Here is a 125,857-nt window from a genome sequence, read left to right as displayed (position 1 = left end):
CCTCTCTGTCCGCAGCCCTCACTAAAGCACTCCTGAGAGTCACATGCTAGTGCTTAATGGGTTTGTAATAAAACTTTGAACAGAACAATGTGCAAGTTTGGTCCCCTGACACTCTAGCTCCTCTGCACCCCTCCAGGGCCTCCTGCAGCATTTGGGGTTCACCGCCTTTCTCATGTGACCCTCACTTTGATCTAGCCTGGGGACAACTCTCAGACCCCGCCTCACTTTAAACTTTTCATAGGAGACCATCGTGTTTATCACAAGTGTAGTTCCTCGAAGCCCCTTCCCATCTGTCTTTTATCTCCTTTACTGGTCATGGTCCCAACAATCTCGTGGGGAGGAGTGAGGGGCAGGCCATGTAAGGGCCTGGCTGGCAGTGGGGGGAGGGCCCGGTCAAGAACGGAGGCTGGCCCAGAGTGACCAAGGACTTCCAGGCTACCAGAGGTCCTGGCTGCGGCTGGCCTGGAGGGGGGGGGGGGGGGTCGCCGCAGGAACAGCTGTGAGCAAGGAACCATAGGTTGAGAGCAGCTCTGAAATCAACAGAAAACTGAGGTGAAACCCCAAGCCTCACCAAGGAGCGAGGCAAGTGCTCTTGGGCAGGCCCTCTAACACTGGTCAGCTGTGGGGTCCCCATCCTTCCCTGCCTTGCCAACTGCTATGCCTTTCCTATCAGACTGAGGGCAAATTGGCAGAGGTGCCTTCAGTTTCATGGTTAATTTTCCCTTCCCGCCAGGTCTGTGTTGCTGATCAAACTGCAGGAAATCCATAGCCTCTGGCTCCCTTCTCATCCAGGAATTGATTCCCCCACCCCACGCAGCAGTGCCCTCCAGCTTGGAAACCTGTATCTGCGAATGTGGGATTTCCCCACAAAGCAGGCCCCTCCTCCTTCATTCGTGCATTGAGCCAAGAGAGCAGTTCTATCTCAGGTTCCCCCAAGCAAGGCCTGGAGGGTCAAAAGATAACTGGTGCCTGGGACACAACAAAAAAAGCAGTTAGATAGCATGCCAGACAGTGAGCGATAGGGCAGTGAAGATTGTGGGTGAGAGTCATCGGTCCCAGTGAGCCCTGGATGCCCCTGGACCAGGGGACCAGCATTCCACGTAGAGAGCGGGCAGCAACCCAGGACCCGCTAAGACTCTTAAGTCTCTGGGTGTGGCCGGAGCCCTGGGAGGGTCTCCAGGAGGCAAGGGCGGGGCTGGACCAGGGGAGGCGGTGCTGGATGTTGGAGTTGGGATTGCATCCTGGGGAAAACCTCTTGCTAAACCGCAAGGAGTTATTAAACAGAGAAGGAAGAGCATCAGATCAGGTACTAGAAAAATGACTCTGTCTCAGTGTGAAGGGTGACAGGAGGTGGGGGATCCAAGAGAATGGGACGGCTTGGGAAAGGGAGAGGAGAGGCCAGGTGTGAGAGAGGTGAAGAGCCCATTGAGATCTGGTGACCTCCTGGGTGGATGTGGAAGATCCAGGACCCTCAAGTTTCTGGCTCAGGTGACAGTGGTGCCAGAACCTGGCTGTGGGTCAGGAGGAGCCAGCAGGAGGGGACAGGGACAGGGACGGGTGGGGAGGCCAGCAGCCCAGGCGAGCTTGGTACGCGCATATCCTGAAACCCACACTTCACCAAAGGAAAGTGTATGCATCTGTGAAGCACCATCCTTAGGATAAAGTTAAAGATCTGAGCCCATCTCAGTGGCTAACGGACGTTCACCCACGAGTACTCTGGAGCACAGACTCTGCCCCCAGGATGCTACAAAACTGGCGACATCCTTCCTTGTGGAGCTGACACTTTACCGGAATGGGGAACGTGTTAGAAAGTGGTAGGTGCCACGGGGAGAAAGAGTAGGGTGAAGGGCACAGGGAGTGAGGCGGCAAGGCGGTGCAGTCGTGGGTGATTTTCCATCGGCGTTCTGAGTGGGCGTGTTCAGAAAGTGGGCGGAGCCTGGACTGAGGTAGGAGAGTTGGTGAGGAGGCCAGAAGGACCAGCTTTTGTGTGTTTGCTAGTTCGCCTGTGTTTTAAGGGAAGGGGAAGTAACAGAATGTTTATAAATTGATGGGAACAAATGGATGCAGAAGAAGAGGATGTGCGAGGAGGGGAGGAGGAGGATGTCCCTGGTGGGATCCCAGAAGTCATGCACAGAAACGGGAGAAGGTGGAGCACGTGGGCCCAGGGGCAGGTGGGTGGGTGGACAGAGGGATGCTCTCTTCCGATGGCTTCTGTTTTCTATATGAAACAGGAAACAAGGTCAGCTTCCAGGAGTAATCTCACCTACAAGCTACTGCTATCCCAGCTCATTTTGAAGGTCATCCTGTGAAGTGGGCATTGACATCCCCTAATTGCTTGATGAGGAAACCAAAACACAAAGAAGTTCCATGACTTTTCCGCAGTATCCCAACCACAGAAGTTGGATCTTCAGATCCCAGATCCAGCATGCAACCCTCACCATCACAGCATGCGGCCTTCATGCCAAGTGCAGGAGAAAAGCTAGCCACTGTGTGCTGATTTCAGTGGGAAGACATTCTTCTCGATGCAGACTTGGAACCTACCTTTCTCTAGGCATATTTTTCAGATGGCTGCAGTTCTGCTCCCAGTCCACTTTTACATCATGTGTACATTAACAGAAATTTTTCTTTAGCATTGCCATTTCTGTACAAGTGAGAATAGATTTTAACTGCTACACGTGTGTGTTTTCCTCTGGGAGTGCCCAGGAGGGAACCTGGTTGGGGCAGTGGATGTGCTGGCCCCTGACTGGGGGTGGGGGGTGGGGATCCGGGGAAGGTGCCACTGGCCTCCAAACCTTGACCATCACCAAGGACTCTCCTCAGATGTAACCAAAGGAAACCAAAACCAGGATCACATGGTTTCTGGCAGGATTTGGGAAATGCTCACCCAGCACGTGAGCTGTTTGTACATTCAAGCAGTTAGTACCTCACGTGGTTGGGATTGTGGGGGAAAAAAAAAAGAAAGGAAGCAAATATTTCAAAATCCAAGGCTGTAGCTGACTACAAGTGCCCGGCTCAGAGAAAGCCCTCATCAAATATTTGCTAAATGTTTATCTTAGATAAACACTGAGTTTAAAATTTTATGGTAAGCCTGTGGTAAGCCTAACAGTTCTCTTGGGCAAATATTTCTAAACATTTTATAAATTAAGCACATAGGTTTGTACACATCACAGATGACAATCTCGTGCAAGTCACGTGGTCAGTTTTCTCATGAATAACATACAGGCAGACCTGGTTTCATTGTACTTTGCAGACACTGCATTTTTTACAAATTGAAGGTCGGTGGCAACCCCGCGTCAAGCAAGTCTATTGGCACCATTTTCCCAAGAGCATTTGCTCACATCGTGTCTCTGTGTCACATTTTGGTGATACTGTCAATACTTCAAACTCTTTCATTATTAAATTTGTCACAGTGACCTGTGATCTTTGATGTTACTACTATGACTGAAGGCTCAGATGATGGTTAGCATTTTCTAGCAATAAAGTATTTCTTAAGTGAGACATGCATATTGGTTTTTTGGACATAATGCTGTTGTACACTTGAAAAACTACTGTGTAATATAAACATCACTGTCCTATGCACTGGGAAACCAAAAAATTCGTGTGACTCGCTTTATTGCGATGGTCTGGAACCGAACCCGCAATTATCTCTGAGTCCTGACTGTATATACTGCTATGTTGAAATCCAGACAAGGCCCTTCATTCACTAAGGGGTGGTCCTCACTGCATAATCCTGCCCAGTAGAGTACACTTACTCATGCAATGAAACATAGAAAGCGTCTCTTTGTCAATATTTTCTAGCAATTCTCACAAGAACATAGAATAAATTCCAGACAGCAACTTTCTAGCAAAATAAGTTACCAAACAGCTGTGCTTAAATTAAGCCTCTGAAAGGCAGCCCAGTGTTAACAGACGTAACTGACATATCTAGACCAATAATAGTTGGCTAAAACATGGACGTCAACACGTTTATGGAAACCATGCGCAAAACTAATTGAATGCCTTTTATCTCTGCCAAATTCAGAGGAAGAGAACAGGGTGCTTCTCCAAGACTTCTTGGCTGGGGGCTGGGGGAAGCCAAGAGAATTTCAGGCACATTTGGATGTTGGGGGAAGCACGCGGAGGAAGCGGACCGTGGTGGGAACTGCTCTACAGTCTCCCTGTGTGGCCTGAATGAGTCACTTCACCTTCGGGAGCCGAGCTTTCTTACACGGAGACGTCCAACATCCTTTCAGAACTATAACAGCATCCCTTCTGTGGGGGCTGTTTGATCTCATCACCTTCCAGAATGGCCGTCTCTCAACGGAACTTCAAGGGAGAAACCAACGTTTGTCACACTCTGTGCATTGCGCACCATGCGGGAGTCACACTTCGTACCAGGGTTGTGACATTCAGGTATCACCAAGTCACCCTCAACTTGGAGATGAGGAAAGAGCCCGTCTCCCCCCTGGGTCAGGCCCACTGAAGCCCCTTGTGTCTTCTCCCCACCCCATTGGGGGCATCCCCTGTTCCAGGCTAGAAATAGGTCTGGACCGTTCCAGAAGGTCATTCCCGGTTTTATCAAATTGAGAGTCCCCAGAGAGTAGGGGAGATGCCCGTTAAGATGATTCCAGCTCTTTGGGACCCACTCGATGCTTTTGTGTGATTAGAGTGACCTGCCTCTCGGATTTCCTACCCTCTGCCAGACGCCAGTGGAAGTTACTCAGATTTACAGAAGGCATCTCCCTTCGAAATCTGCCACCAAGTGAACCTGTGACCACTGACCAGGGCACCAAATTTGGTGACAGCCAGGCATCTTCTCTGGCTTGGGGGAAGCAAATGACCGCGCCCGAGTTGAGAGGAGGGGGCACTTCCTTAGGTCAGGAAGGGACCTCTGCAGGCCACCCCCAGGTTGTGATTTTTATGGGGCCCTGCAGGGCCTGTGAGGGTCCTGGTCACCCTCTCTCTCTGCCATTATTCTCTTTGGCCAGTGACACCCAGTTCTCCTGTGGGCCGCAGAGGGAGACAGAAGAAACCGTATGGTCACCTGGCCCTGGCTTTGTAAAACAAGTGGGCCTGGAGGACAGCAGAGGGCAGGAGTCCTGAGGACAGAGAGGCCACCTCTGCTGTGAGGGCCCCACTCCACTACCCCAGCAGCCTGCTCCATCCCCTCTGCTGGACAGGCCCACCCTGACCCCTCCTACCTGCTGCTTGCACCGTGGACATGGCTGGCTTCAGGGAGATACCCCTGGGCGGTGGGAGGGAGCCTGAGGAAGGGGCTGGTAAGAGCCCCCTTACGCTCCAGCAGAAGATGGGCAGTGGGCGACATGAAGGAGTGACAGGGACGGCCTCCCGGGTGGGGCAATCGCGGGGCAGGAAGGCCGGGGAGGGCTGGGCTGGGCCCCTGTGGGGGCACAGAATGCAGCCTCATAATCCTGCCCTGCCACCAAGATTCTCAGGTTCTGAGCGCAGAGTCCTGCCAGAAGAGGTTCGTGGTATCTCTGACTGGATTTCACCCCTGGGAGCGGGAAGAAGCCCCTTTAATAGCAGTGCCCATGGGATCCCGATAAAAACCCTGACTTACCAGGTAGGGACTGGAGAGCCAGCCAGGTGAGAACAAGATGTGACAAAGGCCCAGCATCAGACCTTCTCCTGTGTCCCTAGGAAGTGTCAGCCGGGACAGGTGGGGCGAGGACTGTAGGCAAGAATGGCCCCTGAAATTCCAGGAACCAGGCCCCTCTCAAATGGGACCGTTGTTCATTTGTTGGCTTTTGTGGGTGGTTCCCCTTTCAGAAGATGCATTCCTTCTGCGGTTCCAACCCAAGGAAGGGGGATCTCGGGTCTGCACGCCTCCACTGGGAGATGGGCACCTACCGGGGTCTGTGCACCCGAGCTGGCAGGAGGAGCCCAGAGGGGTGTCCTCTGTCCACGGACTTCAGCCCTTCAGCTGCTGCAGGTGGAAAATGGTACCAGGTGTGACACGTGGGCGTGTTCCTAGCTGCTCACCACGTGTGACCTGAGGAATCTGTTTTCCAATCTGAACTATTACCTGAAGTTCCCATCATTACAATAAGCACAGCTGGATATTGTGGAATATTTTTGTCTTTGGCGCTACCCACATTTAAAATATTTTTGTTTTAAAGGCACTATTTTCATGTATTTTTATTTGGGGGGAGAGGATTGGGTTTGTTTAATTACCTTTTTCAGTGGAGGTACTGGGGATTGAACCCAGGACCTTGTGTATGCCGAGCATGTGCGCGACCGCTTGAGCTGTACCTTCCCCTCCAATCTTGTCTTGTTAGTTACTGTATACATAATTGACTAGGGTGGATGTGTTCCCCACAGTGGGAAACATCTGTGTTGTGGTGCAATTTGCTTTTTCCGCTTGGAGATCTTTGTCCCTCCATCGAGATGCCCGTGCTCTATGTCCTCTGACATATCAATATCTGCCCCTGCTCTTTGGAAGGCCAGGTCCTGCACTCAGATTCCAGACCCAGATCCCTTACCCCTGTGGATGAGTTTCCCAATTGTCCCGGGAGCGTCCGACACAGAGACGAAGACACTGCTTGTGCTTTGCTTAACATTCCATTTAACTCATATCCAATAAACCAAATTTTAGAACTCTTCCTCTTTTTTTTTTTTGGCACATCTAAACAACAACTACAAATACATTAAAGGGATCCTCGTAAACGATGTCACCTGCATGTATAAATATGGCATGGTTGATTCTTTTAAATATTGCAAACACCTCAGGAAATAAAGCATATATTGATATAATGATGACAAAACCAATTCCTTACTCCAAAGAGTAACATCCAAAGAGTTAGTTCCTTCACTTTTTTTTTCAAATACTTTTTTCAGGTTACAACTATGCTTATTCTGATGTTTTTCCAGGATTGAAGGCCCCAGGGAAAAAGAAACACCATCTCTAATCAGCCGAGTTAAGGCATTTCAGTTACAGGTGGACTGACTCCTGGCCAGGGCTGGGGCTAGATTGCTCTTCCCAAGGCCATCAGATTAAAAGCTGCTGTTTACTGGGGGGAGGGTAGAGCATGAGCTTAGCATGCACAAGGTCCTGGGTTTGATCCTGAGTACCTCCTCCAGAGATAAATAAACCTAATTACCCCCCCAAAAAAATTGGGAAAAAAATGTTGCTGTTTATCAGTAAATGTCATTTGCAGCATTGATCAGATTTGAAAGCTGAAACCGATCACACGGGTTTTTAGCTCTTTGCCACCTTGTGTCTCCCCTAAAATGATGCACTTGTAAAGTCTTGCTTGGTCGTGTTACATCATCTCTGGGTTTTCATGATTGACTAATCTGGTCCTGTCTTTATGAATTAGTGACTTGACCTGTTAGCATTATTAAAAGTTTATGTTTGTCTTATTGGTATTGCATTAAAATTAGCCAGGCCGTCTCAAAGTTCCATCGCCAAGAAACGAAGGATTGAATCTCTATGGTTAAGTCTTCTCTTCAGGATGCTAGGGTTGGGGGCAGGGGTGCAGAGCCTGCTCTGTGTGTGTGAGCCCTGCAGCAGCCCCCACCCCCGGTTCTCACGAGTGACTACCAGTGTGGACACTTCCTGCTTTTTCTGGGGCCACTGGCTTTGTCCCTGTGGCCCATGCACTTACCAGTTTCTACTTACGCAGACAGAAGCAAGTACACAGCATCACCTTGTAATCAGGGGAGAAACAACAGACCTATACGTTAGCAGTCTCCCACTGTGTTAGCTTTCTGTGCTACACATCAGACGACCACAGGTTTAGCAGCTGAAAATAGTGCCCATTAATTATCTCGCGGTTTCTGGGGCTTGCATGGGTCAGGAGTCAGCGCTCGGCTTAGCTGGCCTTCTGCTCAGGGTCTCACAGGGCTGTGATAGGGAAGGGTAGGCAGGGCCACATGCTCACCTGGAAGTGTGAGGGAGACGAATCCACTGGCTGCCAGGCCTGGACGAGTTGTTGGCAGGATTCATTTCCTTGCAGGCGATGACTGAGGGCTTCCTGCCGGCTGTTGGCTGCCCTTGGATCCTAGCGGCTGCCCATGGTCCCCAGAGGCTGTTCACAGCCTGGCTGTTTGCTTCTGCAGGGCCAGCTGGAGAGAGTTTCTAGCCTCAGAAAGAGCCAGGTCCCTCTCAAAAGGGCTTTTACCTAATTAAACCAAGTTCATCCACAATAATCTTCATGTCAACTCCCTCAGAATCAATTACATCTGCAAAATCCCTCCATCTTTGCAGTGTTCTGCTAGCTAGAAGGATGTCACGGGTCAGTCCACGTTCAAGGAGAGGGTTATACAGGGCACAGAGATCACGGGGGCCACCTAGGGTCTGGCTGTCACACCTACTTAATGCCATCGGTGAAACTTACACTGGCACTCACTCATCCTTCTGCATTTACAACTACCCTCGTGTACACTGCGTAGCAACACGTCCCTTCAGAGTTTCCTCACGATCTCATGGCTGCTGTGCCACGGCGCCAGAGGCCCTCTCCCTCAAGGCTCTCTGAACCCATGTGTGACTCGGCCCCCTGGGCCTGGGCTCCAGCCACCTGGCCTCCTTGCTGGTCCTGGGCCTTTGCACTTGATGTTCCCTCTGTCCACGTCCCTCTTCCCCCAGAGGGCCACGTTCTCACTCCTTCACTTTACCCAGGCCTCTGCTAACCTGTCGCCTCATCAGAGACACTCGAGAGCTGCTCAGAGAGGCAGCAGAGTAAGAACTGAGAGCCAGGCTCTGAAGGTTGAACCCCAGCTGTCTCTGGATCGGTCTGTGACCTACCTGAGCCCCAGGGTCATCCTCAGTCAAGTGAGGATGGCGGTCTGGGGTCTCATGGCCCCCTGGCCCACATCCACGGTTGTCCAAGTCATTCCTTTACGATCTGGAATGCAAGCGGCCCTCTGGTGTGGTTTCAGGGTGGGCTGGCCGGCCTTCTTGGCGGTCCAGAGGCCCTGCTCAGGGATCCCACGCTGCTCCTATCCCTTCCCTGGTCCTTCTTGTGTCCTGGAGAAACTTCCTTTCTGAAGTTTTCCTGAAGTTGGCTTCCTTTGGATCAGGCTTATCTCAGGCTGCCGATGGAGGCTTCTCGACACCTAAATCGAACACATTCTCTCAGACCACCAGCTGCACCCTCCTTGGCATTTGCCGAGTACTTACAACGCCCCAAGCGCCACAGCAGGCGGCGAAGCAGCTCCTCCAACAATCCCGAAGTTCACATGCCTAAAACCTCCTTTAACAAACTCTGCCACTTGAGGAGAAAGTGAAGTGTCAATAACTGTAAAACATAAATTGGAAGAGAGCTCACGCATGGAGCACTTCACCCCGGAAACACAGACTTGGAGATACAACGGGGGGCCGGAAGAGGACTTCGGGAATTCTATAGGGAAGACACGAAAGGGAGCAGGAAGATACAGCTGGCGTTTCAGGAGAGTAGTTTTAGGGGAGGGGGCAGGCTCTCTGGGGCAGGAGCCTGGAGTCCTTCTTTTCCTACTTGCACCAGCACAGTCCTTGGCCTGCTGTTTATTGGCTTCAAAGAAACTGAAGAGCTGCCATTAGGAATTACACTCAGGTGACCTCAGAAGGTTCCTGTCAGGGGCCTCCTGGTCCAGGCAGGGTGAGCTTTCTGCTCCTGGGGGACCCGAGGCCAGCACTATGCAGGGGAGTGAGGATTTTGCTACTGGTGACTGGAGTTTGCCATCCGTCTCAGCCCCCAGGTCCAAAGCAAGACGGAAGGGACAGTGGAAATTCACGTATGTATTCATTGGTCCCAGCCCTGCCACTGACTGGCTCTAGGGACGACGGCTGGATTTTTGACCTTTGAGTGTGTGAACTCCCTTCCGCTGCCAAGGAAATCTGGGGGTCTTGGTAGGGACCCTAAGAGGTGAGATCCTTGCTCTCTCAAACACTTAGTCCCTAAGACATGGGCAGAGAGCTCCAGCTTGGCCAATACTCGAGCTTAGGGCTTCGGGTCTGCAGTGAGTGACAAGAAGGACTGACAGATTGGAACTCATCCCATCTATGGCTGCAGCTCCAGCATCCAGGGTCCAGGGCTGAGCATAGGGAGCAGCAACAGGGTGATGCCCCAAAGCATCCTTGTTCACATCCTGATCAGGCTGCTGCTATGGCTCTCAGTGCCCACAGTTCCTGCCTGTTTCCTGAACCTGGCTTTGCAGGCTTCTGTGGATTCTGTGAGCTACACAAAACCCATCGCCGGGGATTCCCTTTCACAGTTTGGTTTGCAACCCAAGAATTCTGACTAGCTGTGTGAACTTTGGCAAATTACTTTACCTCCCTGAACCTTAGAATGCCGTCAGATGGGGCTGGTAAGTGCTTCTGGGGCTGCCTTAAACCCAAGAGACGCACCCGTAAAAGGCGGGGTCTACTTGGGCTCAGCTTTTTGAGGATGCAAATGAAATGGATGTCTGTTTACACTATTAGCTTGGTTTCATGTACATATTTCCAGTCACATTTGCTATGAAATATTGTCTGTAGAAAATGTTTTTCACTCTTACTTTTCTGGAAATGACTTTACTCAAGCTTCCCTTCATCTTTGACGCTGCTGTCACCATCATCCCAGAGCCCCGATTTCCAGGGCACATCATCTCATCTTTCTTCTGGACGGTTTCAGCTATGGCGTTTTGACAAATCACGTGTGATATTGTCATTGATAAGTTATCTCATTCACGTAAAACTAGGACAGTTGCTTTTGCCATATGTCCTTTTTAAAAACCTTTTAAATTATAAAAAAAATTATACACAGAAAAAACGTATAAGACATAAATATCATCAATTATTATAAAGCAAAACTTACATAACCACCACCCAGGTCAAGAATTGGAACACTGGCAGAAATTCCAAAGCTTCAGGATGTCCCTTTGGTGCCTCCAAAGGCATCTATATCCTGGTTGTCATGGTAACATTATAGTAATCACTCACTTGTCTTTATACTTTTACCATTAAACGTACATCCTCCAACATTTTAATAAAGCTCCTGCCTATTTTTGAACTTCACCTCTGAAAGGGATCATATAGGCTGTCTCGGGTCTGGCTTTTTCATTTGGCATGGTTCAAGATTCAGCTATGTTGTATTTCATTCATGCTTTGGTTACCGATAACATTCCCTTGTAGGCTGATATCCCATTTATTTATCCATCCACAGTTGATGGACACTCCAGCAGTTACAAGCAATGCTGCTGAGCACATTCTTGCACGTGTTCCTGGTGTGAACATGACCTAAGGCAATGCTGATCGCAGGCCAGGCCAATCTTCAGCATCACTAGATTCCCCAGGGATACCACCAATTTACAATTCCACTTAACTTGCCTGGTAGGCATCCCCCTGGGGGCTGAATCTGCATTTCTCTGCTTCCTGAGCTTGAGCACGTTTTCGTAAGTCTATTGTGCATTTGTATTTCCTCTTTTTTCCTTAAGAGCCGATTCAAGTTCTTTGCACACGGTAATTCTTTCTGTTGTCCGGACCCTGGCTCTTTGTTGGTCGTGCGTGTTGCAAATATCTTCTACTGCTTGGTGGCTTACCTTTCTACCCGCTTAGTGGGGTCTTTTGTTTGTTTGTTTGAAGGGAGAGGTAATTATATTTATTTATTTATTTTAATTGAACCCACGACCTTGTGCATGCTAAGCATCCACTCTGCCACTGATCTATACCCTCCCCGCCTTTAATGGTGTCTTGATCACAAGAAATTCTCAATTTTAGGGATTTTTTTTTTTTTTTGGCAGGGGGAGGTAATTAGGTTTATTTATTTAAAAATTTTTAATGGAGGGACTGGGAACTGAACCCAGGACTTCACGCATGCTAAGCACACGCTCTACCACTGAGCTATACGCTCCCCCCAGAAGTTCTCAATTTTAAAGTAGCTGAAAGTATCCATCTTTTCCTTTAAGATTGGCACTAAAAAGCACCAAGTCTTTTTTGTAGAAATCCTCCCTTATCTCAAGATCGTTAGTATATCTTCTCATATGATCTTCAAGAAAGTTTGTTTCGTCTGTCACATTTAGGTCTGTGATTAGAGTGGCCACGTGTCTCGGTCTATGCCTCCTGGGTGGGCCTCTCTTCCAGCGAGCATCCCTTTTACTTTCAACAGTGTCTGCGAAATTTCCTGAAACTTTTCTTCCTGGAAACAATTAGCAGCACTTCTTTGCTATCTCTAATCCTGGCCACTGCAGATTCCTGGCTCTGGGGGAGGTGCAGAGAAGCACAACAGGGCGGAGTGGAGGAGCCAGGTCTGGGCTGGGCTTTCACACCGGCTGGGCTGGGCAGGTGGCATCCGTAAAGCCGCAAAGCCGTGGTGAGCTCAGAGGGGCTGAGGCCAGGACATGTCGCTGCACTCCCTCCCCGGGGCACCTCCTGCCCCTGGCCGCTGTCAGTCAGTGGGGCTCCCTTCCTGAGCTGGAAAGAGAGCTGAGGGGGTTTGGGATGGGAAACGCCACTCTGGAGTAGGTTAATAAGAAACCCCATCTGTGTAAACGATTATAAATGTCTTGACAATGAAAGACATTTTAGGTACAAGTGGTCTGCTTGAGAAATTATATTTCTGGAGTTAAACACAGTAGAGCCCTTTTACATACAGGTATAACACAGATTATGGTCTGGTTTTGCAGAGTCTGTGTGAATTCAGTACCTTTAGAAACTCCTCCAGCTGCTGTGGCCCAGTCATGTGGTGGAGCTCAGGAAAATGCATTAAGCAAGTGGAAGGTGGGACCTGCCTGAGAAGCTTCCGGCAGATAATACATAAACACAGAGACCCACATGCCTACTGGTATATAAATATTAGGGACTTGAAGTTACAGGGGCAAGTTTTATCTTGCTCCCTGGAGTGCAGCTGATGTTCAGCAAATTAACCTGGGCTTTTATTTATTTACTTATTTTGTCTACTCCTGACCCTTGTACTTTACCGTTGACCTTATCAGTTTATACTCCTTAACCCCTAATTAACAGCCTTTATATGCACAACTCAAATAAACCCCTACGGGTCATAGTCTTTCTTGCCTTCTAACATCTCTCTCTCTCTTCCCCATTTGCCCTTTTCAGCTCCAGGTGAAAAGTTCTCTTGGCCAAGTTGAACCCCCAAGAGAGTTAGCACAGAGCCTAACACACAGTTAGCACCCCTAAATGTCTGACAAATGGACGCTGGACTTGGCCGCGTTCACGTGACTTTGCAGAACCGGGTGGAGGTCAGACAGCCAAGGGTGACTCTCATTGGCTTCCAGATTTAGTGTTTGTGTTTGTGTTTTAGGTTTTGGAGGGTTTGAAGGTCTTTTCTTAGACACAAAAACATTGCTTCTTCACTTCAAAGGCATTGCTGCCTGTCTTTCAATACACGAATCTGGACGTGGACATGAACTTCGAGTAGCACATTTTTTTTTTAAAGCATACAACTGTATTAACTTTTTATTCTTAGTTTATTATAATTTTTTAAAATTTATTTTTATTTTATTTTGGGGGTTTTTCTGTGGGGGGAAGGTAATTAGGTTTGTTTATTATTATTATTTTTTAGAGGTGGGGATTGAACACAGGCCCTCCTGCACCCTAGGCAGGCACTCTACCACTGAGCTGTACCCTCCCCCTTGAGTTGTACTTTTCTAACAGATCATTTCTGCAAGTTTTCCTCTGCCAGACATAGGGAGAATCACATTTTTAGCTGCTGCATGTAGTACCTTAAGTACCAAAGGAAAACTGCAGGCACTGAAATTAATTGAATCAGCAGAGTGTACAGGAAGGAACTCTACAGTGTGGGCCACCCCAGAAGCAGGGTACCACTGGCTGAGTGGTGACAAAGGGCCACCAAGCCGAGAAGCAGCTGCCCAGGGTCCCACCCTAGGGGTGCCAGGCTCACGGCAAGACATCTGGCTTCACAAACGGAGGAGTGACTGTAAGCAGAATTAAAGTAAAAACACCGTGAACCACCTGTGACTCCAAGTTGACTCCCAGTGAATAAGCTTCCACGGAGAGAGCAAAAACCAGATAGTGTAAACAAAGAGATATGCTATCAGTAAGAGTTTAGGAACCACTTCACCACCTCCTTTTAGCACACAGGGGAGAGCCTGCTGGAGCTGAGTTATGAGAGGGTGAGGGCAGCCACACATGGCTGGTGGGCATGAGGGGTGGGATGGAGAGAGGGAGTGAGATGGGGGGGTTGTCAGTGCTGCTCATCTCTGCCCCTGTTTGCTCAGGTTCTTTCAACACTTTTCAATGCATGACTTACCCATTATCTGGGCGATCAAGGAAGGGATAGTCATTCCTTTAATAAAAGTTGAGTACCTATTGTGCGTGAGGTGATGATTAAGCCCTGGAAATTCCAGTATGAGTAAGAAAGTCACTCCCTCGGGGATCTCATGGTGTGGTCAGGGACACAGATGGGAAAACAAACAATCATAACGCACAGGTGAAGGGTGAGGATGGAGGGTGTACAAAGCCTGAGGGCATCATAACCCAGATCTGCTTTCCCTTGGGTTCAGCAAGAGTTGACCTTTGATCTGAGACTTCAAGCTGAATGAGAATGACCAGTGGAACAAGGAAGGTGAATAGGACATGAGGGACATTGGGGGATGTGTGGGGGAAGCCTGGAGGTCTGATGGAGTGGGCAAGGGCCCACATAGTAAGTTCTGCCTAGGCTCGAGCTTAAAGGTTCACAGAGATGGGGCTACCACAGAAAGTGGAGCCAGGTGGGGAAAAGCTATTGGGAAGAGCCTGAACTCTCCCCTGTAGTTGATGGGCAACCATTGGGGAAGTCTAGCCAGTCCATGCAGGCATCAGCCCAGCCATGCTTCCCTGTCCCAAATACCCAAATTTGCACAGTAATGTCCATCACCCTGAAAGCTGCTCTCCATCAATCATTTGGAATGGTACTAAATCCAGTGTTGTTTCTAAAGTATTTCTCGAACTCTTGCTAAGCAGTGAAGCAAAAGGCCAAGTGCACCAACCCAAATACCCAGAGATTATACTACTACTACTAGGAATACGTGGGTGCCACATGGGATGTCAGGCGTTGTTGTAAGTGCTCTACACGGACTTTCTCACTTCATCTGCCCTCCCCCGTAAAGAGGCAGGTGGGCATTATTCTCATTTTGCAGATGAAGACATAGGCTCAGAGGTTGTGTGACTTATAGAGTAAGTGATGGACCTGGAATTTGAACCCACTGTGTCTAGCCCAGGAGAGAAGTGGCAAGGTTTGGTAAGAGAAGAAATCGGAACTGAAAGTTAAAATAAAAAAGCAGAAGCAGGAATGAGGATGATCAGTTGCAGTGTGGGCCGAGAAGTGCAGACCTCCTGTCCAAACTTGGAGTCAGCTCTGCAAAGACTGGGAGGACTGGGCGGTGGGGGTGGGGATAGGGGAGGAACTTGGGTCCCCAGAAGGTCCAGTGTCAGATCCTGAATCCTGGAAAGCTGGTATTGAACTCTGTCACAGCACATGCGCAGTGCAAGGACCTTGGAGAGCTCCTAATTCAATGCCTCTTTTAAAGTAGAAACCAAGGCCAGAGAGAAATGGCTACAAAGTGTCACAGAACAGAATCCAGCTGTCCCCCTGCTTCAAGACTAATGTTTCTGCAGATTAGCGGCCACTCATGCTCCTGCTAATAGGACCCTAATTTTCCTCTGAGGAACCACCCTCTTCATCTGGCTGAGCCCTTGTGCAGTGGATTTTAGCTCAGGCTGCTATAACAAAATACCACAGACTGGCTGGTTAAACAACAAATATTTACTTCTCACAGTTCTGGAAGCTGAAAGTCCATGGTCAAAGTCCCAGGAGATCTAATGTCTGGTGACAGCCTGCTTCCTGGCTTGAAGACAGCCATCCTCGTGCTGTATCCTCACAAGGGGAAGGGGCATGAGGTCTGTTGTGATTCTTCTTATGAAGGTGCTACTCGCTTGAGGAGGGCTCCATCCTCATGACTGAATTACCTTCCAAAGGCCCCATCTCCAAATACCAATCCCACCAGGGGTTAGAGATTCAATATATGGATTCTGGAGGTACATAAACATATAGCCCCTAACAATCCACATCCCAAGGCTAAGCCAGTCCACAAATGGCATTCCCTCATCACACACAAGACTCCACAAATCTGTCCAGGGTGAATCAGAGGCTTCTGCCTTTTCTCCCACTGGAGTCCACCCATGTGGGTCTTCCCCACTCATCGTGATCAGGGAAATCCAGACTTTGTCCTCAGAAAGGAGCCAGAACCAGAGTGAAAGGGAGGGAAACCAGGTCTAGGTGACACGACTTCAGCCTCTATGTCTGGTTGTGCCTCATCTTTCATCAATCACATCTCCTTTTTGGGGTCTTGTTTTGTTTTTCTTTCTCTGTCCCACCTTTGGGAATAACACCACCACCTACCTCTTGGGTTGTCGGGGAGATGAAGAGAGAAGTTGCATACACAGCACTTACCTCAGAGCCTGGCGCCCAGAGAGCACTCATATATTCTCCAGTATTATTATATTAGCCACCTCGAATTAGGTTTTCTGTCACTGGCAACACACGAGCCTGAACAAAGCAGTGACCTGTTATTGCTGCCATACCACGCTGTGGTCACAAAATTATTATCCATGCTTTACGTGCCCTCAAGGGCCACACTTCAGTGAGAAGGAAATCTCCTAGACTTGTGTTTCGGCTCCGCCCCCTCCTCCCGTCAGTGCAGCGCGGCCCACCCAGGCACCCTCCCGGCCCGCCCCCCGCTCCTCGCCTGCGGCCCAAGAGCACACCGCCTGCTCCGGCAGGTGGTCCTGGGGGGCGGCGGCCGGGTCCTGGGGGTGGCAGGCGGCCTTAGCGGGGCGGCGGGAGGTCTGCGGGCCCCCTCGCTCCCGCGAGCGGGGAACCTCGCACCACCGCCCCACCGCCCCACGGCCACACCTCCGCACCACCGGAGCCCAACTTCGCACGACGCCGGAAGTGGGCGGGCGCGCGACCCCACGGAGACCCCGAGGGCGGCAGGTGACGTGTCGCGCTGCAGCCAATCGCGCGTCTCTGGCCTTTGCGTCACGGCGAGGCCGACCAATGGGCACAGACCTGGCTGCCGCTTCCTGCCTGCTGGCTCTCCCTGGGAGGGGAGGGCGGGCCGGTTTCCCGGCCGCCAAGGAGCAATCGCCGCAACCCCGCCCGCCGGCGCCCGCTCAGGTGAGTGCAGCGGCGGCCCGCGAGGTGGGACGGGCGCCCCCGCCTTTCCGGGCAGGTTGGGGCGGCAGAGGGCAGCCCCTGTTTGCCCGGCGCGCGGGGCGGTAGGAAGGGGCTGTGCTCCCGCTGTGCTTCCTGCACACCCGGCGGCGCCGCCCCCGCCCCCATTTATCCCCCCACACCCCTCCCCGCCAGCACAGCAGACAGGTGACACCCCGACCAGCCTTTGCGCTGGAGTGACTTCTGAAGTGACTTGGGTTGCTGAAGCCTGGCAGGTTTAAAGGATCGAGCTGCGAGGAGCGCATCTGTCCCTCCTCTGGGCAGTGATGAGAGCAAATCTGCTTGTCGTGGGATTAGCTTGGGCAGATGGTCAGCGCCCGGTGCTGAGATGCTACCGGTGGCAGAGCAGGGGGCCCACCTGTCGCCCAAGTGAACCAGAATGAAACCAGGCTTACCAACTGAAATGATGGAGGTCAGGGGTTCATGATCAGAGCTGCTGGCTCAGGGCACCTCCTAATTTTCAGGAAGGACTCAACCACCATGCGTGTCCTGTTGTTTTCTCCCACCTCTTTTTACCCTGTTGTCGCAGTCCAACCGCCCCCACATTTGGCAGGCAGTGAGCCATTTTAGTAGCTAGGGTTTTCTGTATTCACAGAAGGTGGGAGTGACAGGGTGTGACAGGAAAACAAACCAGCCAGAAACCTTGCAGGAAGGACTCCTGAGGCAGACTGGGAAGTAAATACTACAGATGTTCCCTTGGGACCATGTCCCTCCCTCTACCACACCACACCCTACTCCCTCCACCCCCACCTTCCCTTGGGCACCTTTTTGTCTCTGAAGGGATCTGTTAACATACCCAACAGAAAGACAGATGGCTCTGAGGGTGGTGAGCAGGCCTTCTGAGCGAAATGTCCGAAGGTCCAGCTGGAATTCATTGTGCAGAAGTTGTTGGTGAATTGGAGGCTGCTTTCTTGGAAGATGTTGCCTCCATCCCTTCACTCCTGCAAAACAAAGAAATCTCAGGATCCCAGAATTCTGGGACTTAAACTCTAACCTCCCTTTCGAGAGTCCTCTGACCCAGTGACTCTGGACAGGTTACCCGATCACCTCCCAGCCAGGAAGTGGCATGTGAGAAGTTAGGACCACATCCCAGCAGGGGTGGAAAGGAGGTGGGTCCGACCAAGGGTGTTCATCTCGTGTCATCTTTAGCTGGGAAGTCATGGGTGACTGGGTCTCCACTCCAAGGGGAGTTTGCAAACAAAACCCCTACCCCATCCATTCCCTGCAGTAGAGTCTTCTGTTAGCTGCCAGAAGGCTCAATTGTGTCTATGTGGAAATTACTGCTTAGTCATTTCTCTGAAGGAAAGTGTATCCAATACAAGTTAATATCCCATTCATTGAGCTCAACCTGCAGGCTGAGCCTGACTTAACTGGCTACTTACACAGTGACCTGTGAGCCGAGAAATATCTTTGAAGACTGGATTTACATTACAAATGTCACCATGGTAACCGACATCCCCTTCTCCCCCCTTCCAAACACCCACGCGTCCACCACTTAGTTTCTACTATTGACAGTTCACAGTGCTTGCTCTATCACATACCTGCCTACCTGTTAAGACCTTACTTTCAAGCTTAAGTCATGGATGATATTTGGCTTCTTTGGAGCTGCAGTTCTGTCTTAGCTTAGGGAGTTGGCTATGTAGTACCTGTAGGTGGTGATGATTTTCTGTGACTCTGAATGAACACCTACTATGTGCAGAGCACTGGGAAGTACAGAGGGAATGGAGAGGCTGAAGACTCAGATAGACCAAGAAGGGATTTGATTTTTTTGTTTTTAAGAGACAGAAGCTAAGTGGCAGTTTGTGATGGCAAATGCCATGTAATAAAATGACTTCAGTGACATGCACAGGGTCTTCCTGGGCACTGAGCACTTTATTATAACTCTGTACCTGTATTATCTCATTCATTTCTCACAACTACATAAGTAGTTCGGTATTCCTTTCTGCCTTATACAGATTAGGAAATCGAGGCACAGCGAGGTTAGCCCTTAGGCTTTGGGTGGTGCAGTGCTAGGAAGTGGTGGAGTCAGGAATCAGGTTGCCATGGTCTGGCTCAGTATAGACGCTGCAGGGGGAGAGCAGAACCTCAGGCCTGACCAGGGAGGAGTGGAGGGGCATCTGGGGGTTGCCACAGCTCTTCCAGGGGTCCCAGCTCAGGCACCTGAACTCAGGTGCCAATTTTCAAATGGCTTTAGAAGGCTAATGTCCTAAGTTCCCATGTGTTTGTCCTGGTGGTGGTGCCCTGGGTGGAGAGGTCAAGCTTCTCCACTCCTGGTGAGGCTCCCCCCTTTTCCCCCCAACCTGTCCTCTTTGTGCACTTCCTGTCCTGCGTGTTTCCCAAAGCTTGTCACTTTGTTCACTTCCCTGCTTCCTGTTCCTCGTGCTTCAGTCACTTCCTCTCCCACCCGCACTCCTTCTTGGGGTTTGTCAGACACACTTTGTTCTAAAAGAACCAAGTTGCTTGTAGCAGATGCTCCTCTTTTCAGATGAGTTCCATCCGTGTTGTCATCCATGTTGTCATGCTTTCTGAAGTGTCCTTGTGCCCCAGCGGGTCTCAGGAGCAGAACAGCCTGGCCCCAGCCTCGAGGCATCCAGACTGTCTGTCTCCTGGTGGCTCTGGTTTCCAAAGCAGACTGGCCGTGTCCTCCCCTTGGGGCAGTGATCGGTCTTGGATGCAGGAACTGCCCTGTCAGACTGAGCTACTCGCTGTGATCCCCCCTCCCTCCCCTCACCCCCCCAACCCCCTGCCCTCATCCAGCTGCTCTGTTTTACTGCTGTGGTCTGGCCACATGTTCCCCCTCCCTCCACCACCAGAGCCCCAGGAGGTATGCCCCAGGGAGCAGCTGCACCATCAGCCCCCCGGGGGGGGGACATTGATAGAGCCCCCCTCCCCCCCAAAGCAGAAAGGAAGAGGGAAAAGGGAACCTGAGAGGAGAATGGCAGAGGAAGAGGGGTGGGGGAAGAGAGGCAGGTGGTCACACAAGGAGGGTGAAGACAGACCCCTCACATCCCCGCCACGCGCACCGCCTCGGCTCTCCTGCAGGACCAGCCCTCCAGACCCATAGAGGGAGGTCACGTGGGACCAGCATGAGGGGGGTCCCTGGCAGCAGGATGTGCGTGTTGGGGATTCAACCAAATCCATAACTTTCCATTGATTCTTTTGGCAAGAAAGAGCTGAACGAAATATGACCGAATCACAACATTCATTAAATTGGGGGCAGTGGATTTTAGGATATTACGTCTTTTTCTCTGTACTTTTTTGTATGTTTGAAGAAATCCCCATAATTGAGGGAAGGGAAAGTGAAGAACAGGAAAAGGCTGAGAATGGGGAGCTGGGCTCTGTCCCTGCTTTGCTGGGGCCACTCAGCCTGTCGTCTGGACAGAGTTTTGCCTCTTGCAGCAGGAGACAGTCAAGGCCAGGGTTCTCAGGCCCTGCCTGGCCTGGATGTCCCTGGGGCTGGGAGCCTGGACCGGGCCCGCTGACCCTCGCCCTCCTGCCGCTGTCTTCCTGCAGCCCCCGCGGCCATGCCCAGCTCAGTGCTGTGGGCGGTAGACCTGTTCGGGAGGGTGTTCACGCTCTCCACAGCCGGGCAGTCCTGGGAGCTGTGCAGGGACGCCCAGCTGGAGTTCAAGCGGGTCAGCGCAGCCACCCAGTGCTGCTGGGGCATTGCCTGCGACAACCAGGTCTACGTGTATGTGTGCGCCAGCGACGTCCCCATCCGCCGCCGGGAGGAGGCCTATGAGAATCAGGTGGGGTCACGAGCCAGCGAGCATCTGGGTTGGTTTGCTGGGACATCGCGCCCCTGCACCCCCGGCTCCCAGCCCATACCCGCATTCTTTTCTTCCATTCCTCGGAAGATCCAAGTGGTGTAGGATCCGGGATTGCTGGGGCCCAAGCCCCTGTTGTGTCCTCATCCAGGCAGCTGGCCAGGTCTGCACGGGATGGGCTCCAGGCAGGTTCCAGGGGCCCAGGTCAGCCGTGCCCTCTGCTGCTCGGGGCACTGTTGCTGGTGGTAGGTCCTCTGCCCTTCTGATGCTCCGGGCCTAAGGCTGGTCTCTGCCCTGACCCCCAGCGCTGGAACCCTGTGGGCGGCTTCTGTGAGACGCTCCTGCCAAGTGACCGCTGGCCGTGGAGCGACGTGAGTGGGCTCCAGCACCGGGCGCTGGACGGGGTGGCGCTGCCCTCGCCGCATTGGGAGTGGGAGTCGGACTGGTACGTGGATGAGAACTTTGGAGGGGAGCCCACCGAGAAAGGGGTAGGTGAGCTCAGTTCCCGCCGTGGCACCCTCGCGGGGAGGGGGCGCTTTTGGCTCAGCCAGCCCCCCCCCCAGGGCTGTCCCCAGCACCCTGCACTCCCCGCTTGGGACCCGTGGGGGTGATGCTTCGGGCCATGCTGTGCCCTGCCCCCCGCTCCCCTGGCTCTTTCACTTCTTCCTCGACAGCCTGACACGGTCGCCCTCCCCACCTTGGTATTTCAGGGATGGACGTATGCCATCGACTTCCCCGCCACCTACACGAGAGACAAGAAGTGGAATTCTTGTGTCCGGCGGCGGAGGTGGATCCGGTACAGGAGATACAAGTCCCGGGACGCCTGGGCCAAGGTCTGGGAGCCGGTGTGGCCCGGGGCGGAGCAGGGCCAGAGGGCAGTCCCACTCTCCCCGCCTGTGCCCGGGGCACCAGGCCCACCCTGGGACCTGGGCTTTGACTCTCCCCCATTGGGAAGGCTGCAGTCCTGCGTGTTGCTTCGTTTGGGAGATGGCCGCACAGGGAGCCGGCCCAGACTGTGGCCCAGGACAGCACAGAACTTGTCTTGACCTGGTCTCCAGGCCACCCTGTCCCAGGCGGAGGCTCAGTCTGTGCTGTGATGCCTCCCCTTTCCCCCGCAGGAGCCACTCTTGTATTTTTCAAGTGACCTAGAAAAACCAACTTAGGGACGCAAGGCCTGGACTGGGGTCCTACGGGACCTTGAATGAGAGGAAGGCCTCAGGCCCTCACCCGGCCTCTCTGCAGGGTCTGTGCCCAGAGGTGGGGCTGCCAGCCCAGGGCTGGGAGCCGCCAGAGGGCCAGGAGACGGCTGGTGTCACAGAAGGCTCACCCGGTGGGACCGTGTTCTGTGATCGGCCCCCTTCTAGGTGGGATGGAGTCACAGCAGTCAGGCCATCACGAAGCACAGAGCTGAGCCCCTGCGTGTGCATCTGTCTTCCGTGCTGGGGCAGCAGTGACCTCCTGGGGATGGCAGCCCAAGCCTGGTGGCCAACAGAGGGAGGACAGGGCAGCAGGGACCCAGGGCCAGGAGCCCTCTGTCAGGATGCTGCCTTCTCTGGGAAGTCAGCTGGGGACAGGCTGGAGGATGGAAGGCGGCGTGCTGGGGGAGTGGGGAGCAGGCACGCTGGAGGGAAAGCGGGGGGAGGGGGGGTGTGGCATGTCCCCAGGTCCAGCAGGAGGGGAGGACTGCTGCCTCCTGGCCCAGGTGCCCACAGGTGCTGACTGCTACTGCCTTCCACCTAATTTCAGATTCCGGCTGAGGATGACCCCCAGCAACTGCCTGATCCCTTCAACGACATCTCTGTGGGGGGCTGGGAGATCATTGACGAGCCCGTGGGCCGCCTGTCTGTGTGGGCCGTGTCACTGCAGGGAAAGGTGAGGCCTGTGCCCCCCGGTGCCCTGGACCAGAGGTGAGGAGGCTGGTCTGCCAGTGTCCTCCCAGAGGTGGGGGGAGGAGGAGGGCTGCCCTCGAGACCTTCTCACCTCCTGTCCCCGCAGCTGGGGATACCCTGAGCAGGCAGCCTGTTCCTGGGGTCCCCAGAGTCCCCACTCCTGTGGATCCTGCTGTCCTGTGGACCTTCTGGGTCCTGCTCCTCCCAGGAGACTTTGATCTTCCACCCATTCCTGGTCCCCGCCTGTCCCTCCTCTGAGCCCCGGAGCACTGATCAGGGCCCACCCTCAGCTCAGATACCATGAGTATTGTCTCCTGAGACAGATTCTCAGCTCCCTGCCAGCGCCCTTGTGGTACCTCCTACACAGCAGTCTCTAGTAGTATTGTGGATGGGTGAGCAGATGGTGATTGACGGTTTGGGGGTGGGTGGGGGTGGATGGATGGGTGGGTGGGTGGATGGGTGCATGATGGATGATGGATGGATGGATGGATGGCTGTTTGGATGGGAGGATGGGTGGGGGGCATGGGGGGTAGATGTTTAGAGAGGAGAGGGGATTCTTCTCTCAAGGAGTCTGTGAACTTAGCAAAGGAATACAACCCACCCCTGACAGCAGCAGTGACGTGGGTGGTCCCATGTGCTAGCGACCCCACCCTTACTTTGGCTGTGGCTGTAGAGTATACTTGATGACTATTCAGTTCTCTTAACGCAAACTGACCAAAATTCTCTGGTTGGCTTTGGAACAGCAACCGCAGGTTTTTATCAGGCTTACCTCCTGGTCCCTCTTGGTCTGAGCTTAGGTCCACCCACAGTTGTTGCCTCTGAGCCACGTGAAGGGTGGTGGGGAGCTGGCCCGGGACAGCCAGCGCCCTGATCCAGGGGTCACCTGGACGCAAAAAGAGGGGAGAATGAGTTGGAAAGTGGTGCCGGCTGGGAGCCACCCCTGCTCTGCTTCGCTCCTGACATCCGTAAAATGTGTGACCGGGACCCTGGGCTCAGGAGGAGCTGGGCAGGCAGATGGCCCCCAGGTGAGCAGGTAGCACAGGGGAGGCTGCCAGAGCGGGAGGGCTGCTGTCATCCAGCTGCTGATTGATTTACTGAATCAGGTGTTTGAAGAAGCACCCAGCAAAACATCATGTGCACAGCGGGGCAGGGGAGCTCCATAACACATGCATTTGTGAGCAACGGTGGTGATGAGGGAGGGTTATCACCAGTCTACTCTGTTTTCTATTTTTCCCTTGGAAAATACTGTCCAAACTAAATCATTGAACATGTTTCTTTTTTTTTATTATAAGTGAGATCCTATCCCACCATTCACAAATGTTAAGGCAGTCTGTTTAGATAGCATAGAATTTAAAGTTTATAAATAAAATTAATATGAGTAATAAATCTCACTAACTAATAAAGAATTTTAAAAAGAAAAAAAACACAAGGTGATGGGGTTGGGGGGCTGTGGTCCCCAGCGTGAAGACAGCTCCTTGGAGGGGGTCCCCAGCCCTCCTGGACCTCACAGCAAAGTTTACTCCCCTCCAGATGAAATGAGCCAGACAGTTTGGACAATAAGAGCAAATGGCTCAGCCGTAAATACTGTATTATGCTCCCTCTCTTCAGCTTAAGAAATGGACGTTTTAGACATTCCTGTGTAGGGACCTGGGTGGTTTTCTCACTTCACCAGGGGTCTCCAGCTTCCTTAGAGATGGGTGTCCTGAGAGTGTGTTGCCACTAGGGGGCGCAGGACACTCGGGCTGGGGCTGAAGTTCCCAAAAGACAAGCAGAGGACAGATGAGGTCTGTTCCTCTAGGACCGCCAAAGTCCAGGTGTCGGTGTCACGATCCCATTTTTCAGCAGGGGTGGGGAGTCATCTAATCTGACTCGAGGATCCCGGCGGCAGTGGGGGCAGGGTGAGCGAGGTCAGGAGGATCCGGTCATCCTGGTCGCCGGTCCCCTGGAGACTCCACGCTTGGCCCGTACACATGCTGATGCTAATACAGCCAAGCTTGGGCAGCTGATCTGGCCACGGAGCTCTGGAATCACCCTGCCTGACCCTCCCTCGGGTCTCTCCCGCCACCCAGGTGTGGTACAGAGAGGACGTCAGCCACCCCAACCCCGAAGGCTCATCGTGGTCCCTGGTGGACACCCCGGCGGAGGCGGTTCAGATCAGCTGTGGGCCCCACGACCTGCTGTGGGTGACACTCTGGGAGGGACAGGCCCTGGTCCGGGAAGGAATCAACAGGAACAACCCTAAAGGTGGGCAGCCCTGCACCCGGTGCTGGGAGAGGTGGGGGCAGGGGGGCGCCCAGCCCCTCCCCCGAGCTCTCGGTGACCGGCCACTTGCGCTTTCTTCTGTGCCGGGCAGGAAGTTCTTGGTCCATCGTGGAGTCTCCCATGTCTGAAAACGGGATCATGCACGTCTCCGTGGGAGTTGGTGTGGTCTGGGCTGTCACCAAGGACCGGAAAGTAAGGCGGGGTCCCTGGGGGCTGTGTCTGAGGGCTCCATTTAATGTAGAGGGTTTGTGGGGTTTTTTGTTCTCAGGAGTGTGGTTAACCTTTAGAACAAATCCGATATCAGCCAAGCACCGTGCGTTTGCTGTTGATGTCTTGGTGATCTCCAAGGGGTTTGGTGCCCCCGCTGCATGTGTCCCTGTACCAAGTGCAGAACAACCATATTTATCGCTGGATAGGCCATAACATTTCAAGTAATCAGAAAGTAGTTTTCTGAAACCCTCAGCCAGCTGAACGGGCCCCTTTGCTCCTGGCCAGAGCTCGTCATTCTTACTTTATCAGAAGCAGGTCCAGTAAAATAAGCTGACTTCACGTTGCTTCCAGGATCTCTTCCTGACCCCAAGTCAGGGGCACCCCATAGCTTCCAGGGGGTGGGTCACCCACATGTCTGAGTCTGTCTCCAGTGCTGAAGTTCCCCAAGTCTCAGGCCACATGCCGGCCTGAGAAAATACAGACAACTGTCCCCTCCATGGGTCCCTGAGCACCCCACTTCCCATAAACCAGAACTTCTAAGCCTCTTGCAAAGCAAGAGATTAAATGAGCAGAGAATGTGATGTATATGAGCAATTCACTTAGTCTTCAGACAAATATTCGTGCAAATTTCCTTTGGGTTAAGGAGACGTTGTAGACATTCTAGGTATTTTTATGAAAGGGTGTTGAGGGTTTTCTCCTGTAACCGGTCACCCCCAGAATGGGTAGGGGTAGTCATCGGGGGATGAAGCAGGGCCTGGGGTGGGGGTGGGGTGTGGCTGCCAGGTGAGCAGTGGAGCCCCAGATGGGTGGGCTTGAGGGGAATTTGGTTGGATTTTATGTATTTTTACAAGTTGATGTGAAAAAAGTTAGGTTTAAAGGGACTGTTTCCTAAAGCACTAAGAATAGACCCCAAATATGTTATTTCTTCAAATAATGAATTTAGAAAAATGGTTTTCCTCAATAATATCATTTGAGACCATTATCTGACATAGAGGCAGACTTGATTGGACAAAGCGGTCTTTTCCAAGCGTCCAGGCTGAGCTAAGGTGGGGATTGCACCCAGGTTCATGGGGGGCGGGATGTCACCGGTCAGCCCAAAGGTCAGGGTCTGGATTTGAGATGCTGCCTGCCAGCTAGCACCCAGGAAGCTCCTGCCTCCTGCCCTCACTGTGCAGTCAAACAGCCAACACCTTGACTTCTGCAGGGGCAGTGCCCAGAGCCAGAGGATGGGCGGGACCTACCAGGACAGGTGTGGCCGGGAGCAGGTGACCCTCAGCCCCATGGGATGGAGCCAAGCCCAGGGGACGCCGCAGCAGGGGTGTGGGGAAGAGGGACTCAGATGGAGGATGTGCTATGCTCATTTGTGGCATGAACCAAGGGACCAAATCATTTGTTCTTCCCCAGTCTTAAAAAGCCTTCTGTTCCAGCGGTCCTCCAGGGAGGCTTGTTTCTTCCCACTTTCCCAGGTTTGGTTCCGAAGAGGCGTCAACTCTTACAACCCCTGTGGCACCAGCTGGATTGAGATGGTTGGAGAAATGATGATGGTGAATGTGGGGCTAAATGACCAGGTGTGTGCGTGGTTCCGAGCCCTGGCCCCTGGGGACCGGTCGGCAGCACGAGTGTCAGATCTGGGGCCCTCGCTGTCCCTCTCCACCGGGGATGCTCGTGATGCCAGCATGGGAGGGCTCGCAGGGGGCTGCTTCCACCTGAGTCCCACAGCCCCCACCTGCCCCGGTCCCTCTCCCGAGGACTCTCAGAGCAGTGGCAGTGAGCACTGAGCTGGGGGAGGGACATGCATCCTGGAGCCGGGCAGGCTTTTTAAGAAATATTTGGGTGAAATCAAATCACCGAGTAAAGGATGAAACAGATCTTCCAACTCTGTAGCTGCAGCGTCTCTGAAGCATCACGTGTGTGGTCCCACAGCGTAGCCCCGGCTTGTAGGTGATGTGGTTTGGCTACTTTTAAGACTCAAGGTGTGTAGGTGACACCTTTCCCGTTGCACTAGAAGCTCTTCCTGGGGTGGGAGGATGGCCTTTCCTGTGCCCCCACGTCCCCCGTCACCCACCCCAGTGATGAGCCGGGCCCGCCGAGGTCAGGGGCGAGACAGGCACTAGCTGGTGCTCATAGGACTGAGCACTCAGGCTGGACCGCCAGGACCAAGTGATGGAGACGCCGCAGCCTCCCGGCAAGGCCACCTGGGGCTGCGGCTCCGCCTTCAGGCAACCCCAAGGCTGAGGCCCCAGGTGGGCTGCTCCCTGGCCCCTCCCCTGCCTGGCACACCTTCTGTCCTCAGCGCCCAAAGGCAGAGGGCAGGAGGCCCACTTGGCCACTCTTCCCATAGAATATGGGGTCAGAATCAAGGAGGTTATTTTGCATCTTTGAAAAGACCAAGACCAGGCTCTGAGTTCACTTGGGGAGCAGCTCCTGCCCACCAAAGGCCACACGGAAGAAGGGGACATAGGTGGACCTCGTGTTCCGATAGCGCCCACCCCTCCTCTGGACCCCATCTCCCCAGAGTCCTGGGTCTGCCTGAGGCCGAGGAGCCAGGACGGGGCCCCTGCTTCTCCTGAGCTTGTGCTGTGGCCAGTCCTGCGCCCACCTCACAGCCCCTAACACACACGCACTCAGGGAACCCCTGCCCGCATTGGCAGCCCTGTCCTCCAGACTTGGGGTGCCCTCCCCACCCTCGTCCTCCCCCAACATCCCCAAAGGGAAGGGAGCCCCCCTGTCTGCTCTGGCCTCCCCCTTGACAGCACCTCTGTGTTCCAGGTCTGGGGCATCGGCTGGGAGGACCGGGCCTTGTACTTCCGTCAGGGTGTCACCCAGAGCGAGCTCAGCGGGAAGACGTGGAAGGCCATTGTCGCTGGCCGGGAGTGTGACCGCTCGCACTCGGGCAGCTCGTCCAGCCTCCTCAGGTGATCGAGGTGGCGGGGCCCCGTGGGGTCGGTCCAGGAGGGCTGCTGGCAGCCTCGGTGGACGGTGTCAGGAAGGCCTCTCAGCTGGACACTGGGCTTTGTCCCAGGCAGGAGAAAACCAGGTCCTGACCCACGAGAGCCACGGCCTCCTCCCTTCCTGTACCCAGTGTCCTTCTCGACCCGAGGCGGGAGCGAGGCTGGGATATCCAACCATGTGGGAACCGGGGACGGTTCCCAAGCAGGGCTGGCCCGCTGGTCCTGAGGCCTCGAGATCGGGGAGAGGACGAGCTTCTCTGCGGGGAGGGTGCTCAGGCCCCTGTCAAAGGAACGCTAGAAAGATGGAGGGTCTCTCTCATCTGGAGCAGGGACCTCAAACTTGGACCTGCCGCAGAATCACCTGGAGGCCTCATTCCTGTGGATTTCCACCCCCTACCCCAGAGCTTCTTTCTTGAAATTTTGCATTTCTTGCAAGGTCCCAGGTACACTGCCGCTGCAGTTCTGGGGACGACACCTTGAGATCCCCGGGGCTGGGGAGTGTGGATGCGTCCTGGCCCTGCCCACTGGCTGTTAGAACACAGCAGATGACTTGGCATCTCAGCTGGGCGTGTTTTAGCTCCATGATGGAGAAGGCGCCCCCAGTACTCACCTGCCCGGTCCCACGGCACAGGGGCCCTTGGCACCACACTCCCCAGCTGGCCACACTCCTGTCTGCAGCCTGGGCTCTGCTCGGCCCCTGGTCCACACCCCTCTGCTCCCCCAGCTTGGTGGTCAGCACTTGGCTGCACTGTTAGCCCAGAGATGCCGGGAGGCCAGCCAGGCAGGGTCTGCTCACACTTACCTGAGGGTTTAGGCTCTTCAGCTGGTGGTCCTCAAACAGCACATTGGAGTCAGCTGAGAACTTCCCAAACCACTGATGCCAAAACTTCACGACCCTGGATTTGGCTGTGGCTTCTTATTTATGACACCCAAGGCATGAAAACTAAAGAAAAAACAGATAAATCAGACTTCATCAACATTAAGAACTTCTGTGCATCAAAGGACACTATCAAGAAAATGAAAAGACAATCCCCAGAATGGAAGAGAATATTGGCTAATCACATGTTGGACAAGGTCTAGTACCTAGACTAGAAAAAGGGCCCTCACAACGAACAACAGAAAGAGAAATGACTCAAAGAAGGCAAAGGACTTGAACAGACATTCCTCCAAAGCAGACATGCGAACGATGAACACGGTCATGAGTCATGGGGGAAATGCGAATAAACCCACAATGAGATACCGCCTCCCGCCCCACAGCTGATGTAATCAGAAAGAAAGACAGTAGCGTGTGTTAACAAGATGTGGGGACACTGGAACTCTCCTGCACTGCTGGTGGGGGTGGAAGACCAGCCACTTTAGAAAATAGGCCAGCAGTTCCTCAAGAAGTTACGGATAGAGTTACTAGATGACCTAGCCATTTCACTCCTGGGCAAGTACCCAGGAGAACCAAAAACAGATGTTCAGACAAAATTGGTACAGGAATATTTATAGAAGTGCCCTTCACAGCAGCCAAAATGTGGAAACCACTCAAGTGTCCTTCAGTGGATGAATAGGTGAATATAATGTGGTGTGTCATACAATGGAATATTACTTACCAATAAAAAGGAACGAAGTATTGTCTACAACACAGATGAACCTTGACATCATCACACTAAGTGACAGCAGCCAGTCACCAAAGGTCACATGCTGTATGATGCCGTGTACGGGAAATGTTCAGAATTGGTGGACCCCATGGAGACAGAAAGCAAATTAGTGGTTTCCAGGGGATAAGAGGAAAAGAGGAGGTTGGAGATTGACCTCTCATGTATAGGGTTTCCGTTTAGGCTGATGAGAAGTTTCTGGAACTCGGTAGTGGTTGCCCAACATTGTGAATATACTTAATGCCACTGTATTTTATGATTTTAAATGGTACGTGTATTTTACAAAAAAAAAAAAGTAATAATACCGCCAGCTTTCGACCCAAGACAAACTGATTCTAGGTGTGGCCGGAGGCCCTTTTAAAGTTCCTGAGGTTCCAGCTCCCTGGGGAGCAGGTATTCATGTGTGTGTGTGTGTATGTGTGTGTGTGTATGTATGTGTGTAGCACAGAGAGGCTGTGACTTGTCCAGGGGGTCACACAGCATGTGTTTCTCCCCCAAGGGAGTCACAGGTCTGCTCCTCTCCTTCTAGCGCTGGCTGCTTCTTTGGCGACGAGGTGAGGGGCAGCGGCGAGTCCTGTGGGCCCAGTGACACAGATGCCTGCTCAGAGGCCGAGAGACCCGGGCCTGACCCGGACATCGGTGGGACTGCAGAGCGTGGCGTGGAGGTCGCCGGCTCTGCCTCCGCCCCGGCTGAGCTGCCCTGGACCAACATCGACCTGAAGGAGCCCAAGAAAGGACCCAGCCACTCGGCCCCCGGCTTTCCCGAGACCCCGGACCTCTCCTCGCTGGGCCTCCTCCCGCTGGGCTTGGAGGACCCCTACAGCGCCGGCTACCCCCCGCTGTGGGCCTGGGTGTCGGGAGGAGGCTGTGCCGTGGAGGCCCACGCCGTGCTCAAGTGGTCCGCCGTCCAGTCGGGTAAGTGCGGCCCAGCACCCCAGAGGGTACCCCTGGGGGGCAGAACAGGCCCCCAGCCTGGCCAGTGCCCCCACTGTGCTCATCTAGTCTCTCTGGGGCTTCCAAGACCAGCCAAGGGCCGTCGGAAGGGGGGAGCGTCAGCCCAGTCCCCTCCCACGTCCCAGCAGTGGTGGCCATTCTGGGCTGAACTGGGGCGGGGGGCGAGGGGACATCAGCTTTCCCATCAGGGTGAACGATGGGAGGGAGGGGTCACGGGATGATTTATAGAGGTGGTAGCTTTCTTAGAAAGAGCCGGTTAAAAAAAAAAATAAAGGGAGGCCTCACTGGCCAGGCGCCCGGCCCTGAGGCTCTGGCCGGCCCACAGGCCTGTCCCCCTCGGTGCAGACGCTCTCGTTGTCCATCACGCCTGCCCAAACCGCCGCCTGGCGGAAGCAGATCTTCCAGCAGCTCACGGAAAGGACCAAGCGCGAGCTGGAGAACTTCCGACACTATGAGCAGGCCGTGGAGCAGGTGGGCTGTTTCCCACCGGCATTCACTGAGTGCCTGCTGGACGCCCGCCCCGAGATGGGTAGGAGAAAGAAGAGGGGTGCATCCATCCCTCGGTGTGGCCGTCTGGGATGTAAAGCCATCCCTGGAGGCCCTTGTAGATTCAAGGAAGAAAAATTTACAAGAACCTACAAGTTCAGGCACCACGGTGTCCCAGGCACAGAGAACCTGGCCGCATCTTGGCTGGTGGCACAGGATTGAGCCTCTGGAGACTGGCAGGCCAGGAGTGGGTCCCAGCTTTGCTGCTGACTCACTGTGACCCTGGGCCAGGCCCAGAACTTCCCTGGGCCTCAGTTTCCCCATCCCCAGCATAGGGTAACAGAACCGATCCTGCAGACTGAACCAGGAAGTTATTCAGAGAATTCACTGGCTCCAGGCTCAGTACCTGTCAGGGGTCTGAAAGCATCACTTTAGTCCTTAGGGTGAAGAGGGGGAGTTGGGAGTGCCAGGAGGGAGCCCCCAGTGAGGCAGTGAAGGGACTGGGGGCCAGGGTGGCCCTGGGGTGCTGGGAACTGGGCTGGAATCTGGGGGCCCAGTTGTGACTCTGTCCCCTCGCCCCCTGGGGTCTGTGCCGCAGTCGGTGTGGGTGAAGACGGGGGCCCTGCAGTGGTGGTGTGACTGGAAACCGCACAAGTGGGTGGACGTCCGAGTGGCCCTGGAGCAGTTCATGGGGCACGACGGGGCTCGGGACAGCATCCTCTTCATCTACTACGCGGTCCACGAGGAGAAGAAGGTGGGGGGACGCCACAGGGGGAGGAGCAGCAGTAGGAGGTCTGGGGAAGGAGAGCCCACAGGAGGGGGTGCAGGGATGGCCCTGAGACACTGGCCCCAAGGTGCTCGGCCCAGGACCGTGTGCGGCGTCTGCAGAGCGCTGGCCCATGGTAGCGGCATCCCGGGCCGGTCCGTGGCGGGCAGGTGTGTGCCAGCTTCACTCCCAGCTGCTGACAGGCCTTCGTGTTCCAGAGGAGAAATCAGGCTCGGGGAGGCCGAGCTGCCCACCCCTCTGGGGCTGGGGCTTGAACCCAGTCCATCTGGTTCTAAGTGCCCTTGTCAACATCAAAAACATCTCTAAGGCTTTTGCTCACGAATGAGGCCTCCACACTGGAACCTGCCCACTGAGCACCAAACCTCGGGGGCCCCCGAGACCACATCTGGAATCAGGAGCCCCCAGGCCGGCCCTGTCCATCCACCACGCGGGGGCTCTGCCCAGAGGCCCACAGTGCCCCCAGCCCCGCAGGCCCCTGCTCTGCCCGTGACAGCCGTGCCCCTGGCCTCTGTGAACAGTATGTCCACGTGTTCCTCAACGAGGTCACGGCGCTGGTCCCCATGCTGCACGAGGCCAAGCACTCCTTCGCCCTGTACACCCCCGAGAGGACGCAGCAGAGGTGGCCTGTGCGCCTGGCCGCCGCCACCGAGCAGGACATGAGCGACTGGGTGAGTGGACGGGGTCCCTCAGCCCGGGGACAGGGAGCTGCCCAGCCAGGCTGCTGGCCAACCCCTTCCCAGCGCTGACCAGCCCGTGCCCCTGTCAGCTTGCCCTGCTCAACCTGTCCTGCTGCGAGAGCCGGAGGGTCCATGGCCGCCCCTCCCCGCAGGCCATCTGGTCCGTCACCTGCAAGGGGGACATCTTCGTGAGCGAGCCCAGCCCGGACCTGGAGGCCCCCGAGCGCCTGCTGCCCTGCGACCAGATGTGAGTGGGCTGCATTCCCTATGGGGCTGGGGCCTGGCCACCCCGCCCGAGCTGGGTTCCCACTGGCTGGCTGGTTCCCAGGCTTCGAGTCTTCCTGGGCCCATTTGGCAACGGTCCCCAGGGGGCACACGGACCCTCACTGTGTGCTGAGGGGTGAGGCAGGCGTGGCTCTGCAGGCAGCATTAAAATCACAAGATGGAGTGGGGCCACCTGTCGGGGCCAGTGTGAGCAGAGTCCTGGGGTGCCTGGCATTTTGGTTGGGGAAGTGGAAGGGGACCCAGCAGAGGACTCAGCGTTCCTGATTCTGTCCTGACACTGTCCCCAGAGCCCATGAGGACCAGAGGAGCATAGGAAAGGCCAGGAGGCCCCACACAGGAAGGGAGGGAAGGTGGATGTCTGACCTTTGTCTGCTTTTGGCGGCCCTGTGTGCCCGGTGCCTAGTTGGACAAGTCGCATTTGGGGGCAGTTGCAGGGCCTCCGCCTGCAAGAGGGTGAGCCAGGAGGCCATGCTGTCACCGCACAGCCTGTCACTGACATCTTTGCTGTCTGCCGGCCCATGGAGGGGCTCATTCTGCTCTACCGTGACCTGCCGACCCTGGCCCCACAGGGCAGGGTGAAACTTGGGCCACTGACCTGGACCCTGTCCGCCCAGCTCCAGGGATCAGGGGCTCCTGAAGCCCTGCCCGCAGGGGCCTGACCATCTCCTGCGTGGCTCTCAGCTGCCTTCGCTGATTAATAGCCGATGGAAAGCCAAGCAGGTTCCCTTGTCCTTAATAAAGTCTATCATTTGGAGGCTGAAGATGAGTGAAACAGAGGTCCCTGGGAGGCCACGGGGCAAAGCGGGGTAGAAGGCTGGAAAGTCCTGCTAGATGCATTTCTCCCCACCCTCCTCTCTCCTCCAGGTTCTGGCGACAGATGGGAGGTCACCTGCGGCTGGTGGAGGCCAACAGCCGGGGCGTGGTGTGGGGCATTGGCTACGACCACACGGCCTGGGTGTACACGGGCGGCTACGGCGGAGGCTGCTTCCAAGGTGAGGGTGGCAGGACCCGCTCCCTGAGCCACGCCTACCGGGCTGTCCCCCTCAACCCCGGCTGGCTTCCCTGCCCCATGCCAGAGTCGCCACCTCAGTGTTGACGCTCAGCTGACAGCTGCCTGACAGGTGACCTTCACCACTGCCAGCCTTCAAAGTCCTGGGACCAGCTCACAAGGTGTGAGAGCCGAGAGACCAGGCCTCGCTTCTGATCTACCTTCTGGGCACCCAACAGCTGTGCCAGATGCCCTGAGGATTCTAGAAAGACAGCTTCCAGGGCCCTCATTTCACAGACGAGGCCTCAGGGGAAGTTGGGGAAGCTGTAGGACCCCAGTCTCCTGATTCCCAGGCCTGAATTCCAGCCCCCCTTTAGATGGGTCGTGCCTTAGGGGCCAAGAGCTTGCTGAACCCAGGTGGACTCCCTGAGTTCTAAGAGGCAGGGTCCCTGTGCCTTCTATTGGTAAATGGAGGCAGAATCAAATGCTGAAGTGGGACATTCCATGTCACAGCTCACACGCCCCACAATGAGGGGGGCTAACCCTGTAGAACTGTGGTCCACTAAGACCACAGGGACGCACGTCTGTGGTGGCTTAACAGCTTCCGTTTGTGAGGCAGGAATTACCTTTAGTCTCCATCTCCCAAATGAGGAAAGTAGGGCTTAGAGGGGTAATGTGAGTGGTCCAAGGCACCTTTGTTAGTCAGGAGTGACTGGGTGGGCCTCTCACCTGCCCACCACCAGGTAAGTGGGATGGGAATGGGGGAGGAGGTGCCACCAAGCACGGAGCTGGGGGTTCAGTGCACCGCAGGCTCGTCCATCCAGGTTGTGCAACCCCGGGATATTCCCAGAGAAGAGAAACCCAAGCTGGCCAGCCCCTGTGAGATAAACCCACCCTCCCCATCCACTCTCCGGGTCCCGGGGTGCTTCACGCAGAAGCCCGAGTGCCCGGAGGGCAGGGGCGGGTCTGGCAGCCTCCTCTCCCCGCAGGCCTGGCCAGGAGCACCAGCAACATCTACACACAGTCGGACGTCAAGTGCGTCTACATCTATGAGAACCAGCGCTGGAACCCCGTCACCGGCTACACCAGCAGGTGAGCGGCTCGGGCGCCCACGGAAACATGCCCGAGGGGCACAGCCACGTCCCGCGTAGCATGAGAGCTGGCGTGCGGCCCCCGATGGGGAGCTAACTGGATCTTACCACTTACAGGACTTTTTCCTTGAACGTTTAAGTATAACACGTGTTTATAACTCATTGAGAGACGTCACATGCATAGAATGCATGAAACATGCATGTGTGTGGTGAGATGTGTCTGTGTGTCTATAAATACAAGTGTAAATGTATAACCTGTAAATCTATGTGTAACAGATACGGCTCTATTTACATCATTGAGTTACCACAAGTCAAACTTCAGTGTGATCACTACCCGGGTCAAGAAATAGAACACTGCCACCCCCTCCCCATGCCCTCTGGCGCTTTTTGGGTGGGGGTGGCCGGTAGTTACTTAAGTTTCTGTTAAAGTTTTGCTGAATTTAAACTCCACCAATTACCGTAGCCTCCACCAAAATTATTTTCATTCTCCAAATGTGAGGCTTAGGGACGCAATAGTCAATATGCTAGGTTTAGGGCAGAAGCAGGGACACTATAAAATCTAAACTATATGCAGTTTTTCTTTTCTGCCCACTCAGCACAGAAACATATTTTTCATTACCCTGTCCTGGGGTATTTTGTTTGTTTTAGAAAGTAAGCAACTTGCGGTATTTCTTAGCCTTTAGAGCCCACTGGAAGGCTTTGGGCCGGCCAGAGCAGTGGTTCTCAAACTTGAGACTCATCCCAGCCCAGTGTCGGGGGCTCCTCCCAGACCCTGACTGTGGTTCTCTTCTTTCAATGGGCCCTGTTTCATATCCTTTATAAGGAAACTATGATCCTAATTAGGGAGCTTTCCTGAGTGGTTGCAGCAATATCTAGGAGGTAATGTGAACCCCAGAATTTGTAGCCAGAAATGCAGTGTGACTGGTGTCTGAAGTGGGGGCTGTGCCCTTTAACTTGTGGGGACAGACTGGTGTTGCAGTCCACCCAGTTGGTGCTGGAACAGCCAGTTCTCCACAGTGGGTGTACCGTCCACACTCTCACGGGCAGGGCATGCCCCACGTCTTTGCTGGTTTCTTGTGTTTTAGCCACGTTAGTGAGAGTGCAGCAGTATCTCCCTCTTCTACCTTCTGTGTCCTGGGGGTTAACGAGGCCGAGCACATTTCATACATGTACTGGCACTTGGATGCCCTCCTTTGTGAAATGCTCCTTCAGGTCCCTGTCCTGTGTTTTGCTTGGATGATCTCTGTTTCTTGATTTGCTAGTGCTCTTTACATATGAAGGTGTGAGCCCTTTGTTACGTCTCCTGTTCTGCAGCTTGCTTCTCACCCTGTTAGTGATGACTTTTAATTATTAAATGTAGTCCTCTTGCTCATCCTGTTTTTTTACATAAAGTTAGGGCCTTTAAAAAATTCTCTTGAGAAATCTCATTAACCCTGGGGTAAACTCCCATCTCTGGAACAGCAGTCAGCAAACTTTTTCTATAAAGGACCAGACAGTAAATGGTTCAGGTGTCCTGGGCCCTAGGGCCCCTCTCACCACGACACACTCTGCAGCTGTTGCCTGAAAAAAGCATATGAACAAATCAGCATCACTGTGGCCCAATAAGACATTATACCTGCACACAAATTTGAACTGCATAGAATTTTCACATGTCCCGAAGCATTATACTTCTTTTGATTTTTTCCCAACCATTTTAAAATGTAAAAACCACCCTCAGCTTGTAGGCTGTGTCAAAACAGGCCTGAGGGTCATGGTTTGTTTATTTCTCTGTCTTGTCCAGTTAGATCTAGAGGCCCCCTGCCCCCGGCCTGAACCCTCTGTTATATAGTCCCATTTGGTAGGGGTCAGGTGCTGTTGGGTTTTCACTGTCCAGGGACCCACACCATTTTTTTGAAAAGACTGTCCTTCCCCATTGCATCACAATGGCCACCTTTGTCTTAAGTGTCCACGTGGGCAGTGGCTCTTCCCAAGCCCTTCTCTTCCGTGTGCCACTGGGCATCCTTGTGCTGTTCCAGCTGCCACCCCTCTATGGGAAGTTGTCATGGCTGGCTGTCAAAGCCTCTCATCTTCTTCATCCAGCTTTAGCTATTCCAGGATCATTTCTAGATGAGTTTCAGAGGCAGTCTTCAAAAGGCACTGGGGTCTTGGTCAGGATGGCTTTGGATCTGTGTTGATTTGGGTAGAAACCTTACGTCACAATCCTAAATCTTCAAAATCTGGACACAATTTATACCTCCATTTATGTAGATCTTTAATTTCCACTTAATAAGGTCTTGTGATTTTCTCTATAGCGGTCTTGACATTTTTTATAAATGGTATTTCACATTTTTGGTGTATGATAAATGGCACAAACTTTTAAATTTCCTTTTGTGGGTCTTTCAAAATTGATGGAAAGAACAAATACCAAATAACGTGAAGGATCAACTCGAATCACACCAACCAGAGAGAGTAACCGCTATTAGCGTTCTGGTCCACGTCCTCCGGCCCGTTGCTGCGTATGGGCGTGTGCCGGCGGGAGGGGGGCAGAGTCAGGCACATAAAGATGCCCTGTGCTGGCCTCCCAGCTCAGTCCCTGAGGGTGGGCCCGGCCTCTCTGACCTCTCTCCTCAGTCTCGGACGTGTAGACCGCGGGTGACCTTTCCCTGTCGTTAAAGGATTTCCTTGTGTGTAAATATTTGTGACTCTCTCTGTTCACCCCAGTAAATCAGGATTTGAGCTCTTCTAAGGCAGCTGATACATGTTGCCTACGGGTGTTCTGGAAGTTTCCGAATCGGCTGTGAGTAGCTAGGGTCCACATGGGAGGCTGGCGCGCTTCATCTCCCCGTCCTCCTCACTCCCTGCTTGGTCCTTGGAAGAGGGAAGGCAGCCCGGGCTCCCCAGCCCACACAGAGAGGGCAGCCGCCCCAGGGCCATGGCCACCCGGAGCTTGCCGCGAGTGTATCGGTCAGCAAGAGCCACTGTGACAAAACCCCACGGGCCGAGCGGCTCAAACAGCGGGGAGGCCGCGAGGCCTGAGAGCAGGTGTCAGCGGGGTCGCTGCCTTCTGAGGGCTGTGAGCGAGGATCTTTTCTGGCCTTGCTCCTGGCTTCCAGTGGCCTTGGGACTCCCTCGGCTGGTGGCAGCGTCACTCCCGTTGTCACATGTCCTTCTCCGTGTGTCTTCACGTCGTCTCCCCAATTTGGGAAACCTGGGTTCAAGTGTCCCTTCTCCATAAGGACGGTTAGGCCCCTTCACCCCAGAGATGGTCTCATCTCAATTTGATCGTCTGCAAAGACTCTATTTCCAAATAAGGTCACACTCCCAGGTACTGGGGTTAGGGCTTCGTGTCTTTTCAGGTCACAAGAGAAAGAGGGGAGGGGTCCCGGACCACACAACTTGCCACAGCCCTCGTGTGGGAGGCCTGGCTGTGCTTGTAGGCCGGGCCTGCGTGATGTGGGTCAGCCAGTGGCCGTCCCCATCCCTGGGCACTTCTGGGTCCGCCCCTCACCCCTCCGGAGATGCAAATGTCCCAGGCGCTTGGGCGGGGCAGGCCTGTTGCCTCCTCTCTCTGGCGTCACCTCACCCCTCACCTCACCCCGTTGTCCTCCGCAGGGGTCTGCCCACCGACCGGTACATGTGGAGTGACGCCACGGGGCTGCAGGAGTGCACCAAGACCAGCACGAAGCCCCCATCCCTGCAGTGGACCTGGGTGAGCTCCGGGTGGGGGGCGGGGGGGGCTGCAGAAGGGGGAGGCCCCGCGCTGACCCGCCCCTCCCCCAGGTTTCTGACTGGTTCGTGGATTTCAGCGTTTCTGGGGGCACTGACCAGGAGGGGTGGCAGTACGCCAGTGACTTCCCTGCGTAAGTATCTCTGTCTGTAGGGGGAGGGGGCCTCGGGGTGGGGGCCCCGAGCTGCAGGCCTGGTCAGCCAGCAGAGCCCCTGCCCCCTGCCCCGCAGCCCTGGGCATCTCCGGCCTCCACAAGCACCGAGGAGCAGGCCCCTGTGTGCCCGCCTCCGCTGGAGAGGCGTGGGGGGCCCAGGTGAGGCTGAGCCCACACACCTGGCCGGCGGGGGTGGGCTGAGGGAGGAGCGCACAGCCCCTTGGCACCCAGGTGTGCCTGCGCTGTGCTGGGCATGGGTTCTGGGAGGCCAGGGAATCTGGTGCCTTGCGCTGGGGGCTCAAGGAAGCCTGAGGTGACTTGGGTGCCAGAGTCAGGGTGGTTTTGGGGGACTCTTGGCCAGGCCCCAGGTGATGGGCAGGGGTCTCCCAACACCAGGGAGGGTGTCAGGGTGGAGGGGCGACATGGAGTGAGGCCAGGCCACCCTGGGAGGCAGGAGACCCAGTGTGTTGGGACCTTCTATAAAAGGAAGGGTAGGGGACAAGCCAGCAAAGATGGGGGCCCTGGCATCGGGTGCACGGTATCAGCAGGGTGGGCCCTTCATGGAACACGAGTCACGTCCAGATGGAGGGCAGAGTCCAAGCCAGGGCCCAGGCCGGGGCCCGGGCCACAGCTTCTGAGCAGACCTAGGCTCATGGGGGCTCCTGGACGGGTCCTCCCCTTCAGCCTCAGGCCCCGAGCCCGACTGCTCCCCAGAAGAGCTCTGATGGGGCCTGGAGTAGGGAGGGCTCAGAGGACCCTTAGCTAGAAATGGCTATATCCTGGCCCCACCGAGGTCCCTGCCCCAGGGAGACCCCAGCCCCCGGGAGGCCCTGGCCCCTGGGAGGCCCAGACAGAGCTAGAGAAATCTGAGGAGGGGGATGGTGTCCTGCGGTTACCTGCTGCCCTGAGCCCACTCCACAGCTCACACCAAGCTCTGTAATGCATGCAGAGAGAATGTCACTTTCCAGAAACTTCCACAAAATGGTCTCAATTTCTGCTTCTTCCTCTTACAGCTCCTACCACGGGTACAAAACCATGAAGGATTTTGTCAGGAGGAGGTGCTGGGCCAGGTATGGAGGGAGGTACAGGGGGCGGGGTGTGGCCTGGGCCGGACCTCCCTGCCTGGACCTCAGTTCCTGTGGAGAGAAGGGGAGGTTTCAGGGGAGGAGAGCCCAGGATCAAAGTAAATGTCAGCCCAGGAAGTGCCCTCGGGCTCCCAGTGCTGTTTCTGAAGAGTTTGTTTTCAAGAACAAATAAGAGAAATGTCATTGGCAGGCTCTGCTTGTCAGAGGACCCGCAGGACGGGAGGGGAGGGGAGGCCTGGCCGGGGGTGGGGGCAGGGCAGAGGCGGAGGGTGTGGAGGCTGGTGCCCCCCTGGTGCTCGCGGGCTCGTCGACCCCCTCCCCAGGGCCCAGGGCCTAGGGCCTGGCAGCTCCCTTCTGTCCAGCACAGGTGGCCCTGAGGCTCACTTAGCATCAGGGTGCCCGGGACTCTGCTCTCTCTCTGCCCAGCAGAAAATGCAAGCTGGTGACCAGCGGGCCCTGGCTGGAGGTGGCCCCCATCGCCCTCGGAGATGTGTCCATCATCCCGGAGAGCCCTGGCGCCAACGGGAGTGGGCCCAGCATCGCGCTCTGGGCCGTCAGTGACAAGGGGGACGTGCTGTGCCGTCTGGGCGTGTCCGAGCTCAACCCTGCTGTAAGCACCTTGTTTCCATGGGTGCCGGGCCCACCCATTCTGCCAGCCCTCTTGGGGCCCTAGTGGATTCTTCCCAAAATAGGACCCTTTAGTGGAGTCAGGCTGGGCTCAGGCCTCCCTGGCCTGCCCAGGATGGTCCCTGGGACTTGTGGGCACCGCATGTGGCCCAAGGGGGTCTTCAGGCCCTGTGGGCAGTTGGGACTGAGACTGAGGTGGGTGTCGGGAGCCGCCAGCTCCCGGGTCTGGGCAGGCCCTGAGTGCCCCTCCCCTGCCCCCAGGGCTCCTCCTGGCTGCATGTTGGCACCGACCAGCCCTTCGCCTCCGTCTCCATTGGGGCCTGCTACCAGGTGTGGGCCGTGGCAAGGGACGGGTCCGCCTTCTACCGCGGCTCCGTGTCCCCCTCCCAGCCGGCTGGTGAGTGCCACCCCTCGGGAGGATGCCTACCTGCCACCGCGGAGTTGTGACAGGGGCCAAGAGGCAGCTGGGCCAGGCCAAGTGAAGGTGCAGGTGTCTCCGCTTCCCAGGAAGCTGGTTGATGGCACTCATGATTTTCCGTTTAGTTCAGCAAACACTTACTGAGCACCACCTGTGGACCAGGCGCGGGGACCAAGCTGGGCTCCCCCCCCCGAGGCTGGCCTCCTGCACTGGGACCAACGGTGTTGGGGGGGTGCAGTGCCTTGGCGGTGGGGCTGCCCTTTCCTGTCCTCGACACCCTGGGGACAGGCCTGGGGCTCCCCACGCGGCCCATCCACAGCGTCTGCCCTGGCCGCCCTCCTGGCCGTGCTGGCTTGTTCTTGGCCGGAGGTCTGGACAGAGAGGTGGCGCATTGCACAGTGGCCCCGAGGCTGGCTCTTCACCACGTATTTGGCCAGGCCCCTTCCTCTCCCTGTTCCGGATTCAGTCCCTCTGGACCCACCATCTGAAGCTGCCACGGCCTCAGGAGGGCCCCGGGCAGGGCACGGGTCGGCCCCCACTGGGTCTGCTTGCACATGTGGTCCAGCTGGCCTGGGGACAGAGGCCAGCTGCACCCTCCCAGCCCTGCAAGCTGCAGAGGGGACCACGTGCTCCAGGGGCACCTGGGTGACAGGTTTGGTGTTTCCGGGTTGGATCCCAAACCCAATCTCCCGTCACAGGTGATTGCTGGTACCACATCCCATCTCCTCCCAAACAGAGATTGACACAGGTGTCCGTGGGGCACACCGCAGTGTTTGCCTTGGATGAAAACGGCAAGTGGTTTCTGATCCCCCGTGGTCACCAGGGTGGGTTTGGGTTAGCGTCCCAGTGGGATAAGACCCTTGCCCACCCCAGGTGCCTGACAGGAGACTTTCGCAAGCCCCACGAGAGGCCGCCAGCCCGAGGTCAGCCTCCAAATAGGCCCCTCCCCCAAGTCATGCCGGATGTGGGGCACCAGCCCGCCCCAGGTGCCCAGGTCTGCCTGGGCCTTGGGCAGAGGGCACAGTACCGAGGCCGGGGTGACACTGCGTGGTGAGGCCTGCCCTGGGAGCATCTTCCGGAAGGTGCCACCCAGGCCTGTGACTTGGGAGCCCACAGCCGGGTTTGGCAGAGGCCATCTGCCTGGCTGGGCCATCCCTGACCACCCCCGCCACCTCAGGCAGGCTCTGTGGGTGCCCCTTCCTGGTCTGTGGCTGTCACAGAGGAGCAAGGCCAGGAAAGGGCGGACTTGGGCCTGGAACCCAGGCCTTTTATTCCAGACCTGGTCTCTATTTCTTTAAAGAATTCCTTGTTCTCAGTTTCTCACGCGTAAAAAGAAGACAAGGATGCCAGCCCAGCACGGGGGCAGCAATGAAGCCAGGTGGAGGGAGGGGCAATGGCAGAGCTGGGTCGGCGAGAGCCCCAGGCAGTGCGTTCAGATCTCCGGGCCTTGCAGACCCTGAGCCAGGTCCCGGGGCTCAGAGCCTCACGGCATTTGCCATTCTCTCCTAGGGAACCTGTGGTACCGCCAGGGGGTCACGCCCAGTTACCCGCAGGGATCCAGCTGGGAGCACGTGTCCAACAACGTGCGCCGCGTGTCCGTGGGGCCCCTGGACCAGGTTTGGGGAGATGGGGGTGGAGGTTGGATGCTGGCTCCGGGGTCAGGGACTCAGGGCGATCCGGGTTCTGCTCTGGTCTCCCCCGCTGCTGTCCCCATGGTCCCCCTGTGGTGGGGGGGCCAGACCTTCAAGGGGTCTGCGTTCCAGGTCTGGGTCATCGCCAACAAAGTCCAGGGAAGTCGCAGCCTGAGCCGGGGAACCGTATGTCACCGCACAGGCGTGCAGCCCCATGAGCCCAAGGGGCGGGGCTGGGACTACGGCATCGGGGTGAGCAGGGCCGGGCATGGGGCAGCGGTGCAGGCTTAGGGCTCCAGGCCAAGGGCTGTCTCGGTGGGGACCTGATGGGAGGCCCCGGGCAGAGCCCCTGGACGCCTGGTGGTCCCAGGTGACTCCGATTTTTCCTTCCAGGGGGGCTGGGATCACCTCTCTGTCCGGGCCAATGCCACCAGGGCCCCCAGGAGCTCGTCCCAGGAGACACCCAGCAGACAGAGCGGGGAGCAGAGCCTCCCCAGCGAGCCCTTGAAGGTGGCTGGTGGCCCCCAGGAGACCTTGGGCCCTGTCTGCTGCTGAGGCTGGCTCCCCTCACCCAGAAGCTGGCATGGTGCCGGGTTTGAAGGCCCAAGGTTGACATGTGCGCCCTCCTGTCGTGAGCCGTTCCTGTGCTGACTGTGGACACCGGAAGGGGTGTCTCCAGGCCCAGACTCCAGACTCTGAGACTTTGGAGGGAACCCGGCCTGAGATCATGGCCACCTCAGAGGCACTGGTGGAAACAGCCCAGAAAAGTGAAGCTCTGTGGACACCTTGAGTTCCCGGCTGTGAGGAGGACTGTGGTGTGGGGTGGGGGCCCTTCCCCCGGCCTCTCCTGCTCGTCCCTTCCCCCTCTGCCTCCTGCCTGTCTGAGTTGGGAACCTGGAGCCTGGAGCCTTCCAGGAAGCTGCCCCCAGGAAAGCAGAGCCCACAAAGGAGCCTCATAGGCGTGAGCCCCAGAGTCCCTGCACAGCATCGGGCCCTGCCCCTCAAAGAAGAGCGGCCATGAGGCTCGGGGCTGCTTTGCCCCAGGCCGTGACTGGGTCTCAGAGCAGCTCTTACAAATGGGGTTTCATTTCAGAAGTTAGGGAAGGGGCTGGAAGTCCGGAAATAAATGCTGAGGAGGGGCGTCTTCTTCCCCAGGTGGGCCGGGCCCCCCGGGGTGGACAAAGGACGGAGGGGTGGTCAGTGGCTGGGCGAAGCTGTCCAAGTACAGAATCACTGTCATCAGCCCTCAGCCAGCCCTTCCCCAGACATGGTTGGGGGCCGGGGGCTCCGACGCCTGACCGTGTTGCAGCAGGTGGCCTGGGCGGTGGAGACGGGCTGAGAAGGGTGCAGTGGCTGCAGCCCCGAGCAGAGCAGAGCCGAGCCAAGCAGAGCCGTGCACCAGAGGCAAGAGCCCTGCCCAGCCAGGTGGGTGGCAAGCACCTGCCACGCTGTCCCGCTCCCAGCGGGCAGTTTCTCTGCTGCTTTTTATCCGGAAAAGGGCCCGTTTGGTGAAGTCTTGAGTCTGCTTCCTACAACCAGGCACTTTGCCCCAGGGGTCATCAGAGCCGGCGGCTGGCGGTCTCTGCTCATTTTGAGCTGGAACAAGCTGCCACCACCAGCTTCCCCGCTATTCCCACCAGGAGGGCCCAGTTATGCACTTTTTTGCTATGTGGTGTTTGACTCTAAGGAGGTTGCCCTTGGAGTCCCTTCCCAAGGGGCACTGGAGGGAGCCGGTGACCTCCGTGTTCGCTGTGTCTCCTGGAGGCGGGACCAGGAGGCGTGAGTCTGGGGGCAGTGCCCAGGTGAATCGGGTGAAGGGCCAGGACACCCTCCCGCCTGTTTACACTCAGGTCGTTGTCAGGTTTTCTCCGAGTGGGCATTAATGGTTTCTGCTGTGACTCGCAGCCTGTAGCTGGTTTCACCCCACCCTTTCTCCAGGGCGACCGTGTCCCCTCCTTGCTGAGCACTGGCTGTTTGCCTGCTCAGCATCACCAAACCATCTTGATTCCTCAGATGTTTTATTCAATAAAATCTTACGCCAGAGTGTCAAGGATGCAACAGTCTTTATTGCTACGTTATGATTAAAATGCAGTTCCCACTGGAGTGTGGGGCAGAAGTGGCAATTGCCAGGAAATCTTTTATTTTGGTTTCATTAGTATTTTGAAGAGGCCACTAGGAAAAATAAAAGCAAATTTGGGTCATTTAAGAAAACTTTTCACCACAATTACAGCGGGGGCACTGGCCGTTCAGTTCCAGGTAGGTTTTCCCAGGCAGAAAAGTCGCAGCTCTGGCGTCTCTGTGCGGTCTGTGGGGGTCCCACCCCCGAGGTCACGGCTCACACGGGCGCAGGTCCGGTCTGCAGGCTAGTCCGCGGCCCCACATGTCCGAGAGGCGGCCAGGCTCAGAGTGCGAGTCTCTGACTTTAGGAAACACAGAGCTTGGGAGGGCCAGGCAGGATGGAACCAACCAGCCAGGCTTGGAGTCCAAGACGAGGGTGGACAAAGCAGACCCGGCAGCAGGCGCCTCAGCCTGTCACCAGGCCTGTCCCCTTGTCCCTTATCATCCCCCCATATTAACACCCAGAACCTGGCCTGGGCCCTTTAAGGTCTACAGGCCGTGCAGGTGGAGAAGAAATGGACATCTGGGCCCAGGTGACCCTTTGGGGAGCAGAGGGGTGCAGGTGCCAGTTTGGGACAGAGAGAAAGAGCCACAAAGGCTGTCATCTTGCAAGGTGGTGACCCACAGGCCCCCGGTCACCAGGCATGGTCTCCTGGACAGAGCCACTGCTGGCACCCCCACCCCCGTGCTTTCAGTTTGTCAGCTCCTTTGCAAGTTCAGGGATACACTGAGCCCTGCTCTGGCCTCAGCGCAGCAGGAACAGGAGCCGCCAGGTTTGCAGGCCTCCCCACTCCTGTGTTCCAGCCGGCAGACCACCCCCAGCAGGGCAGGCGAGGGCCCCATCTGTCCCAAGCTCGGAGTCACCCTCAACCTCAGCTCCCATTGGTGGGGTTCCGACCCCTGACCTTCTCGAGTGGCCACCCCTGGAGGGCAGGCTAGGAGCACCCCCTGACTCACGCTGAAGGACGGCTGGGATGATGGGGGCCTGCCTAGCACTGGGGCCTAGTGGCGAGGGGTGGGGTGGGGGAAGTAGGGGATGGGGTGGTGTCCAGCTGGTGTCTAACGTGGAGAGTTGGGACTGAAGCACCTGATGGCTGTTTCCACAGGTGCCACCCACAGCCCTCGATGTGGCCAGAGCCTGGTGGTGCGTTAAGTGGCTGGGGCTGGGACTGCCAGGGCTGGGAGGGGGCAGCTATGCAGCGGGAATGGGCCTTCGGCTGTGGCAGCCCCACTCCGGGCCGGGCTCAGCCCCCACCCGCAGTGCCCAGAGCGGGCAGGCTCTGGGACAGATCTGGGCTCCGGCAGGCCTGGCCCCATGTGCCAGGCCAACTCCACCCTCTCCGAAGTCCCTGTCACTTCTGCCTGAGGCTGCCAAGGGCCCTCTCCCCTCCCCCTATTGGCTGTGGGCAGGTGGACAAGGGAGGGAAGCTGCCAGCAGGGTTGAGAGCAAAGTCACCAAGCCTGTCAGAACCAGTGGGACAGGAACACCACAGAAGGAAGCGTGGCCCAAGGCGGCTGGGACCTGCCAAGCTGCCCAGTCCACCTTTAAGGGGCAGCACCCGGTGGGGGAGGGGAGCTCCTGCCACCCCAGGCTCCTCCCCACTGAGAGCCCTGCAGGGCCCCCAAATCCAACCAGGACCCAAGAACATCCTGAAGGCCTGTCAGACCATCCTCTGCCACTTATATGACCACACATACGACAGTGAGCACCAGACCTGGGTGGGACCCGGAGAGAGGCCCGGAAACAGACCATCTCCCCTCAGGAGAACCCTGACTGCTCTGGGAAACCAGGGCCTCTCTCCCCAATCTGCCCAGCCGTGTCTCCAACACCCTCAGTACCAGGCCTCAGACCCTTGGACCCGGCTCAGACCCTCCACAGTCAGGAGCCCCCACCTGAGAGGAGGGAGCAAAGACCCCACCCAGCCCCTCTCGCCAAAAAGGTCCCTTTAGAATCAATCTGAGGGGCTCTGATTAGGACTTCTGACGGATGCTGGGCTAGATGCTCCAACCACCTCTGCTCAGCCACTCCCACCTTGAGGCCGTGGGTGTTCTCTGCTCCGTGCCTCAGTTTACCCCGAATGAGGGGGCTATGATGCAGATGGGGGGAGGTCCCTCCCTGGGCCTCGGCCTCATCAGTAACTGGGGAACTTACCCAAGCAAACCTTTTCCTGGACTCTCCCCTCGCCTCAGGAGGGAGCCAAGAGTGAAGAGAATTTAGTTACAAGGGCCAGCCAGCTCCTGCCTAGCCAATTAAATTAAAGCAGATCCTGGGACCTTGATGAGGTCTGGGCCGCAGGCTGCCCAGAGCCACAGCCTCCATCAGGCTACTCACTGGTCTTGTCTCTGGGGGCCAGGTGGTGCCTGGGGAGGCGGCTGCGCCTGCAGGGAAAACGGAGCTGCGTGGCAGAGAGCCAAGGGCCCGATGCGCAGGCCAGGCGGCCGGTGACGCAGGGGCACTAGGAGCCCTCTCGGAAGCTGTGGATCTGCGTGGAGTATTTCTGCAGGTGGCCCTCAGGCTGGGCCTCGGAGTCCCCGAGCCCGCCCCCGGCTGCCTGCTGCTGCTGGTAGTGCTGGTAGAGCTTGGGGCCGGGCCCATCCAGGCCCGGGAGGCGGCCGCTGGACATGGTCAGGATGGTGGCGGTCAGCGACTTGATGTAGTTCTTGGCCAGCGTGAGCGTCTCGATCTTGGAAAGCTTCTTGTCGGCCCGCACGTGTGGGATGACCTCACGCAGAGCCTGGAAGGCGTTGTTCAGCTTGTGCATGCGCTGCCGCTCGCGCTCGTTGCTCTCCAGCCGCCGCTGGACGCTGCTCTCCCGCCGGCCCCCCGGCCCCAGCCGCCTGCGCCCGCCCTCTGCCCGCGCCCCCTGCGCCCGCGCCGTCCGGCTCCGCAGACCCTTCGTCGGCTCCGGTCCGGAGCCCGGCTGCAGCCTGTCGGGCCTCCGCTCCCCTGGGGCGGCCTCTGCGTCCTGTGGGGGCACCCGGCGCCGGGGTGGCCGGTTCTTAGTCTTCATGGCTCCAGACTGGTTGTCCTGGGGGTGATAGCTCTGGGGGCGGGCCTTCGGAGCTGAAATCCAGAACACAGGCCACCCCGCCGTCACTCGGCAGGTCAGTGGACACTTGGGACAGCCAGTGGACGCTCAGGATAGCTGTCCCTGGAGCCTCCTCGCTGCCCAGTGGCAACTTGGTGCACAGTGACCCCAGGGTCCTTCCCGTTCACACACGGGGCCCTGAGCTGACGCCCCTCCCTGTGCCTGTTTGACCTCACACTGACCCCTTAGACCTTTCCCTGATCTGGTGGGCCCTTCTCCCTCTGGGTGACAAGCATTGACCCCTGGACCCTTCTCTGGCCCCATGTCCCTCAGTACAGCCTGAATGCTCCCTGAGCTTAGGTGGCCTTTGACGCTTTGCTGAGACTACCCAGAGATGTGGCCCCAACCTAGTCCAGGCAGCCCCTCTGCCCGAGGCCTCACTGTCTCCTGTTTGCCTGGATGGACAGGAACCAACTCCAGCCACCACTCTCACCGTCCTGCCCCACTGGATGTCACACATGCAGGGACAACACTGGTGCCAGAATAGCTGTGGACATGAGGCAGCTGTCGCAGGTCAGAGGTGGACAGTGTCTAGAGCCAGCAGCAGTCTCCAGGCCCACCACGAGTATGGCCGCGGCCAGGGCTCCAGACCTGGATCCCCCACCCAGGTCTCCCTCCAGATACCACTCAGTCCTGTCCTCCGCCACTCAGTGCTCTCCCCGCGGCCACACCCGCACCCCCACCGCCGTTACCTGAGGTCCGTGGCCGCACGCGCTGGGGCTGTCCACGGGGGACAAGGACACGTCGCTTTAGGCGCTGCGGGCGGGGCGGCGGCCTCATGTAAATAAGCCCGCGGGGCGGGGCCGGGGCGGGGCCAAAGTTCGCGTGTCCCTGCACCGCGGCGGGGTACGGGCGCACCTGCAGGCGGGGATCCGTGGCCGACTCCCGGCTCGCGAAGGTCCCCCAGGCCGCCTCCCCGCCGGCGGAGCTCAGGCCCTGGAGCCCGTTCCGCCGTTCCAAGGACTGGCAGGCTGAGGCCTCTCTGCGAGCCCGCCGGCGCGGAGGGGAAGTCCCGGGGCCGCACCTGGCCTGGGGGTTAAGGCTCAGAACACCGAGCCAAGGTCGGAAGAGTTCGTGGAAAAGCTGTTTTGTAGTAATACTTGTTCTCAAACGGGCAGAGGCCACACCTCCGACGAACAGTCGGCCAGGCACCCCCGCGCCCTCACCCCGCAGCACCGGAGGTTGGAAAGCGCTCCCACCACGCCGCCCGCGCCGGGCCGGGTGCGAGTGGGCGGAGCCCTGCCCTGCGGAGCACCTGGTCGGCGGTCTGTAGGCGGGGCACCGGGAAATAACTGGCCATCGGTTCTAGGAAGTCTCCAAGGGTGGGAGGTAGAAGCTTGGGCTCAAAACTTGCTGCCACCCACCTGCTTTACTTAAACGCCTCCCGCCTGTTTTCTCACCTTTGACCGGCGCACTAAAATGTGTTAAAAGCAGCAACTGGCCCCGAGGTTCTTAGGGGCTGATGGGAAGCACAGCGGCTCCCTCCCATTTGTGCCCCGCAGGCCCGGCCAGGGTCAGCGCTGCCCTCGCCTTGGGCTCTCTGGATAGAGGTGCACAGGCCTCCTCCATCTCTCCCTGAGGGTCACTCCGCAGTTTGTGTAACCTGAGGTGGGGCCAGGCCCGTTTTGGTACAGGGAGGCTGTTAACTGCGTTCTTGGCAGCTCACACCAGGAGAGCAAGGACGGGCCACTCGGGGCACAGAAGGCTGGTTTTGAGCTGATTAGCCTCTTGGCTTGGCGCTTCTTATTGGCTTGGTCTTAGAAATTTAAACGCCTCTGAAATTCATCAGTAAGCGCAAAGGCGTAATTACAGATGCATTTTACGGCAGCACAAACACTGCATGCTAGTTTTACATACCTTTGTGTTCTCAGGAGAGTGGGGGACTGAGGTCTGTCATGGAAAAGGGCATCCAATCTCTAGAGACCGGGGCGGTGAGGTGGTGACCCAGCGCTGCAGGCTGCAAGCACCCACAGCAGGGCAGTGCCAGGCCACCCACCCCCGGCCTTACCCAGTGGAGGAAGAAACACAGAATAAATGCAGCAGCAGAGTTTATAAATATATAACTATATTTATTTTGAATATTCAATAGTTTTTAAATTACAAGCAATTTATTGAATCACACTATGCATCAATATACAGTAAAAATCTTACAATTTAAAAATGTACACAATTTAAACTGAAAGTTCATTAACTGTTATATTGCCGTGAACCTCTTACAACTGTGTGAGCACAACAGGGAAACCTTCGAGTTGTGACGGCCCCAGGGGTCCTTGTCTGCAGCTGGAATGAAGCAGTGGATACACACAGCGGTCCGTTATGAAGATCTACCTAGGTCTGTGCCAACTTGAACAACCTCACCATGTTCCAGCCATTCAAATAACAGGTTGTTGGTGATTCAATACTGTCAACGCATCTTTTAAGAATTTCTTTATATACTAAAGAGAATCTTCCCTTTTGAGAGCCCAAACTCGAGCCAATCCCATGACTACTTCGGAATATTGTTTTTTGAGATTTAAATCTCAGGTAACTGTGTACACGCATTCTTATTTTAAGGCTACTTCTCATAAGGCTGATATTTTGAAGCCCCTCATAACTGAAGCCCAGCATCTGCAGCCTAACACTTGGTTCTCTTCTGGAATTTTCAGACGATGATGGGCTGAGTGGAGTAAAACCAGGAGCCACCTCCCTTGCGCCTGGGCCCGCAAGACAGACGTGCAGTGAATCATTAGCCCTACAAACACCCTACGGAAAGTGCTGATAAAAGGAAGAGGTTTTGAAAGGCGTTTTACGGCAGCAAGACATACAAAGACTTTTCTTAGATGGACCCACTTCTGTAGAAAGAATCGCCTGTACATTTAAAAACAGGACAGGTGCTGCTTTCCATTCAGCTTCCTGGAGCGTCTTCACCCTTAAGATGAATGGCTTCGTACCCAGACACACAGTCCAAGTTTCAGAAGGATCTGGGGAGCACTTTTTCTATGTTTCTCTGCCTTATGACCGAGTCCTTTGATAACACAAATTAACATCTAGCTAGGAAGGAAATGAAGGTCAGATTATTTTTACTGTGGGATTTAAGATACGTAAACTCCACCAAAGTAAGACAGATCCCAAAGGAGGCCAGGAAACAGCACTGTGAACCAGGTACTATGAACCTCACCTGCGTTAGCTAGAGAATGCCACTGATTTCTTTGCATAATTTATTAGGACAAGTACGGTCGGAAAACCTACTACTGGTAAAACCAACTGAGTAAAAAGAATCAAACAACAAAGCACATGCTGGTATTTCCAAAATGGGCTGAAAATTTTAATCTACGTAATTGCCTGTGTATTGCTTGAGATTTCAAAACAACATGTTAATTCACATGTTTATTACAAATATAAAATCTCCCCGACCATGCAACACCACACTAAGACCTACTGCCCCACCCCACCCCACCCCTACTCCATGTAGAAAATGTTTTTGGCAATTAATTATGAGTGATACAAACCTCAAAATAAATTAAAATGGGAATTATGTTGTTAAAATCTCCTTAATCATAGTGAAAAATGTACAGCCCCAAAACATCAATAAATGCATCCTGGGCTCACTGTATATGAAGACTATCTATTCTATGGATCTGCATGATTTCAGTCATTAAATCTGAACTCCTTGCAACTGTAATTTGAAAAAACTAGTATTAACTGCCTCTCGTTTCTCTCCCAACCAAGACCGGTAGTTAGATATAAAAATTCAGAAACCTCAGAAGTCTCCACAGCAAGAAATTCAGAGTTAATGACAGTTTTGGCAAAACCCCCTCCTAATGCCCTGTGAACTGTGTTTCCCACACGCACGCCAGAGGCCAGCTCTGCAGTGCTCTGTGCTCACACCTGGGGAGGGTCAGAGGCGCTCCTTCCGTTTGGAATCTTCTTGCTCTGGAAAGTTATTGCTAGTACAAAACGGTAGTGAGCCAGACTGACAACAAAGGGCACAATCTACAATGTAAACTGTGACAAGCGCACCCCTCTGCCTCTGGGACCCGGTTCCCGTGACTCCCATCCCGTGGCCCCAGCCTGGGCCTGGCATCTCCCAGGGTCCCGCTGGAGTCAGGAAAGCAGATCAGCACCGGAAGGCAGCTGGGACAAGAGGCCAGCGTGTGGGGACCCAGGCCCGAGGCCCTGCCCAGTGCGCACAGCACAGCCACGCTGTCTACCTGAGGACCACAGCGGGTCGAGGTCAGCTTTTTATCATCAGTACCCGGTTCCTGCCAACATTACAGCTGCACTGGACACGTGCGGGCCTTTCAGAGCAAGGGGTGAACTTGGTGCTTAATGCAAAAGTGGGGGTGTCAGTGCAGCGCAGCATTTGGGTGCAACGGCCACTCAGGCTGCCCAAGGCCCCAGCCAGGAGGCCGTGGCTGGCTGCGGAGGCCCCGCCGCTGCCCCCTGTCCCCCTCACAGCTGTGGGATGTAGTGCATCTCCTCAGTTACAGGGACCAGCTGCATTCGGACGGGATGGGACCCGGAGTGGGTCTGAGGGGACAACTCAGCTCCAGAGACTCTCGGCAGCTCAACACCTGAACTGCACAAACAGCGTGAACTCAAACCGTCCTGGCGCCCACAGCCCCCCGTGGGGCAGCTTCTACGCTCAGTTCTCCACCATCCTGGAGAAAGAAGCTACAACCCAAGGACCCCGAGGCCACCAAGGCTATGCCTCCAAACCAAGCAGAAGGGCCAGCTCTGAGGGGCAGCGACTCGGGGCCCTGCTCAGCTGGCAGACCCCCGACCCATGCAGCAGGACCCGCGCAGCAGGACGTGGGTCCCCGGGGAGAGGGTGGGGGACTGGGCACTCTGACCACAGCTGGGCTCAGGGAACCACCTGTCAATTTTTACCAAAAGGGTTTCTAAAAAGTTGGGGGAGGGGTGGGTGGGAGAATCACACGGATGGGCTGCAAAACCCTCAGCTCCTCAGAGAAGCCTCATTTGCAACAGGGAAACCACCTTATAGAGAAGAGACACAAATGTGTTTCAGTCAACAAAACAGAGCAGTCTTTTTGGACTCATCAAAAATATTTCCTGTAAGAACATAAAACGCTAACATTCAGAATCATTTATCATTTACGAAAGAGTACCATATGTACAATTCCAACAATTCTAAAGACGGCATAACACTCAAAATATTTAAGCTTTACAAGTACCATGCAGAGCAAACAAACTATAAAACAGAAGAAAAAAAATCAAACTAGTGGATAGCACCAGCTTGACCTGCCTTATTTCTCCTTGAATAATTTACGATTCTGTACAATATGAGAGACTCTTAGAACATTTATCCACAGTGCAATTACAGAAAGCAATTAGTGATTTCTTTAAAAATAATAAATATGGCTCACTGGTGCCAATTCCCACTGTGGTCCTCAGGGCCCCGTGCACAGACAGGATGGATGCACAGGTGTGGCCGCGGAGAACACCCCACGTGGGAACCAGGAACAACCCGGAGCCGACAGGTCCCCCTACGCAGGACAGGCTCACACTCCGTGAGGACGGAATCGCAGACCCTGCCGGTGGGTGGGAGTGGCCGGGGGCGCAGGGCAAAGGCAGCAAGCTGCACTAGACCAGCTGGACGGGACCACGCCTCCGGCCGGCCCACTGCACCACTCCCTCTGGCCTCCTGGGTCCTTCTTCCCGTCCAGGATCAGCAGCCACGGAGTAGGGGGCCGCCAGTCGGCGGGTACCGGGAACGCCGCTGCGGGGGAGCAGCCGGGTCTGAGGTGCCTCTGCGTCACCTAATCTTTCTCTCCGTCTTCACTGCTTCCTGGTTAGGAGAGAGCAAGCAAAGCTGGGCTTTTAAAACGATCATCACAGATAAAAATAGTGTGCTTGGCAGCTGATTCCCACTGTAGAAAAAGGAACTGAAACCAGCAGGGGCTAGTGGCCACCTGCCAGAGCCGCCGGCCGCTTCCCGCAGGAGCAGCACCTGCCGGGCTCTCCGGCCAGCACACCTGCTCGGCTCACACGCTGCTGCGGTGTCAGTGCTCCGGGCACAGGAGAAGCCCAGCTCTGCCCCCAACACCTCTGCCCCAACAGGTCCCTGGGTAATGGGCGTTATCTAATCGGCAATTAAACAGCACAAACACAAATAAAATCTCTTTCTACTTCACAGTTACTATTTGGCCTGCAAACTCCACATCAAAAAGTGTACCTGTTAACGTTTATCTTCAAATCTAGTTATGGGGAAAAAAAGGATCCATGTGTTCAGATACTATGACTTCAAATGTGCCCTGCCTGTCACCTGTCCCCCAGGCCTCCTGGTGTCACACGAAGACCAGGACTTAATGGCAAAATCAACATTCCCAGAGAAGGGGCAGAGTGTATTTGGGCTTAAGCCCCAAGTCAAGGCCAAGTGTTATTCAGAGCACAAGCATTCTGCAAAGCTGCTTCTGTCTGGGGAACAGAAGCAGATTTGGGGGTGGGCAGCTAAGAGCAAAAAGGGAAACAGAGTGACAAAGGGGCCGGGGGGAGCAACCCCAGGGCAAGTTCTAGCCCCGGGCCAGCTGGCCCAGCAGGGCAGGGAGAAAGCCTGAGCATGGGGATGTGGCCCAGAGAGCACACTGGTAAGGCGGGGAGCACTTCATGAAGGGTTTTGCAACCTTCTCAGCAAACCCCAGGAAGGCACCAGACGAACGCACCGTCAGCCCAGAGGAGAAGGCCTCCCAGACTGCCGCCCACCCCCGGCACCCGCATCCTCTCACCTCCCTGCTCAATGTCCGAGTCTGTGAGGTGTGTGAGAGAGAAGCTGGCGATGCTGGCAGGGGAGATGGAGAACCTGGAGTAGGACGCGTGGGGCCAGCTCTGCTCGGCGCTCCGGGGTGGCGGCGGCGGCGAGAAGTACTTGGAGGTTTGAAGGGAAGGTTTAGAGCTAAGAAGGTTACTTGTTGTCTTGGACATAAAAGGGTCTGGGGAGAAGTCATCGTCCCATTCAAAGCCTCCACCTGGAAGTAAAAAATAAAAATGACTCTCCTTTGATGACTTCACCACAAAGACCAGAGAGCCCAAGCAGTGTGTTCTGCGGGGCCAAGCACTGCCTTGGGGCGCAGATGGCGGAGCTGCTCCCGGGGTCCCAGGGCCACTGGGAGTGATGTGTGAACTGATACTCAAAACACTTCACATTGCACCTTTTAGCTTCTTTTTAAACATGCCCAAGGGGTGAAATACCTTCTTCATCAGTTGAACTTTCAGAATTCATGCACCTGCTCAGGTAGGGGGAACCTGACGTCGGCGCCGGGCCGCCCAACTCAGGCCCGCGTGCTTCTCCTCCGCAGGGGCCCAGCTCCTTGGTTGGGGTCTCCTGAAAAGCCGAACACAAGTTCCTGTCAGCCAACGCCTGCTCTGGGGAGCCCACGGGGCACTGGTTCATCAGTGGTGACCCGGGGCGTCCGGTGCTGGGGAAGGTGGGCCCGGGCTCGAGCCCCATCTCTCCCCTCGAACGGCTCTAAATCCCGGGGAGATGCACAGAGGGGCTTCAGGAAGCCTCCGGGAAGGAAACGGAGCAGGCAGGGTGGAGAACTGGAAGTCAAAGGCCACCAACCCCGCAGAGCACTGACCCAGCCCAAGCGATCCTGGGCTAGCAGTAATCGGGTGGCAGGCACCCGAATTCTGAGGAGGGTGAGCTTCCTCCCCACCTGGGGGAGGAGCTGTGATCCCTCTCTGTCCACCCACAGTGCAGCTGTGCGGTGCAGTATGGTGACCCGAATCCCGGCTCTCTGGCCGGAGGACCGCAGAGAGAAGGCCCGAGACACTGGCAGTACCAGGGACCCCAAGGGGAGGGGGAGCTCAGGAAAGGGACCCCATCAAGTTGTTTACAAGCTCCCAGCTTACCACCCCGCAGCTGCTCAGGGTATATGTGACCCGAAACAGTGCACCAGAGCTTTGAGAACTGAACTACAGACAAAACCACAGCCACGGCCAGTTGGCCCAGCAGGTGGCACGTGCACGGGACAGGGTCAAACAACACAGCAAAGGCCCTGAAAGGGGACCCCCATCCCCACAAGGCTGGTTGGAACGTGCGACCTGAACCCCACTGGGTCAACGCCTGTTCAGACAGAAATATCAACATCCTCCACAGACTCTCAACAAGACACAGAATCACATAAAGTAACAAGAGTGCGACCTAAAATTACTCAGCACCCGGAGAATCGGGAAAACCTCAATTCACAGGAGGCAAGACAATCAACAGATGCCAATGCCGAGATGTCCTCAGATGTTGGAATTACCTGAAAAAGACTAGTATGAATAGAAAAGTCTCAGCAAAAGAACAGGTGATAAAAAGGATAAGGAAATGGAACTTTCGGAACAGAAGAATACCACAACCGAAAATTTAAACTCCCTGGATGCACTCAATAGCAGAATGGAGATGCCAAGAGGACGGAGTAAGTCACTCTGAAGTAGATCAACAGAAACGATCCAATGAGAACAAGAGTGAAAGCAAACCTTGGAGGGAGATGGGGGCAGAGCCTCAGGACCTACAGCCCAGGGGGCACAGCAAACGGCCCGACACCTGGCTCCCAGAAAAGGGGGGGACAGAGTCTGGTGAAGAAGTATTTGAAGAAATCATGACTGAAAACTCCCCAAATCTGGTGAAAGACATACAACTACAGGTTCAGGATGCTTTGCAGACGTGAAATGAGATAAATACAAAGAAATCCACGCCTGTAATTCAGAAACCCATAATCCCTACTCAACTACTGAAAACCAGAGGCAAAGGGAAAAGCTCCTGAAAGCAGCCAGACATCATATAATGCTGGAAAAAGGAAACGTCACCACAGAAATCCATGCTCAGAGAAAACATCCCTGAGGAGTGAGTGTGAAATAGACGTTCTCAGATGAAGGAAAAAAGCCAAACAAACCCCTTCAAACAGAAGGGGAATGGTAACAGAAGGAACCCTCGAACATCCGAAATGAAGTAAGAACAGTAGTAAATATCTGAGTTAAATATAATCCTTCTTCTTCTCTTCAGTTTCTTAAAACATGTTTGACAAATTCAGCCAGCCTTGGCTCACGCAGTAGTCAGCGGGTATCTACTTCACCAGAAGTAAAACGGACGGCACTGTCTGATGGTCTGAAGGCAGGAGGCTGGGAGCACAGAGGGCCCACAGGGCAGTGAGGCCCCGAGGGTCCTCCTGGAGCGGCTCAGGTAAAATGCTGATTCTGCGTAGGCTGTGAAAAGTCAAGTATGTATACTGCAATCCCAAGAACCACTCCAGAAACTATACTAACAGAAGAAATATAGTAAAAAAAAAAAAGACAATAGGTAAAAGGTAATGCTAAAACCTGTTCAAATTACCCAAAAGAAAGCAAAAATAGGAAGAGAAACAAGAACCAGAGGACCAAACAGAAACATCGAATACAATGGTGCACCTGAGTCCAAACAGGAATAATTTTATTAAATGTTAGTGGCCTAAAAACACCAATTAAAAGACAGGAAATCTCAGAAGAGATTTTTCTAAAATGGCCTGACTAGATGCTACCCACAGGAACTGTTGTCAAGTACGGTGATACTTAAAAGATACTTAAAACATTAAAAGTACAAGGATGAAGAAAGAGACATTATGCACATATTAAGCAAAAGCAAGCTGGCGTGGTTTTATGACTGTCAGACAAAGGAATAAAGAAGGGCGCTGTGCAACGGCAAAAGATCAATTCACCAGGAAGATCTCATCTTCTTAAATGTGGACGAAGTTAACAACAGAGCCACAAAACAGATGCCACAAAAGCTGAGAGAAATAGACAAATCCGTAGCTGTAGTCACAGACCTCAACCCTTCTCTCTCGGCAGTAGAGCAAGCAGACGGAAAGATCAGCAACGCAGAAGGGACGACCACCACCATCAAGCCACCGGACCCGACGTCTACAGGACAACCCGACCCCCGGACGCAAAAGGCACGTTCTTCCAGGTGCACGCGGACCCGTCACCAAGACAGGCCGTAACTCTGGCACTAAAACAAAACAACACGGCAGGTTCAGTTCCAAACCACCACAATACAGTGAGTATCTCGATAAAGTGAGTCACACAGAAAGAGAAAGAGAAAAAAATAGAAAAAACAAAACAAAACAAAACAACACATTTAAAGGAATTGAAACTCTACAAAATATGTTCCCTGACCATTATGGAATTAGACTAGAAATTAGTAACAGAAAGTACAAGAAAATCTCCAACCTTTGGGAATGAGGCAGTATTTTTATAAATAACCCATAGGTCAAAGAGAAAGGCTCAAAGGAAATCACAAGATATTAAGATTTGTGGGATGGAGTTACAGCAGTACACAGAGGGAAATGTGCTGCATTAAATGCTAATGTTAGAAAGAAGAAAGGTCTCAAATCCTAAGCTTCTACCTTGAGAGTCTAGAAAAAGAAAAGCAAAATAAATTCGAAGCAAGAAGAAGGAAAGAAATAATAAAGATAAAGCAGAAATCAATAAAAATTAAAGAGAAAATAAACATTCTGTAAAGCCAAGATCAGTTTTTTCAAAAGATGAATAAATCTATACAATCTCTTCCCAAAAGAGGAGGAAATACAGCTGATCCTTGAACAACGCGGGGTGAGGGGCACCGACCCCCCACACAGTCAAATGTATGCCTATCACTTTATAGTAGGCCCTTGGTGTCCACTGTTCTGCATCTGCAAATTCAACCAGCCTTGGTCCTGTAGTAATCAGTGGGTATTTAGTGAAAAAAATCTGCATGTAACTGGACCTGCGCCACGCAAGCCGGAGTTACTCAAGGGTTGACTGTAACTTTCCAACTCATTTTATGAGATCAGCATTACCTTGATACCGAAAACCAAAGACAGTGCCAAAGCACAATTAGCCAAATAAGCAAACACCCCCCAAAATTACAGACCAATACACCTCATGGAAGTAGACACAAAACTCCTCAACATACTAGCAAATCAACAAGAGTAAAACCTTACAACCAAGCAGTCTTTATTTTCCAGGAGGGCAAGGCTGACTCAATGCTGAAAACCAGTGCATGCAATCCAACATACGAGCACGCTAACAGGAACCACGCGCTGCTAGCAACTGGACTGCAAAGTGCACTGGGCAAAATTCAGCGCCCATTCGGGATAAAAACTGCTTCAAACCAAGAATAGAAGAGAACCTTCTTGATCTGGTAAAATACATCCACAAAAATCCTACATCACAATCAACGGTCCAGGACTGAGTGCTATTCTCCTGAGGTCGGGTTCGAGGTTTACTCTCATCTCTCCTGTTCAACACCGTACTAGGAGTCCTAGCTAGCGTACAAGGTTAAGAAAAAGAAATAAGAGAGATACGGTTTGGTGAACAAATCTGTTTCTAATTGCAGACGTGACTGATTTTGTAGAAAACCACAAGGAATTTGAAAACAAACAAAATATTCCTAGAACTAAGAAGCCAGTACAGCAGGATACAAAGTCCACACACACAGGTCTGACTGCAGACCACCAGGAAGGTTTCAGGACTTCATTCTGGACTCTACCCACTTTCCGACTTTCTCTACGACACTGCCCCCGTCCTCGTATCTCACCTTTATTGCGCACATCCTACACTTGATCTCCGTGCCTTCGTTCCTGTAACCATCATGCCTTGAGTCTCCATGTTTCGCCTTCCTGCCCTGCCCTGTGAAGCCATCAAAACATCACACCCCCACAACGACCACACACAGGTTTAGCCCTTCCGTAGCCCGGGGGTTTCCACCAGAGTCACGTCCAGCTCACCGCTCCAACTACCCCAACCCCTCATCCGCTCCAGCCCTCTGCCCACACTGCTCACAGCACACACTTTATAACTACGTCTACCCCACCCACGGACCAGTGGTGAAGTGCACAACAACTCAAGTTCACGGAGGGGGTGAAGACAGGGATGTGGGAACTGGAACGACTGATAACAAAACACAAAATCTGGGGCCAGGCAATCCCTTCTCTCCTCCACTCAGTGCAAAAATGGCAAACTATTTCCCTAGACTCCCTGACCCACAAGTTCTGAGGCTGGGATGTGTGACCCTCCCGCCCCTTCCCACAGATCCGAAAAACTGAGGTCAAGTCCAGGAGTCTACTTTTTTTCCCCCAAAACCTGCCTGCCTTCACCAGCCCTGCCTACATGTCGTAGCTCAGATGTGGCAGTCTAATTTTTTTCAGCAGCACCATAAAAACTGAATACAGAAGAACAACAAAGCGTAAAGGAACAGCAACTGAGGGAAGACCCACCCCCGAGGGAGGACGTGGAGCAGCGCCCAGAACCCCCCAGGTGTGGGCAGAGTCTCAAGTGTGAGGCCCAATGCTGAACCGGAGGCTGAGCCACCAAAGTCTCAGTTCCAAGGACTAAATGCAAAGGGAGGGCCAACCATCTAAGGAGACACCGCCAAGGCCTTCCGCACCTTCTGCAATGGCAGCTTCACTTACAATCCAGAAGCAAATTCAAGGGCTACAAAGACTGGTCAACAAAGAGCATTTAAAAAAAAATGTCTGAATTGTAGGTGGCCTCATTTTTAAGGAAGCCCAAGTCTGAGCCCACTCAGCAGTGACAGTGGGGAGGAGGGAAGGGCCAGCTCCTCACCAGGATGGCCAGGGACTCTGTCCTGCTGCCCAGTCCCGCCCCAGCCCCACATGTGAGCCCACACTGTCCCAGCTCGCACCAGCATGCCGGGCACTACTGCTGATCGCAGGTTATAAAAATGTGTTCTGGAAAGGAACCTGGAAGGACCCTGGAAGAGCATGCAGACCCCCTTCCCTTAATTTAATAGGTGTTCCATGTGCAAACCACAGTTCTGCATATTCTTGGAACTGTCACGGTCACCAACCCTCAATTCCTTTTTTTGAGGAACGATAAAACAATCTGTGGCTCCAAAGTGGCAATCAGAAAAAAAGCAGGCCCACTTTCCTAACACATCCAGGAATCCTCCAACGTGTCAGTTTGGAGGTAACGGCTAACACACCTGGTCAAACAGATAGACCGTGACATCATCAAAAAACGTCACCGCCTTCTTTCCCTTCTTCCAGTCGTGGGGTGGCTGATCAGTGGCGGCAGCGGCCGAGGGTTTCAACAGGCCCCGCAGGTGCCGTCCGTCCTCGCTGCTCAGGACCACGGGCACTGGGTGCTCCGTCTCGTCCTCCGACTCAGAGCTGAGGCTGTGCAGGTTGAAGGCCCGCAGCTCCTCGTCCGAGTCGTCGCTGTTCTCATCCTCCTCGTCCGCGTCGATGCCATCCTCGGCGAGGTCGAGCATCCCCGACACACCGAGTTTCCCCAGGTACTTCCCTTCGACGTCGGGCTCCTTCAGCTTGGGGGCCTCGGGGTGGCCGCACGAGGCCTTCTCCCCCGTGGGGGCCGCTGGGCCGCAGGAGCAGAGGGCGGGCTTTGCAAACGCGAGGAGCTCATTGGTGTTAGTCCCTGTGGAGGCCAGCATGCAGGGGGGCTCGTCCTGTGCCTCAAGGTCATCCCCGCTGCTCAGCTCTGAGTTCAAAAGACTCGAGGGGCTGCCAGCCCCATCGTCAGAAGGACACGTCTGTCTGGCAGCATCCGTCACTGCTGGTTCCCACGTGTCTCCTAGTTCCACCTGATGGGAATTTTGCAGAGCAGGCGGACAACTCTGGTCTGGCTGGCGGCTCCCAGTTTCCAGGCAGCCGTCTGAGGCACCGGGACTCTGCGCTGGGGTGACAGGCTCGGGCTGGGGCTGATCCGCTCCCAAGGCCGACGCCAGGGCTCCCAGGACTCCCTCCGACTTCCTCTCGGGCTCAGAATCGTTGTCGGAGAAGTAAGCAGAGTCTCGGTATGAGCTCTGGGAGCCGGGGGTGGAAGTCTGTGGGCTCACTTCTGTGCCTCTGTGGCCATCGGCCACGTCTGAGATGACGATGACAGGGTTGGGAGGCAGCCCTCTGTGAGCGCCATCGCCCGCTGGGGCCGAGTCGGGGGCTGAGGCGCTGTCGGGGGCAGGGTGCAGCGTCCACTCGGGGGACTCCAGGTTCTCGGTCTCGTAGCCGCTGTCCGCAGGCTTATCGGGGGGCAAGAGTTTCTGTGGCGAGTGAGGGCCCAGGGAGCCCAGCAGCACCTCGTGGACGTCCACCGAGTCCAGGGAGTCCGGTGTCTCCACGGACTGATCCGAAGGCGGGATGGGCACTGACAGGCTGTCCTCCAAAAGGCTGTCCTGACTGGCCGAGTCCGAGGAAAGGGTGGACACCAGGCCCCCCTCTTTCGCAGCAGCATCTTTACAACCCAGCTGACTCAGAGTCTCTGCAGCTTCCGGGTCTCGCCGCAGGAGACCACAGCTGCGGCGGTCTTCCGAAAGCCCTTCGTCCTGAAAGTTCGGTCCCAGTTCTGGAAGGCCACTCCCTACACTCACCTTACTGGCTAACGTGTCACTGACAAGAACTGCGTCACTCTTGCTGAGTCTCAAGGCCCCCCCATCTTGGTGAGTCAGGTCACGGGACCCGTCGCCGGTGGGGGGCACGTCTCCCCAGGCCAGCGCGGAGTCCGGGCTGACCTCTGGGCAGACAGGGTCTTCGCGTACGCTGACACCCAGACACACGGGCTTGGCTCCTCCCTGCTTCAGGGACCCAGCTGGAGAGACGTCGGGAGGCGTCCCCTCTGCCTCGAGCGAGGTAGGTGGTGCCTGCACTTGTGGGGAGGACGGCGACGCTGCGTCCCAGGTGCTGCCCTTGGGTGCCATGCCCGTGTCCCTGCCCCTCATGCCTACGTTTTCCTGCAGCAAAGAGGAGCCTGGTTTATCTTCAGCAAACGTAAGCTCAGCATCCAAAGAGTTTCTACTCGGAGCTTCTAACAGAGTTTCAGGAAAACCAGCGTTTTTAAGTTCTGTTTGAAGATCGTTTACATGTTCTTTGCTAGATAAGGAGTCTTTCAGTAAGTTCTTCTCTTGAAGAAATAAAAAGTTTTCTGACAATTCTTCAATATCCAGCCGATCAAAACTATCTTGGCGCGTAAGATTTTCTGATGAACAAACAGGCTCACCATCAAAAAGCTTACGGGGCTTTTCTTTCTCAAAGTGGCGTGTAGTTACTGGCTCTCTGGGGTCATCCAAACTTGAACTGAAGGTGGTCGGCTTAAAGTCAGCTTGAACTCCATTGAGTTCCATTAAGTCAAATATTTTTTGGTGACTGGGCAAAGCCTCTGGTTTGTCAAGATCATTAAATATACTGTTGAAAGGGCTCTCAGGGCCCTTGGTACCATGCACACCCTCAGGTTCACTGGCATCTTTGGGGTCTGCACCATTCTGGAAGAAGTCCTCGTCTGTGCTGGACTCCTCAAACTCACGATTCCTGAGGGTCAGAAGCTGGGACGCCTCGTCACCGACCCTTTCTGAATTATCCATTTCAGTTGTGAGCAGCGTGGGCGGGTAATCAAGCTCCAAGTTACTACCACTTTTTTCTTCTAACTGGATGTAATAGTCACTTCCAACGGAAAGGTTGTGGGCATCAAAAACGGGCACCACCCCGGGGGCCCGCAGGGGGACATCCTGGCCACTGTCATCTTGTTTCCCGGATCCGGGGTCTGAGAGCGAACTCTCAAAAACTTCTGTGGGGAAGAAGATGCTTGTGTAGGACAAGGCTTCGTCGGGGTGGCCCCGGCCGCGTTCATCGAAGTGGTCATGCTTGGCTGCCTCCCAGACGTACTCAAAGCTCAGGCCCTGGCTGGTTTCAGTCACGGTGAGGACTTCCTCCATTTCTCGACCAAGCCGGTCCCTGGTGAAATGGTCGAGGATCGGGAACGCAGCATTATTTGAAGCGTCTCTGCTATTTGCGTTTGGTTTGAGAGCATTCCACTGCTGTTCAAAGTCGACCTCCGAGTCCCTCTGGCTCTGCATCCGCAGGTAGGTGAGCAGTCTGTGCACGTCTTCAGCCGCCGGCCTCTTGTCTGGTGACAGCCAGCAGAACTGTAAGACTTCATACCTGGGCAACACATGAGAGGTAATTAATGGACGGAAGATAAAGTGTTTTCAAATAGGAAAAGACCTCACGAGGACCCCAGGCCAACTCCACACCCCAGAAGTTCCTGCACTTTAATCACTGCCAACCGCCTGAAGGAGTTCAGTTCACGGTGAGATCATGGTGCAAGGGGAAATAAAGAAATGCAAAATGTGGCTAATTCTCCTGCGTGCTCAGGACACCTTCTAGGATCCCCACAATTCTTCTGCCGTGTCATTTTTCTTTGGGCATTTTCCAGGGACACAGCCACCAAATTTGGAAACAGTTCTAAAATGCTCTCCTCCTGACACAACTGCTACAGATAATCTGTTTAGTAAAGAATGCCCTGGGCTAACATCCTGAGATTCGCTCGCTTTATTCTGCGAGAATTCACATAGACAAGGGCTGCTGTCACTCATCACTAAAGACTCCCCCAACGAAAAGCAACACCACAGTCTTCTGCACAATCTTAGATCATGAAAGGAGCTCAGAGTGGAGGGAAAAGAGTAGAGAAAGGAGCCCAGAGAAGGCGGCGACCAGGGCTGGGTCTTCGGAGGCTGGCCTCAGCGCAGCCAGCACCTTACACCGTAGCCGCGATCAGATGGGAAGACACGGACGACGCCACAGTATCAGATTCACAGCCTAAGTGTCCAGTTATTCTGAGTGAGCTGGTTCTAGCAAGTGGAGGGGCTGAGCAACGCCCACGGCAGGGGCAGCAAGCTTCAGGGGCACTGCTAGCTGGGGGCGGGTGACACGGAGGCATCGCCATGAGTGAACCCGATCATAACTGGAAACAGAGTGAGAACTGGCCTGAAGATTCGTAAGTAGCAAATTTGTTGGCAAATGTCAACATACATTAGGCAAACTAGTCTCAACTGCCAATTTAAATATGACCCTGTCTACTAGGCTGCCCATCCCTCCTCCTCTCACACGTCTCACACATACAAACAGCCTCAGTGAAAAGTCACTCCACAACAGGAAACTCCCTCAAAATGGACTTTTCTAATTAGTTCAGACTTAATATTTTTTCTTATTACATGTAATATATCAATTCCTGATTGTCCTACACATTTTTCAATAGCATTGAATTTTAAAAAAGGATGTTAATTCTAAAATCAGTCATAAATATATTTAAGTGGCTCTCTTTCATAACATTCACTGTTTACAAAGAGGGAACACATAACTAACACCCAGCGGCGACAGGACTCCCTTATCTTTGGAGAACACGTGACACAGGTTACCCACCATCTGTCCGAGTAAGGCTGCTCCAGCTGGGGCTTCGGGAGTTTCGTGTCTCGCTCTCGAATGACCTGATTGAGAACATCTAAGTTGGAAAGGCTGGAATAAGGCTGAGCAGCATTCTCAAAAAGCTCCCAAAGTGTCACACCCAGGGACCTGGGGGAAAAAGAAAAGTTTTTTTCCCCTTCAGATATCAAATTTTTCATACCCACATTTTAATTTGTACAATCATTAGTAATTTTAAACACAAAGTGTCTACTGGAAAGGTTATTCGAGATAGCTCTTTAACATGATTTAGAAACAGGCATTTCTATTAAAATGAGGACCACAACAAGGATACCTCATCAGATTTACTAATGGAATCTTACTTCAGGAGTTCTGGCCAATGCAAAACAATACGAGACGGAGATCACAGGCATAATTACAGAAGGCGCTAATGTGACCGTCAACTTCGAAGCTCAAGAAATTACTTGAAAGATCATTACAGTGTTTTTTAAGAGTTCAGCAAGATGGCTAGATACAAGATAAATACACTGAATTTTGAGATTTTGGGTGGGAAAAAAAAATCCCATTCACAATAGTAATAAACAGTAGAAACCTTTAAATGAGTGATTCTTCCCTGTTGGCCCTTGTATTTCTTGCTGTAGCTATTCCTGAGTATTGGGGGGGCCTCGCTATTTCCTAGGACATCCCCTCCTTACTGTGCCAGAAGAGGCCACCTGCCCAAGCCGCACGGTGCCTCCAGGTGCATGGCCGTCACCGCAGGCAGGGCGACCCTCTCTCCACCTGTCCTACTCGCCTGCGTGCCCAGCGCTGTCCCCAAGGAATGGCCTTGGCCACTCAAGTCAGACAGAACACCACCTCCCCTTCTCCCTGCGTTTCTCCCACCACTCCCTGCCCTCTGTCGGGTACCACAGTCTGTTCTCTGCAGTGGCTCCCAACCTGGCTGATCGCCTGTGTCGTCTGGACACTGGAACGTGCGACCCACCCCCGAGGACTCAGCTGGCAGACACAGGTGTGGCCTAGGAGGCTGCATCTTTACAAAGCTCCCTTTGGGTATTGACAGTTTCCATGACTACGAACAACATCCACCAGAACGCCTGTGTGTGTAATAAGCTGTATTGAGTAACTAAGTTTATTACTTGACATTGTAGAGTACAACATAACTTACGAGTTAAATTCTCTGGTGCTAATTTCACAAATCAGAGAGAAAATCAACAGATTCAGTATACAAGTGGAGAGGGCACTTCTATCAAAGGAAATAAAAGGACCTAAAGCTCCCAATCCAGTTTGAGAAGGAAGAAGCGTCTTCTCACTGGCACAGAACTGTGAGGAGCAGAGGGCCGTTCTGGGACCCTATCAGTGACGTCAGGGAGTTTACAACTTATTTAACTGAGAAAAATAAGAGACTCACATGAAATGCCAAAGACCACCAAGGCGATACATGATCAGCGGCAGCATAAGTGTTGCCAGCACCCAGCTTGGTTCGCCTTTGAGTGTACACCTCAACCTGTCTCAGTCTCTCCAGATTCCTGATTTAGCTCCCAGGAAGGCCTGTCCCCAGGCCAAACCCCACTCCTGCCCCCAGCACCCTGTTCTTCAGAGAGCACATAGCATGGGGTTTCTCAACTCCTCACTCCCCCACTTCTAACATCTTCCCGGAGCACCTTTTCTTATCTCCTCACACAGGCCACAGGGAGAGATGAGCTGTGTCTCCTCTACGAGCCCATCCCTGCGTGGGGCTCTCTACTCTCCATCCTGTCCCGCCCAGGCTCCTCAGGACAGCCAGCTCCAGCATCGCCTGTCACTCCCGTCTCTCCAACTCTTCACCTCGCATTGGCTCGAATCTCCCGGAAGACCAGTGAGCCTTTCTCATGGTGGGGAACGTCCTGTAGCTCTCATCCCCGCTTCCAATGGACTCTCAGAGAGAGGTCCCTTGCAACACCCCCGGCACCCCTGCCGGCCCTGCCACCAGAGATGTCTCAACCCATCAGGAACAAGGGGCAGGCTCTGCCTCTGGGAACGCAAGCTAAGGTCCAGGTCAGTCGCCCTGCTGAGTGCAGTAAAACATGAAGTGTAAGAGGCATCTTCCTACACGCAGCAAAGAGCAGGTAAGACAGCAAGGGGTTACCTGGACAGGAACCTAGAACTCAGAGAACTAAGGAGACACTAAAGGCACCTCTGTGTCTTTGGTATGCAGGCTCAATGCGGGAGGTGGTGGTGGTGGACAGGCCAAAGCCCAGGACCTGCCCAGGTAAGGGGTCTCACAGAGACCTCCGTACAGGGGGAATAAACCTGCCCCCTGCCCCACCTCAGGAGCCTAGAAGGCAAGCTGCCTTGGCACTGAGGAGCTGTGAGTGAGTGTGAGGGGGGTGTAAGGGGGCCCCCCAGAGCTGGTCCTTCCTTGGCTCCGCAGCCCAAACTCGGACCATCTGAGCGTGCTAGGAGACTTCAAGCTGAATACATGAATACACAAAGCCCAGGACTACTGCAGGTCCTCACGTGACAGGACACCCAGGTACCTGACAAAAGCAAACACGGACCCTCTCTAGAGGAATGTTTCTTGATTCTAGGTTTCCAAGATCCTCACTATAAAAAAGTCCCCAGGGAAACAAGGCACCAACAAGAATCAGCAAGATCAAATCCGAAAGACTTTAGATACTGGAACTGTCTGATGTAGACCATAACCTAATTATTAAAAACACTGGGACAAATCTTTAAAAACTCAAATAGACCTCCTAAAACTGAAAAGCCAGTAACTGAACTATAAAACTCAATAGAGAGATTTAATAGAAGAATAGAGACAGCTGAAGAGAGAATTTTAAAGAGAGAGAGAATTAGTGGCTGGAGCACAGATCTGAAAAATTATCTAGAGTGCAGCATGGCGAGTCAAAGAGCTCGAACACACGAGAGGGAGATTAAGAGACAGAAGGCAGAGCAAGAAGGCATAATGCATGTCTAACTGGACTTCCAAAAGGAGAAAAGATGGGGTAGAGGAAATATTTGAAGGGTAAGGGCTGAGAACACCAACCAAAGATTTGAAAAGCCAAATAATTCCAAGCAGAAAAACATTAAAAAAAAAAAAAATCCACACCTATACACATTATACTGAAACTAAAAAAACCAAAAGACAAACAGAAGAGTTCAAAAGCAGCCAGAGAGAAAAAGTCACGTTACCTTCAAAGAGCTTAGGGAGACTTACAGCTGACTTCTCAAGAGCAACAATGGAAGCCAGAAGACCGTGGAATGAGATCTTCAATGTGCTGGGAGAAAACAACTGTCATCAAGTGAAAGTACACTTCACCAGTGAGGACAAAACAGAGGTATGCTCAGGCCTACACAAACACCGGAGACTCTGTTACCAGCTGAAACTCACTAAAGGAAACTCTGAAGGACGTAATTCAGACAAAAGGAGAATGACCCCAGATGGAAGGTCTGAGATTGGGGAAGAAAAAAAAAAAAAAAAAAGCAAACTGATTTCACTACGTGGATAAACCTAAAAATAATGTCTCGTGAGGTTAAAAGGAAAATGAATATCCCCAACAAGAATGACATACAGTTCCACGTGGGGGGGGGGGGGTACGGCTAAACCGAGATAAAGTACGTTAAAATGTCCTGCGGTCCTTGTATTGTTCAGACAGAGGGCCAAGGTAAGAACTACCATTAGATTAAGTTAAGTGAATACACGTGCTGTCATTTCTAGGGTATTCAACACAAGGATAGGAACAGAGTGTACAGCTCCCAAACTAAGAGGAAAAAAACAGTTTTTAAAAATCAATCCAAAAGAAGGCAAGACGAGAAAAAAGGAAACAGAAAAAGCAGGACAACAGCATACACGAAAAATGTACATCTAAACTGAGAAAGCTGTAACAGAAATTGTTAGTCAAACACTTACATTTTTTCAACTTCCATTAAACTGACCCATACCTCAGTATTACCTAATGGTCCAAACCTCTTTCTGTTTCTTCCTTTCATTTCAGTAAAGATTTATTAAATATCTATTATAAGCTAGGCCCTGTAGAAGGCACAGGAAACAGCCTTGGCCCTACTTTTAGGGAGTTTATTACTGTGGAATGGGTAAGAGAAAAGTTAATCACATCATCACAACTGTGGTAACAACTATGATGTCAATAAACTGACTTTTTCACACTGTCAGGCACTCTTACGTTCCTACGTCTTACTCAGTTACTTTCCTTTAAGAAAGTGCTCAAGAAGAAAGAAGTCAGGGCTTTGCTAACCAAAGCCTAACAGAATGGTAAATCGGTACGTACCAGATATTACTATACTTAGTTTGATCTGCAGTTAGTAGTCTGTCTTGAAAGCTGGTTACTAATTCTGGAGCAGTCCATCGCAGAGGGAAAAATTTTTTATCATCTGTTTCAATATAATCCTCCTGTTTTATTAGAAAGCATACAGAATGTTGAATTCTATAACACTTTAAGTGAGCTCAATGATTTAATCCAGGTCATGCTCAGAAAACACATACTCCACCCAAAAAACATGTCAGGAAGAGAAGTGGGCATGAGAGACTTTCTGGGCAACAGGCGGGTGAGGGTTTCCCTGAAGCCTCCTGGGCCTCATGAGCTGGTCTCTGAGCCGCAAGCACTCGCCCGTCATCCTTCCTGGAAAAGGAAGGTACGCTGTGTCTGGTGCACAGAACACAAACTCTGAGCAAAACACCTTTCAAAAAATGCTGGGCCTTATCCCCGAGCAGGGGCGCGGTGCTGGTTAATGAGTAAGAGTGCAGGCTTCGAATCATACAGACTGGTCAAGTCCACATTCAACCATTTACCAGCTCTGTGACTCTGGGCAGGCAACAAACACGCTGAGGCTTCCCCTTGATCCGTAAGACAAGGGTGACACTAGGTCTGCCTCCCTTTACAGTGAGGATTATGCGAGATCGGGAGGCAAGCACTTCAGGGTGCCTGACTGCTATACAGCAAGCACTCAAGACACCAGAGCTACGATGTAGATGAATAAGCAACTCATATTTGCATGGTGTTTTCTGGCCCCACACCATGCTGCCTCACTCGGCTGAGCTTTGCAAACACACACAAGTAAAAACCTCACGTACTGACTTTCTTGGGGGATATACTTATGACAGAGTTGAAAAATCCAAATTCCAAGCTTACTGAACTTGAGCCAAAATTTTACTGAACATGTAACAGAGAAACATCTATAGGACACGTATATTTTATTATTCAGGGGGCAATAATTATTTACATGCCTTTCCAAAAGGGTGTGGCATTTTGTGATATGACCATTTTATGACTATGAAGTTAAATCAGAGGAGAACCTTTACACAGTTGGCTTACCTTGTACCTGCTGAATCCTATTCCATAATCTCCCACTTTCACATTTAGATCCGAGGTAAGAAAACAATTCCGCAGGGCTAAATCACTGAAAACAGAGAGGGTGAAGTGAGCACAAGAACAGGCGGCCTGACAACCAGGACAACGTGGCATGCAAGTGCCACGGAAGAAGGCTTGCCTTCTTGAGTAATCAGGGTAGTGAGTGTGCTGAGCTCCCTGCTTCATAATTAATGCTTTAAAATCCTTTTTCATGGAAAAAGGTAATACCATATTCATAATTACTTAAAGAATGGAGATGATCAGATTTTTTTTTTTTTTGCAAATAACTCTGACTGCTAAGGTTAAATACTGACCACATCTGTACCTTATTCTGCATTAATACCAGACTTATGGCTCATTTCCTAATATTTTGAGAGTAACCAAGAAAGAATTCTAAATTGGCTAAGTTGTCTGAGGCTTTTTTAAAATAATAACTTGCATTACCTGAGTAATAGTTCAGTAGCAATCGATTTCATTATAAGTAAAGATGAATAAAGTTGCAACTTTAAGCAGCTCAAAATAACCAACATTATTAAAAAAATGTTTGTTTTTTAACTCCTTTTTCAAAGACATGCAAGCATTACAAGGAGGCCGTTACCAAGTCACTCTCACCTGTTCCAAACTCCACCCCTCCAAGAAAGAGGCAGAGTTGTTTTCAAGACTTACTTAAAACAATTCATTTTAAGTTTATCTAAGAACAAGTTAATTTTCAAAAACACATCACTTGAAAAGTAAAAACTATTTTTTCTAAAGGAACTCCCCATATAGACAACAGATTACATTTTTTGGATTTTGGCTTTAGCCCTTAGAATCTTCTAAATTATCAACTGGCATATGAATAATAAAGCCACTAAATTAAAACAGAACCAGGTACCTAATTTATAGTTTTAAATCATAAGTAAAAGTTACCAGAGACTGAATTTCTATAGTCCCAAATTTTAAATGTTTGTCTTTACCTGACTATAGAAGTCTAAAAATTTAAGCTAATTATTAAATTCTTATTTTCAAAGACGTTAATTTCCAAAGCTCCCACGTCTGAAATATAACAATCATGAGGCTGATGACAGCACCAGCTGATGCCGACATAATTCAATGACAGCTCGGTACATTAACAACGGTGATTCAGTCATAAAATAACTGCCAATGTTTACAAAGCACTTACTTTACACGACATGTTTCTCTAAGCAAGTGACGTGTTAACTCATTTAATCTTCACAATAGACCTCAGAGGTGGGCACTATTATGTTCCCCACTCTCAGAAAAGGAAACCGAGGCACAGAGAACTGAGGTGACTTTGCCAGGTGTAAGCGTTTCCACTGTTCACCATTAGTAACCATCAAGGACAACACGTGACCAGCCAGGCCCTCAATAACACGCTGATCTCACTTCCAGTCAGTTGCATTCAACTTCTCTCTACGCTATGTTTACAAGCAGCGTTTTCACAGGGCTCCATCCAGAAGCCATCAGGCCCACGGAGGCGTCTGGAGAAATCCTCGGGACACCTCTACCCTCACAAACAACGCACAGGCACACCGGGAAATGCTGCCATGTTCCCGACTACTACCATAAAGTGAATCTCGCAATAAGGAGAGTCAAATTTTTGGTTTCCCAGCACATAGAAAAATGTTGTTTACACTACACTGTGGTCTGTCAAATGTGCAATAGCATTATGTCTAAAAAATGTACAAACCTTACTTAAAAAATACTTTACTGCTTAAAAAAAAGTCAAAATAATTACAATAGTAACATCAAAGGTCACCACTGATCACTGTAACAAATAAAATGATAATGAGAAGGTTTGAAATGCTGCAAGAGTTACCACAATGTGACAGAGACACCAAGTGGGCAGATGCTGGTGGACACCAGTGTGGGCAGACTCGCTGGACACGGGGTTGCCACAGGCCTTCAAGTTGTACAAAACCGCGGTGTCTGCGAAGTGCAATCAGGCGAGGTGTGCCTGGAGAAACAGATCTCAAGGCGAGGACTGGTCCCTATGTTTCAGAGGGAAGGAAGGAAGGAAGGGAGGGAGGAGGGGGAGGGCCCTCGGGGCAGGAGGGTGGGAGGCCTCCAGACCCACAGCTGCCACTGCACGGCCTGGTGGGTTCGGCCAGCAGAGGTTCCATCCTGGAGCACTGCCAATGAGCATTTCCAGGCCCGACAGTCCAGTCCAGCTTCCCCTCCACCTTCCCAACACTTCCCCGCTGAGCCCAGAATGAAGAGCAGGGTGCCAGGGTCCCAGCAGTGGGCCAACAGCAGAGCCACCAGGCCCCAGCCTCCACCTTCCTCACACGTGTTCCCTGTGGGTCTTCATGAGAGGCCTGGATAAAGATGAAGAGTCATCTACGCAAAAGGCCTTTGGCTGTCCTTGTAAAGGAAGCTGTGAGACTCTTAACACAATTCAGCTGCTGTTCTCAGGGAAACGGACGTGCTTTCCATCACCCGACAACCAGCTGCAATGAGGAAGGCTGGTGTGACTGGCGAATTTCTTCTAACCCGGCTCCCTACTTCACCCCAGCCATCCCAGTCACTACAGCACAGTGGGAAAAGCACTGCACAGTCAAGACCCGGGAGCTCGTCTTGGCTCCACGACTGAGAACTATGTGACTTCAGGCAAGTCAACACATCAGAGCCTCACTTGTCAGTTTTCTTCACCAAAAAAAAAAAGGTTAACCTGTAAGGGTTAATTTACAAAGTCTTTATAAGGATAAAATTTTTTTTAATGAAATGCTTTCAAAACGTTAAAGTGTTACCCAGATTCAACAGGATGATATAATTCAATTCAAAGTTGGTAAAAAATAAAGCCCAACAACATGCCAAGCTAAAGAACAGGAAAACACAAAGGTGTAACTTCTTGACGTCAGCAGCTGGTCTGGGTCAGGAAATACAAACATACCCAGTATACTCTTCCTCCAGGTTGAAAAACAGGTCTCGTAGCAAGGCTGCCAAGCGATTCAGCCCTGAAAGGCTCTCAGAGCTCTGGCCTGGGCCCCGTGGCTGGCAGCACTCACTATCGCCTCAGCTGTCAGTGGCTGCACGGGACCCAGCCACGTGAGCGGAGCTGGCCGACCCAGGGAGCGGAGTTCGCAGATGAAGAGAGTTCCAAAGAGCCTCCCATCCCAATTCACAAGGAAGCATCACCACTCGCTCCCAGTGCACTGGGGCAAGAGCTTACCCACCTCCAGCCAGACTGCTCTAACGGCTCAACGTGGCTGGAGCCATTTTCAAAATCACCCACTCCTCTTTTAGTCACTCACTCACACTCTCCTGAGTAACCTCAATTCCTGATCGAAAGAGGAACGAACGGGAAGCAAAACAATCCAAAGTTACTGGACACTCTTCCTGGCATGGCACGCCTTATCTAATCTTGAGAACAGCACTTCAGGGCAAGACTACCCCCATTTCATAGAAGAAACAGGCTCAGGAGGCCTAGGTGATGTGGCTTGCACCAGTAAAGCCTGTGAGAGGCCACCCAGCTCGGACCCCATCTTGGGCTGCTCACCACACCACTCTGCGGCTGGCAGCCGTGAAGCTTTAATAACAGATGCCTACGTGGGTGGCGAAGAGACTCTGCCACTGACCACCTGCAGGTGGGATGCAGCTCAGGGAGGTACAGGAGGAAGAGTATGTGGCACCAAGAGACCACTTAGAGTCTGGACAGCTTCCACCCCTGCTTATTAAGACGGATGGCATCATGCTTCTCTTCCCCGGTGACAGGACCCAGACAGCCCCCGAGCTCACAGCCCGTCCCTCCTAATCCTCTGATGCACACCTCTTACGTACACTGGGTGATGTGAACGCCCGGCTCCTGTAACACTGGACACCTACCCTCTACAGAAAGAACTTTAAAACTGGGCAAATCCTCAAGTGGTTCCTACACACACAACTGTCACCCAGGAACTCCTCAAGGCCACGGTCACAGGTCTCCAGCTGCACGAGCCCCCTCGAGGCCACATCACCACTGGAAGCCCCTGCACTAGGCTCACTGCAATGACCTGGTGGCTTCTCACTGGAGCTGCTCCTTCAAGAACATGGACGGACTGGGACAGGAAGTCCCAGGCTCTGGGCCAGCAGGGCAGACTGGTGTGGAGCACAACACAATGGCAGCTTCCGCTGTGTACACGGCCTTCACAAATGTCACGTGTGACTGCAGAGACACGGGCTACCCAAGACCCAGGCATAAGCCCCTCTTAGACAGTAAGTAAAAATAAAATTTAATTGGGGGTGCTTTAGTAGATCAGTTTCCAGGCGGACACACAGGATGCTCTATTTTCAACCAGTGCAGGAAGTCTGACTGAGTCAGCCAATAAATATGCTAAAATCCAGGTTAAAAACATGCTATACAATAGACTACCAACCAAAAAACTTAAAGCACAAAATTTTGCCCCAAATGGAAATTTTACATAAAACGTAGCTACTTCTTACACCAAAATTAAGGGGTGGAGGTTACAGCTCAGTGGTAGAACACCTGCTTCACATGCACAAGGTCCAGGGTTCAACCCCCAGTGCCTCCATTAACAACAACAACAACAAAAACCCAAACAAAACCAAAATGAAACAGCTGTCAATGGTTTCAAGAATTTTCTTCACCTTGAGTTTTTTTACCTGAATAAAATCCAAGCCATGTGATTTATCATCTTTATTTGTTCTAAAGTTCACAAGATTCCAAATGAAGTAAAACTTTAACCTAAAGAAACTCTCAGAAGATAACATTTACTCTGACATCTTTGCCAATTTTTAAAATGCAACAGTAAAAACCTACTTGGGCTTTAAACAGTTTCTGGCTGTCTTTGATAACTTTATGTTGCTAATTCTGATGTGATACTCGTTTTAGATGTTCCATTCTCCAAAATCTAAAAATTCCTAACCCAAGTATTAGGTAATAACCATCTGTGTTTTATGAGAGATTAATAACACAAACACGCTGGGTATTAACCTGTTTTGAGATTAAGAAACAAAACATAAGATTTCTCAGTTATAAAATAAATAGATCCTTATATTTTAAAGTTTTGTGTAAGGGTTTCTGCCGTGGGCCTGAAGAAACTCAATCTTTTGGGTCTCTTAAAAAGCGCTTTATCAGAATGATTGGCCCACTGTGCAAGTCAAATAAGATAGACATGTAAGAAAAACGTTAATTTTCTTTCTTCCCCACCCTGAAGTAATGTTGGGAATTTGGCATTTTTCTGAGTCTATTCACTCACACACACACACACACACACACACACACACACACACACACACACACACACCCTACGAATACAAGCAGGTGTTTTCTTATTTTTTAAAAAATGGTGTTATATTATAAATATAGTCCTGTGCAACCTGCTTTAAAAAAATATATAATACTTCACAGACAGCCCACCACATCAGCACACACAGGTGTTCCTTTTCAGGTCTTTGGATTGTTAAAGAGTTAAATGACTTGATTTAAAATCAACTAAAGAGACACTGCCTGGTTTCCCCAGAGACCTGAGAAACGATTTTAAACATATTTTAAACAAAAACCAGAGCTTAAAAGGCTGGAGGAAAATAAGCAGAAATCTCCTTTTGGGTTCACAGAATCATCATCTGTGATTCGTTTTAAATTGTTTTGATCACAAAAATTACATCAATGGTTTGAACAAAATACAGTGTGCTCCAGAGTGCTGCAGCCATTCAAGTTGGACCAGAAAGGTTTGCACAGGGACGTGTTACACCAACAGGTGTGCTGCTCACACACGAAGCCTGATCACGGGCCCGGCCATGGGCAGGTCTCTTGGAGCACTGTCCGGAGACCCAACACTGTGACCATCTCTGAAAACAGTGACTCCAGCCCATCAGGTCCCCTCTTCCTCTCTCAGGAATGTGAGCTGGGACACACCGTGCAACCTGGCGGTCAAAGCCAGAGCCTACAGCTGACCAGGATGCAAAGGGAGCCGTCAGGAGGCTGACTCTTGACTGCTGACTGCCGACTCTGAGCCACGTGCACCCTTTCACATTCTCTGAAATTCTGGAAATCATTTCTAGACCTCAGGTTGTATTAAGACACACTGCTCCCCAGCACTGGTTTAAATGAAGGCAGCTCAACCCTTATTCTGACACTGGGAAGCAGGGGACAGCGTCCACCTGACCAATCGAGAGCTCAGCCCACAGCCTTCCTCCTGAAGCTTTCTGCAGGCCCTTCCACAAACTCTGTGCGGAGGGACGAGCGCCAGCGCGCGGACCCACCTGTGCAGGAAGTGCAGCTTGTGCATGGCGGCCAGCCCCGCCGCGATCTCACACGCCAGCCTCTGCAGCAGCATGGTCTGCGCGTCCCCCCGCACCGGCTCAGGCTCATTCCGCAGGTAAGCCTTCAGATCGCCCTGTGAAAATGAGTCTGGTTCAGTTTCCCAAGTGGATCCGGTGAGCAGACCAGCAACTGAACAGGTGCCTTAGCTGACATAAATTACCAAGGTTATTTATTAGGAATGAATTAGGTCTGAGCTTAGTTGAGAATCCCACACTGAACAAGTGTGAATTGACAAAAAGCAACTCCAACCGAATACCTCAAAGGTAGAGAAAACACTATTCTCCTTTTAGGATCATTCTAAATTAAACATTAGCTTACCCTTGTTATATAAGCACATGTATAACAAGTTTAAAAAAGATAATTTTGCGATGATGCACAATTTAAGTGCAGAAGTACAGAAACTTCCAGGTAACTAAGAGATGATGCAGAGAGTGAAAGAGGGGCCACTGGCACTGCCTTCAAGGATTCCAGGAGAACACTGCATCATGAAGGCTACCGCCAAAGCACTCGTGAGCAACAGAGAAGGGGAGAAGGAAAGAAAATGGGTGGAAAGGAGGAAAAAGTACTTTCAGTGCCGGTAACTGCTTCAGGTCTCTGCCAGCTTCCCCAGGGCCTTGTGTTGAGCAGAGATCATTGTGAGAAGGAACATTCTAGTCACTCCAGAAACTCACGATGTTAATTTCAACAAGCCCATTCTTCCTGCACGGGCAGGAAAATGAACAGGTTCACATTAGACACCCAGCACATGGGTGCCCCAGGGCCGAGCTCCCCAGGTATTCGCGCAGGGTCAAGCCGTCCTACTCTGCTTTTGTTTCACGGTTGTAAGGACTGTATGTCTGTGGGATCTACAGGGTATCTGTTTTGGGAAAGACACTTTTGAGGAAATCTTCCACGTTCTGCTTACCACATGATTATTTATGGATGTGATTTAATTCCGAATTAAAGCTTTATATAATCAGTCAATAACATTTAGAAAGCATGCCAATAGCTTTCAGTTTTCTTTATATCTGAGTCAAAAGAGATTCTGGAAGGAAATTTTCCTTTACCAACAACACTCTCATATTTCTTATGATTGTTACCGAAGACAGCAAGCTGATTAAACTCCCCTCAGAATCAAACTTTAAAGCACAATATTCCTTTGCCAACAGCTATCCACATTCAATACTAAGTACGTTCCAATGTAACCTCTAGGTCCACAGCAAGAATCTAAATTTGTTTTTGTTCCCAGTTTCAACAATTGCTACATGAATGGTAACACTGACATTAATAACCATTACCATCTGAGCTTTTGAACACTGTGCCAAGCACCGTGCTGGGAATTTTTACACCTGTTACCTCAAATTAACTCTTGCAATTTAAAACACTTTCCAGATGCGGAATGACGCTTAGGGAGGTTAAGAAATTTGCCTAGGGCCACGGACTAATAAAGAGTGGGGCTGTATGTCTCCTCTTCAGTTTGACAAACTGTCAAGAAAATTCTATTTGGCAAGTGAGTTAAAGTGGTATGCAGATCAAATCAATTATTTTATAAGAATGAATGTCAAGTAAATTAAAGCCAACGACACGGCTTTGTAGGGTTCTCCCAGGCCTGTCGACACTGCTGTCAGGGAAGCAACTGCCCACTCAGGACCAAGGCGAACACTCACCCGCGTCACTGGCATCTTAATCTTCCTTCTTTCCAAACATGGTGCTCCCTCCTGTTGCTCCTGTCACAATTACAGGGAGAAACAGACACCTCTCTTCCCACTTAAAACGCGTGCCCCTCTCCACCCCAACCCCACCTGCACCTGTCCAGGGGAGGCTCTGCCCAGCGTGGCAGTGGTGAGAATAAAGACAGGTTTGGATGACAATTAAACAACCCAGAAAAACTCTAGCAAAAGTGCTGGGCCTAGAGGCTAATGGAGCTTTCACAAAGCAGCCCATATAGAAACGAACTAGGAAAACAGAGAGCTCAAATTGATTCACATTACCCGGAAATGACAACCTGAGTTCACCCGTCTGACCTCTTTCCTGCAACATCCACCTAAGGGAGAGCGACCCCTACACAGAGGAGGACTGAGCTGTGCGGCATCCAGCCAAGTCTCACAGCAAGCAGAAGCTGCTGGCAGACAGCGAACACTTCCCCAGGGACTCGGCCATGAAGGCAGGAGTGGCCGAGTGGGTGTGGGTATTTCTCAAGGTTATCCAAAAGTACTCACTACCACTCACTGTTCCTAAAATATCTCTCCACAGCAGTCCACTCCCCAAATTTCACCAGAAGATAAAGCACAGTAAACAGAAGGGGATTTTGCCTAAGAATGTTAATGTTCCGAATGTTCCCAGCTCGGCAAAACTAAAAGCCTCTCCTTTCACCTGCCCTGGGGGAGGCAAAGTTAGCACAACCCGGGCAAGCCCGGCTCTAACCCAGGGAGAGCTAACATCTGTGCTCCCCGGGGAGCCCAGTCACTTTTTTGTGTGTGAGTCGTGTGATGGGCTGTGAGGGTCCAGGGTCATTTCTGGGCTCTAGAAAGAGCCTTGGAGCTCTCTTGGTACCACCGTTTAAAAGAGAAATCAGCATAAAGTCTCTACAGTAAAGATGTTTATAACTGTAAGTATTAAAAATTGATTCATTCTATCCTACAGATAAAGCTATATTTAGATACTTGGCTTATTTTATTTATGTTTTAATGATGCTTAGTGAGTAGACAGGGATGATGACTTTGGTTCATTATTTATAAAGAAAAAAACCACTGAGAGAATAGCAATGCATTCTGAATTAAAATAAAGTTTCCTTTATCCAAGTCTCAAAAATTTCCCAGCTCCTCCACAAACCCCGCCCAAAAAACTCAAAAAGAATAATTTATGACACTAGATGGCAGCAAAGTGCAAGACTAGGAACTCAGACACCAGAACAGCAACCTGAATGGTCATTCGAAGACCTTTCAACAGTCACTCACAGTTTCCCCTTAAATCCCACCACCAGCTGCCAGGGGGGCCGCTGCACGACACTGATAACAGCAAGTTAGCTTCCACATGGTATAAAACCCAACAAGAAGATACTGCAGTCCTTCCTACGTTTAAGAGAAGGATGTGGGGGGAAAATCTGTTTTTAAACACAAACTTGAGTCAAAGGATGAAAGAACGGCATCAACAGCCAGACTCAGCATCCCTGACGGAATGGGCCGCCGGCGTCAGCTGGAGGCCCTGGAGCCTCCTGGCCACGCCTCGCCACTTCTTAACTCCCTCAAGGTCTCTGACCGCGCCCACTCTCTCACACCGTTACCCTGGACTGTTCACCCCGTGCCTGCCCTGCTCAGTCTCTCTCTGAGTCCGCCCCTTCTCTGCTCAAACACCTAGCAGAGAAACCCCACAAAGAACCAACAAGCGCCCACACTGGGCGCTGGCTCCCACCCCACGTCCTCCTCTCTTCAGACTCCTAGGAAGCTGGCTCTGTTCCGGCTGCCCCCATCTCCTGGCCCCCCACTCTCCAGCAGACCCCTTGCCCCAACAGGCTCCGCTGTGGCTGCTCCCACCGGACTTAAGTATCATGCCCACTTTTCAGATGTCTACACTGAGGCCACAAGAGGTTAGGGAACTTTCCAAGGTGATGCACAAGTAAGCGGCAGGACAAGCATCTGGAGGCAGGCCCGCCTGGCTCTACAGGCAGGAAAGGCAGGATGGGGTGACGCACCCACGTTCCCGAGGGCATTGCATGGGACTGGGGCGACTCACCCTTGTTGCCCAGAGCACTGGGCACAGCTGTTTGTACTTAAGAGGTGTTCGGTACATTTCTGCTGAATGAGTGATCTTTATCCCCAGTCTCCTCGCGGGACACGGATGTGACAGCCCGGAGTACCTTCTACAGCACAGGCTGCACACAAGCCCTGCAGTTGCCTCTCCTCTCACAAACGCTGCACCATCAGCTTGACACATCGGCCACTGCCATTCAGCTACCAAACTCAGAGGAGTTTTCATTTTCTCTCTTAAAAATTCTGAGATAAAGTGCTTTTCAAAAAGAGATGGGTAATCCCATCTCACAAGGAATTACTTAAGTGTGTGAGGACAAATTCTCTCCTTTCTACATCAGAGATGTTATCCCGAGCGTGATGACTGCCTGGTGACGGCGGAAAAGGCCAGCACTCACTGAGCAGCTCCTGACCTACTAAGAGCACACGAGAAGAGTGGCTCCTTTCACTGTGGCTGCAGCTGCTTATTACCGAGCCCGGGCTTCTGGACTCTGTCCTCTGGACTCTGGCCAGTGGGCGGTTCTGCCATGGATGCCGCCCCTCTGCTCAGGCTCGCCTCTTTCTGGGAGGGTCTGGGGCCCCCAGTCTGGGAGCGGGGCTCTGGTGAGTGCTGGGGACATCCTGCAGTCCAGCGCCCACTATAGCTCCCTGGGCCAACACGACCCAACCGTTTCTGCCACCTGGTTCCCTGCACATCCTGAACCCATGGGACCAGACCTCGGTGCCAGTGCCCCCTCTCGAGGCCCCAGCCCTTGCTGCTTGGGGAGCCTGTTCCTTCTGAAATTTACTAGGCACCAGAGGGGATGAGCACAAAACTGCCCAAGGAGATAATGTGGCCTCAGTACCGGGCAAGGGGGAGGGCTCCCTGGGTTAACAGCCTTCACTTTGATATGAGACTGGTCATTCCAAGTGCTGACGGATGGATTTCCCAAGGTGACACTAGCCTCCCCCTAGTATAGGTAACACCTGGTACAGCACCTTACATAATAATTACCAATGTTTGTATGTGCGTGTGTGTGTGGTAAAAACGGCGACACATAAATTTACCACTGCGACCATTTCTAAGTGTGCAGTTCAGTGGTGTTAAGTACATTCACATTGTTGTGCAGCCATCACCACCGTTCGTCCACAAAGCTCCTTTCAGTTTCCCAAACTGAAAGTCTGTTTCCATTACATACTAACCCTTCCCACGCCACCCCTCCACCAACCGTTCTTTCTCTCTGAAAGTCTGACTACGCCAGGGACCTCAAATAAGTGGAATCACAAAGTATTTGTCCTTTTGCAATTTAGCTTACTGAGCATAATGTCCTGAAGGTTCATCCATATTGTAGCACGTATCAGAATTTCCTCCCTTTTTAAGGCTGAAAAATACTCCAGTGTATGGAGAGACCGAATTTCGCTTGTTTGTTCATCCCTTGATGAACACCTGGGTTGCTCCCACCTCTTGCCTAGTGTGGATAATGCTGCTATGAACACGGGCATGGAAACATCTCTTTGAGATCCTGCTTTCAATTATTTTGGATATATGTACCTAGAAGTGCAACTGTCCAATCATATGATAATTCTGTTTTAATTTTTTGAGGAAAATTTACTCGTTTTAAAACATTTACTGTTGATCAATGTACCCCTGGGTGGTGCACCAAAATAAAAGCAAACAGCTCTGCACTGCCCACGAAAGCTTGTGGTGGGGATGAGGGCTCTTTCCAGATGCTCAGCCTTCAGGAGTGAACATCCCCACAGTATGACTTAGGGTCATGTAACACATGTGTTTCAAGAAGTCACATTTGTTAATTCTGGAGGGTTGTAGCCATAATCCTCATCCCAAGACAGAAAGCCAACAGAAACTTAGGTAGTGAATATGCATGTTCTGACTACTTAGTCTAGTGTGAGTACTTGGAGAACCTGCACTTAAATCTGAGATTTGCAAGTGCCGGGGAAAACTTGTATGAAAAGAATGCTGAGTTAACAAAAAACACGGATTTATTATATAAAATCATGTCTGCACAATGACAATATTAGGATCGTGTCGATACTGGGTCATTCAGGGTAATTGCAAAGGAGTTATTTGCGTCTTTTGTGATGTTTTAGGGTTTCTTTATAAGGCAGGTCAAACTATTCCCAAGAAAACCAGGCAGCTTCATTAAAACACAAATCAGAACAGCACCCAAACCAAGCCCACCGCCTGACGCACTCAGGAGACACCGGGCGGAGCAGCCGGAGTCTCCTCCTACTCCCGGGACCGCCACGGGCGGGGCTGGTGAGGCTTCCAGGAGCGGACGGAGCGGGGGAGGAAGAAAATGCCGAGGCGGAGGAGCTGGTTTTACAAGCCACCCCAACGGGCCTGGACACGCGCTGTTCCAAGAGGGTGCTGATTCCTGCCGTATTCCTGTTACGGTCACTCACGAAGAGCGTTCCAACTCTTACTTATAATCAGTATCAGGAGCTTAGGGACCCAGAAAAGACATCATTCAACATCTCAGAAAAGTAGAACTCTGACAAGCAGACTAGTCTCATCATGTGAAAACGTATCTTTGGTCTTTTCTCCTCAAATGCTGTGTCAGCACAGGGCTCACTCTCATACTGGTCACCCAGAGCGAGACCAAAAGGAGCTCTGTGTCCACATTATAATAACCGGGGATCACTCATAGAGCTCGGCTAATCCTGAGATAATCAAAACAAAATATGCAATAAAACCATCAGAAACTCCACTGAGAACTCACGCCTCTATTAAATAATCAGGCTAAACGGCAGCCATTACATGCCTGCTCCCACAAGCAGGAGACCCAGAGGACAGCGACCAGTTTTCTCCCCGCGTCCCTTGAGAACAGCATGCTGCCTTTCTACAGCAAGTGTCCCATCAGTAAGTGCCCCCCATGATGGAAGAAACCGTGGGGCAGGCACAGAAAAGCAGGTTTAACTCCAGTTTCCTTACATGGAGAGAGATCTCTGAGGTCCCAGCTTCTCTGGAGGAGGGTAAATATATTGATAAAAATATACTGACTTTGTTATATTAAGTATGCATGCTGCAACTTCTAGTGTAACCATAAACAAAATTAAGAAACAGTAGATGGGGAAAATGAAAAAAGGCAGGCTAGAAAAAAAGCAAAAAAGAAAAGTTGAAAGAGGTAGGAAAAATAATACAAAACAGGTACCTAACATTCCAAATGCCTCAAAGATACAACAAACATAAATGGGCTACATGTTTCGTGTTAAGCGACCTAGATCGACAGATTAATACAATTCTAACAATAAGCTATTTACAAGTGACGTAGTGACGTAAACCAGAGAAAGGGACTGAGAGCGATAAACCAGGCAAATTCTAACCAAAAGCTGGCATAACTATAACAGTATCAGTAAAACAGATTTTATCTAAAGTAACACTTTGAATCTTAAAGAGAGCCCTTATATAAAAGTTTCAAATTACAAGTTATATCAATTTTAATTCCGTATCCCTGACACAACAGAGTATCAAAATGTACAAAGCATGACAACTAGAATTATAAGGAAAAATGGGGAAAATTCATGATGAGAACAGGATATTTTCACATGCCTCTCAATCACTGGTAGAAAATTGACCCAGGTTCCCTCTATCCCTGCCCCCGCCCCACAAATCAGGAGGAAACAGGAGATGTGAGCAGCCTCATAAACTTGACCCAAAAGATCCATGCAGACATACGGTACAGATCACCAGAATACACACTTCCCGCCCCCAGCACCCACAGACAGGGCAGAACACTGACCCTGGGGTGGAGATGAACGTGGCCTGAACAGAGCTGCAGCCAACGCAGCCACCGCATGAGACGAGTGAGGCCCACTCTGCTCTCACCAGCCACTGAGATGGGAGGGGCTGCGATGTAATCCACTGAAAGCTAATATATCGAGTTTATTAATCATTTTTCTTTGGAATTAACTGCCTGGGGCAGAAATGAAAGCGGTCCCTCACCCAGCACTCCTGTCAAAAATACTTCAGTAAAAACTTCTGAATACTTGACCTCGAATTTCTACGAGAAACTTACCAAGTCACAGAACTCGAACACCAGAAGATAGGGGATTGCTTCTACACACTGTCCAACACACTGAAGAATGTTTGGATGTTTAAGAATACTGGTAAAAAAAAAAAAAATGACAATATTGTTCATGAGGGAGCTGGCTAGTAAACCTGTTCAAACAAACTCCAAATTTAACATTCATAATGATGATATGATTCACAATTGATGATATTTAAATATGATCAACTGAAAAGAACAGAGTAAGATTACATTTAACAGATGTATTCTGTTATGTAATGAGTAAATAATTCAAAGCCAATCACGTGAATATTTTCACAAATTAAAACAAAACTCCTAAGAATCTTTAACTTTAGTAATTTAAACTTATATTTATTTGTTTATTTTTTTAAACAGAGGTACTGGGGATTGAATCCAGGACCTTCTGCATGCTAGGCACCACTCTACCACTGAGCTATACCCTCCCCTAGTAATTTAAATTTATAGATACTATTTTGAAGTAGCATTTAAAAGAAGACAGACTATATACACAAATTCAACTAGCACTTCAATCCACATATTAAATAACCCAGTTACTTCTTAGGCTTTCTAGCTTTTATACTATTTCCATAAACCACAGTACATGCAAACTCTTTCTGGAAAATATTTTGTCCAAAAGACAGTTTAAAAAAAGAAAAAGATATGCCAAAATGGTGTTTTAAAAAAATTCCATTTTGAAGCAATAATGAACTAACAGCTGCAAAGACAGTACAAAGAGGCCTCATGTCCCCCACTGGTGACACCTGACACAGTCGAACTAAAATCCTGAAACCGGGGCACTGACACCAGGGCACACGGTGTGCACTTCTGAGTCCTGTGATCACAGGTGCAGATTCGTGTGAGCACCACTCCACAGAAATACAGAACTGCCCCGTCACCACGAAGGTGTCCCTCATGGTTCCCTTTGCTGTGCAAAAGCTTTAAAGTTTAATTAGGTCATATATGTTTATTTTCACTTTTACTTCCTTTATTCTAGGAGACAGACCCAAAAAAATACTGCTGCGATTTACGTCAAAGAGCGTTCCACCTATGTTTTCTCTAGGAGTTTTAGAGTATCCAGTCTCACATTAAGGTCTTCACTCCATTTTGAGTTTATTTTTGTATATGGTGTTAGAGAATGTTCTAATTTCATTCTTTCACCTGTAGCTGTCTTGTTTTCCCAGCACCACTTATTGAAGAGATTGTCTTTTGGTACTGTTTTGCATTTCTGTCTTTTACTGCTGAGTTCTGAGAGTTCTTTATAAATTCTAGATATGAGTCACAGGTCAGGTATGAGGTTTGCAAGTATTTTCTCCTAGTTGATAGTTTATCTTTTCAACCCCTTACCAAGGTTTTTCACAGAGCAAAAGGTTTAATTTTGCTGATACCAATTTGCCCACTTTTTTTTTTTTCTAATGGGTCATACTTTTGGTATGACTTTTAAAAACTCTTCACCAAGCCTTAGGTCCCGAGATTTTCTGTTATATTCTAAAAGTTTTATAGATTTACATTTACTTTTGAATCTATGATCCATAGAGTTAAGTTGTTTACAAGACATGAGACTTAGCTCAAGGATCCTTTTTTTCTCTACAAATATCCAACTGCTCCAGCAAGTGTTGTTGTTTTTTTTTCCCCAGCTTGAAAAAGCCATCCTTTCTCCATTGAAATGCTTTTGCACTTTTCTCAAAAATCAGTTGAACATACCTGTGGAGCTATTTCTAGGTTCTGTGCGCTGCTGCACTGGCTTCTGTGTCTCTCCGCCAGTAACACCGTCCTGATTACTACAGCTATATGAGGTCCTGAAATTGGGTTGAGTGATTCCTCCAACTTTTATTATTATTTTTCATAGTTGTTTTGGCTACTCTACTTCCTCTGCCTTTGTGTATAAATTTCAAATATTCTTGTAAATAGGTTTTTAAAACCTTGCTGGGATTTTGATAGGAACTGCAGGTATTTGATGGGAAGAACGGACATCATCATGACTCCAATCCATGAATATGGTCTGTCTCTTCATTTATTCAGATCTTTGGTTTCGTACATCAGTTTCTATAGTTGACAGCATACAAGTCCTGTACACGTACTTAAGTACTTCTTTTCTTGTTTTTGAGCAAGTGTAAAAGTTATTCTGGTTTCCATGTGTTCACTGCTTACAGAAATAAAATTAACTTCTGTATGTTGACCATGCATCCTGTAACCTTGCTGAATTCCTTTTAGGTTTAGGGGATTTTTTTGTAGATTCCTTGGGATTTTCTACGTATAAGCGGAGACATTTCTTCCTTTCTGAGCTGTATATGTCTTTTGTTTCCCTTCCTTGCCTTACTGGAGTAGTGGGAACTCCGTGTTATTACTGAATAGCAGGGATGAGGGTGAATATCCGTGTCTCGTCCTGATCTCAGGAGCAGAGGCATTTAGTCTTTCCCACTAAGTATGATGCCAGATATAGACTTTTTGTACATGTTCTTTATCAAGCTGAGGAGGCTCTCCTCCAATTCCAGTTTTCAGAGAGTTTTTATCTGTGGGGTTTTGTCAAATGTTTTTCTCCAGCAACTGACAGGACCATGTGACAGTTCTTCTTTACCCAGTTTATACAGTGGATTACACTGATTTTCAAGAACTGAATCAGACCAGAGTCCCAGGAGCAAATCCCAGTCAGTCATGATACGTAACTCTTTATATACTGCTGAATTCATTTGCTAATGTTTTGGTAAGAATTTCTGCATCAGCATCAACGACAGAGATACTGGACTACAGTTTTCTTTTCTGTACTATCTTAGTCAGGGGTAAAAAACGAGTTAGGGAGTGTTCCCTCCTCTTCAATTTTCCGGAAAATAATATGTAAAATGGGCATTAATTCATCTTTACACATTTTGTAGAATTCTCCAGTGAAACTGCCTAAGCCTGGGGATTCTTTTTGCGTTTTTAAGTCGCAAATACCATTTTTAAAAATACTCACAGGTCTACCCAAATAACCTATTTCATACTGGTGAGTTGGGGTTTGTGCTTTCTGAGGTGTTGGATCATTTCACCTGAGGTGTCAGATGTATGCTATGTGGCGCTGTCAGTCCCTTACCACCCCTTTGCTGTCTGCAGTACCATCCCTGTTTCATTCTTGTTATTAGTGTCTGTGTCTTCTCCCCTTTCTCTCAGTATTGCTAGAGGTTCATCTATCTTCTTATCTTTCCAAAGAGCCCACTTTATGTTTCACTGATTTTACCTATTTTTCTGTTTTCAATTTTATCAATTTCCACTCTTACTTTGAATAGTTACTCCCTCTGCCTGCTTTCAGTTCATTGCTCTGTTTCTAGTTGGTTAAACTATGAGCTTAGATTACGGATTTGAGACTTCTCCTCTTTTCTGATGTAACCCCCTATAGGTGAGGTGGTGTTTCTCTCTCCCTGCTTTTGAGGTTTTTCTGTCTTTGGTTTTCAGAAGTTTGACGATGAAGTGCCTTGGCGTAAATTTTGGGGGGGTTTATCCTGTTTGAGATTTGCTCAACTTCTTGAATCTGTACAGCTGTCTTTTCCAAATCTGGAAATTTTTATTTCTTTTCAATCTGGGGTGTCTGCGGCATGAATGTTGAGATTTTTTGTCAAAGTCCCTCATGTGTCTGAGGCTCTTCTCAGTTTTTTAAAAGTCTATTTTCTCTTTGTTGCTCGAGCTGGGTATTAGCTATTGTTTTATCGCCAACTTCATTGATTCTTTCCTCTGTCCCCCCCATTCTGCTTGCTGAGCTCATCCAGTGAGCTTTTATTTTGGCTATTAGATTTTTTCAGTTCTGAAGTGTCCATTTGGGTCTTCTTTATGTCATCTCTGTCTTTCCTGAGATTTGGCACTTTTTCATGTGCTTCAAGGTGCTGTAATTTAATTGCTCATGGAAGCATTTTTACGACGGCTGCTTTAAAATCCTTGTCAGGTGACCTTAACGTCTCTGTTATCCTGGCGTCGGTGTCTGTTGTCTTCTCTTATTTGAGCGGAGTTCTTTTTGTTCTTGGAATGATGAGTGATTTGGATTGAAACCTGGACATTTTGGGGCTTATAAGACTCTAGATCTTATTTAAATTGTGTATTTTGCAAGGAGAAATCCCAAAGTAGTTTAAAACACCTGATTTTCAAAAGATCACAGACCTTGTTTACAAAACATACATTGTGGATTACTTACTAGTACGGTTCCCCATTTTTCAAAAAAGTATCCTGCTCCTTGGGGCTGGCACTTGCTTTTAACTCCTTCACTATTACTCTTGCTACGCTAGTGCCTGTGTAAATCTCTCCAAGGAGTACCTGAAACCAAAGAACAGTTTTTCATTTCACTTCTTTCAAAATGGTAAAGAAGTATGTTGTTATATTTATTAGGAAACAGAATACAAGAAAAAAAAATCAGGGAACAAGAAGATGGTCTTCTATTGTCTTAAATACTACCTCACAAAAAGCCTGGAAAACTAAAATACTTTCCTTCAGTTTTAAAACATTCATCAGATATTTACAACATTCCTCCATTTATGTGTACTTCTTTCCTATTTACTTAAAAATGTATTATACTTGCATGGAAATTGCCGGTGACATTACAGAAGAGTAATTTATAAGTTCAGTTCAAACAGAACCCACATATTTCTCAAAAACACTTCACCTGAGTGTCACTATTTTGTCTCCTCCACATGACAAAGTAAACTGACAAACAGCCAGCATACAAACTACCACTGCATTATAACGTTAAAAATCCACGGCATTTCAACTATTTCAGGCCTTTATCTTGTGCTAAAACTTCAGTCAAAGCACAGAGAAAAAAAGGAAGAAAAAAAAAAAAAAACTCATGTCAATATTAAAAATGTTTAAAGTGAAAATCAAAAAAAAAAAGGCACAGGGAAAAAATATTCCACTGGAATTAACAGAACACAAAATGAGAATGAAAGAATAAGCTACAAGTGAAATACTAAGCACTAATACAGGACCAATGCAAAGACATTGCTAAATACAATATTTAAGATGAAAATAATTATGAAGTAGAAGTTTTTATTAATTTGAGAATGATCAGCACTAAACAGCTTCCTTTTAAAATAATCTTTTATATTTTTATAAAATAGATGACTGGAAATAGAGAGTAAGAATTTGAACAGACGGGGGAAAGGGGGGAGGGAAGAGATAAATTGGGAATTGGAAATTTGCACCTTTTCGGGAGGGATGGAAAATGTCAGCTATCTTGATTGTGGTGGTGGTTTCACAGATGTGTATAGCTATCAAAATTCAACAAATTGTACATCTGACATACGTGTAGTTTACTGTACTGAAATTATACCATAACAAAGTTGTTTAAAAAAATTTTTTTAATAAAAATAAAATCTTTCATGGTTTTCCCTCCAAAAAAAAAGAAAAAGAACTTGAACAGAATTTAATGTGTTTGCTAAGAATATAAGGGTAGAAAAATAAACAGAACAAGAAACTCTGGTAATTAGGTGATATTCCGATTCAAACAACCAGCTTGTACAGATATAAGGAGCCCAACACATCTGTGGTCCCAACCTGAAAAGAGGGAGATTAGGGGACCACTGCAATGGCCTGGCTCACTGTCTCTGTCGCCACCACTGCTGTCATTCTTGGAGGGCGATGTCTGCGGGGACTGTCCACTCAACACCTGGACCTGGCAGTTCTCTGGCCTCACTGACCTCACTTCCTCCAACCCCATCTCAGCAAACACTCCCAGGGCTGTAGACTTGTAGCTAATAATTATATTACATCCAAAACCTTGCATTTTAACTTCTCTACCCATCCTTTGACTTCAGCTCACTTACTTCAATAGTCTAGTCCAACTTGTCCCTCAAATCCACTATGCTGTCCCTACCACAGGGCCTAGCTCCTGTCCTGGACAGGTTAGACCCCACAATCTCTCAATGTCATCACCCACCTAGTCCCTCTCACTGAGATACATTAGCTTAGCCAAGCCCCAATGGCACTTAAATCCAACTACTTGCCAATAATTTAAAAAACACCAAAAGTAGACAAAAACACACATGCAGGATGACTGGGCCCACTGTAAATTTACGAGGGTCCTGCCCACCCTCCCCACGCTTCCCGAGCTGATATACCTCCCCAAAGGACTCCTGCACACCTCCCCTCCTACTCAAACTTCCAGTGCATCTTTTAACTCCTCCCTTCCAAACTGGCCTCCTATTTAATTACTGAACAAAATAATCAGAAATGAACTTCCTCATTTTAACACCAAATCTACCTGCCTTTGTCCACATCCTCTGTGTTTGCTCCCATTTCAAGAGAGAAACTGTCTCTGTGCCTAAGACCAAGTCCTACAGATGTGCCATGGATCCCGCCTACAATTACACCCCCTCTAATGTAAACACACTAAAACAGCCGCACACCCTGTAAAAAAACAAATCAAAAAACCTTCCCTTGGCTCTTGGATGGCCCCAAACGGCTCACACTCCATCTCCCTGCTCTTCTAGATCAGAGCTCCTCAACAGAGCTGTCGATGTGAACCCACTCCTTCCCTCGAACCCACTGCACGTGAGGACAGGACCCCTAAACTGTACCTGAGGACGCAGTGGACCACATGCTGCTGGATCCCAAGCCTCCCAGCCTTCGTCTTACTCAACACATCCACGAATCTACTCCAGTTCATCCCCTGGAATTCCGTCTTCACCGACATTCACAACGCCCCTCTCTCCTACCTCATTTCTTCCTCACTCTTGATTCCTCTGTCTCCCTCCCTGGTCCCCTGACTGTGCTGACCTCTTCACGCTGCACAGCCTTGGGACTCAGTCCCTGTACCTCCCCCAGTTGTCTGTGTTCATGTTCTCAGTGATTTCATCTAGCTTCTCACCTTTAAATACCATCTCCATACTGAGTTCTCCCAAGTTCACATCTGTCTTGAACTCTCGATTTGCATTTTCAACTGCCTACGTGACATCTCCATTTGGATGTCCGAGACCACCTCACCCCTGACTTCCTGCTCCACGTCTGCTTCTCCCCAGTCTTTCCCACTTGAGCTGACAGCAACTCCGTGATTCCTGCCAGTCAGGCCATAAGCCGTCACCCTGACCTCGCCCCTTCTCCATCCTCCGTAACTGACCCATCCCAAGTCCTGCAAGCTCCTGTCTGAATAGCTACCATTCCATGCCATTATCCAGGGCCAAGCCTGCCTGCATCCCTCCCTGTGCGACTGCAGGAGACTTCTTACCAATTTCCCCACTTCCCCTTGGCCCTCCACCAAATGACTGCCAGGGCGATCCTTTTAAGATGTAACCAGATGATAGCACTCACCCTGCGATGCTGATTCCTGCCCCCTGCCGCGGGACAGCCGATGTCTCTAAATGCAGGAAATACCTCACATCACCTGGCTCCCCACGCCTCTCTGAGACTGTCTGCTACCACTGACTGTTCACTGTCTGCTCACCGACCCCCTGAACCCCTACCAGAAATTCTCAATATCCATAGTCAGGACTTGACCATCTTCCTCCATATTGTACTCCCAGGACCAAGAACAATGTCTGGTACATAACAGGTTTTGAGAAATGGTTTGGAAGATTTGGTAACTAATGAAGTTGGGATGACATCAAAGATACAAGACAGATACTCTTAACAGAAAGACAAGAAGCAGCAGACAGCTTAGTGCAGAGCAATACACCTTCCGGTGGGACCGCCCTGATGATGACGCAGTGACCACTCAGAGCCTTTCACAGAGAAGGACTGCTGCATCATAGCAACAGTCGTCATGAAAACACCATTCCCTCTGCATAGTCTGTGGTAAAAAGATCAACAAAGCGTGTCACTGCAGGTCACTGGCAGGAGAACGGTTCTTCACAATGGTTTCCATGATCATCGTACTCTCTGTCTGCAACCCTAGAGTGGTTTAACACGTCGATCGCCATGTCACCCAAATCTAGGTGACAGCTTTGTTTCCCCCAGGGGCCCTGTCACCCACATATGGGTGACACTTTTCTTCAACCATTTATGCAGTATTCTGAATTTATTCCGTGCAAAATGATGACATCCCAAGAAGAAACAGAACTGTAAAGAGGCTGAAAATTGAAAATAAGAAAAGAAATTGTTTTTTAAAACAATTCCAATTATACTGGAAAAACAAACAGATGAATTATAGGAACATGTACTGTCAGCACGTCGCACCGCGGTGACGTGTGAATGTGGGCCCCGCAGCAAACACACCCAATCCACAGTGGGCAATCCATGTGTTACGTGTCATTAGGGAGCGGGAGAGAAGGAGAAAGAAACAAGTAATTCAATTGGACGAGGATAAAAAGCTTCTAAAATTCTGGTCTCTTTTCCCTTCTAACCATTCTTATGCCAACAATTAGAAAAATCTCTGATACAGAAATAAAAGACCTTCCTGGAAAACCTCACACACCCAGGAACGCTGAAGCTCACGTTCCCATGTGGTGTCAGGGGCAGTGGAGACATTCAGCTGGTGCTGTAGCACAGAGAGCACGTAGGATCTCGCACGACACGATGCCAACTTGAAATTCTGAACAGTATAACTAGGAAGGCGAAATAGAAGTGAACAAATTTTACCTTTCCAAACCAGCCGTTTCCAATTTCCTGTATATAGTTTAGACTCTGGCGGGCAACTTGGGACTTCAAGCCTTCTGTAGGAAAAAGAATATTAAAAACAAAACGTGTTTAACCAAAATAAAATGTTAAATATATAACCTATAAAGTATAAACACTAACATAAATTTAACGTCTGCAATAATAAAGTTAGAAATAAATGCACAAAACATCTCTTTCTTATTTGTGAATCAGTATCATGCCCTGACTTTGAGCCCCTGGGCGTTGCCTCTGCTCTAACTGCTCTCCTGTAACCATGGGCGCCACCACTCCACTGGACTCACTCCGTCTTTAGTTTTGTGATGGAGGAGGGACCTCCAGACCTTAAGGGACTGTCCCCCACTACAAATACTGAAAATCTTATCAAAAATCATCAGTATCAACCTTACCAGAAGTTTGAGCTTTAGTTGCTATAAACCTCCTCCCAAATGCAGGACATCCCAGTAGAGGACAGCAGTGTCCTACTTAGCCAGGCAGGCAGTGCTGAGAACTAGCAGAGAAGTTACTACCAAAACAGAGGCCAGGAGCTTCTGTCCAAGTGTTCCATTTCAATGAATCAAGGAGACTAGTTTATTCTTATGCCAGACCCAGAGTCCAAAAGAAAGGACTCAGCTTTCGCAGGAATGCAACAGGCCTGACCGCTAGAATTTAGCTTCACCAGAGAGCAGAAGGAAGAGAAATTAGCAGCAGAGGAGACAGGCAGTCCAATTATTTTATGATTAGCAGCAAGGCTCCCTTCCTCACTTCTCTGAAATAACCCATGAAAACGTGACATCAGGATGTAAGGTCCTACCTACAGAAGGCTGGAACTGTGATGGAGCTGGGAGGGAGATATTTGGTACTGAAAGTGTGAAAACTTCCGCTGGGGACTGAACAGAGGGAGTATCTTCTGCTGGTGGTGTGAAATCTATCTCATCATCAAAATTATCTTCAAATTCCTAAAATAAAAGAAAAGCAACGTTATATCTAATATAAGTCAGCTTAAGAGCAAATACCAAAAACACTCACCAACATTTAAGATATGAACATTTACTCACTGACTTGGAACACACTGTCATAATTTTTTTCCCCCAATTTGTACTTACTTCAAGAAAAAAAGCATACATAATTGTGTTCTCCAACTCCAAATAGCAGAATAAATAATATTTGCAAATAAATCATACATGTTACGTAACTTTTAAAATGGGTAACTTGAAGTGCAAAATTTTCTAAAATGACCATGGAACTTAAAATGGAAATACTCTTCCAAAGTTCAAAATTTTATTTTTAAGTTACTACAGGTTAAGCTATTCTTTATCATTTTTCACTTTTACAAATCTCTTTGCATATTGAAAAAAATTTATTTTTAAATATATGCATTTCTACTTGCAAAGCGATTTCAATCAAAATAAGGACAGATAAAAGACTCAGAAAAGTTTTTTAAAGCGAGTCCTACTTCTCTGGAAAGAGTAACAATGGAAAAATGACTAAACTGGGTAGAAAAATTATCAGGATCTGAACCACAAAGGTCAGTATACAACTGTGTAGCACAAAACTGCAATAAATACTCTAGGAACATCTGGCCCTTTAAAGATGGCAACCTTAAAACTGAGGCTGCAATAAGGAAGCTGTGGAAACCTTTTAAGTGACTTTGCCCAAAAGAGAGCCATCCTGACTCTTCCTACAGCATTCCAGTGAGCTGGGTCTGCCTTGGTGTCTGTGTTAATTTAACACACACACAGCTGATTATCAAGGTCATTCATTCAGATAGTTAAGGAGTACGGTCCCACCAGGCACTGTGACAGGAACTGAGACCAGGTCAGTGAACGAGACGGTTTTCACTCCTCCACAGAAGGTCCTGTTCATTTTCCTTTCCTACCACTTCCCTCTACCCTACTTCCAACGGAAGGAAGAAACTGAAAGCTGCAAGGGAGGATTTAAAATAATGTAACCTTTACGTTCTCGCATGCAGGTGAGAGGACACACCCTCATGTGTGTCACACGTGTCAAAGGCATCAGGACACTATTGCCACTTGTATCAGACAGAAGGAGAGCAGGACGCTTCAATCTGTGAGGCCGCCTCTCAACGGAAGAGCTCTGTCCAATTTCCCCTTTGGACATTCCTAAAGATTCTGTAGTTAAAAAGGACTTAACTCACCACTCTTAACTCCAGCAGCAACATAATAGGCTATTAGGCAGCAGATGACCCTAAAGATTCAGTGAACAACAACAACAAAATGGGGCTGTGAGAGAAGACGGGGTCACTTAAAGTTATGTCAGTGGCCATCTGGATGCACTTGGGCAAGTCACTTACTTCACCAGACTGCACCTTCCTGGTCCATAAAATGACCCATTCGGTCGTAAAACTCTGCATCTCTAAGTCTAAAGGAAACCCACAAATCATAGACGGTGACACTCTTCTTCTGTTACAAAGTCTGTAAGCTGGAGAGGACCCTCTACACAGCGTGGTGCATGGGCCACCTGCAGCAGAATCCTGGGGAGGCCTGACGGAAAGACAGACTCCCCGAATCTGCATCATAATAAACTCCCTGGGACAACACTGAGATTGCACTGGGTCAGAACAATGCCGGGCAAGGATGAGGTATGACCTGTGACAGAGAGACTGGCTTTCAGTTTCAGCAACACTGACCAGCCTTTATCTTTGTCCCCAAAGGGCCAGGTGTCTGCGCAAAGTCCCTCAGTCAGACTGACAGTCCAGGGACGCAAGCTCTGCCCACTGTCATGCCCCCGTGTGGTGCAATCATTAGGTTCCCACAGAAGGGTCTGGACTGACTCCAGGGCCTGGGGGCTAACGTCCTCCACGCTTGGGGTAAAATCTCCTAAAGAAAACAACTTCTGCTGGGGAACCTTCTCCAGCCTCCCTCTTCTCCGCCCTCCATGTGTCCAGCCAAAGGGACAGCACCTCCCCGCCCCCACCTCAGAACTATGCCCAGACCCAACGTAAAGGGAACACACAACCAAAACAGGTGAGGCTTGAGAAGTGAGGTTCCTGTGTCCACTAAAGAGAAGGTTTTCAAGACAGCTTCTGCCTCCTCCCCATCGTGAACCACAGCCCTCACTGCCCTGGGACAGTTAGTAAATTCTAATTAAGGAGCAGTTTCTCTGCATGCACACAGGCCTTTTTTTCCCCTTCTCTCATATACCCCTTTTAAACACATCTTCACTGAGCCCTCATATATGTCAGCAAGCACGCAGTAAGTTCTAGATCAAGGTGTTCCAGCGCAGCTACAGAGCCAGCCTTTCTCTACTGTCACCCCCTCCTCCCCACACACAACCCCCAAGCCACGCTTTCCAACCCGCAGCATTCTTTTCTCCTCCTTAGGGAACTCACAGTTCATAGGAAACCAAAAGATGCTTTTCCTCATACACAAAACCCACTGGGGGATTCCCACCCCCTGCCTCAATAATCTTATCAACCACTAATTCACCAGCATACAAAAGTCTGGAAAAAAATCAAAACCAGACTGTTTTTCCTTTTAGGCCTTACAGCAAGTGAATTCAACCATCATGCCTTATTCCTCACTTAGCAAAACTTGAAGCAGGTACGTGGTTATTTTCAATGATGCTCTGAGGCAGGGCCAGTAGTGGGCTAAACCCAGACCACCCATTTTCTTTTCTGTTCGTGACATTTTATCCTCGCTGTCTGGGGCTGATGCGGCCGCCAGGGCAGAGCTGAGAGTGGAGCAGCCATGCAGAGACGGCATGGTCCAGAGCATTTACTACTTACGATGGTTCTTTACTTTAATATTTACTATTTGGCTCTTACAAAAAAAAAAATTTAGCCAACCCCTCCTCCCAAGGGACTGTGACATACAGCCATTCTACTGATAAGTGTATCAGAGGATGAGTTTAAATGTTCCTACCATCTGTGCTCACCTTAAAGTCTATTTCTGGGTCCTTACAGCAGGATACACAGTTTGCGATTAACACTATTAGTATCACTAAACTGCACACAGATAGGATCACAAAGGATGAAGAAACTTCTGTAGGAGGTGCCTCCCCTGGAAAGAGAAATAAACAGTATTAACAGGGGCATTCTAAAATCAACTTTAATAAACGAATCAATATATTTTCTGCCAGATATAAATGGGACCAAGAGTTAATAAAATAGTGCCCAAATGCTCAAGATACAGCGATGACCAATCCAGGATAAGAAGTAAAGGTTTTTTTTAAAAAAACTTTTCATTTTGAAACAATTTTAGATTTACAGAAGAGTTGCGGAGACAACAGAGTCCCCACACACCCTCCACCTGGCTTCCACTGACATCTTACACAGCACATCTACCAAACGAAGAAAATAACCTTTGTACAACACCACTAACTGAACTTCAGACTTCATTCAGATTGTACCAGTTTCCCCACACTCTTCTTTTCCAGGATTCAACCCGGCTACCCCTGTTGGATTTAATTATCACGTCCGCTTAGTCTCCCCCAACCTCTGATGCTTCTCAGTCCGTGTTTCACAACCTTGACACTTTAAGAGCACTGGTCAGTTATTTTGTAGAATGTCCCTCAAGCTCATGATTGGACTGCGGTTACAGATACTTGGGAAGAATCGAGAACATCACAGGGTGAAAAGTCCTTCTCGTGATGTCGTATCGGGGCGTGTCGTGTGGGCACAACTTATTACTGGAGATGTGAACCTCGATGCCTCGGCCCAGTGGTTTCTGCCAGGTCTCACCACTGTGAAGTTACCACTTTTCCTTTACACGCTCCATTCTTCAAAAGCGAGTCACAAAATCCAGTGCAGACTCACGGGGAAGGGATTGAAGCTGTACTTCCTGGCAGGAGGAGTGTCGCAGTGTTGCAGACACGTGTAACAACTACTACAGTAACGGGTAACTGGGGAAACACGTGTCTCGGCAAACGTTACACAACTCGGCAAACGTTACACAACAGTTTTCACGTGCTGTGCGTCTCAGCCGAGGCAATGAATACCGCGACGTTCCAGTGGCGAATTTTCATTTCCCTTATCCCTTCTACATTTTATCTGGAATTCCACTTAGGGAAGATTTGTCCCTTCCCCTGCACTTATTTATTCAGCCTTACAAAGCTATAAACTCACAGATACGTACGTTATTCTTTGGGTTGTAATCCATCATCATCATCCTTTCGTGGTTCAAACTGTTCCAGCTTTGGCCCCTAGGAGTTCTTTCAAACTGACTACTGCATTCATCCGACACACCCCATCCTTTTCCCAACTATTCCGCGCTTTCTGGCACTACAGGAAAGTCCAGGCTCCTCTTCTATCTCCCCCCTCTGCCTTGAGAATCAGCCACTTCTCCAAGGCGCTCATGTCATGATAAGAAGCGTTTCTACTTCAGTAGCGGTCTGTGATCGGTTTTTGCTTGGGGTAGACACTGGGGGACAGCTAAGAATGACTTTTACATCTTTAAAGGGCTGTTTAAAAAAAACAAAAACGAAAGAATCTGCAACAGATACCGCATGGAAGCCACAAAGCCTAAAATCTTTTCCTATCTGGCCATTGACAGAAAAAATTTGCAATCCCTGTCTAGAGTATAAATTTTTCCACCTCACTTTCAGCAAAGACTTAGTTATCTGGAAAGCATCTTATTCAACTAGGGCTACTGTGAACTTTTTTGCTGTTGTTAGAGTGTTAAGTCTCACCTACTGGTGTTTTACTAAGAAATAAACTTCTGTTTTTTTCTCTCCAGCTTTATTGAGATACAACTGACATATGGTATAAGTTTAAGGTATACAAAATGGTAATTTGATATACATATATATTATGAAGTGATCACCACAGTAAAGTTAGAGGCAAACTTCTCCTTAAAATTGCCATCTACAGCTAATTATGTGCTCAGCTGTGCCAAGCAGGAGGCGTGGGGACCAGCTAACAAGCGATGCTATACCACCTTTCTGAACTGAAACTACAGTACCGAAGGAAACAAAAATGAACCAAACTCCCATGTGAGTAAAACACGTTCTTGAATGTAAAATGAAGAGCAGAGGAGTCTAAAGGAGACAGCACAACTGCCAAGCACGACTACATTCCTTTTCAAAACAAAAGGTCTCCCTGTGAAAGAGCAGCGCTGGAGCACGCCTTGTTCCAAGTGGGGCTCACACTCCCACCGAAGCCCTCCTTTTAAAAAATAATACAGTTAAGGGGAGGGTACAGCTCAGCGGCAGAGTGCATGCTTATTAGTATATGCATGAGGTCCTTCCTCCAAATGTAAATAAATAAATAAACCTAATTACCTCCCCTCATTAAAACAAACAAAAACTAATATAGTTAAAACCAAGGGTTGTCAAGGATCTGAAAGCTCTCAACCAACAAAATCGAGAACAGAGGGAAATCCACACAGGAACATGGAAAGTAAGTGGGTGACTCCTCTCGGAAGCCGCTCTGGAGGGAAACCAGCTCCCGCTGAGAGGGGCAATTCCCAGACTACGGACACTTGAGTCCATCTGGAAAACTGCACTACGTGAGGAGCCCCGAGCCCCTGAGTGGCAGTCTTTCAGGAAGAAGACTGAGCAGGTCCTCCTCCTCCTCAGGGTGCCCTGTCCTCTCCCCAGCTTATTCCCGCTGGTATCTGTACTTACACCTTTGTTTCACTCCCCTGACTCACACAATAAGGGTTAAACAAGACCCCGGAGGCCTATATAGCAAAGCAGTTTCCTATACGCTGTATCGTGTTGATCTTTCAGATGCGGTCTGTCTACTGCATTTCAACGGCTCTAGATTTCAGAGGCATCTTATACTCAGCAGAAGGCTGGTTTACACTGGCAGCATCTCTTCCTTCTCACTGGCACAAAAATAAGGGTGTGTCATAATCAGTCATATCTGAGATTTGACAAAACACCCTTTTTTTTTTTATTGGATCATCACAACACCAGCTCCATGTCACAGGTGAGGACACTAATGTGCCCAAGAACTCGAGGTGGGAAGGCAACAGGGCCAGAATCTGGGTTCAGGGGTGCAGGGTGCAAGTCCCCCTGACCTCGATACCACATCATTTCGCCTCAATGAGGTTAACTTAATGCTTATAAACAACCTAACGTAAGTACTTTGAACCAAAGTCTCACTGTAATTAAGGCAGTTCATACTTCTGGGATCTCCTCCAAACTCCACACAGAGGATTACTTTTCCCTCTCTTTTCACTCACAGTTTTTTTTTATCATCACACACTATCACAAAATTTGATCAAAACTGCCTGAAGGCCAGCTCAATTACCTGCTTCATAAAACCGTCTTCTGTGAGTCATAAGGTAGGCATGAAAAGTCATACCCGTGTTCAGAATAACTAGTTATGCCAAGTTTTGCCCAACCTTGTTAACGCATTTATTTCTGTTAAGGCACTGCAGGGACATCTGTGCTCCTGCACTCAGATTTCTTCAATGTACACAAGGACCACTCAACCACAGCGTCTACCAGGCCCACCGAAAGGATTCTCAATTACTAGCTACGAAATTTACTAGGTAGCCTGTAGTAGAAATTATTACAGTTTTACCACTTTTAAATACTATTTTATTTACTGCAGTTTACTTTTGATCAGTCCAAAGTGCTGTGCTTTTAAAGAAAACTCTATAAACCAATAAAGGAAAGCTTCCATACAATGAAGAAATCCAACCAGCCTACTGCAGGCTGGAAGGTGAGAAGAGTTTGCATAAACCGCAGAGGGGAAGTGAATCCGAGACTTGAGGAACTACAGCTAAAATCCCCGCGGGCCCAGTGGTCAAACTACAAACCGAGCCCCTGGGAGGTTCCTGATTGCAACAGTTAGCAAACTGAAGAAAGAGTTTTCTTTTGACATTCTAGTCCACAGTGTTCAGAGATGTGTAAATCAAACCAATCATCTACTGGAGAAAAACATCAGTCATGACAGGAGTGTCTCCACATACTTAGGCAGCCTCATCAATTACAAACTGAGAACAAGGTTAATTAGAGGTTTGGGGTACTCAGTACACTTTCCCAAGACACTGATGAAAAAACACACGGCATCTCTAAAGTCCATTCTGTGAGTTCTCATTTTAGTTTGCAAACCATTTTAATAGGTATCCAGCACTTGATTTAATAAGCAGAAAACTCAAGAAACTCTAAGAGGCAGGTACATATTACCTGTTTCATAGACAGGTAATTTGGGGAGCACAATTTCTCAGTAATGACTCAGAGTCAGTCAGGAATGCTACCTGATTATTAATTCAACCATCATAAATCCCTGCCTAGAACCCTGATTAGAACCTGAACATGCATGTAATTAGCTAAAGAGTTACCTGTGAATCCATTTTGGATTAAGTAAAAAATTTTAAAGGTCCACAGACAAGAAGAAGTGATGATCAGTGAACGTCTGGCTCCACGGGGGCCGCACAATGCTGGTGTTCCAGCTTCGTCATTCCCTCTCCAGTCACCAACTCGTATGGCTTTACAAAAGAAAACTTCCTCATATTTGATTCCCCAGCAGTTCAAGTCATAAAGGCAGGAATGAAAGTTCGAACCCTCTAACCACACAGTTGGTTCCCCTGGTCTCCAGCCCCATCCTGAAGCTATTTAGGGGACCCAACAAAGGGTCACTTCATTAGCATAAATTCCGGTACAGCTGGAAGGGGCTTGTTATTAACAACAAGAGATGTTCCCACCACCCTAATCACTCAGAAAATTCCAAGGTTTGGGGAACTCTGAGCCAGGAATGGGGACAAAGACCAAATACATATCTCCTATTATGTAACAGGTATATATCCCCCAGAATAGAAATCAGCAAACTGGCCTGTGGACAAAAATCCTCCCACTGTTAGTTTTGGTATGGCCTGCTAGCTAAGAATAGTGTTTCCATTCTTAAAGAGTTGTTAAAAAAAAAAAAAACCCAAAGCCCAAGAGTAATACGTCATGACACTACATTCACATCAATAGCTAGTAATGCAGAAAGACAGACAACCGCACATTATGTGCCTCTGGATGGAAAAACACACCACCAGCCACTACACAGTACTGCCAAAAACAAACAATCCAACAACATGTCAAACCTGTACCTGACCAAGCCTCTAGATCTAAATACCAATTAACAGGAAACAAAGAGAACAGTGAGACATATTAAATTCCTCAACAAGAATGTAATCAGAAAACTCAGGCTATGAAAAACACTCAAGAAGAAAAACTTGATGAATTACAAGGAGAGATGAAGAAGGAATTAAAAGAGATTTTAAAAGACATACCAGCCAATTACAATGGACAGGTGTTATTTGGATCGTGATTCAAACCCTTAAAAAAATTATGACATTGAGACAACTGGAAATCTGTACTCTGACAACCGACTGTATTAGGGAAGTAGGACTCATTTCTAGGAGAGAGTGATAATGGTAACGTGGTTATGTTTTTAAAAGTAGTCTTCATCTTTCAGATAGTGACCTATTTAACAATGTCTGGAGTTTACTTCAGAATAGTATGAGGGTAGGGAAAGTGATGGGGGTAGTATGAGAAAAGATGGCCCTGAGCAGATTCAAGCTGGGTGAAAGGTACATCCGTGGGAATTCATTATAATACATGCCTAGTCTCGTAAGTTTGAAGTTTTTTGCTTAATAATGTCTTCACATCAATTAAATAAAAAGTATAAATAGGAGAAAAGAAACTAGATACAACAATTCACAGTCTACATTCTTGCCTACCCCAGGCATGCGTATTAGTCTGCTAGAGCCCAGGGGTGCTGGGCAGGGAGACAGCCCAGCCTCCACCACTGGTATGCAAGCCCCTTGGGCCTCCACTCCGACACTGGTATGAAGGGAATCTTGACAGACATCTTCTAAAACACGAGTCTAAATTTGCTTTAGTCTGAATGCTGTGTTTTAGTCTGCTCAAGCCAAGACAGAACACCGCACACTGGGTGGCTTAAACAACAGAAATCCATTGTCTCACAGTCTGGTGAATGGAGGTCCAAGACCCAGGTGTCGGCAGGGCCAGTTCCCTCTGAGGCCTCCCTCCTTGGCTCACAGACGACAGCCGCCTTCTCGCTGTGTCCTCACGTGGTCTTTCCTCTGTACGTGTGTCCTTGGTGTCTCTTGGTGTGTTCAAATGTCCTCTTCTTGTAAGGACATCAGTCGTATGGCAACTGGAGAGCTAATGGCCTCATTTTAACATACTCACTTCTTCAAAGCCTGGTCTCCAAATATAGCCAACCCCTACCGACGTTGGAGGGGGACTCAATTCAGCTGCTAACACTGTAAACTTATTAAATTAGGAACATCATCCCCATTGGTAAGGGATGCTCATCAGCACCAAAGACAAGTGTACATTGCCTTCCTCTCTGGCTTCCCAGTCCGCGGTGGTTTGAAAATGGGAAGGGAGTGCACAACATTCAAAGCGCGCATCAGACACAGACACCTCCTCCACCCTCACTCACCCTCAGGAAATTCATATGAGACATTTATGTGTCTACCTGACAATGAAAACTGGTGCCCCCTCGGCTGACCAGACAAAGGAAACCTGGCAGAACTCAGTGAAGCTAAGGACCAGCAACCTTCAAACTGGTCCTGACATCAAGTCCACCTCTAAAATACAGTTTTGGCTTTTTTTTAAATTATTTTTTAAGGGTAGGACCAATAAGTCCATCTCCCTTTTCCAACATCCTGACAAGCAGCTTTACATCCCGGAGACTAGTAAAATGAATCATCATCATACTACTTGATGAAGATAATTCAGACAGTCATGGTGATGACACATTTCTACTTAACACCTCAAAATTACAAACCCATTGATCATAACTGTTTCCTGCACACAGAATTTTTAAGTCACTAAATGTTTTCCTTGCCTCTTCATGTAACAATACATCTATTTATAATAACATTAGACGCTCCAGACTCTCCCTGATGTATTCCAAAATTAGGAAGGGAAAATGAAGCACCGCACTAAATATACCCAACCGCACGGAACAGTAAATAGTGCACTGACGATCTGTTGATGAATCAGAGATTCCACAAAGACCCCGAAGCCAGAGCGTCAACAGCCTAGAAAAACAAACCGTGCTATGTGCTAATCAGTGAAGTGCTCTTCTTGTTCAAAAATGATTTTCAAGGTCAGCCAACCCCACTGCTCCCTCACACTTGCTGGAAGCTTATATAATTCAAGTGCTGACTGAATACCTGTGAATGAGCTCATCTCAGATGAAGTCGCTGTTTCTCTCAGGCTATTTCATTAAAATCTGTTACCAAAGGTCCATTTCATCCCAATTTTAAAAGCACTAATAACAAGGATAGACACTGGCACAAGAGAGCTAATCTGAGGCGGCACAGTCTGGCCAAAGTAACGCAGGTTCAGACGACTTCCGTCGGGCCACTGTGTCCCCACGCCCCAGGAAAATGATGGCAGGGGTAATCTTTCATGAACCAGAATCTTAATCGGGGTCAACAGCATAGTTAAGTTGTGGAGTCGTCCACAGTGCTCAGATGTTGGCAACAGCTCGGAATCAGGACCTTCCTGTGGTCCAGGAAGCCAGCTCACCAACAGGCAGCATCTGGTCCCAGAAGCAGAAGCCATGGCCAGCTTCCCAGGGCCCCTTCCCCCACACCTGGTCACTTCCGTGCAGCACGAATGTCTGGGGGAGAGGACATGCTGTCTTTCCAGACAACTTCCCACTGAAATCTGCAGCAACGTGCAGGTAGGTCAATGGCAGTACTGCACTCACAACACTCAGCCAATACACTTCCTGCACGATACGGCCAAAAGGGTAGCAGAGATGACAGAGATGTGTGTTCCTTGCTTCCCCGGCAGGGCAGACCCCAAACATCCTAGAAAAACATGCCTACCTTGTTCTTTAAAATTTCCTACAACACCTTGAGAGAGAGTTCATGGTCTCAGAACCTTTCTAGCTTCCTAAGGTCTAATGAAAATTCCCTTTTTTTTTGGATGGGACAAATTATTATTATTTTAAAATTTAATTACAACCAATTTTGTGGGTATTAAATTTTTAAATTTTAACAGATGTAAACCAAAAAACAAATTAAATTCAGTAAAAATGAGAACAGGAGTTTTTCAGTAATTACAGATTATTAGAAGGCAGGAATCAATTTAGAGAAACACAAACAAACCCCATGTTTACAATGATTGTGCCACAGATTTAAACTTCAGTAGTGCATTAGTAAACTGTTCACATTTAGATCCTCACCTCGAGATTTCTAATGCAAATTCCTGTCAATATAATTTAAACATATTCTCAGGCAATGTGTCTTTAAAAGTCCTCTCTTCAGAGAGGAAGCAGAATGTGATATGGACGCAGCTGGCCACACGGATGGTTGGACTGGATGTTGGGTACAGAGAATTCATTATACTCTTCTGCCTACTTCTGTGTATGTTCAAAATTCTCCATAATAAAGTACTATCTTCATAACTAAGCCAGAAACTGCTTACAACACTAGCTCAACAAGGTTCTACAGAACATCAAGGCAAGACTACTTAGGGTTCCTGATAAGGCTGCTCTGATGTTGTCTTTACAATAACCAGAAAAATTAATTCAATGACAGTTTAACTGCATATAACTAGGTCCTCCCGGACACTCAGGTGTCCAGCCCAAGATAAAGACCTGTAAGTGATGAACCGAGCTCCACTCGTTGAAATGGCCATTCCATCACCCTGCTGTGAGAAGCCCACCCGTCAATAAGTCCCACCCGACACATGCATTCATTCAGCAAGTGTTCATGAAGCATCCTCCACAGGACAGGCACCACTACAGGTCCTGGGAGGACAGAAGGGGAAACAACAAAGCCCCTGAACTCACAGCTTACATTCTCGGGCAGCGAGACAGACCACAAGCAAATCAATAAATATATGGTACTTCAGATGGTGATGAGCCATGTGGAAACATAAAGCAGGGGATGGGGGATATTGTCATTTTACACGAGTGATCAGGGAACACATTTCTGATACTATAATTCACACAAGAAATGATGGTGGTGTGGCCCCACCCACGTGGTGATAAAAAGAGCTACTATGTAAACGGTGCTCCAGGCTCCGTTCCAGACTCCTCCAATCCCACAACCACCCTTTGAGGTGGGTACTATGATTAGCCCCATTTTAACATGAGGAAGCTGAGCATGGGAGAAGCAAAGGAGCTTCTCCAAGGTCACACAGCTCCTGCATGGAGACATACTCCCACTCCTCAACAGTGCCTGGGACTCAGGGGCAGGTGCGACACGGAGTGAGGGGAAAGGGTCAAGGAGGACACCTCCCATCAGGGCCCGTCACTCTGAAATATGGGCAGGCTCTCAAAGATCACCTGACATTTGAGAAAATCCTCCTTAAAAAAGGTAAAAGAGAGTGACCAACACAAAGACAGGAAAGGGGTCCTGAAGAAGACAGACAGTCCAGGGGTTTAAAAAAACCCTAAAAATTCCTATAAAACTATAATTAATATCCTCAGAAATAAGATATTAAAATATAAGATATATAAGTTATAAAAAATAATACTACATGCATGGATGGGACGTTGCACTGTACACCAGCAACTGACACACTGTAATTGACTGTACTTCAAAAATAAAAAATTAAAAAAAGGAGATATTACACTCATGAGAAAAAGCTATTTAGAAAGAGGTATGGGGAGGAGGGAAAACTCCTGGAAATAAAATGTATTAGTAAAAATAAAGGTCGTCCCACAGTGGAATAAAGACACAAAACATGAACAAAAGGAGAGTCGAAGCTCATTCCAAGAAGCCCAGCATTCCACTAATAGAAGTTCTTGAAGGAAAAGAACAAAGAAAAGGAAGAGGAAATAATTTCCTTAAAAAAAAAAGTGTGTATGAAATTCTTCGGGAACTAGAGGACACCACTCTCCAGATTCAAAAGGCCCAGGGTATCCATCCTAGTGAGCGGGGTGAATGGTAGACTCATGCTAAGGCACTGTTTTGCAACTTTTCAGATTTAGAAAGTCGCAAAAGCTTCCATCCAAGGGGGGAACAGAGACCATACAGGAAAAGAAATCAGACCTCGCAGTACAACCCTGGAGGCAGCGGAAGGGCGACCACCACCCACGCCTGGCACAGGGCATAGCGCGGGCTCCAGGGCAGCCCAGCCAAACACGCCAAGAGCAGGCTCAAATTCATGACACATTCACGAAACACTAAGGAAATGATGACACAGGGCAAGCCCAGGGAAAAGAAAAGATGTCAAGGAAATTTAATCATTGGAAACACTATTGGGTCAACAGTGAACAGTACCTGCAGTCAAGTGCAAACACTGGGTGGTGATTTAACCAAATAGTGGGGGGGGGGGGACGACGCTAAGAAGAGGAAAGAGTGTGTGTGTGTGTGCATGCATGTGCACATATACATCCTCTTCTTCCACAGCAGAAATTGAGCGTCTACTTAAACCAAGAATCGGTTATTCAAGCATGTTATTTAGCAACATGACTAAGAGCAGGAGGTGATGCCCAGGGGAGGGGTGCAGAAAGCAGGGATGCGGAAGAACGGGATGGGGCAAGGGTTCGCTGCACTACTTTTATTGTAAGTCATGGAACATTTTCACTTTTTAAAATACCTATGTGCATTATTTGCTATTAACAGAGATGTGATGGTGTGGGGAAAAGAGAGGATCAAGAGGGGTAACAACATTTCAGGGATGGGACAAAGAAACAGGGCTAGGTGGGAAACAGGGAGGAAGACGCTGCAGAGGCAGGTGGAGACCCCGGCGTACGCCGCACGGAAGGCAGAAGAGGAAAGCACTTTTAAAGGGTCTTGAAGAGAAATACGACAATTAATAGGAGAAGAACCGTAAGAATGGTCCACTTTTTTTTTAACTCCTCCTGAGAATTTATACTAACAAAGGTATTTAAAAGTAGAATAATGCTACGCAGAAAAATACATGCATTAAAAAGTCTGTTATATACATAAACAGGGAGAAAGGGTCCTGGAGAAAGCACGGGAAGACGCTGCTGCTGACGGAGCCCGAGAAGCACGAGAGCTGAGGGAGGACGGGAGCAAGGGCGTCAATCCAGGAGGGTCTGAAGGAGCCAAGAAGAGGCGGAAAATGACATCTGTCTACGACTTCACGTACGCTTCTTGACATCTGCCTGTGAATCTTCAGAGCAGACACAAAAAGTATCTCCTGATGGGCACTGTTCTTGGGAGCCACAGCACCCAGCAGACCCTTAAAAGGGACCATAAAAAGCACTTAATCACAATGCCAGAAGTATTTTTCAAGTTTACAAGCCAACGTTTACAAGTTTATGATTACATTTTTAACATCAAAAATATTTTTATTGCCTTTAATTAAGCAGTAGGAGTCATTTCATAGGTGGAAGTTCTTCTAACAAATTAAAAAAAATTAAATATCAATATGGGGTTTTTCAGCCTATTTTTGGAAGTTAGCACAGTTTACTAATTCAGTAAGGAATCCTATTTAGTACTTCAAGAATCAATTATATGACAAATATTTTAAAATTTTACTCAGGACTTTCAGATAATAAGTAGAAACAAGAATCCAGAGAAGAAATGACTGGAATTAGTCTGTATGCCTTTATCACACTAACAAAAGTGTTCCTGAAAGTACGAGGCCGTGAACCCGGGGAGGCTCCCTCAATCCACGATTCAGTCTGCCAGTGACCAGCAGAGAATGGGACAGAATTCATGACCTCCCTTTTCTGGGTCTCGGCTCCTTCACCTGTAAACTGGCATTTCAGCTCTAAAGTTCTATACACAAGGATTTATAATTCCAAAATTTTATGAGTCCACCAAATTCCCATGTGGTTAATATTGGTAATCAGATCTTATATTGAAGTTAATTTATTTCTCTTAAAGCAAACGAAGTTAAATTACAGATTTCTGCATTGCACCCAGCAGCAAGCCACTGGTGGAGTGTTCCCAGGGGACTATTTTGGTAAGTTTGTTATTTTTCAGTGTCTCACCAGCAATCAGTGTCCGGGTATCACGTTTTAATAATAGTCTGAAGTCAGAGTCAAGGCAGGCTGGGTCCTTGGAAAGTAACAGTTGCGGGTGACACAGAACCATTCGAGGGAGGCACCCTGCCAGACAGAACCAGGAAGAGGAATGTTTTGCCTGCTGCAAAGAGTACAGGTTGAATTTATTGAGGTTTCTGAGGCAGAATCTGCAGCGTGAAAAATACATTAAGCTTAAATTTAGAGGCTAATCTGAGAGGTAACCAATACAACACAACCTTCGGTTTTGCAGTAAGAAGCTGAAACTACAAAGTTTTACAATTACTGGTTGGTTATAGTAGGTATTTTAAATGTGCAAAATGACAGCAAACTCATCCTCCTCTGTCTTCTAAGTCCAGAATGTCTAAGAGATTTATTTCCCATAATTAAAGGTTGTAGTTATATCATGTCAAACTCAAGTCTCCTGTTCAGTGTTAGCAACAAGGGGGAAAAAGGCATTTTCAGGATGGACTTAGAACATGGACCTTAAGGAGGGAAAAAAAATGAGCTTTTAAAAATTAAATTATAGTGGTTTCACCTGGGGATAAGAGCAACTTCTCTCTCAAAAATCACCATCCAGGGGGGAAGGTATGGCTTAGTGGTAGAGCGTGTGCTCAGCATGCATGAGGTCCTTGGGTTCAATCCCCAGTACCTCCATTAAAAATAAATAGAACAAGTAAAATAAATTAAGACATACAAAAAAGGGGGGAATATCAGAATAATAAAAATTCTTTTAAAAAAAGTCACTATCCTAGATGCTTATAACGAAATTCTTTTCTCCTATGCAAGGCAAACGTGCCGCCAAAAGCACGAGTCCAGAATCATCTGCGCTGGCATATGGGCCAATGATGTTCTTAATCAAACCCAACTGATTACACAACCGCTACAGTGTAGCCGTTTCAGAGGTAAATAGTTTGCTTTCTTTAGCTCATCCTAGAAATATTTCCTACATATTAATACATTCACCGCAAATACCTCAACTAGCTTTTAAAAAAAAGTACCCACTGAAAAATATGAAATGGGCTACAAATCCTAGGCTATTCCAAAATAAGCCAGTTTAGAAAAATAAGCTTTTTCTATGGTAAGATGTTAAAGACATGGTATTATACTGAAAAAAAAAAATAACCTTGCAAGTTAGGGAGCGCGCGCGCGCCTCTCACCTGGGGGATCGGGAACGTCAGGGGTTGCACCTGCTGGAGCTGGGTTTCCTCGCTAGCCTGTGCTGCAGCGGCCAGAACCCCAGCTCCAGGGCTGGCACGTCTGCACCACGAGGTTCTCAGCTCACAGCGCTGGCATCTGACTGTCAGGCTGCCAGTTCACAGTTTCCACTGATTATTTATACAGGATATTTATAAAATGCAAAGAGGCTATTATTTATACCGACCTCCAGAGAAGGAGCTAAAGTTACCAAAAAAAAAAGAAAAAGGTATTTAGAGCAATAAGTGCTGTAAGTGCAATCTGCCCTAAAGTATTCAAGTTCCTTTGTGGTTATAACACACATACTTTTCACAGGCAGATTCTTCAGAACAATATTCATGTATGGTGGTCAGGAGCAGAGATCTCTTCAGATTGTAAACGCTGACATTAATTTTTTAATCTATTTTTTTTGGAAGGGGGGGTAATGAGGTTTATTTACTGATTTATTGTTTTAATGGCGGTACCGGGGAGTGGACCCAGGACCTTGTACATGCTAAGCACACACTCTATCACTGAGCTACAGTCTCTCTCCTAATTTTTAATTTTTTAATTTTAAATTGTTCTTCCCTCTTTGTGTCTCAGTAACTACACAAGTCAACATATTTCTATTAATTAAACTGGTATTATTTTGTCTCTAGCAGAAAATAAACTATTTTGTGTTGCGGGGGTGGGGAAATCACCAGAAAAGTATTATAAATGCAGATTTCCAGGCTGACTTTCAGAATTCTGATTCAGTTGGTTTGTTTTGAGGCCTCCAAATCTGCATTTCTACAAGTACCTAGGTGATGCTGACGCAAGTGATCCTGTTTTATAAAAACATCTTTACTTTTTCCTGAAACATTTTCAGCCAAACTGATACCGTGGCCAGGCCAGTGGGAAGGGTACAAGTGAACAAGCTTCACTGCAAATTAAAAACTGTGGCTGCTGGGTGATGGGCACATGAGGGCTCATTATGTTACTTTTTCTACTTTTGTGTATGTTTGAACTTTTCCCTAATAAAAAACGAGAAGGAAAGAAACAAAAGGAAAAGCTCTTTAAATAGATCAGACCGAGTCCACAGCCCCCTGTACTCTTGAGACTTGTCACCAAACACTTTATCTGAACTTTTACCAATTAAAGGAGTTGCCTACAATCCCCTTCAACAATTTCCGAAGCTGACAGATCCCTAAAATAATTCTCTAGCCAAATCCTTAAGCCTTAGAGGCTTCCTTCATATCCTTAGAGATTAGTCTGCTCCTGGAGAGAGTGAAGAAAATCTTTCAAGTATCTATTGCTCTAAAAATAAAAATAACTCTCTGCCAAATGTGGCAAATGTGGGATGCACAGTATTTATGCTGGTGTTAATAGGTTAAAAGGGGGTCAAGTGACAGGGTCAAACATGCACAGGGCTCTTCCAAGTTGTGCGTCTTGAGGAGACCCTTCGTCCCTCCAAAATCTCTCACTCACTCCCTCTCTTTTCCCAACACCTGGGATTAGGTAGAGGAAGCAGAGGATCAAAACCCTATTATAAATGTCCCAGAAGCAGCGAGCAAATCCAGTGCCCAGATCCCGGTTTCTAACATCACTGTCCAGTAAAAGGAATCAGTCTGAGAAACGGCTGATTGCAGGGCTGTGGCAGGGAGCACACAAGAGGCGCCTACAGCTTCTCACAGCACAGGGAAACATGGGGGAAAAAGGTGGACATATGTCTGCAGGACACAGAAGCCAACTGACAGGGCTCCCAATAGCCAAAGCTGGTACAATTTGAGCAGCAAAATAAATAACAGTATTGAACTATAACCCAAAGTGTAAAATCAATATCCATGTGTCCACAGTGATGTAAATAACTGAATAAGGAAATGAATGGGGGAGAAGAGTTAAGTCTCCCATATAGAATTCCAAGTAATTCATAGACACTTCCCCCTCCAGGGGGTGGAGCATAACTCGTCACCACCAAGTGCGGGCCGTGCGTACGTACAGCAGGGAGAAGGGCGGAAAGGGTAACCTCACGGCAGAGAAAGCGGACAAACGGCACCTCGGCCAGGTGATCAAGTGACGAGTCGTCTTCAAAGCACACACCCTCGATATGATGTGACGAGAACAGCACTTCAACCCTGGGGTTTTTCCTCCCAAAGCACAGAATCCCAGTCTCTTTACGAGAAAAACATCAAACACCAGCTGAGGGATAGTCTACGAAACACCTGACCAGTACTCCTCAAGACTGTCACAATCATCAAAAACAAGGAAGAGACTGGAGGAGCCCACGGAGACATGACAACTGAACATACTGTGGGATCCCAAAACAGAAAAAGGCCACTAGGGAAACACTAAAGGGATCTGAATAAAGGACGGACATTGGTTGATAATAATGATGAACTGGACTGGCTCCCGGTTTTGACAGGTGCGCAACACTAACATAGACGTTAACAAAAGGGAAAACCGAGCAGAAGATACACAGAAACTCCCTGTACTGTCTTTGCAGCTTTCCTGTAAATCCAGAAGTGCTCTAAAAGAAAAAGTTCACTAGTAAAAATAAAACAACTATAAGTGGCCTCATTCCAGGTGAAGGACTGGGGCTGGGTAACAAGTGAAGTTCGCAAGGGAATGAGAGGCTCTAAGCTTACACACTCTCCTCTTAACAAACACGCTCTGGAAGACTGGTCTGGGGAACTCGGGTCTCCAGCACTGTCTTCACCAGACTTCAGCATCACCCACAGACTTGGGCTGAATGTGGGGTACCAAGCAAACACGAGAAATCCCAAAGATGTAAGGCACAGTCCTTGCCATACAGGTGAAGAGACAGGACTTAAAGAAACAGGGGGTATTTGCCAAGTGCCAGTGGTAGACTCGTACAACAAATCCAGACCTTTCTGGGTGATACAGCCCACCCCAGTAAATTTTCTCTGCAGTCCTTCCATTTCATGTAAATTTACTTACAAACTGTAACAATGCATTAGCATAGCAATATATTCTATACCTTAAAAGGTCACAACTTTTTAAGGATGAAAAGAAAATAAATGAAACCGTTCCCAGGTTTTCATCCTGCATTCTATGAAATGGAGCCCCTTGTACCACAAGTAAACACTCTAGGAGCTCAGGAAGGGGAGCAATCTCTAAGCCTGGGCAAGAAGAAAGGTCTTCGTAGGGAAACTGGGGCTGCAAAGAGGGAGGGAAGGAAGGCAGGCATGAAGGGGAAGGAAAGAGAAGTGAAGAGAAAAACAAAGATGTCAGCACTTAAGAAATACAGGGGAAAGAGGTAACTGCAAACAGAGAGAATATACGAAGAGCTGGAAGACGGGAATCTGCTCAGCCTATTTTGCAAACTACAAGTAGATCAATTTAGCTGTTAAGAGAGCGCCATGAAGGGCGGACAACAGATGCACCACAGCAGAAATCCAGCAGCAATGACCTCCCTGACCAATGCTTCCCAAAGTGGGGTCGGAGGCCAGGGGCCAGGCACTACCCTAGCCACACCACAGCACGTGGTCTTGGCACATCTATTTGACTTGACGGTAATGGCAATTTAAACCTTTTAAAACAAACATATGACATAGTAAAACCTGCCAAGCTGCCAAAAATAAAATAAAACGTAAGCCCCCTCTGAAGCCCAATGAAGGCAGAAGAGTACAAAGTCGCTCCAAGTTGCGGTTTCAAGCACCTGAGACATTTGGCATCAAGTGTCCTCATTTTTCCCACTTGGATCACGATAAAGCCAAATAAAATTTGGAATCTCTGCACTGTGCTAACCTTTGCAAGAAAACTTTTTTTTTGAAATATTGAGGTTATTTTTCTGATTTGCCTGCTCTTTGTGGCAAATAACTGTAATGCCAAGGCATGGTTCCAAATTAGTCATTTGCCACAATTTAAAAATACTTCACTCCAATATTTTGCTCCAACATAAATTTTTTTCATATTTCCTCAGCTTTCTCTTTTAGTGTCTTCCTACAAGGATTCACAGGAAAATAGAGATGTGAAACTAAAAACGATCCTAGGTACAGTAGTCTGTTTTAGACCAGGAACGTTTTTCCCAGCCTCTCCTTTCTATAATATTCCTTTCCTGATGTCTAAGTAATAAATAAAAATTTCAAAAAGAGTGAAGCACAGTTAAAAGGCTGCCAAAGTACAGGGTTTTAAAAGAGAGACAGAGAAAACAAGTCCGTCCTATCCATCTCTCCAAATGACATTTTCTAAGAAGAGGCCTCAGTCTCGCACTGGTCCTAACACAGCCCGTTGCCTTCAGGGATGCTTTATGCAAGTATACAATCGTATTTGGGATCAGCTAAACTTACATTGCCCGTGTTCCTTCAAGTAAATTAAAACCAGCACTTACTCACGTGCAAGAGCTTTAGTCATCTTCATGTTCCAAAACAGGTTTACTATATCAAAGCAGACTAATCCAGATCATCTTAAACATTTCTAGCATAATTCCCAAGATTAAGAATTTCAAGAAGTAACAATACCAGCCTCTACATCGCACTTCAAAAAGCCAGATTTCTCTCTAAAGGATCTCTTCTTCACCCATCATACAACATGCTATCTTGAGTAATAAAGATTTTTTACATGCAGTAAGTTCTCTGCATTCCATAAGTGGCTTTTTACTACTTTGAGTTCCTTCTTTGAAGCCACACCACCCACCATTCGTCAATTTTACGATAACCCACCAAATTTACAAAGAAATCTGAAGCAGTGACGAAATCTATGTTGCCAAGCGCCTAACCTGTAGCAGACACAGCCACACCGCATGACAGGAATCCTTTAGGTAAATATTATCATCACCCTTTTTAAAGAGTTGAGTTCTAAGAAGCTTGAAGAGGTTAAGTAACTGGCCCAAGGTCTTAAAAGCTGTTAAAGTGGCAGAGGAAGGCCTCATGCCCAGACTAACTCCAAAGTCCAAGTTCTGTCTACAGCACCTGCTCCTTCGGTGACTGGTTCATGAATTTTACTCTCAACTAGACTGAAAGTTGGATTCTTTTTATATGTCCACTGACAAGGACTCTTTTGAGGACTAGTCTGTTTAACCAGTCCAGAACCCCTACATTACATTTACATTACAAAGTGGTTTTTATGATATGTCCAGCTGTTATCTAAGTGACACAGCCCACAGGAGACACAGAGGGCCCAAGGACTCTCTAAACTTCAAGAGAATTGCATCAACACTCAGCACATTGATATCAGCAAAACTGCAGAGATTTGATAACTTCAACACTGATCAGCTACAAAATTGCTGGAAAGATTTCCTATTACTGTGCCATTGAGCATATTTAGTTAACCCCAAAATACACCAACTCAAAGCAATTCACAGCATTCCCAGCCTAAGTCAGATCTCACGCCTTATAGCCATATATCCTGAAAGAATTTGCATGGAAAGCCCGTTGAAAATAATTTTTATTTCTCAGAAGCTGTTAAAAGAAACATAAAAACTCACTTTAGAAAGCACTTCCTTTACTCCAGAAATCTTTTGCAAGATACAAGTCTGTTTGTTTAATCTAAAACAAGAGCCCCGGTTTCACAAGATGCTGTTTAATCAGTAGCTGGGTCCCACCGGCTACACAGACTTCCGTGAGGTTCTTTATCTGGAACTGCTAAAAGCTTCCTCTGTACTCTGTGACCTAATATGCCAAAGAACAATAGAAGTGGGTTTCCTTGTCCAACCACTATCCTGATATTAATAACAAGCTGTGGACTTAGAGGAACGCCTTCAAGCATACAAGATCTTTTTTGATGATGTGAATCCTGAGAATCTTACAAAAGGCTCATAAATACTTTCCAAGAGAAGAAAGGTCTGATAACTGTGATCTGGAGGAAAGAATTTCTTAGCTGTAATCTTAGTTTGGTAATTTAACTATGTGTGAAACACTGGACTTCCTCTCTTTATGTAAGCTTCCTAAGTGAGGACCAATGAGATCTCAGCCTTCATAACTTAGGGCCCTTGCAGAAATACAGATTCTCAGGAAAAGAGGCCCCAGGAGAGGGCATAAGAGACTCCCAGAATGATAAAGAGAGGCCCAAAATAAAACTCAACCAGGAAATGCCTTCTTGCCTAATGGGCAAAGGCAACCACATATTTACAAAGCCTATTATGACTGAATGAGTAAATACCTTTTTTCAACTTTAGAATCCAGGAATGATTTTGGATGACATAGAAACCTGGGATAAATGAACTTTGATTTAAATGGTGCATGTTAGTTAACTGCCTTATTTCTTTCCCCATTCAGACAGGCTGGCAAAGGATAAAATTCAAGTATTTTTTCCAAACTACTGTTGATAAGCTATGCTTTCTCCAAGGCACTGTTAATCAGTTTGAAATTTAAGCAGCATAAAGCTAAGGAGCAAAGACGCTATGCAGCAAATCCACCCTCAATTTGAAAATGACCAGCCTTACCTCTGTATGGAGTACAGGCTCCCAGACAATCAAAAGCTTCAGAGTTATTGTTTTCGATGTTTAACTCCTCTTTTATCTACCATGTATGTTCCAGAGAGCTTCCTCTTTCTTTACCAGTGAGTTCTTATCAGGATTAACTCAAAGGTTTCTTTATTCTTCCTGGTCTGATACATCTTGGTCAAGAATCCGTCTCCGTTACCAGGGTTAACAGTCTCTTTTGAATGGAAATACAAACCCCTCAAATCTCTGTGTGACTGTGCATCTTTTACACATAATTTAACCCTAGGTACCCGTCATTCTTATATCACAAGTCTAACCATATACCTTCTAAGCAACAGAATACGAAGGGGAAATCTACAAAAGCTGCTATAAGCCACCAAATATTTCTTCGTGCTTTCTTTACATCAAGATTTCATATTTCTATTTATGGATCAATCTTCCTAATTGCTTTGTTTTACAATATTCCAACAAAAACTTAGATTTATGATTCATACCTCCATTAAAACAGTAAAAAAAAGTGGAATAAAACATATTAAGAGGTTTACAGGCAGACCCATTTCCAAAGCTTCCTACGTAGAATCTGTTTTCCAAAATATGTTAAAATTCGGTTACGTGCAAAGTCATCTGGAAACTTCGTGACTCCCTTTTACGTTTATACTCTTTACCCACTGTCCTACTCTAGAGCTAATTTTCAATATCACTATCAATATTTTTCAGTATCAACATCTCTCCATATACCCTTTTATAAATTCCCAGGTACTTTCTGTGACTCTTACCTGGGCTGCCTATACACTCCTCATAATACTCACTCTTTTTATCTACCAGACCAGAAAACAGAATTCACCTTACAAACATTTGATCTAAGGCAGTGGCAGAAATTTAGCGACACGCTCTATGGTACAATGGTACAGTTAATACTCCGCTAAAGGACACTCAATGACATAAGCCGGTGTGTCTCTGCAAATAATTATACATAACTTTCACTGCAGATAAATTTGAAAAATATGTCTTTACTAGGGACAGTACCTTCCACATTCTGTATCCAATTAACATCATTCTAAAATAACTCTTAAACCCAAGAGTATTCCTAAACAGCTAAAAGACTTGAAGTAGTAAAGCAGAAAAATCACACAACTAGGGAAATCTAAGACTGGGTTGTAGTTGTGGCTCCACCTATAATTCAGCTGTGTCACCTTGGTCAGATCATTCGACCCCCCCAAGGGCCTCAGTACCTTCGATTGCAAAACGAAAAAATTGAACTAAATTTTCTTTAAGGTCTCTTCTCTTCCAACTCTAAAATTCCATGAATGTATGAAATGTCGGTCTCTCCTTATTTCAAAGATAAGCAGCAGATAATAGAAAATGCGCCTAGAATAATTTTTCCTTTAAAAGAAAATTATCCAACTTGGGATGCTTTCCTGGATGGAAGTTTTTATCTGGGAAAATAAACCACAAACGAAAACGATGTTGAGAAAATGGGGAGAAAAAAAGAAAATCATACACTGACGTAGCTAAAATAGAAACTTCAATCACCCTTGGGCCATTTTGTCAATAGTTACTCAAACGCTGGTACTCTAATCACTGACTTCCTAAAACAGGGATATTTATAGGGTTGTTTCTTTCTCATCCCTAGAGATTCAATCCGAATAAAAAGCACAGCGTCTAAAATCAATCTACAACTTCAGAACAAGTTGCAGGGAGCGAAGGCAACTTCGCACAGCTCTCCAAGTCATTTGCATTTAAGTATGATTAGGGCTAAGAAACGGTTCTTATTATAAGATGTGAGAAAAGCACAGGAGGCAGGTGACATCTGGAAAAAGAAGCAAAACTGTCAGGAAGGGATGTCGGCTGAGGACCTTCGGGCAACAGGTCCCAAGCCGGTACCGCAGCCTACCCCGGGAGGGGACCGTCGCTGCCGTCCCGCTCGCAGCCCTCCCCAGCCCCAACCGCATCGCCTCGCCCCGCTTCGGCCCTGGAGAGGCAGCCCGCCCCCTCACCCCACGCCCCTGCGGCAGAACCTCCTAATCACTCGCTTTCCCGGGCCTCCCGCCCCGTCAGGCCCTCGGATTCCTCGGCGCCGAGGCCAGACCGGCTCCGCCGCCTCCTCCCCGGAACCCCCGCTGCAACGGCCCCGCAGCCCCGGCCCTGCAGCCCCAGCCCCGCCGCGGGCCCGCTCACCTGCACCTGTTTGCGGAAGTGGTGCGGCCCCGGCACTGCCGGCGGCCAGAAGCAGCAGCAGCAACAGCAGCAACGCCGGCGGCCCCGGCATCTCGCCCGCGGCGCGGCCCGGGGGGACGGCTCCCGGGTCGCCTTCCGTTCGTCTGTCCGTCCGTCAGTCGGTCCTGCCTCTCTGCACTGCCTCAGTGGCACCCGCGCCGGCTGCTCCTGAGCTCACGTCGCTTCGGCCAAACCTCAGCCCGGCTCCTGGTCCGCACCCACCGCTCCGACCACAGAAACACCATCCTTCCCGCCCGCCCGCCTGTGCCGCCACCACCGCCGCCGCCTCTCAACAGCAGCAACGGCAGCAGCTCTGCGGAGCCGCGGGCCCGGGCAGCCGCGCTCCCACCGCCATGATGGGCTGCGTCATGTGACGTATGGCGGGGGCGGGAAGTTGTGATAGACAACCCATCTAGCCAATCGTCAGTTCCACACCGGCCCGGGAGGCCCCGCCCATCACCCTGGTGGAGGCAGGGTGGCTGCGGGTGCGCCCCCTGCAGACCCAAGAGCGTGGGCAGCAGGTGATGCTGACAATTATTTTAAATTTTTCTTAAAAAAGGAAGTATAAAGAAGACAATAAAAAGCATCCTGAATTTTTTCTCAGTAGTTTAAAACGTGTAAAAATAGGCCTGTTTTGTCTTCTGCCTTTTTTACTTGCAATAGGCATTTTAGGCTCTTTTCCTTAGGTTAACAGGCATATCCTATCAGCCACCAAGGAGCTTTGGGCTTTTTGTTTCAATTCAGCAAGAATAGAATGCCTCTCCCCTTGCACACACTGATTCAGCTCCTGAGCTCAAGCTGTTCCCCTTGACAAGAGTGCCCTTCCTGCCCTTCCTTGGCTACCTGGCACACTCCCTTTCCACTGTCAGGACTCACCTGAAGGATGACGTCATCTAAGAAGGCCTCTCCCAACTGGAGAGATGACTAGCATCTCCTAGAGTCTGTGCTGGCCCTGGACAGACTGCTTGCCCAGCTACCATACTTTATTGTTCCTGTGACTATAAGCTCTCTGAGGACAGGAACTGTGCCCATGACAGTTGGGGGTCTCAGGGGACTGGTGCAGGGCCTGGCTTCAGTAGGCATTCTGTATAGGAATGTCCCTGGTCCTGGGACTGGATGCCAGGGAGGAGTCGCTCCTAGGTGCCAGCCTTACCCCACCTAGAGACAAGGCTCAGCCAACAGATGAGGAGAGACCACTGTTCTGCAGAAAGAGTAAACAAAGTAGAAGTAACAGTGATCAGAGGCCTGGAGGCTGGGAAAATGCTGGGATTTTCTGGAGAACGCATTCGTAGTCCAGTTTGTGCATGAGAGGGACTAATTTGAATCTTATCAGATGGGGCTCTATCAACTGGCAGCAGGGGAGTCTCCCCGATTTTCCAGACTCCTCAAATGTCCATCCCAAATGACAGGTCTCTGCAGTGCTAACCCCATGAGGACACACAGACCATACCCAGGGAATATTTGTTGAATGATTGAAGCAAGCCAATAAACACCTAAGTACACAAAGAGCTGGAATGTGGAAGCCGCAGGTTAAGGCATCCGTGGCTGTCAGTGATCTCTACGTGGACAAGAAAAGGAAGGCAAAGGTCTAGAAAAGAGACACAATCACCCTGTTGTGCTTCTACTTGGATCAGGAAGCTCCGGACTTCGAGTCTGAGGAAGCCAGGGAATGCTCACGCTGTGTACTGGGAGGAGTCACTGTATTTGTTTTCAGCAGTGCTGGCCCAACCAAAGCCCTTCCTCATCATCCTTGTGGTTGTTAATCATAATTAAAGTGCACTCTATCAACAACACATCAGACCACAATCCCAAAGCAGGTTTCGTTATTATTTGAGCAGCCCAAAATTTTTTTGAAAAAACTTTTTTTTCTTTCCACTTCACAGAACAAGGGTTAAGGTACACATTCCTCAGAGGGTGTCTAATGGAAACCTTCACCCTACCACCTACCTCAGCACTCACCTTTGCCCAGTGTTCCTTCGAAAATTTCCAGTCAGAGAATTTATAAAGCAAATGAGAACCTCCTTGCTTTGTTTGATTTCATCTAGGAATCAGAAAACAGCCTTTGGCACAATTTGGGATTAGGTCCCTAAGATGAGAAGCAATATCTTTCAGTGGTCCTATAACTGTTCTCACCTGTGCTCGGCTTTTTCCAACTTTTCATGCACACCAAGCCATTACTTGGACGACTCTACTGGCATTGTCTGTAATGCTAGCAAGCTCTGGCTAAGGGCTGGATGCAGAGGGATGTGGATTCAGTTTAATACTGAATGAGCATGCATCTCTGAGGGTCTGGTACCACCTGGTACCCTAAATGTTTGCAGGGCTGAGCTGGATCAAATGGGTGCCTCCATGAGAATCCTGTCAGTGGTATACTGGAGTCAGCTGATACTAGCTTGTGAAAGCCAATTGTTCAACCTTCAGGAATTTTGCATGCCAGTTGTTAGACACAGATAGTGTTGAAAATTAATTTATATGAGCTTACAATTAAATAAATTATATTAAAAGCAAAGGTATTATGGAGAAGCATTTTCAGAATGGAAAGCAATAAGAACACTAGCAAAAATTGTCAAAATCAACTTCTTCAGAATTCTAGAAATTAGCCAAAGGTTTGCAACAACACAAGAAATATTTATTGAAGAAAAATGGCTGAATCTCAGTAAGAACTATGAGCTTTGTGTCATTTTTCACTTGCTGTAGTCCCATTTTTCCTTCTCATCTCCATGGTAGAATTGAAAAATATCAGCCTTACAACCAGAGTAGACATGAAAATGAACAACGTAGCAGAACTGTGGAGGGGACAGAACAGGTTTGGAGCACCCCTAAAATCTGCATCCCCAGAGTACTGTCACTATTTGAGCAGTCAGACAGCTTTCTAGAAAGGCACTGTTCTCAGGATTTGTCTTTATTTGGCAGGACTCAGAACTGTCTTAGTGCAAACAGCACTAGCCCCTGTTTGTTGAAAATAATCAGTGGTAATTGTTTAACATTGTAGCTTCCTGAGCTAGTGATACCAGTAGACTGATTGAAAACTTAAAAGAAAAACTTAGGGAATGAGGTGTCAAAAGGGGCTCTGAAAAACTCCAATATATTCCTGGAAATCTAGAAAGTTATATGCATGTGCAGGGTTGTACACATGCCCAAGAAAGACATGAGAAGGCCCAAATCTTTCATCCCTGGCTGATGCTGAGGCTCTGTGCAAGTAGGAAGCAAAGGCTAAGGCAGAATTTTAAACTGCAGAGTATTGAAGGCATGCCTCAACATATGTGCTCTTAGCAAAACCAAGCAGACATAATGGTTCAAGGCATTTAAGGACATCTCTGTACAATCATCAGCTGACTGTTAAGCTAGCTGAATGGAGATTTCAGTGGCCACACCCAATAAAAAATGCATACTTTACAGAATTAACCCAGGAAAGTCACTAAACAAATGAATGGTGGAAGCAGCAGCAACAACAAAACAAACCCTGGGAAAGGGGAATATCAGGGAAAACTGGTTTCCAGAGTTGCCACATTATGGTATTTAAAATATTCAGTTTAAAAAAAAAAAAAAGAGCAAGAATGAAAAGAAACAGGAAAATACACTCCACACACAGGATAAAAAAGCAGTAAGTAAAAACCTTTCCTGAGGAAGCTGAGAAGGTGGACTTAATAGACAAAACTTATACATAAATAAAAATCTATAAAACTAATTTTAAAAACTTTTAAAATAAATCAGCTATTTTAACTGTGTTCAAAGAACTAAAGGAAATCATGTCTAGATAATTAAAGGTTGGTTGAAAGACATTAAAGAAGATCTGAATAAATGGAAAGACATCCCATGTTCATGGATCAGAAGATTTAATATTGTTAAGAAAACAATACTTCCCAACTGAGCCTCAGTTTCAATGCAATCTCTATCAAATCTTAACTGGCTTCTTTTCAGAAACTGAGAAATTGATCCTAACATCCATATGGAAATTCAAAGGATCCAGAATAGTCCAAACAATCTTGAAAGAAAGAACAAAGCTGGAGGGCTCACATTTCCTGATTTCAAAGCTATAGTAATCAAAACAATGTGGTATAAGAAAGACATATAGAACAAACAATGTAATTGAGAGTCTATAAATAATTCCAAATATTTATAGTCAATTCATATTCAACAAAGATGCCAAGACAATTCAATGGGAAATAAAATACAATTTCTCAACAAATGGTACATGGACAATCCACATGGAAAGAATGAATGTGAACTCCTTCTTCACACCATACACAAAAATTAACTCAAAATGGATCCAAGACCTAAATATAAGAGCTAAAACTTTAAAACTCATGACTTTGGTGATGGTTTTCCAGCTATGAACACCAAAAGCATAAGTGATTTTAAAAAAAGATTCAACAAAATTTAAAACTTTTGTCCTTCAAAGAACATCATTGAGAAAATGAAAAGACAACCCACAGAATGGGAGAAAATACTTGTGAAGCATACATCTAAAAAGGTACTTATATCCAGAATATATAAAGAACTCTTACAATTCAATGATAAGAAGAGAAATAATCCAATTAAAAAAGAGGGCAAAGGATATGAATAGACATGTGTTCAAAGATATACAAAATGAACAACAAACACATGAAAAGATGCTCATCATCACTAGGCATCAGGGAAATGCAAATTAATGTCACTTCACACAAAGATGGCTCTAATAAAAAAGATAATCATAAGTGTTGTTGAGAATATCTAGAAATGAACCCCCATTCACTGCTGATGGGAATGTACAAGGTGCAGCCACTTTGGAGGATAGTTTGACAGTTCCTCAAAATGTTAAATATAGAGTTACTGTATGATACAACAATTCTACTCCTAGATATATACCTAATATAACTGAAGACATATGTCCACATAAAACCTTGTCCACCGACATTTATAGCAGCATTATTTACAATAGCCAAAAGGTGGAAACAACACAAATGCCCATCAAAGGAAGAATGGATTAACAAAATATGGTATATCCTTGTAATGGAATATTATTCAGCAATAAAAAGAGGTGAAGTACTGATACATGCTATAACGCGAATTAACCCTGAAAACATAATGCTAAGTGAAAAAAGCCAGTCACAAAAGGTCATCTATTGCATGATTCCATTTTTATGAAACATCCAGATTAAGCAACTCCACAGAGACAGAAAGTAGGTTAGTGGTTGCCTAGAGCAAAGGGGGTGTTGGAAATATTCTGAAATTAAATAATGGTGACCACTGCAGAACTCCATGAATATACTAAAACCCATTCTAAAGGAGTGAATTTTATAGTCTGTGAATTATATCTCAAAGTTGTTATTGACAACAAAGGTAACAAATACTAAAATGTCGTTGACTCCCAGTTATTTTACTACATTTACTGTTACCTGTGCTTTGAGGTTTCTCACGTCTATGGTAGCTGTATAGCAGAAATGCTGACATAATACTGTACTAATGCACACTTCTTGGCAACTCTGATTTCAGTGACAGCACGTCTGCAGCCTGAGTATTTACACCATGGAAATTGACAAACAGTGCTAATCAGGACTCTTTTTTGCCCCCAGAGAGTCCTTTGTTATGCACACTAGTGGTCTTGCTATTGGGTACACTCCAAAGTTTCTCTATGACTGCCCCTTGCTGACTTGAATCCTTTCTGTGGTTGCATTACTTTAATCCAGCTTTAGGCAGCTCAAGAGACCATGCAGCTTCGGGGAAGGTATAGCTCAGTGGTAGAGCGCATGCCTAACATGCATGAGGTCCTGGGTTCAATCCCCAGTATCTCTATTAAAATAAATAAGTAAATAGATGTAATTACCTCCCCCCATTAAAAAAAGTAAAGAAAAGAGACCATACAGCTTAGAAGCCACATGCTTCATCCCGACTCTCCTTCTAAACACCTTTGCATGGAGCCTTTGCCTTTGTTGCCTTCTAGATCCTCTGTCTAAATCTGTCTGAGTAAAGGACAGCTCACCAGATGTGGTGGCCTTTCAGGGCCCTGAGCCACCACCCATTTATGGAGGCAGGGGGGACACAATATGGTAAAAATGAATGAATGTACAATGCTACCCACAAGATAATTACAGGATTTATAAAAAGTACTCAACAGACAGTGAGATTCAGGAATGGGATCCCACTTAAAACCACATTATGAACATATTTTTCCCAAGCTCATCAGGGCGTGCGTCTTCATTTGGAAGTGAGTTCTACTTAACAATGACTTACAAATAACTTTCTATGTGTCAGGCATTGCTCTAAGCATTTTATGATCAACACCTCTTTAACCTTTATCTAATTTAGAATATTTTCATTTTCCCTAAAAGAAACTCTGTGCCTAATTGCTGTCACTTCCCATCCCCCACCTCCTCCTAGTCCTTGGCAACCACAACTCTTACTTTTTGACTCTATGGATTCACCTAATATAGACATTTCCTAAAAGTGGCATCATTCAATATGTGGCTTTTGGTGACTGGTGGAAACTACTAACATTCCCATTTTACAGAGGAGGAAACTGAGAAACAGAGAGGTCAGTCCTCTTGCCAAGGTCACACAGCTGGTAAGTGGCAGAGGTAGGATCCAAACTCAGGCAGCCTGGCTCTAGAGTTCCTGCCCAGTCTCAAAATCAGAACTGAATGATGTGAAAAGCATACAGTGAAGGCCTTTTGTGAATACAAGCTATGGGCCAAATTGCCCTATGTGGCCCCCTCAGGTGAGAGGCCCTATTAGGGGTTGCCTTCTGGTGGGGACGGAGGTGGGAATTGGGGAAGAGTGGAGGTGGGAATTGGGGAAGAGTAGAGGTGGGGAAACTCCCTGAAGACAAGTTCCTCAATAAAATAAATTCATCCATTGTGAAAGACAGAATCTCCTCCTCAGATGAACACTGGATTTTTTCTTTCTTTGGCCTGCCCAGCAGCTGAATTCCTTCCCGTGTTGAGAAAGCCCCATGACACAAATCTTGGCAGTAAGACTAGGGACCGGACTGCCCTCTGGGGCCCCAGCAGCTGAGGTACAGGGCATCCTTCCAGGTCCAAGGTGATGCTGGCAGCTGTGTCATCCTGGCACATAGTTCCCCGGAGAGGGGGAGCCTGGTGACCTCCTTACTGCCAAATTCCCCTAGTGGCTGCTTATGTCCTGAGCCCAGGCCCAGCTCTTCTGTGGC

The 125,857-nt window shown here is 49.3% G+C and overlaps 3 protein-coding genes, 1 long non-coding RNA gene and 1 other non-coding gene across 15 annotated transcripts; 2 read left to right on the top strand and 3 right to left on the bottom strand.

Annotated features, from left to right (window-relative positions):
• The first annotated feature begins 16,503 nt into the window (after nucleotides 1-16,503).
• Nucleotides 16,504-44,808, top strand: TECPR1 (tectonin beta-propeller repeat containing 1). Of its 8 annotated transcripts, none has more exons than XM_074345687.1 (25): nucleotides 16,935-17,093; nucleotides 20,664-20,899; nucleotides 21,223-21,405; nucleotides 21,628-21,750; nucleotides 22,664-22,789; nucleotides 24,876-25,050; nucleotides 25,160-25,260; nucleotides 26,745-26,846; nucleotides 28,048-28,193; nucleotides 30,399-30,784; nucleotides 31,149-31,294; nucleotides 31,908-32,063; nucleotides 32,615-32,764; nucleotides 32,863-33,020; nucleotides 33,923-34,050; nucleotides 35,036-35,138; nucleotides 38,729-38,825; nucleotides 38,897-38,976; nucleotides 40,011-40,067; nucleotides 40,512-40,692; nucleotides 40,971-41,106; nucleotides 41,826-41,918; nucleotides 42,637-42,743; nucleotides 42,891-43,010; nucleotides 43,152-44,808. In XM_074345687.1, exons 2-25 carry the CDS (start codon nucleotides 20,675-20,677, stop codon nucleotides 43,311-43,313), a joined length of 3,441 nt encoding a protein of 1,146 aa, XP_074201788.1. In that variant the 5' UTR covers nucleotides 16,935-17,093; nucleotides 20,664-20,674; the 3' UTR covers nucleotides 43,314-44,808. The 8 variants fall into 8 exon arrangements, with proteins under 8 accessions (XP_074201786.1, XP_074201788.1, XP_074201787.1 ...); XM_074345686.1 differs by having other exon boundaries at nucleotides 40,509-40,692; XM_074345683.1 differs by having other exon boundaries at nucleotides 32,926-33,020; nucleotides 40,509-40,692; nucleotides 42,637-43,010.
• BHLHA15 (basic helix-loop-helix family member a15) lies at nucleotides 44,805-49,161 on the bottom strand. The gene is made up of 2 exons (XM_010965631.3): nucleotides 48,658-49,161; nucleotides 44,805-47,940 (listed from the first exon to the last, which is right to left on the bottom strand). Exons 1-2 carry the CDS (start codon nucleotides 48,743-48,745, stop codon nucleotides 47,333-47,335), a joined length of 696 nt encoding a protein of 231 aa, XP_010963933.2. The 5' UTR covers nucleotides 48,746-49,161; the 3' UTR covers nucleotides 44,805-47,332.
• Nucleotides 49,162-50,013: 852 nt separating this feature from the next.
• On the bottom strand, nucleotides 50,014-119,090 carry LMTK2 (lemur tyrosine kinase 2). Of its 3 annotated transcripts, none has more exons than XM_074345679.1 (14): nucleotides 118,678-119,090; nucleotides 96,938-97,062; nucleotides 93,855-93,999; nucleotides 93,026-93,099; nucleotides 88,653-88,771; nucleotides 84,485-84,572; nucleotides 76,683-76,816; nucleotides 70,443-70,527; nucleotides 69,399-69,520; nucleotides 65,134-65,283; nucleotides 60,909-63,873; nucleotides 55,154-55,286; nucleotides 54,691-54,930; nucleotides 50,014-53,753 (listed from the first exon to the last, which is right to left on the bottom strand). In XM_074345679.1, the coding sequence occupies exons 1-14, from the start codon at nucleotides 118,760-118,762 to the stop codon at nucleotides 53,725-53,727; spliced, it is 4,494 nt and encodes a 1,497-aa protein (XP_074201780.1). In that variant the 5' UTR covers nucleotides 118,763-119,090; the 3' UTR covers nucleotides 50,014-53,724. The 3 variants fall into 3 exon arrangements, with proteins under 3 accessions (XP_074201780.1, XP_074201778.1, XP_074201781.1); XM_074345677.1 differs by having other exon boundaries at nucleotides 118,672-119,089; XM_074345680.1 differs by lacking the exons at nucleotides 69,399-69,520; nucleotides 70,443-70,527 and having other exon boundaries at nucleotides 118,672-119,090.
• LOC141573871 (uncharacterized) lies at nucleotides 107,155-116,481 on the bottom strand. 2 transcript variants are annotated; one of them, XR_012500240.1, is made up of 3 exons: nucleotides 110,096-116,481; nucleotides 108,906-109,059; nucleotides 107,155-108,148 (listed from the first exon to the last, which is right to left on the bottom strand). It is a non-coding gene; the product is annotated as an uncharacterized LOC141573871 (long non-coding RNA). The 2 variants fall into 2 exon arrangements; XR_012500239.1 differs by having other exon boundaries at nucleotides 108,906-109,022.
• Nucleotides 119,091-124,412: 5,322 nt separating the features above from the next.
• TRNAV-AAC (transfer RNA valine (anticodon AAC)) lies at nucleotides 124,413-124,485 on the top strand. The gene has a single exon. It is a non-coding gene; the product is annotated as a tRNA-Val (tRNA).
• Nucleotides 124,486-125,857: the final 1,372 nt, after the last annotated feature.

The sequence above is a fragment of the Camelus bactrianus genome, chromosome 18, assembly GCF_048773025.1.
Source record: "Camelus bactrianus isolate YW-2024 breed Bactrian camel chromosome 18, ASM4877302v1, whole genome shotgun sequence".
Classification (NCBI taxonomy): domain Eukaryota; kingdom Metazoa; phylum Chordata; class Mammalia; order Artiodactyla; family Camelidae; genus Camelus; species Camelus bactrianus.
This window is presented reverse-complemented; position numbering and strand designations above follow the sequence as displayed.

What these genes read in the sequence shown, in the direction of transcription:
- TECPR1 (XM_074345681.1), top strand. Translation starts at nt 20,675, where the DNA reads ATGCCCAGCTCAGTGCTGTGGGCGGTAGACCTGTTCGGGAGGGTGTTC. An exon ending in AGCTCGTCCAGCCTCCTCAG is followed by an intron (nt 28,194 to 30,398) that starts GTGATCGAGGTG and finishes CTCTCCTTCTAG; the next exon opens with CGCTGGCTGCTTCTTTGGCG. An exon ending in TGTCCGAGCTCAACCCTGCT is followed by an intron (nt 40,693 to 40,970) that starts GTAAGCACCTTG and finishes CCCTGCCCCCAG; the next exon opens with GGCTCCTCCTGGCTGCATGT.
- BHLHA15 (XM_010965631.3), bottom strand. Translation starts at nt 48,745, where the DNA reads ATGAGGCCGCCGCCCCGCCCGCAGCGCCTAAAGCGACGTGTCCTTGTC. An exon ending in CGTGCGGCCACGGACCTCAG is followed by an intron (nt 47,941 to 48,657) that starts GTAACGGCGGTG and finishes TCTGGATTTCAG; the next exon opens with CTCCGAAGGCCCGCCCCCAG.
- LMTK2 (XM_074345677.1), bottom strand. Translation starts at nt 118,762, where the DNA reads ATGCCGGGGCCGCCGGCGTTGCTGCTGTTGCTGCTGCTGCTTCTGGCC. An exon ending in TAGGATTCAGCAGGTACAAG is followed by an intron (nt 69,521 to 70,442) that starts GTAAGCCAACTG and finishes CTAATAAAACAG; the next exon opens with GAGGATTATATTGAAACAGA. An exon ending in CAGCCTTACTCGGACAGATG is followed by an intron (nt 63,874 to 65,133) that starts GTGGGTAACCTG and finishes TGTGTTGCCCAG; the next exon opens with GTATGAAGTCTTACAGTTCT.